Consider the following 141,642-nt stretch of genomic DNA (forward strand, 5'->3'; position numbering starts at 1 on the left):
GATTGAACATGTTTAATTTAATAGTGACCAACAATAATATATCATTAAAGATTAGCCATGATTAATAATGAATAAACAATGGTTAGGCTAATGACTAATTAAGGACAACAAGGAGGCAATAAAAAAACAAGTCGTTGATTTGGTAATTTTAACCCAGCATTGCACTCAATATAACCAAAATATTGGGTTGAAATAAGAATCCAACCATTATGTAAATTTAAATTAATGGCCTTGTTAAAGTAACCCAACCTGCCAGGTGAAATGCATAACTCTTTTCACTGAGTTAAAATGACCCAGTGTTGTTAAAATACCACTTACTTATTTAAGTTACCAGCAGCAGCACAGAAAGGAATGCAATAACAAATATCAGACCTTACTTTATCAGCTCTCTCAAATGCAAAGTTTAATACTGAATCTATAAATTTCTAAATTAGCTGCATTTTCACCAACACTAACCTCTTTCTTAAACTCCAAGTTTCATTTACAGGGAAATCTTATTCGTTTCACCAGTTGGGCAAAATAAACCAACATGCAAAACATCAAACTCATCTGTCAAAATAAAGCCAGCGCTCTAATGAACACACTCAGCACTGTCTACTCCCAGGCCTTTTCTCTTCTATAAACACAATGCTCACAATAAATGGTGTGTTAAAGCCTATCATTTTTCAAATCTGTGTTACAGTAAATGTATATACATGTACACTCTGTTTTGACCAAAATACCATAGGTAAACCAAAACTGTACCTCTACAATTACAGCTGAGCATTGCAAAAGATGTTTAGCATTTGCTTTTCTCATCAAACCTAAGAGAAATTAAATAGTGCTGATGTTCAGAATTATTGAGGTAATGTGTACAAATGAAGGAGTAAGATTATGTATATGATAAAGTGCATGAGTATTGCACATAGAGGAATATTGTACTAGTATGTTATTGCACTAGTGTTGATATAATAATATACAGCACAGAATATACAGAACCAGTCAAATGCCAGGGGCTGTATTGCACAGTAGTATAGCAGCAGTGAGTGAGTGGAGGTGTGCTGTTCAGACCTGTGGATTAGTTGGCGGAGGCAGTGAGTGCTGTGAATTCAGTAGTGTGATAGCTACGGGGTAAAAACTATTCCTCAGCCGGGTTGTGTGGGCGTACAGAGTTCTGTAGCGCTTTCCAGGGGGTAAAGAGTCCGTGTCCAGGATGGGTTGGGTCCTTGATAATGTTTTTGGCTCTGCGAGTGCACCGGGAGTGATGGATTTCTTCCAGTGATGGAAGTGGAGTGCCTGTGATCTGCTGAGCTGTTTTTATGATGCGCTGTAGGGTCTTCTTATCTTTCAAGGTGCTGCCCGAGTGATGCAGTGCATGATCAGTGACTCTATTGTGCACCTGTCAAAGTTCAGCAGCAGCTGTTGAGGCAGTTTTGCTTTCCTCAGAGTCCTCAGGAAATGGAGCCTCTGAAGACCTTTTTTAGCCAGTGCCGAAGTGTTTGGGGTCCATGATGGGAGTCAAGAGCCACGCAGAACAACACGCTGCGCTGTCTAAAAGACCCAATATTATTTAATTTAGTAATCAATCTTCAGCATTTCTCTGAGCAGGGACAAACTGTCAATAAAGACACAATATAAAATCTCCTGCACCGAACATCAGTTGACACCACCAGCTAACACCTTGAAGGCAGGGTTCAACTTGCACTGAAAAGAACCGCAGTGCATTTCAGTTCCAATTCATTAATCCCTGAGTGATTGCCAAAATGGAGCAAGGTCAAGGCTGAAAGGGTCATTCCTTGTCTTGTTTTTGTTGTTGTTGTTTTAGTTTTTCAGAACTGTCCATGATCTACCGTATACAAGGTGGTGACATTTGTACTTGTTAGTATAGTGGCTGGTATCTCTGCCTATCATGCAGAAGACCAGGGTTTGATTCCCTGACGGGGAGGGTATATTAGCTGTGAGTGTAAGAAGGCAAAAGGGTTTTCTGCCTTCATGGATGGTTTCCAAGCAACTTGTGCTGTCCTCTATTATATTTTCTCTTCTTCCAACACACCTCCTTCTATTATTCTGCTAATTACCAGCAGTTCTGGGGGAAGTGCATGCGTTTGATAAGGAAACAATATCAAATCTACTGCACTGAACATATTCTGGGACCACATTTGTGAATCTGGGGTTTCCACAAATCTGACAGCATTCTCATTTTCAAAGTTCTGTAACGTAAATGAAATAGATGACACCCTTGGTGAAATTAATTGGCAAACACTATAAAAGGGTCAGTTCACACCAGCTAACACCATGAAGGCAGGCTTCAACTTGCACTGAAAGAACCCCAGCGCATTTCAGGTCCAATGCATTAATCCCTGAGCGGTTGCCAAAATGGAGCAAAGTCAAGGCTGAAAGTGTCATTCCTTGTCTTGGGGCTTTTTTATTATTATTATTTTTATTCGTGGTGAATAAGAGAAGAGAAGCTACAAAGAAGAATTCCATCTGTCTGTGATTTTGTCACAAATGATACCCTAAAAATGTCTACGACTAGATGGGCTAGTGTGTCCTCCCTTGCTGTCTCCTGTAGTCCACTATCATCTCCTTAGTTTTACTGATGTTGAGAAAGAGGTTGTTGTACTGGCACCAGCTGGCTAACGCCTTCACTTCCTTTCTGCATGCCGTCTCATCATTGTCTGTAAGGAGGCCCAAGATGGTTGTGCCATCAGCAAACTTGTTGATGATGTTGGTGCTGTATTTAGCAGTACAGTCATGGGCGAACAAGGAGTACATGAGGGGACTGAGCACACAGCCCAGTGGCGCACCTGTGTTCAGGATCAGTGAGGAGGAAGTGTGGCTACCGATTATCACCACCTGGGGTCTGCCTGTCAGAAAGTCAAAGATCCATCTGCAAATGGTCATCTGCTGATGAAATCATGAAATATTTCGTCATGATCGCATTTTTTCTGCTCATAACAAGGCAGTTTGTACTTATTAAGTGCAACTTTGCACCTAAATCCTTTCAAGATCTTGCAACCTGATTTGATTTTGGTTGCTGCTCACAGCCCATGGTCAGACTGTGAGCAGAAGCTTTTTTTGAAGAAGCTCATTTGGGTGATAACAGATAGCGTGATTATAAAATTTTTAACATCGAGTCTGTTTTGTTGATGTTATAAACTGTTCATTGATGGAAACTTGAGTGCAAAACTGTTCATGACAACTGCAGTCTGAAAGTTAGCCAGTCAACTGTAGTCCTCAGCCATAAAAGCAGTCCTCTACCGGCCATTTCCATCCTTTATTGGATGTGTTGTTTTCAGGACAGGAAGAAGCCTTTTCCTAGGTGATCTTCAAGGCTCCAGTCTTTTAAAACTACCTATTTTCCTGACATGGGATCCTTGGCCTGCTTCTCCTTCTTTTGACGCATGTTTCAGGAAGCAGATGTTGCTTTATTGTTCAGTGAGAGCAATTGGGTCGAGGTTGGCGAGAAGTGGTTCTTCAGAGCACATGGTGGCTTTTGGACCACCGTGTTGAAGAAGGGAAGTAGGTGTGCATCCTTCTTTCACATTGTTAAAGCTATCCATGCTGACTTTGCTCAGTAGATAGAATACGTTTTTCAGACTGGATGTTGGGATTTTCATCCCCCTGTGTAAATACGGTATGTGAGTGGGTCGAACTGATGGCTTCAAAACAATAATCAAGAGAAAAGATGTCTGTTCAAGGAAAAGTCACCACCTCGTCAATATTTACTGAAGCACTTCAGCAGTCATGACGTTTTTTTTTTTCCTTGGCCAGTTAGATCAGTTGGTTAGAGTGTGGTGCTAATAATGCCAAGGTCACAGGTTAAATCCCTGTACTGGCCAATTCCCTCCTTTACAGGTCCTGTTGTTTTCAGGGCAGGGGAAACCTTTTTCTGTTGAGGGAAATGTTGCCAAAACAAGAGATTCTCTGGTTGTTTCGCAAAATGTCAATCGATTCCTTGTATCTGAATGTCTCATCTCATCTCATTATCTCTAGCCACTTTATCCTTCTACAGGGTCGCAGGCAAGCTGGAGCCTATCCCAGCTGACTACGGGCAAAAGGCAGGGTACACCCTGGACAAGTCGCCAGGTCATCACAGGGCTGACACATAGACACAGACAACCATTCACACCCACATTCACACCTACGGTCAATTTAGAGTCACCAGTTAACCTAACCTGCATGTCTTTGGACTGTGGGGGAAACCGGAGCACCCGGAGGAAACCCACGCGGACACGGGGAGAACATGCAAACTCCGCACAGAAAGGCCCTCGCCGGCCCCGGGGCTCGAACCCAGGACCTTCTTGCTGTGAGGCGACAGCGCTAACCACTACACCACCGTGCCGCCACACTTAAATATATATAACAATATATAAAATTCAAAGGTACGTCCCCTTATTGAATTTATAAATGCAAAACTCAATGATAGTAGGCATTAGAGCCATGTGAAATAATGCATCTGAGAATGTCCCCAACAGCTCTTGCGAATCTGACGATTTTTTCAAAATGATTATTTAATAACTTTTGATTTAATATGGATTGAGCATTAATTTTATCTTAATTATCTCTCAAAGTTACAATTAATAACTAGCAATAAATCATTCATCACTACTGTGAGTAAAATTTAATTGTTAACACGTTGTATATACCCATGTCTGCATATCGCCATATTACCCATAAGTGTAATAACCCATATATATATAATGTATGTGTGTGTGTGTGTGTGTGTATATTATATATATATACACACACACTACCATTCAAAAGTTTGGGGTCACTTTGAAATGTCCTTATTTTTGAAAGAAAAGCACTGTTCTTTTCAATGAAGATCACTTTAAACTAATCAGAAATCCACTCTATACATTGCTAATGTGGTAAATGACTATTCTAGCTGCAAATGTCTGGTTTTTGGTGCAATATCTCCATAGGTGTATGGAGGCCCATTTCCAGCAACTATCACTCCAGTGTTCTAATGGTACAATGTGTTTGCTCATTGCCTCAGAAGGCTAATGGATGATTAGAAAACCCTTGTACAATCATGTTAGCACAGCTGAAAACAGTTTAGCTCTTTAGAGAAGCTATAAAACTGACCTTCCTTTGAGCAGATTGAGTTTCTGGAGCATCACATTTGTGGGGTCGATTAAATGCTCAAAATGGCCAGAAAAATGTCTTGACTATATTTTCTATTCATTTTACAACTTATGGTGGTAAATAAAAGTGTGACTTTTCATGGAAAACACAAAATTGTCTGGGTGAGCCCAAACTTTTGAACGGTAGTGTGTATACATGTTATTTCATCTCCCTCACTGCCATCACCAGGAACTACCTGCAGGCCAGGACAATGATAACATTTTAACATAGCCTATGGAAATCCAAAGTTTACACATTATCATCATGCACAGAAATTGCAAAACTAGTTTTAAAACCGCTAAGTTCCAAGTGTTAAACATAGCAAGAGGCTGGGCTATGTGTGTGTGTAAGGTGTAAACCAGTGCATCCTGACTTTCTAACTATGCCTGTGTGTTGCGTCAGCGGCAGTCAGTCAACAACTCTTCGCAAAGTTTCCTTATGAAACAATATGCTCGCTGAAATTATGGCAGGGAACGCCAGATTAAACATTAAAACTGCCTTCTGAGCACCGTATCTACAGGCTACCACCGAAAGAAGGAGGCTACCAGAAAGGCATCTCTACTCCGTACGATTTTACTTTCACTACGACATTACTTTGAACAGACTATCAAAAAATTGCAAGGTGATATGATAAAGTAAGGCACAGTTTACTTACAGCCGTTTTTTTTTTTTTTTTAAAAACGATGCAATCGTTTTCTGCCTTTTGGCACCCTTCATCATGCCGTGTTGGGGTCCTGGACTAGGAGGAGCTGTCCCCGATATGCCTGTCAAACTTGTTGTGGGTAACCATAGCAACCAAGCTCGAGCTCGCAACCCGTGCAGTCTGCGCAGTTGCAACTATGTCTGTACTGCTGTGCACCTCAATAAACCGAATGGTAATTAGTCTTTTGATTTTTCCGTGAGGTTTGCCTTATGCAAAGAAAGACAGCATAGACGTTTTTTCCTCCCTATAAGTGGGGGGGACCGAACGAGGTGAATTTAAATCTGGGTGGGACGAATCCCCCATCCCCCCCTCTATCTGCGCCCGTGGGGGACTGTGAGGGTGACATGATGTCAGATGCTGAAGGGTGGGCAGGGGTGTGTGTGGGCAGAATCTGTGACAGGGGGCAGAGGGGGGAGGAGGGGCAGAACAGGGAGGGAGTTGAGCCTCCTGACCACCTGGTGAAAGAAACTGTCCTTGAGCCTGCTGGTTTTGGCCTGGAGACTCTGCTCCAAATGACTTCTTCAACCAGTTCAACCAGCCCCCCCCCTCCCCCTCACTGCAGCCATCTCTCCTTCCCTCAACACACCTCCCCCCAGTCATTGCAGTAGCCCCCTCCTCCCCCTCCTCAACACAGACTCCTCCATGCATTACTGCAGACCAGGTCAGAGGTCAACTGAGGAAGCTTCACCCCAGGAAAGCAGCAGGCCTGAACAAGGTGTGTCCCCGATTACTGAAGACCTGCGCTGCTGAACTGGGTGAACCACTCCAATGCATCTTCAACCTCAGCCTGCAGCTGGGGAGAGTACTCACCCTTTGGAAGACATCATGTATCGTTCCAGTTCCCAAAAAGAATTGGCCCAGCGAGCTGAATGACTTCAGACCAGTGGCACTCACTTCACATCTGATGAAGACATTGGAGCGGCTCTTCCTAAGCCTCCTCAGACCCCAGGTAGAACATGCCCAGGACCGTCTGCAGTTTGCGTACCCGGCAGGTGTTGGTGTGGAAGACGCCATCCTCTACCTGCTACACCGAGCCCACTCGCATCTGGATAAGGGAAATGGCACAGTGTGGATCCTCTTCTTGGACTTCTTAAGTGCCTTCAACACCATCCAGCCCCTTTTGCTTCAGGACAAACTGAACAGGATGCGAGTGGACCCCTGCCTGGTCACCTGGATCTCCAGCTACCTCACCGACAGGCCGCAGTACATCAGGTTGAAGGATATCACGTCTGACACTGTGATTAGCAGCACTGGAGCACCACGGGGCATGGTGCTGGCCCCTCTTCTCTTCACCCTGTACACCGTGGACTTCTGCTACAACTCGGAGCTGTGTTACATTGAGAAGTTCGCCGATGACACAGCCATCACTGGATGTATCAGTGACGACAGAGAGGAGGAGTAAAGGAGCCTGGTGAGGGACTTTGCTGTGTGGTGCAACAGGAACCATCTGCAGCTCAACACCTTGAAGACCAAGGAGCTGGTCATTGACTTTGGGAGGTCCAGACCAAGGTCACGACCAGTTCTGATCGAGGGAGTCGAGGTGGAGGCTGTAGATTCCTACAAGTACCTCAGGCTGTGGCTAGACAGCAAACTGGACTGAGCTTGCAACACCAATCACTTATACAGGAAGGGACAGAGCAGGCTATACTTCCTTAGGAGGCTGCGGTCCTTTAATATCTGCAGGAAACTCCTGTGGATGTTCTATCAGTCTGTAGTGGCCAGTGTCCTGTTTTACACTGTGGTGTGCTGGGGGGGCAGCATGTCCAAGAAGGACACATCCAGGCTGGACAAACTGATCAGTTGGGCCGGCTCTGTGGTCGGCATGAAGCTGGACTCTCTGGTGACTGTGGCAGAGAAGAGGACTATGGACAAACTATTGAACATCATGGACAATGCCAGTCACCCTCTGCACACCGTCATCAGCAACCAGAGGAGCCTGTTCAGTGACAGAATGCTCCTTCCCAAGTGCAGGATGAACAGACTTAAAAACTCTTTTGTCCCTCACACCATCAGACTGTACAACTCTTCTCTGGGGGGGGAGGAAGGGTAACAGGAGGACAGAGGATGGGAAGTCAAGTCAAGTCACATTTATTTATAAAGCACTTTAAAAACAACAACAACAACAACAACAACAGCTGACCAAAGTGCTGGACAGACGACTTGATAGACAACAGAAAAGACAACAAAAAGTGAGCATAACATTATACACATACATACAGATAAATAATTCATGCTGTATTGAATGCCAGGGCATAAACATGGGTTTTTAGATGAGATTTAAAAACAGCCAAGGAAGGAGCCAGGCGTATGTGCAGTGGCAGCTCGTTCCAGAGCTTAGGTGCAATCACTGCAAAAGCCCGGTCACCTCTGCTTTTTAGCCTAGAACGAGGAACAACAAGACGGAGTTGGTCGGCTGACCTACATGCCCTAGATGTTGTCTGAACCTTTAGAAGATCTGATATATAAAGTGGAGCCAGACCATGTAAAGATTTGAAAACAAATAAAAGAATTTTAAAATTTATTCTCTAACGGATAGGGAGCCAGTGAAGGGCTGCAAGCACAGGTGTAATATGCTCCCACCTTCGTGTTCTGGTTAGAAGGCGGGCTGCAGCATTCTGAACTGGTTGAAGATGGAATAAGGAGGAACAGTTAATGACCACATAATAGGGCATTGCAGTAGTGTAGGCAGGAATAGACAAAGGCATGAATAGCCATCTTAAAGTTTTTGAGGGATAAGAAGGGATTAACCTTGGATAAAAGCCTTAACTGGAAAACTAGATTTTACAACTGTATTTATTTGTTTCTCCAATTTAAAATTACAGTCTAAAGTTACACCTAGGTTTTTTACAGTGTCTTTGACATATGGTTCAAGGGGGCCTAAGTCTCCATGTGTACCACAAGCAGCACTGGGCTGAAAGACTAAGACCTCAGTTTTATTTTCATTAACGTTTAAAAAATTTAGAGCAGGGCGGCACGGTGGTGTAGTGGTTAGCACTGTCACCTCACAGCAAGAAGGTCCGGGTTCGAGCCCTGTGGCCGGCGAGGGCCTTTCTGTGCAGAGTTTGCATGTTCTCCCCGTGTCCACGTGGGTTTCCTCCGGGTGCTCCAGTTTCCCCCCCAGTCCAAAGACATGCAGGTTAGGTTAACTGGTGACTCTAAATTGACCGTAGGTGTGAGTGTGAATGGGTGTCTGTGTCTATGTGTCGGCCCTGTGATGACCTGGCGACTTGTCCAGGGTGTACCCCGCCTTTCGCCCATAGTCAGCTGGGATAGGCTCCAGCTTGCCTGCGACCCTGTAGAACAGGATAAAGCGGCTAGAGATAATGAGATGAGAAATTTAGAGCAGTAGCCTAGCCTAACAATAAACGATACCGGACAACGTGCAATATCTTCCTCTCTTCCCCATAGCTCATTCTTTTTATATTTGTAAATACTTAATTTAATTTATCTAGAAGTTTTTTCTCTATTTTCTATTCTCTGTTTATGCTGTAATGGTGCTGCTGGAATCTTAATTTCCCTGAGGGAACCCTCCCAAAGGGATCAATAAAGTTCTATCTAATCTAATCTAATCTATCTATTGGGCACTATATGCCTGTATTGATCTTCTGAAAAGCACAAGTACCAAATCCTTTGGCTCCACGGTGTCATGGTTAGCACTCTGGATGGTGAATCCAGTCATCTGACTTCAAATGTCTGTGGAACCTGTAAAAGCTTGTGCCCACATTGAATGATGGATAAACAAGACACTTTTGTTAAAGATGAAAATGGGCCTTGGCTGTCAATTTTAATCCATGCAGTTAAACAAATGTGTGCTTTGGGTGCAGTATCATGGCTCAGGGAGCATTAGGATGGAGTTCTCATGGTGGTAGTGCAGATCTTGCTCTACATAGGTGGTAGTAGACTAAAATTGGATTCCCCATGCCCATCAACCAAGCTTCTGATTCTTGTCTCACACATTCATAATTTTTTGGGCAAAGCAGCTCAGTTGTGAGAGCATGGGAGCACAATATGGAAGAAATATCAGTGGAAGCTGCAAAGTCTTTCCACAAGGTTCTTATTGTCAGAAGAAGGCAAATTATCTTCACATCTGTGCATTTGATGCAACTAACTTGTGTGAGTGCGTCAATATATCTCTGGACACTACCCAAATTTTAGCACGTTTACTGTCATTTTAATGTCAGTGGTCACACGTTGGGGCAACTTTCAAGGAATTTTGACATCACCAACCTGGAGTCTGAATCTATAATCTCAATCATTGTTTGAATTTCTAATGTAATTGTATATGTTTATGAACATTTATTCAAAATGTTGCACATCTGTTCAGTGCAAAACATGCTGAACCTTCTGAGGCCCTGTCCACACGGCAATGGATTCAGGTGAATCTGATAAAATTGTTTATCGTTTCGGCCTGGCGTCCACACGGCACCGGCGTTTTGGGTGCCCCAAAACGAAATCTTTTGAGAACGGGTTCCAGAGTGGAAAAGTCTGGCAACGGCACCGTTGCGAAGTCATCTGGATGAGTAGAACAGATTTGTTTACGATGACGTCACAACCACATGTGCTTCACGCCAGGTAGAAGTGTAACAAACTTGATGCGAGTTGTCAACAAATCCTATAACTTGGTTCATGAAACGCGCTTACAAAATATTTGTGTAATGGTGCAAAGAGAGAGAGAGAGAGAGAGAATAGCCCTTAGGGCAGAGTCAATCCCGCCAGCAAAAATAGGGAAAAAAAGGAGTGATCTCACCTCTTTAGATGTTGGTTTAAGTCCTACAATACATTCCTCAAAAAGGGCGTAGAAGAACAAATTAATCCATCAACGTGTAGCATTCAATTTATTCTGGACCATTAAAGACGCCGCCTTCCGCGTAGAATCAGACACCATCCTCGCCGCCATATTGGATGGGGCAAAGCAGAGAATAAAGATGCCTCATTCATGTGCTGCGTTTAACTGTATCAACAGGTTTGCCGTCCAAACGAGATCACATGGGATTACCTTTCACAGGTGAGACTGGAAAAATACTTTTCATTGTATTTGGTCATTATAACATAATTTTACGAACAGATTTTTCTGACTTTGTGGCTAATATGAAGTCTCGCGCATAATAGTTTATGCGCATGCATCCTTACTTCTTCTATTGTTCTGGTGTCTCCGATGGGACCGTCTTACAGCGCACCTAGAGGTGTGGCATGTGTATTGCATCGTTTTCAGCAAGCGTTACGTCGCCATATGTACCTGATATTTTACTGATCCGTTGCCCATGTGGACGCGATATTTTTTTTTTTTTGAATCTCGTTGCCGTTGTTGTGTGGATGTAGCCTAAGGCCATCCCTGACCTCCTCCCACTTTAAACCCAACATCCCCAAATGCTGAATCGCTGCCTTTGTGATAATTTGAATTCTCAGCAATTCCATGGAAATGTCAACCTCACCATCCAAAAATAAAGTAACTTATTATATAATAAAAATCAATGCAAAAATATCATCAAGGCATGTACTTTACAGAAGTGTAAAAGTTCAACCAATTTTTCACATTCTTTATAACTTCCAAGCTCACTACTTTACCCATGCCAATCCAGAATATTGTGATTTCAGTACATCCATTTCAATAGTTTTTTTCCAACCACTACATATGATACAAAATGTTCACCCACGACATGTCACCCTGCCTTCAGGTCATCGTGGGTATACTAAAGCCAATTGTAAACGAGGCATGTGATTTCGCATCGCTGTGTCACCTTAGACTCGCTGTTTATGCGGCACCTTTTCACAGGACAGGCGCTGTCACGTCCGTGACATTATTTGGAAAAAGTTTTTATTGTCCGTCCGTTTGAAACGCTATACAAAACAAATTCTGTGTGCAAAACAAACTATTATTGGTGTAGTAAAGTAAAGTTTGTTATACATTTTATTTCCTTTATAAACACTATTTTTCCCACATCACGGACGTGACTGTTACGGACGTTACTATATGCGGTCTTTTTCAGCGCTGCTGTTTTCTGTCAACGCGGCGAACTGAAATAATTGTAACATGGCCTATTGATGGATTTTGTTTAGGCTGCCTTGAAATAAACGTTATGGTCTGATCTCAAAGAATAACTAGACTACATAGCAGAGAACACATTTTTTTTTTTAAATAGCCTACAAAGGCAGGCGCATGCCGTAACAAGATGGAAATATGTCACCCAGGGTAAGGCTGCCTGCATCGTTATGTTTTCCGAAGTTATTTGGGGATAGATCAATTGTTGATGAAGACATCTTAATGGTGAGTAGTTATGTTAGGATCCTACAGTAAGTTGTTTTGTGCGCGAGAAGCCTATGTGCGCGAGGAGGACGAATACAGCTCGAGAGTGCAGAAGACGTCTCAAATTTTGACACCTTTTTCTGCGGAGCCCTGAATAAACGCTACTGTGCTAAGGTGAGTAAACTAAACCCACCCTTTTGAATATAATTGATGAGGATGATAAATATTTCAAACAAAACGAAGGTACAATAGGGACTGAGATCCTAAATCTGTGAATGAATGAATGAATGAATGAATGAATGACAGCTATAGCTAACAGCTAATACCTATAGGCTAGGAGCTAACAAGACATAATAGTTTGGATTATATGATCTTAGTTAGATGGAAAACAATATCTAACCAAGTAATATTACATCACTTTTTCTTACTATTTCTGGGTGATGTTGAGGCCATCCAAGATGGGCACGATTTAAACATGGCAGCAGTGTAATACTGTACTTAACCATATCGTTTCGGATTACACGGAGAGGCGCTATTTCACTGTTTACAAAATGACCGACTCAGGGAACACTGTGGAAAGGATCAGAGCTTGTTAGATACCCTGCTGTAATCACATTAAGGAAAGCCTGCTTTTTAAGATGAAGAATCATGATCATGAATTTAAATTTTGTATAGATAGATAGATAGATGTAGCCTGTTATAACATAGCACAGACATAATATAGGCTATATATATATATATATATATATATATATATATATATATATATATATATATATATATAATGTATAGCCTATATAATGTCTGTGCTATGTTATAACATCCATATCTATTGGACTGTAGCACAGACATTATATAGGCTATAAATTATATATATATATATATATATATATATATATATATCCTATATAATGCCTATGTGCTACAGTCCAATATAGCGTAGGCCTGATGTAAACCCACAAACACTGTGTGTGTGTGAGATAGATAGGTATTATAACATATTATAATCTCATCTCATTATCTCTAGCCGCTTTATCCTTCTACAGGGTCGCAGGCAAGCTGGAGCCTATCCCAGCTGACTACGGGCGAAAGGCGGGGTACACCCTGGACAAGTCGCCAGGTCATCACAGGGCTGACACATAGACACAGACAACCATTCACACCTACGGTCAATTTAGAGTCACCAGTTAACCTAACCTGCATGTCTTTGGACTGTGGGGGAAACCGGAGCACCTGGAGGAAACCCACGCGGACACGGGGAGAACATGCAAACTCCACACAGAAAGGCCCTTGCCGGCCCCAGGGCTCGAACCCAGGACCTTCTTGCTGTGAGGCGACAGCGCTAACCACTACACCACCGTGCCACATATTATAATATAATTATATTATAATATCTATCTATCTATCTATCTATCTATCTATCTATCTATCTATCTATCTATGTGGGTTTACATCAGGCATATTGGACTGTGCACTTTTAAGGAGTTGTTTCGGCCTTATGTGTAATGACAATAAAAGCTATTCTATTCTATTTCAGGAAATGGCAAAGACAGCTGCAGAAAGACAGATGGCCTATCACCAAAGAAAGAAGAATGATGAAGGCTTTCAACAGAAGGAAAGGGAAAGGAAGAGGTTGGAAAGACTGAAGAAAAAATCAACACAAACACTGCTTGAGGCCAACATAGAAAGGGAGAAGGCAAAGAGGCGGCAACAACGCAGGCGCATGCGTCTCAAAACTTGCCAGACAGTTCCAAGCCAACAATCACCAGTCTATAAATCAAGGCAATCTTTTGGTAAAGCCATGAAGAGGGTTATCAATGCATTACCATCAAGTCCCAGAAAAAGATCTGCCATTGTCCACACACTGTCTGTGAAACTGGACTTCCATTGTGAAAAGAAGAGAAGAACATCCACCCTCCCAACTGAATTCACCACTGCTGTTGTAGAATTCTACAAAAGAGATGATATATCCAGGCAGGCACCAGGAAAGAAGGATGTTGTTATCATCAGAGTGGAGGGGAAAAAAAACAAAATCCAAAAGCGACATATGACTATGTCACTGATGGAGGCCTACCGTCTATTTAAAGAAGACCACCCAGAGGTTACAGTGGGGAAATCGAAATTTGCAGAGTTGCGCCCACCATTTGTCCTCCTCAGATCGGATACCCCAAAAAATGTGTGTCTCTGTAAATATCATGAGAACACCTCACTACTCCTCAACTGTGCCTACAAGCACCTGCCAAGGATGGCTTTTAAGAGTGTGAGCAATTATGTGGATGCAGTTGTATGTAGTTCTGGAAGTGTGGCATGTATGCTGAATGAGTGTGATGAATGTGGTGAGGGACGGAAGTTTCAGCAGCTGATCTCCAATATCCCAGAAGAAGAAAAAGACACAAACACCAGCTGGTATGTGTGGGAATCTGTTGAGGGGGTGCAAGTGAAGACACAAAAAGTTGGACTGTTCAGGGATGTCCTCCAAATGCTGCTTCAAACTGCCCCAAGATTCATTCGCCATGCATTTATAAAACCACAACAAAGTCGCTTTTTTGAAGGGAAGAAGAAAGAGGGCAATAAAGGCTGTGTCGTCCTCCAGGTTGATTTTGCCGAAAATTACTCCGTGGGCTACCAGGATGAAATCCAGTCTGCACACTGGAATCAAAGCCAGATTACCATCTTCACGGCTGTAGCCTGGGTGAATGAGGAAGTGCAGTCCTATGTGATTGTCAGTGATGAGCTCCAGCATGACAAGAACGCCATCACAGCTTTTTTAACAACTCTTGTAAAAGACCTGGAAATTAGATTCCCAGAAATGCAAAAGCTCCACATTTTCAGTGATGGGTCAGCATCCCAATTTAAGAACCGCTTTGTGTGGTTTTTCCTGGCGTCCACCTTCATGGAAATCTTCCCTGCAATTACTGCAGAATGGCATTATTTTGCCACCAGGCACGGGAAAGGTGCCGTGGATGGAGTTGGGGGGACAGTTAAGAGGGCAGTGGGCACGGCTGTTCTCAGCAGAGAGGTGGTGGTGGCAAATGCAGAAAATTTTGCGGAGACGGCCAAGAAAGTCTGCCCCAAGATGGAGGTGCTTTTTGTGAGGCAGGAAGAAATAAAAGCGTTCTGCACCACACATGAGGTCGGAAGGTACTGGGAGCTGGTTACCCCTCTACCTGGCACACTGAATGTGCATTCAGTTTCCCCTGTAGCATGGGGCCAGGTGCAACACAAGCCATATTCTATAGCCACAACTACAGCAGAACATACACTTGTTCAACTGGATCCAGGTTCCAATGATGAAGAGACCAGCGATGAGGAGGGGGAAGTGGGAATCACAACTGGGGACTGTGTGCTGGTGGAATTTGAGGGGAAAAAGTCCAGGAGGGTGTATGTGGGCCTGGTCACCGATTTGGATGACAACATGGCTGAAATACAGTTTTTGAGGTGCAATGATGAATTGGGCCTGGTTTATATCATGCCGATCAAGGAGGACAAATCCTGGGTGACTCGGGATCAAGTCATCAGGCGACTGAATCCTTTGGTGGATAACAGAGGACGGCACCACTTCAGTGAGGCTGTGCAGGCTGAATAAAAAGGAGACCCTGCATATCAAATGAAATGCATACACAATCAATCAATAAATCAATCAAATACATACATACATACATAAATAAATAATTTATTTATTCACCTTATCTCATGTCTCTGTGTCAGTCTCTCTTATAATGTAAGACCCAAGCTAAAAAAAAATTGTGATCATGTACTATTCTGTATTGTATTATTGGCACATGACAATACAGCAGATTTTGAAACTTATAAAACTGCAAAACAGCATCCATGAAATCTTATTCAATAACTTAGAAAGTTGTTTTAACTAATATGGAGACTTTTTGGGGATATTCAAAGCCTTATGATGGTTAAATGGTTGGTTTTCCAAACAGAAGCAATGTGTATTTCACACACGTCACATCCATAACGGAATTATGTCACATCCATAACGCTGATTTTTTCTTCCTAGATTCTGCTTGAAATAGAAAATATTTTAAACAAAGGCTTTTTTTATTTTCAGCTAAGACTCCTTTATTAAATGCATGCCTGCATTTGGATATTATGTTTGCAATTTCACAGAGTTTGATGAATATGTGTAGTCACCCTGGAAATGGGGTATTTTTTCCGTCACATCCATAACGCATGTCTTTTTTGGCATTTTCTAGAGTTCTAAATGTACTATGGGAATTCTTTTTTTCCCATGACTTCTCCAATATGAGAGGTCTTAAAAATATACAACAAATTTTAAAATACTGGAAAGGAATAAATCAAGTCAAATCAAATCAAGTTTATTTGTACAGCGCTTTTAACAATAAACATTGTCGCAAAGCAGCTTTACAGAATTTGAACGACTTAAAACATGAGCTAATTTTATCCCTAATCTATCCCCAATGAGCAAGCCTGTGGCGACGGTGGCAAGGAAAAACTCCCTCAGACGACATGAGGAAGAAACCTCGAGAGGAACCAGACTCAAAAGGGAACCCATCCTCATTTGGGCAACAACAGACAGCCTGACTATAATATTAACAGTTTTAACAGATATAACCCTCAACTGTCCTCATGGGGCCGTCCTTCACAGGAGTGGGGCGATAAAACTCCGACCAGACACAGGGCACCAGGATGGATCAAGCAGGTCCGAGGGGCAGAAGAGGCCAGCATCTCAATCCCAGGATCAACTTGTAACTCAGAGGGACAGATGGGGGGGGGGGGGGGAGAGAGAGAAAGAAAACACGTTGTTAGGTATGCCCTAAAAATGACAAGTATTAAATCTGTGTGGTAGGCTCGCAGAGACGAGAGTCTTTACATCAGGCATAACACACAATGGCATGTTAATATGGTAAAAAATATATCATGACCTGCTCTGGCTGGATGCTTGATTGGGTGATGGGAGCACACTCCTCAGCAATGATGAGATGCAGATGGGACCCTTAGGCCTGGCCAAGACAATTCAGTTACATTTCACCGGGTCTGGGACATGCGACAGAATGTCTGACGGCCGATTCCCTGCAGGCTACGATAGCCAGTCGAGGTCCCCACCGTCTCCACCAAAAGATTTCCTGTTGACTCCATGTAACTCAGAGGGACAGATTTGGGGTGGGGGGGAGAGAAAGAAAACACAGGTGGTTAGGTATGCCCAATGTCACCTGAATAAGTAGGAACAGTATACATATTGCACCGAGTACAAGCAGGGACTCCGGCAACTAACTATGACAGCATAACTAAAAGGAGAGAGCCAGAAGGTAACACAGGCATGAGGGAGCCCCGGGACATAAAGCAGCCAGCCACTACACCGTCAACAAACTCGAGTGAGCAAGCGAGTGGGGACTGACAGCATCCATACATCCCAGTTTACCAAAACACTCTATGTCTGAGGACCCTCCAGATCTACTCCTTTACCTCATAAACACCATTAACAAAAGGCTTGACTAAACAGATATGTTTTCAGCCTAGACTTAAATGCTGAGACTGTGTCTGATTCCCGAACATTACTTGGAAGGCTGTTCCATAACAGTGGGGCTTTGTAAGAAAAGGCTCTGCCCCCTGATGTAGCCTTCACTATACGAGGTACCAGCAGATAGCCTGCACCTTTTGATCTAAGTAGGCGTGGCGGGTCATAGAGGAGCAGAAATTCACTCAGGTACTGTGGTGCAAGACCATTTAGTGCTTTAAAGGTCAATAGTAGTATTTTATAATCAATACGAGATTTGATTGGGAGCCAATGCAGTGTGGATAAGACAGGCGTGATGTGGTCATATTTTCTAGTTCTAGTAAGGACTCTTGCTGCTGCATTTTGAACTAACTGGAGCTTGTTTATGCACTTATTGGAACATCCAGACAGTAAGGCATTACAATAATCCAACCTGGAGGTAACGAAAGCATGGACTAGTTTTTCTGCATCATGCAATGACATTAAATTTCTTATCTTTGCAATATTTCTGAGATGAAAGAAAGCTATCCGGGTGATGTTATCAATGTGAGTTTCGAATGAAAGACTGGGGTCAATAATCACTCCGAGGTCTTTTACTGCTGCACGTGAAGAAACAGAAAGGCCATCCAGAGTTACTGTGTAATCAGAAAACTTACTTCTAGCTGTATGTGGTCCTAGCACAAGTACTTCAGTAATAAAAATTAACTAGGTCAGTTGTTGCCATTTTGAGTCCAAATGTCACATCCATAACGCTGGAATTGCTCTTCTCTCAGTTTTTGACCTAACCTCAGAGGTAGCATTAATCACTCCTGCAATAAAAATGACCAGATCTCTCTTCTCTCTCTCCTTGACTTCCTTTTCCTTCGCTGAGTCTTGCCTCTCCACCTGGTGGTCCTTCACTGTAACTGCATCCCCCCATGTCTCCCCATACTCCTGGACTGATCCACTCTTAACTGCTTCTGCATATGAGATTTTTCCCTTCAATTTCACGTTATGTATCTCTGTGTCTCTCCTCATAACCTCACAGCCCCAATACGCAGCACTGTGTGACCCTCCACAGTTACAGCATTTAGGTCTCGTGTCCTCACCACAATCTTCATACGCATGAGCTCCACCACATTTAGCACACGTCTGTTGCTACTTTGCAAACTTTGGCTGCATGACCAAACTTTTGACATTTAAAACATCTCATTGGGTTATGGATGAACTCCCTCACTCTATATCTCATGAATCCATAGTAAAGCTCTCTAGGCATCTCTTTTGTGTTAAACTCAATCAAAACTGACTCCGTTGCCTTCGTCTCAACACCCCTTGTCAACCGTTTTGCACTTTGAACAGTGTCACATTTTTCTCGTAGATTTTTAACAAGCTCGCTCATCTGCGTGGTCAAAGGAATGCCATAGATCACACCCTTACTACCAGAAGTACCAACCCTCACAACTCGTACTACCTTCACCTTCCCAATGATCTGCAATTTTCCTGCTCTCTCTGCCTGCTCTTCAGACGTGCAAACAATTAATAAATTGCCATCATTTAACATACCAGCATATCTCACCTCACCAACCTGCTTCTTGATAATATTCGTCAGCTTTATTGGATCCACGTTTTTCACTCCATCCCCTTCAAGCCTCACGACAACTCTAAAATTGTCATCCCTGTCTCTAACTTCCTTCGGCCGTACCGCCTTAAGTTTTTTCCTTAACTGCCAGCTACCATCATCCTCTTCTGAACCATCCATACTCCGACTCTCATCTTCCTGACTCTCCATAACTGAGAGCCAGCCCTCCCACCCTGCCTTCAACTGAGGGACCAAAAAAAAAAAAAAAAAAATTCGTTTACTTTTCAAAGAACTTTAAATCGTTCAGTCCTCGTAATAAACCGAGCGCCTCTCTCCGTCTACCGTTTTCAATTCCAAAATCAACTCCAAAGCGCAACAACAACAGTTGTTCACCGGCGACCAGCCTTTCCTCCCGCATCCTAGTCGCAGGCTGTCGCAGCCCAGTGAGATTTTTTTTTTTGGGGGGGGCTTTTTCCACCTCCACTGGACAGGACAGTGTAGAGACAGGAAACGAGCAGGAGAGAGACGGGAAGGGGGCGCCGTGCCATGGGTCTGCAGCCCAGTGAGATACTGGCTGAAGAACTCGCACTTCCTGTCTCACGGAAACTGACTTGAGAAGGGTTCGTGACAGCTTTGTGACACCAGCGATGCATTTGCGGGTATTTTGAGAGAAATTTTGTCGCACTAATTTTTTTGAACATGTTCAAAATATCAGCGATGAAGGAGCGACACTTTGCGACTCATGTGAGGAAATTGAGAAGCCCCGCGAATGTTTCAAGACACTTTTGAAACTCTCTCGCGCATGACGTTCGCAGGCTGTCGCAGCCCAGTGAGATACTGGCTTTTGGGTTCGGCTGGGATAAGCGTCCTCCACCCTGAAACTCCACTCCAGTCCAGGTGGTGGCGGTAACGCGTCCAGTAGCTGCTTCTCCAACCGCCAGAAAACACTGGAGAAGAAAAAACTGCCGCTCGTCTGAGCCGCTTTAGCCCCTCGAGTTATAAAAATAAAAGCACGTTATTGTGTCTGGCTCTGAGGATTTAAAACCCTTTAGCCCCTCGGTTTATAAAAATAAAAACACGTTATTGTGTCTGGCTCTGAGGATTTAAAACCCTTTAGCCCCTCGGTTTATAAAAATAAAAACACGTTATTGTGTCTGGCTCTGAGGATTTAAAACCCTGAGGTAAGTTAAACTGAAGGTGTGTTGTCGAATCCCAAATATATCTCCACTTTACTGTTTTAGGAACTCCGTTCAGTATGAAATAATGCCGTGTGCACCCTAGATAGTGCACTATTTATCCACTCAGGAGAGAGTTGTAGTTTGGCTAACCTGTTTAGTTGTATATTGAAAGTATTTAAATCTTCACTTCAAGTTTATTTCCATCACGGGTTGTTTTTTTCTCTTTCTCTAAATTGCGACTTCCTCGCAAGTCCAACTTTTTATTTCTCAAAATTTCAACTTGATTTCTCACAGACTTTTTTTTTCTCGGGGTTTTTATTTATTTTTTAAAAATTATTATTGTTATTGTTAAGCTAATCAGGCAGAATCACCCCCTCTGCAGTGTGTTGAGCAGAAAGCTTTACACACTGAAAATGAAAATGGATGAAATCATAGGGGACTGTTTTAGGCATGGTTTCCCGAACCGGGAGGTCTTGTTGTTGGAAGAATCGTATGGTGTTGAGCTCGAAGCCTCTGATCCCTGGAGAGAGAGAACTGTGTCTAACAATTAGCTCTGGCAGCAATGAAACCTCTTTAACCTTCATCCTACCAAGTGGGGTCCATCTGGACCCCGCACCTATATGTTTGTTTGCCATTTTAAAAATATGTGACATACTGCCTCACCGTTTTATGAATTTGTCGGAATTTATGTCTTAATTAAAACACTAAAGCACCAGAAGATCAGCTTTTTGCATTGTGAAGGTATAATTAATTTGTTACTGGGGTCCAACCGGACCCCAGAGTAAAGTTTATCTGTCTTTCATTTTATAATTGAATAGCACACTGAAAGTTAACTTCTTTTATTTCTTTTATGTTCCATAATGAAACTACCAAGGCATTCCTTCTTGGGGTCCATGTGGACCCCACTGCTGCAATAGAGATCTTGCAGTCACGTGACCGGAAAGTACACAACCGCCATCTTATCGGTCAAAAACACCGCTGAATACTGCTGCACTCGTGTACAGAATGGATCAATTTCAACCGACGGACTACACAGCTCATTTTTCTAATGAACAGATAACTAGCTATATGTCTAAAATAAACGATCTACAGATTAGTGACCCTTATAGCTTACCGGACGGAGTTTGCACGACCAGATGTTGAACTGCCAGTGGAATACTCAGACGTGTATAATTACCTCATTATCTTTCCCTCGCTGTTCAGTGGTGAAGCACTGCGTGCCTATAAATCTCTGGACAGTTATCTTTACAGAAATTCAGGATTTGTCAGCGACTCAGATGTGGCATCTTGTAAACAAGAATCCTCATTGGACGGGTAAGTCACTTAAGTATTGAGTATAGCACTGACCAGCCGATTATAGAATAAGGTAATTACAGCTGTAATTCCAAATCGTCCGTCTTGTTTACATGGATCTGGCGTTGGAGAGGTAGAGGCTTAGCAGTGGAGGTTTGAGTGGCTGTTTTCTGAGCTTAGTCAACAGGCCAGCTCTGCAGCCTCGCTTTTGCTTCCGCTCCCGGCGCCGCCTCCTTCGCTTTGCTTCCGATAACAATCCACGGAGACCCTGCTGGTCTCGCTTTCTCGTCCGGAATGTTGTGCATGCGATGGAAATCACTACAAACCGTCATTTTCTGCTGGAAACCAATGTCCAGTAAGTCCATACGGTTGTAGTGGATATTGAAGTCCGGTACAGACGAACAACACGCAAAAATACACACAAAAAACATAAAAAACATGCACAGGTAGGGAGAGCTTGTAGCCGCAGCCGTTGTAGTAGAATTGTATATAGTAGGGTTTTCCAGAAGAAAAGGTAGAAGTAAAAGCAGAAGTAGAACCAGAAGTAGAAGGCGGAATATGGCGTTTGACCGACAAGATGGCGTCTGTCACAATCTGGATCGGCTGTGACGTCACATGCAAGTGCTCCATAAGCACAGGCTGCAAAACAAAAGCCCTAAATTATTTTACAATTACTTTTTTGTGTTAAATTCTGTAAGAAAAGACCTAAGTTGTAATCCAGAATGTCTTACAGCTGCATGAGCTGCAAAAATCATGTATATAATGGCAATTTTTTTGTGGCGCTATAATTTGCTACATGTATGCTAGTTATTGCAATATTATTGCAATGTTATTGCATTTATAATACATCATTGATATTCAGCCATAGTGGATTTTGTTCTTCAATAAAGTTATGTCTGTTTGCTGCATTGAATTGGTTCTTACTGCATTGATTTGAAGGTATTCCCTCCTGGGGTCCATATGGACCCCGCCTGGTAGTTTGTGTATGTAAAATTGGCTGGTAGGATGAAGGTTAAGTGTGTTCTTTATGCCTTGGGCCCTTTAGTGTATTGCTGTTAGTAATACAAGATGTTCTGAACAAAACTTATCTGGTGATTTTGTCTTTATAAGCTTTAATTTTAAAGAAAAGTATTGGGGTCCAAACGGACCCCACATGGTAAGATTAAGGTGTAAAATAGCATGGTAGGATGAGGGTTAACTCAGGGCTGGTTTTATACGCAGGGCTTTATTAGGCACTGCAAACTCTTCTTTTGCGTGTTTCTTCTTCTTCTTAAACTTATTCATCTTCCGTACAAATTTCGATTTCGAATAACCCAATAACCGTACATCACACACAGACAAACAATACATCAAAATGTGCGGCTCGATCGGACTCGGTGTGCTATTACTTTGTTCAGCATTCTATGATTTTTTTTGTGATGTAGTCGCGAAAAAATCACGCAAAATTTCCCATTCATTTCTATGGGAATAAATGAAAAAAATCGCACATTTTCAACGTTTTTCAAACATCCGCTGCTCCTAGAGACATGATTCAAACTTTAAAACGGAGACAAACTTCTCCTGTGTGGATCTGGCATTCAACTTTTTTGCTAGGTTGTATACTTTTTGATCAGTCACAGATCAAACACCATGATCAATTCTGGAGAAATTCAGACTTTATAATGAGTGTCTATGCAGTCGAGCTAGAGTGAGCTAGAGTAGAGCACAGCTTTAAAAAATGCTCTACATTTCTCATTAAAACTGTTTTCAGCCACAAATTTCACTCTACCAGAGCATTTTTTAACATTTTTTAACATAGTTACTGGGAGACCATTTGGCCAGATTTGGTCTCCTAGTCAATGCCAAACCAGCTTCACTGGGAGACCAAATTTTAAACCAAGTTATGTCTTATCATTTGGTTCAATCAGTTGCAATTAATTAACCAAGTACCATGTAAGTATACATTTAACAAGGAAAACGAAGATCTATGTTATAAGATATACACACAAGATCATGTTGATTCTCATCTCATTATCTCTAGCCGCTTTATCCTGTTCTACAGGGTTGCAGGCAAGCTGGAGCCTATCCCAGCTGACTACGGGCGAAAGGCGGGGTACACCCTGGACAAGTCGCCAGGTCATCACAGGGGTGACACATAGACACAGACAACCATTTATACTCACATTTCACACCTACGGTCAATTTAGAGTCACCGGTTAACCTAACCTGCATGTCTTTGGACTGTGGGGGAAACCGGAGCACCCGGAGGAAACCCACATAGACACGGGGAGAACATGCAAACTCCACACAGAAAGGCCCTCGCCAGCCATGGGGCTTGAACCCGGACCTTCTTGCTGTGAGGCGACAGCGCTAACCACTACACCACCATGCCGCCACAAGATCATGTTGGTTAAGAAAAACAAAACTAAAATTTGGTTACTGAGATGGCTGATGTCAGAATCCGATGTCATTACTGTGTAACTTTGAGTGTCTTTGACATAACACAAGGGCAAATACAGCCCCAATTACATACCGTATAACGGCGCCCAAATTACGGGCTTGTCAAAAGGCCCAAAATAGAACTTACGAAAATCGCCCAAATTAGAAGAAAATATCCTGTTTCATACGGGTGGAGAACCCAAAATACTTTTAAATTATTGTTAAATGTCATTTTTTTGGCATATATATTTCAATTTGTTGTTCAGTTGCTTCATAACATGAAGTGAACATGAAATGCATCTAGCGATTACCGTAAACCATGTCTGAGTCTGACGTCTGAATGTCATAAAATATACTTCCTTTGTTTATGTTGTGAAATTCTCAACGATTCATGATAACACGTGGCTGTCGGTTTGTGATACTGTTGATAGTATAGATTGACAAGTGGTCGTCATGCTGGGTCGTGGTAGACCTAAGACAACTGGTAAATCACATAATAAGAACAGCAGTTCATATATTCATGGAAAACGCACAATCGATGGCATTATTTAGGCTACGTTTACACTAGACCGTATCTGTCTCGTTTTCTTCGCGGACGCACTGTCCGTTTACATTAACCCCCCTGAAAAAGCGGGGAAACGGGAATCCGCCAGCGTCCACGTATTCAATCTAGATCGTATCAGCTCCGGTGCTGTGTAAACATTCAGAATACGCGAATACGCTGTGCTGAGCTCTAGCTGGCGTCTCATTGGACAACGTCACTGTGACATCCACCTTCCTGATTCGCTGGCGTTGGTCATGTGACGCGACTGCTGAAAAACGGCGCAGACTTCCGCCTTGTATCACCTTTCATTAAAGAGTATAAAAGTATGAAAATACTGCAAATACTGATGCAAATACTGCCCATTGTGTAGTTATGATTGTCTTTAGGCTTGCCATCCTTCCACTTGCAAGTAATAAGTGATCTGCGCTGGGATCTCACACACAGCGGCTCAGTCCCGAATCGTGGCTTGTTCACTTCACTCGCGCGCTCTGTGAGCTGCGCAGGGCCGGAGTGCGCACCCTCCAGAGGGCACTCGCTGTTCAGGGCGGAGTGATTTGGAGCGCAGGATGCCTGCGGAGCCGAGCGTATCCGCGTATTGGTGTTGCTGTGTGCACGGCTAACGGTTTTAGTGTCAACGCGAATCGTTTTAAGAACGTTAATCTGATGATCCGCTGATTCGACGTAATGTAAACGTAGCCTAAGTCTACAGGCGGGGGAATGGGGAGGTTTATCACACGACAGAACAGTCAGAAGACATCAGACGATATTGTTGACAAGGTCGAGGTCATTGACTTGTCGTCTGCAACAGCTGCCTTACAGTTGCCAGGCACGCTATGGATTTTTATGACATATTTTATGTGAGACTTTTATGTAATCTGCTTTGTACCAGCTTATTTTTAAACTTAAGTGAAAATTATTTTTATCCCATTTATGCCCAAATTAATTTATACCAAATTATATTGGAAGTTGAATTGAAATAGATGTGTGCCCAAATAGATGTTGTGATCATAATTAGGTTTACAAAATATTTTTATCTTTATTTATTCAGAATGTTGGAGAAAACTTTTGACTTTTTAGATACAGCACTACTTTATACTTGCACATGATTATGTAATTTCTATTATTTTTATTGCTCGATATATTTTATAATTGGTTAAAAAAATTACTAAAAATGATACGTCAAAAATTTTCGGCATGCTACGCGTGAAAATATTTTTTTAAAAAAATTTTAGGCTCGCTATGGTGCCCAAATTAAAAACCTGTCTTTGCCCCTCTAACATTTGTGCTTGGTAATTGCTCTTGATAGCTGTGTAGTGACTGTAGTGTGTTTGTCTGTATGGTGATTGGTGAACCATTTTGCGTCACAGAATATGCCCCAGCGGTGCAGCCGCATGGACTCTGTGGCCTGCGATTGTATTGCCCAGACCGGTTGGTCTCCTAGTGGAAAATCCTTAAAAAATGCTCTGCACTCTACACACACAATTTTCTCAAAAGTTGGAGTCACACTTGTCTTGATTCACATGATGTGTCTACCTAAATGATAGGATTTACAGTTTTCTCACAAGAAGCCTCAAAGTGACAGGTTCACAGCCCAACTGCTCCATTGACTCCCATTATAATCACGACAGTGCTTTTACTACAAAATCAGAAATGTCAGTTGTTTTCAACTCGCTCTGTTGTCCACATTTTTTACACTAGGGACAAAAAAATTACATCAATGTGTTCATGAGAGCCTTGTAGCGCTCAATGTGAAAGAATTTTGTGAATACCTCCTTTCATTTTCGTGTAAATCGCTGTTGTTCAAGGAGAAGGAAATCTGAGAAAAAGCTCTCTTTGCCTGTAATCTTATGTCTCTGCTCTGCACCTGAGCACCGTCACCAAGGCAACAAGCTCCAGTCAGGGAGCAGATGGGGGAGGGGCTGCTCTCTCTCTCTCTCTCTCTCTCTCTCTGTTAGGTTCAACCCAGTTAGAAGGTCCATCGGTCAACTTATTTCTCGGGACCCCCGCCCTCGTACCACCTGCAGAATTCTGGGACGGAACACCGCAAAAAAACAGAGAACCAGAGATCGGTTTAACTACTGTTTATTCACAGTATTCTCGCCAAAGATGAAAGATTACAAACACCTTTTATAACAAATCATAATCTCTCCAAACGGCTATTGTGTCTATCAAATGTGTGTGTGTTTGTATGTGTGTGTGTCTCTATGGGAGGGTGTGAGTGAGTGACATCATTTTGATATGTGTCTATGTGCTAGGTCAGCAAATCACATCTTAATTCCATATGTATGTGTGTGTGTGTGAATGAAACCTTCAATCATAAGCAAAATAATATTTCAGCAATTCAGCAATTTCATTTACGCACGTCAAAGCACGCGAGATGTTTTTACGACAATGTTTTAAACAAAGACTATGTTTGGTCTAACAAAAGTGTTCTTCTCCACTGGACGAAGGTCAGGCTACACAGGAACAGTTTAAAATCACTGCCATAGTATATGCAATAGTCCAAAATAATAAAGGATCTTAAAAAGCTCTAAAATATAAAGTCTTAACTCTTTGTTCAGCAATAAGGCTACCATTACATCCAACATTAAAGTGTGTGTGGGTCGATCTGACATCAAAACAGACCTTGGCGTCGTTCAGACACATCTCTGATCAAAAATACACATTTCATAAACAAAATGTTCCCAAACAATGTCCAGCCAAGACAGAAGGTCATTTTTAACTGAACCTTAAATTTAATCCTTAATTTTAATAAATTACCATGAATCACCATTTTAATAAATTACTGCCTTCTTGGTCAAGAATAATACTTATATAAACCTAACAATCCCCCCCTTTGATAATAGTATCATTATTATCAAATCCTAGGACCATATATTATCACCTCATGATCATATATGTGATTACATCGAGAATTAATCTTGAGTTAATCTTTGCCCTTCTTGACGTATATTGGTGCTCAGAGGGCGGGCATGCCCGATCAGCCCTCGTCCCACCTCACCGGAGCTTAGAGAAACTCAAATACACGCTACTTCCTTCAGAGTAATTTGTTCTAAAACAGTGAGGAAAAATGAAATTAGAAGGGTACTATAAGGGAATTATAGGGCATATCGACCTATAGTGAGAACAGAGTCCTGTAAGAATACAGAGTTTCAGAGCATAGAGATGTGTAATAATAGTAGAAAACGGCATCAGATGAAAGACATAACACATTCGTGTGGTGTGTGCTTGTGCAGTCCAGTTAGCGAAGTTAGTCCAGAAGATGTTGTCTCGAAGTCCAGCTCGAGCGGGTAACCCTGCTCCAAGCAATGAAGTGGTCCAGAAGGCTCGGGCGGGTAACCCTGCCCCGAGCAAAGATGAAGCAGTCACGAAGGCTCGGGCGGGTAGCCCTGCCCCGAGCAACAATGAAGTCATGAAACCCGTGATGAGGACTGTCATGGTTGTAGTGAGGATGATTGGTTCCAAATGGGGCGCAAGATCTCTTCCCCTCTTTGTTCACAACGTCTTGAGGATTCTCAGTCGAATCTGTGTAGAGCTCAGAAATAGAGAGACAGAGAGAGAGAACAAAGATTCTCGGGACACAGAGAAAACGTTAGTAGCAAACTTGTCATTGTAACACAACTTTGTTATGGAGCCTTCTTCAATCGCATGGCATGGATCCACTGTGGAAAAAGATCAGTTAAAACAGCAGCAAAAGTAATGGCGACTATCTCTGCAGGCCCATTATATTGTTTTCCCAATTGTCAAAATCATTACTTTAAAAAGTCACACCAGCACCTGTCTCCCACGTGAAAGGGGTGTGTGGTGGAGATATTGTATTATTGACCTTGGTACAAATTTTATGCAACTTATCTATAAGGGCTGCAGAATACTCATCCATATGCATTTTCAAATCAGAGGTACCCGGAGCTGGAGTTCCCTTCTTCCAGGGGAAGAATATTATTCCAAAGATAATTTCTTGGTGTCATACGAATTTCAGCCAGAATGAATTATGGATTACAGAACCAAACCTGTGTCCTGCATGACCTTAATTAATTTGTCTTTCAATGTTCGATTAGTACGTTCTACGATACCAGAGGATTTAGGAATGTGAAAACACCAGTTTAGTTTAGAGATACTTACAAAGGTTTTGTGTGACTTTTGAGGTAAAACGGGTACCCTTGTCTGAGTCTATGGCATTTGAAACCCCATAACTATAATAATAATTATTATTATTATTGATTTCTTATTATTTTATTGTTGTTATTTTATTGTTCTGCTTTTATTGTTTGTTTTTCTTATTTTACTGTCCAGTGTCCTTAGGTACCTTGAAAGGCACTTATAAATAAAATGTATCATTATTATTATTATAACTAGGTATCAAAACGAGTAACTACCTTCGTGTTCTCTCGAGAACAGGGAAAAACTTCTACCCATTTAGAGAATTTGTCCACAATCAAGATGACAAAAATCAAATGAGAAAGAAAGAGCGTATGTCTCATGCAGAATATCAGGCTGATATTGGTTGAACACACAGAATAACCACAGAATAACCATCAACAAAGAGTACTTCCCCCATCCCTAGAGGGCTGGAGGGAAGAGATCAGACCTGATACTAGTAGTATGTGCGATTTTTAGACAGACAATATCAATGCCATCTCAAGTATCATCCCGAGAATTAAGGAGGCGTGCGAGAGCGCGACCTACATTATCAAAAGAGGATGTGACACGAATTTCGAGATTGTTAGTGGAACAGAGAATAAATAGTCATATGTTAATTTAATTATCTATTAAATTACTGATTAATTAATTTAATGGGTCTGTCAATTTTGCAACCATCAAACCATCAAAGCACATGTGGAGACAGCTCCCAGACACGCAAGTAAGCCTTGAGCAACAATGTCTAATGTTTTGGATAAAAACGCACAATGATGCATTCCCCCCCCACGCTCCCCAGAGGCTGTGCCCTGGTGTTCACAGGCATAGAGGTGGAAGGGCTTGAAGTGAGCAGGTAACCCAGGGGCGGAACAAAGGGTGCTTCTGAGGGAGTGATAAGCGACCACCATAGCGTCAGTCCAGGTCAAAGGATGTTGCAGTGGATCGTGATGAGAGATTGCGGAACGGAGAAGCTTGTCATATAAAGAGCAGTCAGGGATCCATTTTCTGACCCAGAAAAGACATCAGTGCAAAAGTTCAAATACTTAAGTGTCCATGCAATATTGCAGCTTGGTTCTGGAAACCTTAAAGCCCTTATGCGGCAGATGTTGAAGCAGGCGCAAGTGTCAGTGTCTTGGCAGATTTCTGGTGATTTCAGCAGATACCAGAACACACAGACCACAGAGTCCTGAGGGAGGGAGAAGGTCACAGAGCACGTTATGAATTACAGCTGAAAAAACAAACAAACAGCAGGAGAGTCAAATGAAACCTTGAGTCCAAACGCTATCTCCTCATGTGCGTGGAAAAAGGCAGAACAGAGATCATTAATTTTCATTAATGGAAAAACAGCAATGATGAGCAGGAACCTGTGACATTACAGAAGAAACAATCAATTCATTAATCTTACGTAAATCTTGTGTAAAGTGTCTCACCACGCCTTGCTCGAGAAGAGACTGTAGGATGACATGGATCCAGAGAGAGAGAGGTACTGCTTAACATAAACAACTTAACTCTGTTTCTTGCTGAAAAAAATTATGGTTAACTAAATACATTAAAAGCCTATCCATTCCATATCCTCTGTGGTTTTTAAAAGCAAAAGTATGGAGGTTTAAAACTCAGCAAGCATTTCATATCAATAGTTCGAAATTAGTAGGAACATGGTTAAGCTTAGCCTCATAAGTAGCAATAAGTTTAAAGAAAGAAAAGGAGATAAAAAACAGGGCAAATTGAAATGACAAACAATTTCACTGAATGTAATTTGAATAAAATTGAATAGCTGATAAGCACTCTTTGTTGGATTCGATATGTGACAGAGACTCAAAATACATTTTTAATTCAATTAACAGTATTAATGAGAATTGGTTGTCTGTCTTGGACATTTTGACTTTATGTATATGGAATTTACCTAATAATATAAAGAGATTACTTCTCATCTCATCATTATCTCTAGCCGCTTTATCCTTCTACAGGGTCGCAGGCAAGCTGGAGCCTATCCCAGCTGACTACGGGCGAAAGGCGGGGTACACCCTGGACAAGTCGCCAGGTCATCACAGGGCTGACACATAGACACAGACAACCATTCACACTCACATTCACACCTACGCTCAATTTAGAGTCACCAGTTAACCTAACCTGCATGTCTTTGGACTGTGGGGGAAACCGGAGCACCCGGAGGAAACCCACGCGGACACGGGGAGAACATGCAAACTCCACACAGAAAGGCCCTCGCCGGCCCCGGGGCTCGAACCCAGGACCTTCTTGTTGTGAGGCGACAGCGCTAACCACTACACCACCGTGCCGCCAAGAGATTACTTATTAAATTTATTATTGTGAGAAAGTGCCAAAAATAATGATTTTCTCTGCCCATTGCAGATTTCTGTGGCTGTCCTTTCCTGCTGTTCTTGCATGAGTTGTTTGTTTATATTATAGCTATCTGTAACAGTCTGGGAGTCTTATCTCATTGTTGACTGAGAAAGAGACAGAGAGACTATAGAGACGGAACAATTATTCAAAATATTATTTATAATAGGACGACAATTATTCAAAAAATGTCAAAAATGAAGTAAAAAGCGGGTTAGCTCGCTGTTGAACTAATTGCATGCTTCCCAGACAAGACAAGTCCACATTTCGCTAAAACGCGTCAGAAACAGGAGTATATAGGATGTTTAAAGGTTAGAATTACATATGATTAATAAAAATACCACTACACCAGCGGCGGTGAGAGCGCTGAATCCTAACCACTAGACCACTACACGATCAGTTTTAAAATGTTTTAGATCAACATTAAACATTAGGTTAAACATTAAATTTTTCGGCATTTCCATTCACACGTAAGGTAAATATATTCGATGCCTTTTATTATGCCTTTAAACAGGAAGTGGTATAATATTCAATATTTTAAAAATGATTCCTGATAAATATCTTCAAATCTGAAAGTGATATTTGATTTGGCTGAATTAATCAAACTCATCTCATCTCATTATCTCTAGCCGCTTTATCCTTCTACAGGGTCGCAGGCAAGCTGGAGCCTATCCCAGCTGACTACGGGCGAAAGGCAGGGTACACCCTGGACAAGTTGCCAGGTCATCACAGGGCTGACACATAGACACAGACAACCATTCACACTCACATTCACACCTACGGTCAATTTAGAGTCATCAGTTAACCTAACCTGCATGTCTTTGGACTGTGGGGGAAACTGGAGCACCCGGAGGAAACCCACGCGGACACGGGGAGAACATGCAAACTCCACACAGAAAGGCCCTCGCCGGCCCCGGGGCTCGAACCCAGGACCTTCTTGCTGTGAGGCGACAGCGCTAACCACTACACCACCGTGCCGCCCTTAATCAAACTCTAAGCCTTAAATATATTTCTTCTGTTTTTACCATGTCTGTTTAATTTAAGTGAATGTTTTAAAAATGGTTTTTGTGTTATATTTGCTTGTACAGTTATTTCATTATTTAAGGTCTGAACGCATAGAATTACTGCCCAAATCTGATGAGACGAGAGTTTTGCCCTAAAGAGCTGCTTTTTCTTTTATCCAGTGCACATGCCCAGTTCACAAGCATCATGGGAACTGGAGTTCTCATAATTTTGAAAACTTCGTATTCATCATTTATAAGATCTAGACATGAAACTGTATTAATAGCTGCACTATTAATTATTAAAACTCATTAATAGTCTTGTAGAGTGCTCGCAGACCACTCGTGACTTTCCTGATAACCTTCCAGTTACAAGTTTCGGACTATCAACACACAATGAATATAAAATAAAATACAGATGATCTACTCACCAAACGCTGAAACTAATTGATTAAGAAGCAGATTTTTCCTCTGATGATGTTAAGGGAAGAGGATCTCTTCTCTTGGATTTCTAACAGTGATGAGATTCACAAACGATTCGGATCTTCTTAGGGACGAAACATAAATGACTTGATCAAGCGAATCGATACAGACGCATGGACTGCATTTGTTGAGTTCATGCACACGTAATGGTTTGAGGAAAGTTCATACTTTAATTTCATGCAGCATGAAAGTGTTTACAATTTGAAAACAGGAATACAAATAAGGTTTCCGTAGTTTCTGAGTCAAGAATCAAGAGTGAATCAAGTAAATTGATTCACACGCATATGAGTTTGTTCTAAAGAATCGATTCAGTGAAGCTTTCGTTGAGATCATAATGCACAATATACAGAATGTCCGTATTTTATATGGATTTGATTCAATAAGCATAGTATACGGGCGTACGAATAAAGTTATACGGATTATTTTTAACAAAAAAACCTTCAATATTTATTTAGAGCTATAATCAATTCCCACGATGATAAAAGCACATAACATTTACACTTTGTGTTTTTTTTTGTCAAACATTGAAGCTTTGTATTCATTCTTAAAGTTTATTGAATAAAAAGTACCTGGGATATATCATTGTTAATTATCATTCAAATTTTAGGTAAATCATTTTAATTTGCATCTTATAAGGATTTTATAAAGGAAATAAGGATTTTGGAAGTTTGTTATACAGGTTTGATTGACCAAAGGTTTGACATTTATGCACACCAGGAACACAGTTCTGACTGTTCATGTCCAGAGTACTGATTTGTTGTTTCATTATTTTGTGATATATAAATGCTAAAACAATTAAAGATACATTACACAGCTCCCAGAGATTGCAAATACCTGAATGAGGATAAATCAAAACTGAGCCGGCCAAACTGTCTAGAATCTGTGTAGAATGCTAAACCACATCCAATCCCGTGGGTTTTTTTCTCGGGGTCCGGGTACCTTAATACAATAATACAATTAATATAATACAATTTTTCCCCCCATGGTGGCACGAAGGAATCAGTCCCGAGATTAATTAGGGTAATTATTTTGGGTTTAACATAAAAAGCGCGCTCTTCCCGTGACAGCTCCTTCACTTCACTAGGGTCACCTTCCCGTAAACAAATTACGAGGATAGCCTTCCTGTGTTTTTACACGAGGTTTAACCAATCTTCCCGTGGCTCTAAAGAACATCCCGTAAACAAATTCTATGAGGATCACCAAAATAAAAACATCCCGTAAACAAAAGTCTACGAGGATCACACGAGGATTATCATCGTCCCGTGCCTTTACACGAGGATTACCAATAAAATCGTCCCGCAGACAAAATCTACGAGGATTACCAAATAAAAACAACTGGTTTTTTTTTTCTGATACTACCAACCAGGCGGAAGTCCAACCAATCAAACTAATCAATTAAAATAATTTACTCCTTACCTGATTGGGAAGTATCATCCCGGACGAGCCCCCAAATTGTTAGGTTCAACCCAGTTAGAAGGTCAATCGGTCAACTTATTTCTCGGGACCCCCGCCCTTGTACCACCTGCAGAATTCTGGGACGGAACACCGCAAAAAAACAGAAAACCAGAGATCGGTTTAACTACTGTTCATTCACAGTATTCTCGCCAAAGATGAAAGATTACAAACACCTTTTATAACAAATCATAATCTCTCCAAACGGCTATTGTGTCTATCAAATGTGTGTGTGTGTTTGTATGTGTGTGTGTGTCTATGGGAGGGTGTGAGTGAGTGACATCATTTTGATATCTGTGTCTATGTGCTAGGTCAGCAAATCACATCTTAATTCCATATGTATGTATGTATGTGTGTGTGTGAATGAAACCTTCAATCATAAGCAAAATAATATTTCAGCAGTTCAGCAATTTCATTTACGCACGTCAAAGCGCGCGAGATGTTTTTACGACAATGTTTTAAACAAAGACTATGTTTGGTCTAACAAAAGTGTTCTTCTCCACTGGACGAAGGTCAGGCTACACAGGAACAGTTTAAAATCACTGCCATAGTATATGCAATAGTCCAAAATAATAAAGGATCTTAAAAAGCTCTAAAATATAAAGTCTTAACTCTTTGTTCAGCAATAAGGCTACCATTACATCCAACATTAAAGTGTGTGTGGGTCGATCTGACATCAAAACAGACCTTGGCATCATTCAGACACATCTCTGATCAAAAATACACATTTCATAAACAAAATGTTCCCAAACAGTGTCCAGCCAAGACAGAAGGTCATTTTTAACTGAACCTTAAATTTAATCCTTAATTTTAATAAATTACCATGAATCACCATTTTAATAAATTACTGCCTTCTTGGTCAAGAATAATACTTATATAAACCTAACACACATGATCACACACATGATCATAGCATCGTAGCATCATAGCAAGTCACACATTCACACAGTACAGTACAACTCCTGCAATAGTGACTGCTACGCCCACTGCATCACTCTCACGATTTCCCACAGGGGAATTGTCTAGTTAAACTTATTCATTCAGGGATGTATTCTCTCTCTCTTACTTTTTATCCTTTATACAGATGTGTAAGAGTGTCTATGAAAACAGGCACATTTTAAAATTTGCAGACGATACCGTCATTGTAAGTTTGTTACACAGTAATGAATACAGCCATGGTCCAGTCTTGGAGGATTTTATTAGGTGGTGTGATCTTTCTTTCTTGGTGCTTAATACATCCAAAACAAAGGACATGATTATTGATTTTAGAAATCAGGCTCCAAACCATGATCCCACAGTCATCAAGGGCCAATCTGTTGAACGCGTGGATAATTACAAGTATCTTGGGATTGTCGTTGATGATAAATTGACTTTTAACAAGAACTGCGAAGCAGTATGCAAGAGGGGACATCAGCGGTTGTTTTATCTTCGGAAATTGTTCTGTTTTAACATTGATAAAACTATGCTGACCCTATTTTTTCGTGCTTTTACTGAGTCATTGTTATCTTTTGCCTTCGTGTCTTGGATTGGTAATCTGTCACTGCAGGACAAAAACTCCCTGAACCAAATAAATGGGCTGGGTGGCTAATTGGGAAGCCTCAACCCACCATGTCTTCTCTTTATGACATAGTTACAACGTAAAGCTATCTGTATTCTTAAAGGTGGCTCACACCCTTTGCATGGTGAGTTCCAGCTCCTTCGCTCTGGTCGTCGTTTTGGGGTCCCTAAGGGAAGGACAAAACGGTACAGAAAGAGCTTTGTACCAACAGCAATTGTACTGCTGAACAGTAAGGCCCAGAGGTGAATAATTTTGTTCATACTGAACAATTGATGATGAAGCACTTTTTAAAGATCACACTTTTAAGGATTGTATATGTTAGGATGTGTGTACTGTTGTTGTCTTGTCTGTTACAATGTATTTTACGTAGCTGTTATTTTGTATTGGGATCGCTGAATTCCTGCCTGCACAACGAATTTACCAGTACTACGGGATGGTACAAATAAAGAAACCTTGGACCCGCCCTCCATTCTCAAACTGCTGCTAGGCCATGTCCCCACTGCCACATACCCCCACCGGTCGACTCAGGACAGGGAGCCATCCATCCTGCAGTGGACTCCCCCTTCAATGGAACAGGAAGTCTGCCACCACCATCTGTGCCCTGGCCTGTGGACCACCTCGAATGTAACCATGTAACCTCCTGGAGTGTGAGATACCAATGGATGATCCGCACATTGGCATCCGTCATGCGGTGGAGTCACTGGAGGGGCACGTGGTCCGAACAGAGAGTGAAAGGGCACCCCAGCAGGTAGTATTGGAAGGTGAGGACTGCCCACTTGATGGCCAGGCACTCCTTTTTAATGGTGCTGTACATACTTTTGTGCATTGAGAGCTTGCAGCTGATTTACAGTTCCTTGCTCTCCGCCTTCTGGTACAAAACGGCCTCCAGCCTTCTGTCCAATGCATCTGTCTGTAAAATGAAGGGGAGAGAGAAGTCAGGGGAGTGTAAAAGTCCCCCCCCCCCCCACACACACACACACTGCAGCTTTTACCTTGGTGAAAGCCTGTTGGCACTGCTCCGTCCACTGGACCAGATCTGGTGCTCCCTTTTTAGTGAGATCAGTCAGTGGGCTGGTGACATCTGAATAATTAGGTATGAACCTAGGATAGTAGCCAGCCAGCCCCAGGAACTGCCTCACCCCCTTTTTGGTCTTGGGCCTCGGGGAAGCCGCAATCGCAGCAGTCTTGTCAATTTGGGGATACACCTGCTCATGACCCAGATACCATACTTCCACCCACCCAATTGCACATTTTTTTGGGTTAGCTGTGAGACCCACATGCCTCAGTGACTCTAGGACAGCCCTAAGGTGTTCAAGGTGCCGAGGCCAATCATTGCTGTACGTGATAATGTCGTCAAGGTACATTGCCACATAGGCAGTGTGGGGATTGAGGATATTCTCCATGAGCTGCTGGAATGTGGCGGGAGCCCCAAATAACCCAGAAAGAAGCGTGACAAACTGGTGTAATCCAAACGGTGTGGAAAAGGCCATTTTCTCTCAGGATAGAGGAGTCAAGGGGATCTGCCAATATCCCTTTGTTAAATCCAGTGTCGAATAAAAGTGAGCAGCATCTAACCGATCAAGCAACTCATCAATGCGAGGCATTGGGTATGTGTCGAATTTAGACACCACGTTGACTTTTTTCTATAGTTTACAAAGAACCAGACCTGATCTATCAGTCATGGGTACCAGGACCGCCGGGCTGCTCCAGTCACTGTGTGATTCCTCAATCACAGACGCAGAAGGAGAATACGGGAGGACACCACTGGTGCGGTGGGCCAGCTGTGGGGAGCCAGCCCCCGTCTCTGTGGTGGGGGAATGGGGTGGGGACGGGAAGAGAAGGGAGAAGAGGCGACCCATCCGCCTGCTGTCGGAACCGGCATCAGATGGCCCTCCACCAACTTGATGGCTTGCTCCAGGGACGCTGAGCGATGACGCTGGACCCAGTCTGCCGTTCCTTCCGGAAGTTGAGCGATAAACTGTTCCAGTGTCACCAGATCGATAATCCTGTTAGTGTCATGGTCTTCCACCCTCAGCCACTATTGGTCGAATGCGAACGGCCGGCTGACCTCCTCCAATGTCCATGTCCAGAAGCACTGGCGATGTTCCGGAGAGTGGCCGACACACTGCAGGATGGCTCTCTTCAGGTCGGTGTATATGAGCTGGCTGCCGGCAGCGAGCTGCTGTGTGGCGGGCTGTGCCTCGCCAGTCAGGAGCGGAAGTAGGCATGCCGCGCGCTGCTCGACTGGCCACCCCCACACTTAGGCTGCTGGCTTGAAGTGAGCAATTAAAGCCTTCCGGATCGTTGTACGGGCCCATCTTTGTGAGGGTGCTGTGGGGAGGGTCTGCTGTGGTCGAGGTCCCCGACAACACAAGCAGATGCCGGAACGCTTGGCGATCTTCCTGCTGGGCCAGTATCAAGGCTTCAAAGCATTGCTCTTGTTCCTTACAGAGGGCGGTCAGCGCTTGATTCTGTTTCTGCTGAGCAGTAGCGAGGGCATGGATGAGACCCTTCAATGGGGAAGACTTCATGTGGTGGTTCCCTTCTGTACTCCCGGGTTTCAGCACCACTCTAATACGTCCCTCATGTGGGTGGAGTACAGAAGCATGGCAGGCGAGAGATGACGTTCACACACACCTTTTTATTTTCGTGTTGTTTTTCAGCTTTAATGTCCGTTTAGGTACACAGACGTGTGCGTACACACAGTTGTGTTTTGGTCTGGGGAAATCTCTTCTGTCTGCTCTCTCCCTCTTTTTCTGTTCTCCACAGTCACTGCAACAAACACACATGTGCACACACATTTAATTGACAACAGGTGCATTGACTTTGCCACTCACCTTCCCTGGCCCCGCCCTACATTCACAAACTGACACTAAGCCACGCCCCCACTGCCACAAATGCATTTGAAGTTCTTCATACTAACTGTCCAGGTTTTTGTGTCATGCTGAGATAATCATTATAAAGAATCGCGATGCCTCCTCTGCCAGTTATGGCCCTTTTCCACTACCCTTTTTCAGCTCACTTCAGCTCGCTTCAGCTCACTTCAGCCCGACACGGCTCGCTTTTCGACTACCAAAAACCAGCATGACTCAGCTCGTTTCAGCCCTGCTTAGCCCCTAAAACTCGCACCGTTTTGGAGTGGGGCTGAAGCGAGCCAAGCCGTGCCGAGTGAGGTTGGGGGCGTGAGCAGACACTCCCCTGTGCACTGATTGGTGAGGAGGAGTGTCCTCACATGCCCACACACGCCCCGCGAGCGCGCTGGGATCTGTAAACACCGCAAACCCGGAAGGAGAATAATTACGAATTACGAGAATTTCTGAAGCCTTATGCGCCTCGCCTCATCTATACGCTCTTGCCAGTATCGGTCCGCGTTGTCGGTGACAACAAGCCACAGCACCAAGACCAGCCACACTAACGACTCCATGTCCTCCATGTTTATTGTTTACTATTCGGGTCGTGAGACTACCGCTTAAAAGCTCACTGATGTCACTGTTTGCGCTGCTTAACGACATCACGTGACGTCCACCCACTTTCGCTAACTCCACCCAATGTGTCCACCCACTTCCAGCCAGCACGGTTCAGCGCGGTTGTAGTCGAAATGCAACTCCAACAGCCCCGCTCAGCCCGACTCAGCACGGCACGGCTCAGCCCGACTCAGCCGCGTTTGTAGTGGAAAAGCGGCATTAGACGAGGCTGGTGTATATAACTGCAACCAGGAGGACTAGTTTCATTTCATGCTACAGACTCCTTTGGTTTAATCCATGTTTCTGTTTAAACACAGTACATTAAACTGCTGATCAGTAAGAAGCTCATTAACGGTTTGTGCTTCAGACATAAGAGAGAAAATATTTAAAAGTCTTACCTTTTACAGTAGGTCAAAGGTGCTGGCAGCGGCTGTACAGTCAGTATGATCTAATTTTATAATAATTAGATTATTAGAACAAACTCTGAGTATTTCTACTTTTTTGTGTAGCTCGGGGAACAGGCACAGTCTCAATATAATGAAACCTGTGTGATGACTCTGTGCAGGTAGCAGACAGACAGTTTAGCCTGTCCGTCTGCTCCCTGGCCTTGGCTCTGGATTGTCGTGGATTAACTAGGCCTGTTCTGAGACTGTGAGCTATGCTGCGAGAAATGAGAGCAGCATCTTCCTGAGTGGGATGGATACCGTCCCGCCCTAACAGATTTGTTTGATCTTTAGCTGTGTGAGGACATGAAAACAGAGACATCCATGGATGGAGAGACCTCAGAAGCCTGTGTGAAGAAAGTGGAGACGCTGGAGCTGAATATCTACAGCTATGGAGACGATCTCGACAACCCACCTGAAGGTTTCTCCGTTAAAGTGGAAGATCCTGATGATAAAGACTATCTCTGTAAGACATGAGGCCACTCTGGTGCTCAGTAACACTCACTGTTGATTCTACCCTGCATACTATCTGGTGCACTAAAAGTGCAATACAGTACATTTAGCATGTAGCCTCAGTCTCTCTTATAATTTTAATCAACAATTTGACATTGAAATTTAGATTTTTTATTGATTAAAGTATGAACTTTGTTTATAGAGCGTGTAACATGGTAGCGAGGAGTGAGAGAAACTTTGTTTATTTATTTATTTAAAATACTTTAGTCATTATAAACCGAGGACGTTAACCTGAACAAAAAAAGCATGGAATATCACACGATGGGTGTGTATTAAAAAAAATCTATGCTGCATGGTTTTATTTTCATGTTACAGCATGGCCCAAAATGTATGATTCTCCTCAAACCATAGTGATTTGCTTGTTATTGCAATTTTGAATTTATTAATGAATGACACATTCAATGTTTAATTTGTTTCTGTTTACATTTAATGTTGCAGAATGTCTGTCATTCTCTCCAGCCACTCCTGTGTTTTATTCTGAGACAAAACAAAAAAAATGTGGGATGTTGTGTGACTGAGAAACCAGAAAGCACAAAGTCCTCTGTCCTGAAGACTCTTCCATCTTGGGAAACTTACTGACTGATACCTGGGTCTCCTTCCATAAATGTTAAATAAATGTGTCGTAACATCTTCACCACATTAGAAGATTATAGGTTTTTTTCCCCCCCTCTTTCTTCCACCCATTTGTCATCCAGTGTGGTCACCTGCTAGTATCCACCCACTAGCCAGGTCTCTCTAACCATGTGAGTGAAGGCTCAGACGTACTTCCTCCAAGACATGTAAAGCCATCAAACTCCTCTTTATCAATTGCAGCTCATGCTGTGTCACATGATAGCAAAACACACCTGGAGGACAGTGTTATGTGCTCTGTTCCCCACATACATAAGCTCGCAGAAGATCCCAACCAGCTGTGATTTAATAGGGGACAGAGAGTATGCCCCTCATTATGCCTCTGGAATGGAATGTTCAATAAGAGACAGTGGGTGTGAGAGACAGGAGTCCAAATATACGGATTTCGGGGCATCACAGTGGCGCAGCTCCGGGGTCCTGGATTCGATTTTAAGCTCGGGTTGCTGTCTGTGTGACGTTTTGCAAGTTCTCCTCCCCGTTGGACTGCGTTGGACTATTTATTTATTTACTTACTGTGTGGACAGAAGAAGAAGAAACTTTTTATTTGTCACATGCACACTTCAAGCACAGTGAAATTCGTCCTCTGCATTTAACCCATCTGAAGCAGTGAACACATGCGTGCACACACCCAGAGCAGTGGGCAGCCACACCAGAGCGCCTGGGGAGCAGTCAGGTACCATGCTCAAGGGCACCTCAGCCCAAGGCCGCCCCACGTTAACCAAACTGCATGTCTTTGGATTGTGGGGGAAACCAGAGCACCCGGAGGAAACCCACGCAGACACGGAGAAACGGAGAGAACATGCAAACTCCACACAGAAAGGCCCTCGCCGGCCGCTGGGTTCGAACCCAGAACCTTCTTGCTGTGAGGCAACCATGCTAACCACTACACCACCATGCCGCAGTTAATTTTGTTTGTACCTGCATGTGATTTTCATAACAAATTTGGGAAATTCTGTTCCCCAGAAGATAAGCAAACAAGTAGCTGAATTTAAAACAACCCTGACCAGGCAAGTCCGAAGAGAATACTGTAAATACATCATGCAGTGCCACAGTCATGTTAATGAACATTCGTTTTATTTTGCCCTGCAAGCTTCGTATCTGACCATTTGTTTACTCCCACAAGGAAGTAAAAAAACCCTCATACTCGTATCCAGTGCTGGCACAAAATATGGAAATGCCTAGGAAAAGATCGATTTTGCATACTTAATCTGTGCAAATGACATCAGAATCTCACACTGAAGGCAACTGAAATACATTATGAAGATACAGACACCTTTTAACCACAATTTTATACTTTACCCATGAAAACACTAGCAGTTTTGTACATTGTTGTGTGATAAACATCATAAAAATATTGGAAATAGTATCTCTTTTTGTTTAGTTTAGCCCCAAAAACCACCTTAATCACTCCTTGTTGGGCAATCCTACCATGATATGCTAATTATTCCACAGGTGAAAACCATTAACTAAGTCATGTGGTCTCTACAAATAATTCATTAGAAAAAGTATTTATCCTCTGACTACAGCCAGGCAACAGGCAGAAATGGCATCAGAGCGAGAAACTACAGAAGAGCAGCGTATTAGGATGAAAGTTTTGTGGGAGGAGGGCCATTCATAATGAGCCATAGCAAAGAAACTGCATGTGACCCACAGTGCTGTCTGGAAATGCCTCAAGCATCACCAGAAGACTGGGAACTTCAAGAACATTTCAGGCAGAGGAAGGAAGAAAAAGTTGACTAAAGCTGATGTCCAGTACCTCAAGACTACATCCCTATGAGAGAGGAAGAAATCCAGCAAGGAACTGGCACAGGACCTCCAAGATGCTACAGGCAAGGATGTCTCCCCACACCTGGTTAGGAAGACGCTCTCAGCAGAAGGCCTCAAAGGTCATGTGTCAGTGCGCAAAACTTTTGTTGAGAGGTGGAAATAAGCAGAAGAGACTTAACTGGGCAAAAATTCACAGGAGTTGGACTTCTGAGCAGTGGAAAAGAGTCATGTTCTCAGATGAGAAGAAATTTTGAATTATTTGGCAACGCTATGCAACAGTAAGTCAGGTGCAGAAAGGGAGAAAGATACAAGGCAAACTGTATTTCTCCCACAGTAAAACATGGCGGAGGGGTCCTGCAAGTATGGGGAGCCATCACCTACAATGGAGTTGGTCATCTCTACAAAATAGATGGGACCCTCACTGCTGACAAGTACAGACAAATCCTCATCAATCATGCTGTGCCTTCTGGAAGAGCTCTCATTGGCAACAACTTTATCTTCCAGCAAGATAATGACCCAAAACACACAGCTGGGATGGTTAAACAGTGTTTACAAAACAAAGAACAAGATGGCAGCTTGGCAATTCTTGATAGGCCAGCCCAAAGTCCTGACATGAATATAATTGAGCAAGTCTGGAACTACATGGAGTGAGAGAAGGTGAAAAGGGCTCCTTCAAACCTGCCACAGCTCTGGGAAGTGTTGCAAGACATATGGAGATCAATTCCACTTGATTTTATTCATAAACTTTGATAGCATGCCTGATCGTGTCAGTGCACTTCAGTGTCAAGGGGTTCCATACCAAATATTGATAATATTTTAGAATGATTTACTCTGGTTACTTGTAACATTTGTTTGTTATGAAAATGTTTTAGTTTATTAAGAGAACTTGAGACATGGATTAAAGTTTTCCGTCGTGTGACGGATTTCCGTCAGCTGAACTCTCCCAAGGCCAAATGTGAGGTCGGTGCTGATCCGAGGAGAATTAAAATGACGGGTGGTTGGGTAGAGATTGGGTTATAACACTGATGTGTTGCAACACCATCAACTATCAGCAGGGTTTATTTAACTTTTTTGTTTTTGAGCCATGCTTTGTTTCGTTCTTTTCCTATGTTTGATCATGTTTAAATGTTCGCTGTCTACGGTGCGGCATTAAAAAAACATGCACTGTCAAAATTGGCAAAATACATTCCCATCTGCTTGGCGTGCTTGTCTGACCATTTCTGTTTTGTATTAAATTAAATCTTGCCAAAATGACTTAGTTCAAACCTGGACATACAGAAATGGAGCATGTTAAAAAAATAATAATAATAATAAACCCCGGAAAGCCCGCTCCTCTGCTTCAGCCAGACTTGAAGACCCGACGGTGCAATGCTTGCAGACTGTCAGAAGTAATTAGACCTAAATTTATAGCTAACAAATCAGCAGACGCCCCAACAATTATTATTTTTGTTAGGCCAGTGTGTAAGGTATGTTAGAACCGTGCCATATAGCCTACGTTATATCACAATTTAAAGGACGTTTGAGGAGTTGGAGGCTGCGAGTGCAATGATGTTCCGACATGCGCTAAACTTTATTCCCTGAAAATCATACACCAGCGTTCAATGCCCCAAACAGTCAAAATGTCTAGAAGACTATGGTTAAATAATAATCATAGCCTACTAAGTTAAATTATGTCAAAACATCTGTTTCTGGCCTATGAAACGATGGAGGAAAATGAGAACGAACGCAAAGTAGATAGCAGCCAACTTCACGCGATCTTTTAGGTAACTTAACACTCGTGTTGGCCACAATATTTCTCTTAATAAAATCTTGAATTGTTTTTGAAGTCGTATTCAACACAAAGTAAGGTCAAATTATAATTTTAATTTAAGCGAAGATCCAAACTTTTTTCTATATTGACGTTGAGCATAGAGGAGCATGTCATTCTGCTTTCGGTTTCGGCAGCATGGATGCGCTTTACATGAAAGAAGGCACTGATGCGTCTGCCATCGATAAAGGTGTAAAAAACAAGTGGAGGTGGGCTTGGCTGTACGAAATAGGTGAAAACGGAAAGCCAAACATTCCAGGCGCTTGCATTTGTGTGGTTTGCCACAAAAAATAATATACGGAAGCAATGGAAAGAGAGTGCAATAAATTTGAATATATTAATCCATTAATTAATTGATAATAAAGTTATCAGTTCTAAGTTAACCATTCTCAGAATTTCATCGAAATCCATCCATAACCCCCCCCCCAGTAGAATTTCATCGAACTCCACCCATAACCCCCCCCCCCGTAAATTTTCAGTCAAATAATTTTCTTTTTGCTTTAATCCATGACTTGAGAACAAAAGGTCAAATTGTGGTGTTTTGTCATTTTGGTAGGTGTTTCCATATTTTTTGCCAATACTGGTACTTTGTGTCCTGTTTGATCCCAGTCCTGATGGACACCTAGTCTCAACCAGATGCTCAGTGAACCTTACTGGCAAGCTTTCTTAGGATAATCTTTATACAGTACTAATGTACTGTATATGGTCTTAGATAGACACACACAGATTGCACACACATTTGGACGTCATTTCTTCCTGTTGTGTTTTCTCTACTCCTAGACTGTGAAGTTTGCAAATCCTTCTTACTCAACAAATGCGAGGTTCATGGACCACCCCTCTTCATCCCCGATACTCCTGTTCCCATGGGAGTCCCTGACCGAGCCAGACAAACACTTCCTCCTGGGCTAGAAATCCAGAAGTCCAGTATTCCTGATGCAGGCCTGGGAGTGTTTAATAAGGGGGAGACTGTTCCAGTAGGTGCACACTTCGGCCCCTGCCAGGGAGAGCTGGTGAACCGAGAGGAAGCCAAGAACAGTGGAGACTCCTCAGTTGTGAGTTTGTCATAAATTTTATTATAAAGATTGCATATTTTTATGTAACAAAATATGATGACTAGATGAAGGTAGCTCCAATTAATATCAATTTCTTCTTGCAGATGATATGTGGAGTAGTGGTGTAAATTGCAAGTTTGAGCACAATGCGGTCCGACATCGGTTCTTTTAGCCAGTGTGGTGGAACTTGCCTGTTAATGAAAATACTAGTAACACCTCAGTGCTCAAGTTGTCTGTGTCTATGTGTCAGCCCTGTGATGACCTGGCGACTTGTCCAGGGTGTACCCCGCCTTTCGCCCGTAGTCAGCTGGGATAGGCTCCAGCTTGCCTGCGACCCTGTAGAACAGGATAAAGCGGCTAGAGATAATGAGATGAGATGAGACAGTATATACCCGGTGTGCTGTGAGACAAAGTGAAGTGTGCTGTGGAATTTTGAGCAACCCCATGCATTTTCATGCAGGCTCATGAAATAATAATATTTTTTTTTTAAATACAACAATGACTGTACTTTTTCATTAAAAATGTTTGTAGGTAGTCACTTTTACTTTTTTTTTTATCTAAATGGCCTTTAATTCCATTTTGAAAATAAATTTGGCTCCAGGGATGAGGATTATTATTGTAGCGACCAGAAAAGGCAGTCGCTTTAGTTGTTGCCAGTTCCATGGAGCCTTGCCAGAGTGCAAAGGCTCATGGGGCTGTTAATGTTAAAGCTTGGAGAACATTAGGGGCTAAATAGCAATGAGCCACCTTGACCAAGACTCCTGCAGTAATTGACCACCTCTGTCCAGTATTTCTGATAGGCATGTATCTTGTAGTAAAATAAAACATCTAGAACCATGTTATGTACAGAGCATAGGATGTCACATAAGTCAATCAGTCCCTGTCCCAGTCCACCATCCCACCCTGCCTGAAGTCCTCTACCATCTTCCATTGCCAAAAAAAGACCATTAGCAGCCTGAATGACCACTGACCAGTGGCACTTACTCCCGTCATCATGAAGCGCTTTGAGCAACTGGTTCAGACTTGCATCATCTCAAGTCCCCCACCCATGTTAGACACCAGTATACTTGTAGAGCTAATGGGTCTACAGAGGACGCCATAGCAACAACTCTCCACACTGCCCTCACTCACCTTGAGCAGCAGGAGAGCTATGCTAGGCTGTTCTTTCTGGACTTTAGCTCAGCATTCAACACCATTCTCCCTCACAGTCAGGTGTCCAACCTGACAGACCTGAGACTGTCTTAATCCATCTGCCTCTGGATAAAGGACTTCCTGTCTGATTGCCTCAGCAATGGCTCCCCACTCTTCACCCTCTAGTCAAGTCAAGTTTATTTGTATAGCGCTTTTAACAATAGACACTGTCACAAAGCAGCTTTACAGAATTTGAACGACTTGAAACATGAGCTAATTTTATCCCTAATCTATCCCCAGTGTAGGTGCATTTGGGTAATTGAGTGATCAATCTCATTAAATCTGAAGGTTAATAATTAAAATTGAATCAGTCTCATTTGAATCATACCATTTAATCATTTTCATTGAATCAGTCTCATTAATTAATACCATTAATTTTGGCGCTTAATAATAAATTACCAGACAGCTAAATTATGGTATATTCCAAATTATTATGATCACTTACCATATTACATAAATCATATGCACCTTTGAATTCTTGGAGATTGGGGACTTCAAAGATATTGGAACACAAATAAACACAGTTTCAATAATAAATGAATTTATTATAACAAAGATAAAAAATGGATAATGGCAGTTCAGTGTTTCCCACAGACCAGGTAGCAATTTGTGGTGCTCCACTGTGCCGATGAGGGAATCGTGCGCAGTGGTGTCGTGGCGGTCGGTGGAGTTGGTCATTGGGGTGTATGCAAAGTATGTAGTGGATGTTCATTATGTCTAACTATTACAGATATTTTAAGTTCGTTTCTTAGACAAGGATTTTTTTTTTTTTTTAAGCTTACCTCGTTAACAGTTTCGGCGAGAATCTCCCGCCTTCTTCAGAAACAGTCACCAGATGTCGAGTGGTGACGTGCCTTATCCAGGCATGAAAATCTCTCACCTTTCGGTGAAATTCGCCGTTTTGAAGTCAAAAAGGGTGACCTACGCGAATCGTGTAGATCTGAGGAGATTTTTTTGGGGGGGCGGGAGATTTTTTTTTTTAATTATCATATGATTGACTTAATACGCAAACTGAGCACTTCAGAAATCGGCCCTTTAAATGACACTTGGACGGTCAGTAAATCCTCCTGGCTGCTTCGCTGCCGAGAACCAATCATATGCCAAACTGCGTTCCATTATTCCAATCATGCGCACACTCTTCACGTGTACTTGGAGTGCATGGAGAGAGCCTGTGGTTGAATTGCAAAGCTGCGAGAACGAGAAGCAGGACATATCCACTAGGGCTTTGACTTCGAACTTCGATATTCGAATACAATTCGAATGTTGTGAAAAAAAGAGATGTTCGAACGAATATTAGGCAGCTCTAAATATTCGAGCCTGTATATGGTATCATTAGGCATAATTCTTTTATTTTTGTGAATGTGGTTGTAAACGTTTTCAGTTCAGGTCGCAGGTTTTTTTTTTTTTTTTAACGTCTGTGGAATTTATGTGAATCGCAAAGGTCATTGTCTTTTGTCTTATCTGGGCACCTGTAGACGTTAGCGTCAAGCTGACTATGCGACACTGCGCAGTAATGCTTTCATGCGCTGTTATTTTTGTCAACTTGGGATAGTTGCTAAAAAAAAACTAAAAAAAAAAACTATTAGCTTACTTGCGCAAGTAGCCTATAGGCCTAAATTAATTTAGCCTACACATGGTGGAATTTACATGCCATGAAGTTCATAAGTTAATGAAGTGAGCACGTAAAACTAATGTGATCTTATAACATATCGTGCCCGTGTTTGTTTGAATTGTGAATCAGAGACGCGAGCAGGAAGCAGTGACATGACAGCTGACACCGGTCTCATTCAAAACAAACATTCTCAAAAGCCAACACGAATGGGCTCGGAACGGCAGTGTTATAAACTCACGGATTAGGTGTAGGCCTAGCAGTACCTGCTCATTTTGTAAACGTTCCCCTTTGATTGTCAGTGAGGCTACAGTTTAGAGGCTTTCATCAGTACAAGCAACCAGGAAACCGAAGGAACAGCGTTTCACACAAAAAAGGCAACGGACAAACGACGAAGTTTGTGGATTATGTAACGTTAAGTGTCAGCCGGTATAATGCCAATTACTATGACACTGCACGTTTCATTAGTAGTGGTTGTAAAAACACGCCTGAATATTTCATATTTCCTGCACGTAATCTTATTGACATTGACTAAACACTGCCCCCTGGTGGACTGAATATCATATTTAATTTTGATGCCGAGGTGTTAGTGAGGCATTTAAGAATAATATAATTAATAAAAGTTCGAATACTATTCGAATGTCTAGATTAATTTCCAAACGAACTTCGAATATGATTTTTGGGCCAAGGTCAAAGCCCTAATATCCACCTGGGGCCATTATTAAAAAATGTTCTGTTTCCGGTCCACCGGCCGGGTGAGTGCCGTTTGTGCGTGTGAATTTTTTTTTTTAACGCCGGTTTTTCGACATTTTTTTCGGGTTCGTAAATCTAAACTTGAACTTGACATTTACGCATTCCCAGGGCTTTCCACTAAAGCTCATACTGCCTCCGCCAAGTGCGCGCGCACACACACTGCATGTCGGGGCCGCGGATGAGTTCCTCTGCCCGATCAACGAAGTCTGCGGGGAATTTGTGGTTATTATCGGTACAAACAGCGCGAATCACAACTTAAATGAGTGCGGTTCAGTTTGACATTATTGTCAGTCCGTTAGATAAACATTTAATTTTATTAAAATCGAAAATTAATATTTAGAGCCTGTGGGCTACAAAAATAGTCATTAAAGTAGCTGGCTGGACTTAATTGTGTGGCCGCAGCCGGCGCTTGTGGAAAGCCCTGTCGAATCAGCTCTGCGAATGCGCCGTGCGGCACAAAAAAAATGGCAGCCACCATGAAGGAAGGAGATCCGGAGTTTTCAAACATTTGCTTAAGTGTGAAATCGCAAAATGGTATTCTAGCGAACAACAAAATAGTAAAGATTCAGAAAAACAAATCATTCAGTGATCATTTTAATAGTGTAATTTCATCCGAACTAGGCCTAACGCTCGATTTAGAACTACAAAAAGTCCGTGTGTTGGACATTTTAAGTACCTTTGTAAAAGTTTTGCAAATGTTGCAGTCAGCATTTAAAATGCTAACTTAAAGTTTTTGTACAAGTTTCAGTTGATTAAACTGTCATTTTATTAAATGTCTGATTTTGTAATAAAAAAGTACTGAAAGAAAAAGCAAACACAGCATTGCAATTTCTTATCCATATATAATTTAAAAAAAAAAATTAAAAATAAAAATCCCTCCCTCCCGACTGAAAATTTTTTTGCTCACCCGGTGGACAGGAAACGGATTTTTTTTAAGGATGGCCTGGGACAAGGCAGACCAGAGCGTAACTTACACATTTACCTGCATTTACCAGCGGATTGAATTTGGTGAGTAATGGTTTCAATCGTTTTCATATTTTGTGCGGTATAACAAAGTTACTGCCGTTCGCTACAGCTTGCGTTGAACACTGCCAGAGCTAGCCGAAGCTCTGGTGAAAATAATAGCTCCCGTTTGCCAGATATTAAGTTAGCTTAAAGCTTGTGTAGTTAACAGTAACATAAAATAAGAAACACAAACTTCTTTCTATTATCTCTGTAATTGGTATTTCAGGGACGTGTGAGGATAATATTCACGTGAGGGGCTGAAAAGGCTGAAGGTGAAGTGGTAAACTCTAAAACTTGTTAGCCTATGCTTTGGCCCATGCTTGAAGCCTTTTGTGACAAAATAAAAACTTGTGAACCCTGGTCATTTTTACACTCCACTGTTTTACACTGTTATTTATTGATTCATTAAAACGTAATGGTTTTGAGCCATCTAAAATAGCGAAAGCGGGCGTCTCGCATTTACTGCCCGGGCTCCAACCATTGACAAGACGGGGCGTCAATTTTTTTCAGCACAAAATTAGAGAGAAGACAACAGGGAAGAGTGTGTCACGAAAGGCTTGCCGTGTGTTTAGACCAAAAGCCACTAAAGCTGTTGTGTAAATCGTTATGTTGATATTATTTTTAGTCGCTGCTGTAGCTTTTGTCACCATTCTAAGTCAGCTAGCCTACTCCTGGCCATTAAAGCTTTAGTAGTTTCTGGTGTGAACACACAGACCATGAGCCAGGGCCTCAAAATATGGAAACAGTTACCGAAAAAGTGGAAAAGGCTACCATACCTTTTCTGAAAGCTTGGAGTCTCAGCTTTTCAGTGATGTATGATGGCCGTCTGACAAGAGTAGCTGTTTTGAGTTATCACACATAATGTAAACTAAGGTTGAGAAAATATTGCGTATAAATCAAGCAGAACACTGTATTCATTTTGTAATGTAAATTCCATGAAAGTTGGGACCTGATATAAATTATATGTGGTGGACATGTATTAAGGACCCTTTGAAATATCTCAAAATGCTGAATAACAACTTTTTCTAAAAATGTTTTACCTCAGACTTTCAACTCGACATGTCAACAAATGAGAATCGTACACTACTGTTTTGTCTTTGAAAAAACGCCATGTCTGTTATCAGACTGAAAATCCCCCCTCCAAATCAGATAATATGGGTAAATGGTACATTTTCTGAATCCTCAGGGTCATGCCAGTATTTCAGTGTTTGGATTTTGTTTTTCTGGTGCTCCCTGGTGCCACAGAATTAAAAGACAAAGGATGACTTAGGCGGAAATGGAAGGAAAATGTGTGTGATTAAAAGTTTGAAGAGCTCCAGGGTTGGCTGTACTCATCTAAAATGCTCACAAAAGGATTTAAATGAAAGCTCAGAGTCTCCCCTTTAAAATGATGCCAAACATAACAAAATAAAATATTCCAATATGTCCAATATAGATTTCGGCAATATCAGTGTTCTGCTTGATTTATACACAATATTTTCTCAACCTTAGTTTACATTATGTGTGATAACTCAAAACAGCTACTCCTGTCAGATGGCCATCATACATCATTGAAAAGCTGAGACTCCAAGCTTTCAGAAAAGGTATGGTAGCCTTTGCCACTTTTTCCGTAACGACCAACCCCTCTAGGTCACGGACTAACAGTAGAGAGTGGTTTACAGTTGATGCTGATGTACCACTTGCACTAATACAAACATTATCCTTAGAATGAGTGTGTTGGGGGAAGAGGACGCTGCAGCTGTTAAGCTGGATGCAGGCATTAAATGCAGCTGGAAGTGGGCCTGGCTTAAGCTGGAGGGCAAGGTATCTGTGAAGGGACAAGAGGTGTCCTTTCATGTTGGGGATTTCTTTAAGAAAATTGACAGAGAGGGATTGGCCAGGTGTGTTCTCTGCCACAAGGACATAAATTATGCAAACAAAGGCAGCCATGCTTTGATTGCTCACGTCCAAACTGCGATACATCAGTGTACCGGAAGTATTTCCTCCGCACCACCAACGCCCGTCGCCTGACAATACCCCACCCCCGCGCGTGCGCACCCTTCTCACCTTTTCAACCCCTGACCCATTTTCATGCCTGCTTATCAGCTGATGTTGCGTTACGGAGGCGTGAACGTCCCGCCCAATTTGACAGGTAGTTCACGCCTCCTGCTGTCAGGTCGCTCCTCTAGAACGGCGCTCCAGGTGTGCGACAGCGCGTACACTCCCTCATCCCGGTTCATCGTCCTCTGCGCCCGCTTACGTATCTCCACTGCCTCTAAAATCCAACGCTGGAATCTATTTTCTTCAGCGCGAATGACTCTGGCCTCTTCCCAATTCATTATGTGATTTTGCCGTTTGCAGTGGTCTGAAATGGCTGATTTTAGGTTTTCTTGGTTTGCTTTTTCTTTTTCGGATCTTGTGAGTCTTTTTGTTGTTTCTTTTTCACACTCTATTTGGTGTTCTTTCCTTCGAGTATGGAAGCATCTGCCCGTTTCAGCAATATAGACTTTATTACATGAACGGCAAGGGATTTCATAGATGACGTTGCATTTATTATCCAGTTGTATTTTGTCTTTGGGGTGAACTAGCAGCTGTCGGAGGTTCTTGTATGGTTTGACCGGGGTGTTGATGTGGTATTTCCTCATGGATCGTTGGATGCGTTCTGTGACTCCTTTTATGTATGGTAGTGTGACAAAGCCTCGGTTTGTTTTTTCGGTGTTTTTTCTTGTTTGTTTGTTTTTTTCTTTTATTTGTGTCTGTAATTTCCCTTTTCGAATTGCCCACGGTGGATATTGGCAGTTTTTTAATGCCTGTTGGATGTGTTGGTCCTCCTCCTGTCTGTCTTTCTCCTCTGTGATGCTCTGTGCTCGGTCGTATAGTGTTCTGATTACTGACATTTTATGTGCTATGGGATGTTCAGATGTCCAGAGAAGATATTGGTCGGTGTGTGTAGGTTTTCTGTATGTTGTGATTCTAATGTTCCCTTCTTCTGTGTGGTGCATTTTTAAATCCAAAAAAGCTATTGTCTTGTCCGTTTCCTCTTCGTGTGTGAATTTGATGTTGCCTGTCTTGTCTATGGAGTTTAAATGATCCGTGAGTTGTTGTGTGTGGCCTGTTTTGGTTATTTCGAGAATGTCATCAACATATCGTTTCCAGAAAATGGGTTTGCAGTCGTCCGGTGCTGTTTCTATGGCTCAGGTTTCCAGATCCTCCATAAAAAAGTTACATAGAGTGGCAGATAGTGGGTCCCCCATTGCAAAGCCATCTTTTTGTCTATAGATTATGCCTCTAAATTGGAAATATGTGGAAATGAAATGTAATAGTTTTGTTATGTCCTGTACTGTAAGTTTTGTGCGTTTTTTCAGGGTTCTGTCTGCTTTTAACCGGTTTTCTACTATGTTGAGAGTGTTTGTGACCGGTGTTTTTGTAAAGAGGGATATGACGTCATGCGATACAAACATTTCATCCTTTTTTATCTTGATTTCCTTTAATTCTTTCGCCAGTTGTTTTGAGTTTTTGCAGTGGTATTCCGTAAGTCCGAGGAGTGGTTTGATTATGTCTGCCAGTGTCTTGGAAAGGTTGTAAGTAACTGATCCTATACTGTCTACTATGGGTCTTAGTGGTGCTCCGGGTTTATGAATTTTCGGTGTGCCGTATATCCGGGGGGTGATGTTTGCTGTGGGGATGAAGTGGTTGTATGTTTGTTTATCGATTTTGTTGTCGTCCAGTAACGGTTTGAGTAATAGCTTTAGTCTTTTTTTCTTTTCCTCCGTCGGGTCTTTTTTTAATACTTCATATGTGTTTGGGTCCGTGAGCATTTAATTCATTTGTTTTTCATATTGATTAGTGTCCATGATAACCGTGGTCCTCCCTTTATCAGCCGGTAATATTGTTATTTTCTTGTTCTTTGTAAGTGTTCTGATGGCTTCCATTTCCTGTTTGGTTATGTTTCTGGGTGGCGGTTTAGCTGAGGTGAGGATGCCTGCTATTTCGTTCCTTAATGCGGCCTTCTGTCCTTGGTCCTGTATCATATTGCACGCTAGTTCCGTGGCTAATATGAATTCTTCATGCGGGATTTTATTTGGTGTGATGGCATAGTTTAGTCCCCGTGAGAGTATAGTGCGTTCTGCTGTTGTTAGTGTGTGTTTAGACAGGTTGCAAATCCATTTTTCGTTTGTTTGCTTGTCCTTGCATTTATTTTGTTTCTTACTGATAAGTCTGTTCAGTTTTTTAATATGGCATGTTTTTGTTTTTGAAAACTCTTGTTCTTGTATTGCATTCAGATGTTCTTCCATATTTTTTTCCATTTCACTGCTGAATTTGAACCGGCGTTTGAAATCTTATTTTCTTTGCGCTATTTCTGTGTTTAAATTGTTGATTTTGTTAGTCGTGCATCTGATTCTTTCTCTTACCAGAGTCATTCGTGCTTTTTCGATGGTCCTTTCCGCGTTTCTTGTTGGTATCGGATTTTTTATGTAGAGGCTTGCTGGAATGACGCCTTCGTCTCGGCAGCGGAGATTGAAGCGGAGATGGTTTCTTTGTCGCGCCAATTTTTTTCCTAGCTTTTCCAGGTAGCGTACCTCTTTGGCACAATCTTCTCCATAACTTATTTTTAATATGTAGTGGATGTTCATTATGTCTAACTATTACAGATATTTTAAGTTCGTTTCTTAGACAAGGATTTTTTTTTTTAAGCTTGTTACCTCGTTAACAGTTTCGGCGAGAATCTCCCGCCTTCTTCAGAAACAGAATCAAAATCACATAATGAATTGGGAAGAGGCCAGAGTCATTCGCGCTGAAGAAAATAGATTCCAGCGTTGGATTTTAGAGGCAGTGGAGATACGTAAGCGGGCGCAGAGGACGATGAACCGGGATGAGGGAGCGTACGCGCTGTCGCACACCTGGAGCGCCATTCTGGAGGAGCGACCTGACAGCAGGAGGCGTGAACTACCTGTCAAATTGGGCGGGACGTTCACGCCTCCGTAACGCAACATCAGCTGATAAGGCACGTCACCACTCGACATCTGGTGACTGTTTCTGAAGAAGGCGGGAGATTCTCGCCGAAACTGTTAACGAGGTAACAAGCTTAAAAAAAAAATCCTTGTCTAAGAAACGAACTTAAAATATGTGTATGCAAAGTGTTTACAGCGGGCGGTGTTCAAACACACAGTATTTTTCTTCAGAGTCGCCTGCTGGGACTATTTTAAAGCTACAAGAAGCATTTGAGATTATTCAGTTCAATCTAAATTCTTTTAAGTTCTTCAAGAGAAGACAGCTAAAACAATTTTTCCCAGAACTCTGCCTGGTTTCATTCCTTGACCCAACTTTACATTACAGGGCAGGCCATTAGTTTGCTGGGCTTGATGTTGGTGGAAAACCTGTCTTTTAAATTTATGCAAATTACTCACCAAAATTGAAGTTAAAGTTTAGTTTTTACTAGAGATGCACCGATTGCAAATTCTTTGGGCCGATTCCGATTTTCCATGGAGTGTGACCTGCCGATACCGATTTTGACTGATTCCAATTTCATTTTTTCAAACCACTTCACAGCACACACAAAGACTATTTTCTTTTTATCTTTTCTTTAATAGAACATTCTGCCAGATTTTCAATAATAAATTCAGTATATAATTCAGTAATAAAAACACCTCAAAGGTTGAAAACAAACAAAAAGACATTGTTCTTTGTAAAATCTTTCTTCATATTTGGTATTAACATACCTAATTCCTGAAATAGGAAATTCACACAAACATTTTTTCTTTTCCCATCCAATATCTGGCACAAAAACAACTTCCCCCTCATATATTATTTGCCTACTGCTATGGAACACACTTTCATAAGCCTATTTAGATCTGAAAACTTATGCCTTATAGAACAACCCATTTCTTCATTCAGTATCAAAATACAAAAATAATTTCCAGTCATACTTATACCATAGCCATTCTATCATCTTTGTCAAATGTGTATTTGTAGAGTAATTTCCAATGGAATCAAGTGCAACCAAGGTTGTAAAACAAACAAAAAGACATTTTTCTCTCTCTCTCTTTGTACAAATCTAACTAGATGTTTGGTAATAGGCTAACGTATTAATTCCTGTAATGGGAAATTCACACAACCACAAACATTTTCTTCTTTTCACATCCAATATCTGGCACACACAAAAAAAATTCACTATATTTGGATATCCAAACATCAATAGCTTTGGATAAGCTGGATATCCAAATATAGTGAATTTTTTTTTTTTTTGTTAACGGCGCGCGCGCCAGAGCTCGTTAGGCGCGCAGGACTGGCACCGTTCTGCGCAAGCGCAACACAATCGCACTAGAAAGCATGTTCAAGCTGCCAGTGGAGCTGCAGTCTTTTTAGTTGCGAATTACGAGTATTTCCACTTTCATCTCTATGTGATACACAAGTTTTGATCGGCAGAAAATCGGCATATTTTAATTTTGACCAGCCGGTCGCCGGTCATGGCCGATTCCGATCGGCAGCCGGTCAGTCGGTGCATCTCTGGTTTTGACCTTAGTTTTTTGCCTTTTTGGTGGCAATCTTTCAATCATTCTTTAGTTGACATTCAAGGAATAAATTGCAAAAAACAAGCTGGAGGTTTTTATTTTAAATATTGAACTCAACACTTACCTCAACCAATACTAAAATGAAATAAATAGTATAATGTAACAAAATAATAATAAAATAAAAAATATCATAATTAGATGTAAGAAACCACTTAAGGTAACACCAAGGCAACTAACAATAATGAAAAAGCATTACCCTAATTGGTGCAAAGCCTGCATGCCCTATCAGAGCATTTAATTCTGCGTGGCTTCCTGAAAAAAAAAAAAAAACTCCAGTGCCCTATCGTAAGGGAAGTGATTGCTGAAGCGGGATAAACGGGATAATGCAATAAAGCTGGTTCCTCGCGTCAAGCTGCTACTGTATGCATCAAAATTGGTTTATAGCCTGACTCAGGGATGTCCGTTTCCTGTAAGCCAAGAAGGCTATGATAAAGCTCATCACGAGCACGACGTAGGCTACCTTTTTAAAATAAGCGGTCGGAAGGCGAATCGGGAAGGCTGCGTTATTTTTAATTAGCGCAACGGATTTTTTTTTTCCCCAAAATCGCGAGTCTGATTGTGTGGCGCTAGGAATCCATTGTGTGGCGCTGCGCCACACAATGGTCTATGTATGGGAAACCCTGCAGTTGAAATATATACAAACAGTGAGGTGTGTGTGAGTGAAGACAAAGATTAGCTTTGTATGCTAATTAAGATGTGTTTGTGGGTGTGAGGCCTTGTGTCCACAAGGTGGAGTTGACCACGTGTTGCTAAGTAAAACAAAGAATTAGCACGTGTTGCTAATGTGTGCTTGTGTGTGAAAGGCCCTATGGCCTGAGCAGAAGGCTAGCATGGATTGCTAGCTAAGGTGTGTTTGTGTGTGTCACGTGTTTGGGTAGGCCTAGATTAGCATCGTGTGGCTAAGCTAAGACAAAGGAATGCTAGCTAAGGTGTGTTTGAGTGGCCACGTGTTTGTGTAGGCCTAGATTAACCTCGTGTGGCTAAGCTAAGACAAAGGAATGCTAGCTAAGGTGTGTTTGTGAGTGGCCACGTGTTTGTGTAGGCCTAGATTAACCTCGTGTGGCTAAGCTAAGACAAAGGGAAGCTAGCTCATAACACTACTAAATCCACTGAAATCTTGATGAGGTCAAGATGTGTGATAAGGAAATTCAAGTGTTAGTGAGGAATAGAGAAGCATGCACAGCCTATCTATTAAACAATTGAGAGAACATAGAACAATTAATTCAGTTCGACACGCTGTGTGTCTACAGTGTAAAAAAAAAAAAACGTTCCTGAGTTTAAATTCACACTACTTCAATAAAAGCTAATTCCTAAGACTAGTTTGTTTTTTTTTTATTATGCCCAAAAATGCCAGTCTTACGCGAGATTATAAGATGTCGTCCCGAGATTAGGCCAAGAAAAAATAATTGTTTGTTTCCTATTACATCTTGGAAAAAAAATAGGGTAGGTAGGTAGGTCTTTTATTTAAATTTTTTTTTTATCACACAAAATACCGGGTAGGTAGGTTTTTTTTTTTTAAATAAATTTTAGGTGTGGGACAAACAGTGGCACATAGTGGGGAAGTGTCATTCTGTGACTCAACCATCCAGAACCAGGCCTAAGAAAACCAGTGAAGCTTGTGGAATACAGGATTCGGAGCCCATGGATAAAATATGGAGTGCTCGGACGCTTAAAGGAACTATAAACATAACAACTACAAATGTATTCAAAATACTTTGGAATAAAATATCGATCTGAATCTACCAGTAAATTGGGGGATTCCACGAGCCAACAACGACCAGCCCTGTGCAGTTTTCACAACACCATCTGTCATACTCTAAATTGTCGGTTTCCAGAACCCCCACCACAAATGCATGTATGTATATGTACAGCTGATGTACACAAAATGGCGCCCACAACAAGCAAACTTACCCCGTCTTCTTCACAGAAACAAAAGCTCTGCCGCCCGCCATGAGCACTTGGAATGCATTATTTGTCACCTTTGTTGCCTCTACTTTTGCGTCCTCGTGTACTTTTAGTATTTTTGTTTTGACAGCTAACATTTTTTGAAACTCCGGCTTCCGTTTACATTCAAATGTCAGTGCCCGCAAGCCAAAATTGCTGAGCAGGCTTTCCAACGTGACTTCCATCGTGATATCGATACCGCCATTAGCCTGGGCGCTGTGTGTATACTGTTTGCATGACTCGTCCAGCGGAGGATGATAATGTTTGTAGAGTTCTTTTACAGTTGAAAACTTATAAAATTAACTTATTGTCTTACAATCTTCCGTGTGGTCGCAACCGATCACGGTAATCGAGAACACTTCGTTGGCCGCCATGATGCCTAGCGTTGTGCCGGAGTTTCCCGGAAAGAGGTCATGACGTCAGATTGAGGCCGTGAGAAATCAATGAGTGTTTCTTGTCCGATATATGCGTTTTAGAATTAGTCAATTGTCAGATCGACAATATTATGCAAATCGTAATGCAGATTTTTTTTTTTTTTTTCAAAATTTATTGTTGGTCGGTGAAAATAATTTTTTTTTTTTAAACATCTAACAAAAAAGTCTAGGGTCGGGGCATTTTTTAAACGGTCGGTCGGGTAACCGGAAACATTGTTCATTATGCCCTGACGAATAAACGTGACTCAAAGTTTAAAATAACATCTGTAACTTATAACGTGAAAGTAAGGTTAATAATATAACTTAGATTACACATTTTTCAGTTTTACTCAAATTAGGGTGGTGCAAAAATGAGTACACCCCACAACAAAAACTACTACATCTAGTACTTTGTATGGCCTCCATGATTTTTAATGACAACACCAAGTCTTCTAGGCATGGAATGAACAAGTTGGTGACATTTTGCAACATCAATCTTTTTCCATTCTTCAACAATGACCTCTTTTAGTGACTGTTTTTTGTAAAGGCTTTACCCCGTTTAAAACAAAACAAACAACAAAGAAAAAAACTCTCATATACTAACCCTGATTAACCTGTATACCCTGTATGCCCCCGCATTTTGTATGCTGCTGAATCTGTCCTTTTTTCAGTAGCTTTGTATAAACAATAACCGCTAAATGTAATGCAATGTTATGTAAGGTGATCGCCTAGGCATTCTCATTGTGAAAAGTAAGTCACATGTACATGGACTGGCATTTAATGTTGTATTTGTTCCTTTCTATTTGTTTTTTGTCTGTTCATATTCTTTTTGGGGGAGTAAAGTCAGTTTAAAAATGCCGTTAAATGCATAGGCCTATAGGCCAAGTTTAATGACCTTGAGGTTATCAGAGGTGATATGTCGTTTTACAAATGAAAAATTAATTCAGCACCCAAACATTTAACAAACAAGGCCATTTGCTAACTTCATTAATCATTTTAGTACATTTCATTCCTTAGAAAGCTGAGAAACTGGGTTCAGCTGAGACGTTTACAGGCCCAAAGTTCAATGACCTCTAGAGGTCAACAGAGGTCAGATAGAGCTCGGCATATTGCAGATTTGAATTCGGCACACCCAAATTGACAAAATAAGACTGTTTGCCGACTTTGTCTCAAAAATGCCTTTGGGTGTCACAATTCTGGATTTTGGTACCAGTCTATTTGTTGGCAATGACAGAGGTAAAACGTTTTCTGTAAGTCTTCACAAGGTTTTCACACACTGTAGCTAGTATTTTGGCCCATTCCTCCATGCAGATCTCTTCTAGAGCAGTGATGTTTTGGGGCTGTCGCTGGGCAACACGGACTTTCAACTCCCTCAAAAGATTTTCTATGGGGTTGAGATCTGGAGACTGGCTAGGCCACTCCAGGACCTTGAAATGCTTCTTATGAAGCCACTCCTTCGTTGCCCGGGCAGTGTGTTTGGGATCATTGTCATGCTGAAAGACCCAGCCATATTTCACTTCAATGCCCTTGCTGATGGAAGGAGGTTTTCACTCAAAATCTCACGATACATGGCCCCATTCATTCTTTCCTTTACACAGATCAGTCGTCCTGGTCCCTTTGCAGAAAAACAGCCCCAAAGCATGATGTTTCCACCCCCATGCTTCACAGTAGGTATGGTGTTCTTTGGATGCAACTCGGCATTCTTTCTCCTCCAAACACAAGTTGAGTTTTTACCAAAAAGTTCTATTTTGGTTTCATCTGACCATATGACATTCTCCCAATCCTCTTCTGGATCATCCAAATGCTCTCTAGCAAACTTCAGACAGGCCTGGACATGTACTGGCTTAAGCAGGGGGACACATCTGGCACTGCAGGATTTGAGTCCCTGGCGGTGTAGTGTGTTACTGATGGTAGCCTTTGTTACTTTGGTCCCAGCTTTCTGCAGGTCATTCACTAGGTCCCCCCGTGTGGTTCTGGGATTTTTGCTCACCGTTCTTGTGATCATTTTGACCCCACGGGGTGAGATCTTGCGTGGAGCCCCAGATCGAGGGAGATTATCAGTGGTCTTGTATGTCTTCCATTTTCTAATAATTGCTCCCACAGTTGATTTCTTCACACCAAGCTGCTTACCTATTGCAGATTCAGTCTTCCCAGCCTGGTGCAGGTCTACAATTTTGTTTCTGGTGTCCTTTGACAGCTCTTTGGTCTTGGCCATAGTGGAGTTTGGAGTGTGACTGTTTGAGGTTGTGGACAGGTGTCTTTTATACTGATAACGAGTTCAAACAGGTGCCATTAATACAGGTAACGAGTGGAGGACAAAGGAGCCTCTTAAAGAAGTTACAGATCTGTGAGAGCCAGAAATCTTGCTTGTTTGTAGGTGACCAAATACTTATTTTACCGAGGAATTTACCAATTAATTCATTAAAGATCCTACAATGTGATTTCCTGGATTCTTTCCCCCCATTCTGTCTCTCATAGTTGAAGTGTACCCATGATGAAAATTACAGGCGCCTCTCATCTTTTTAAGTGGGGAGAACTTGCACAATTGGTGGCTGACTAAATACTTTTTTGCCCCACTGTATTGATTTTGTGTAAAAAAAAAAAAGTAAATGTGGTATTTTTCTACAGGTATGCAGGAGCATGCAGTGTGAAGAATACATCGATGCCAAAAGAGAAATGCATGTGAATTGGATGAGGTGAGCAGTACACTAGCTGTTGGGTCGTTTTAGTGATTTTGATTTTACAGCTCCTCATTTGTTGGAAGAACTTTATCTTCATGTCATTGATATCTCCGCCATGCTTTCTCCAAGTCTGTAACTCTGATCTGATTTTTTTACCTTTTTCTGAAACATTGCCTCACTCTTTTAGGTATGTGAATTGTGCCCGTAATGAAGAAGAACAGAATCTTGTGGCATTTGAGTATCAAGGGGGAATTCTGTATCGTTGCTGTCGATCCATTAACCCAGGACAGGAGCTCTTGGTGTGGTATGAAGAGGAGTACGCCAAAGAACTCAGTCCTGCACCTACAGGAACAACCAGACAGCAAGGTGTTACTTTTGTCTAAGAGGTTATAGAGGTTATTTTCTGCATCATTTCGTGACGTTTCTGAGCCTACCAGTGTTTCTGGGATGAAAGCTGTTGTACAATGCAGTCATAACTAGAGCATTCCCCAGAGAACTCATTTTGGCCTGTTCCACCAACCAAGTAGGTCTTCTCGATCATATGACCGTGACCAACCAGAGAGGGGGAAGTCTATCAGCTTCCTTTGAGATACGTGAAGTCCGCCCACTGCATATCTTGCTATTGCAAAACTGACTACACTGGTGCTTGAAAGTTTGTGAACCCTTTAGAATTTTCTATATTTCTGCATAAATATGACCTAAAACATCATCAGATTTTCACCCAAGTCCTAAAAGTAGATAAAGAGAACCCAGTTAAACAAATAAGACAAAATATTATACTTGGTCATTTATTTATTGAGGAAAATGATCCAATATTACTGTGGCAGCAGGGGCGTGGTCAAGCGCCGGTCTGTGACAGGAGGGCAGAGTCAGGGAAGGTAAGTGGCAGAATCACTACACCTGACGGCAATTAACCTGTTTGTGTGTGTCTTCCCAGTGACCGCGCCCTATTTAAGGAGGGAGGGCAGGAGCAGAGGAGCTCATCCCTGGACGAGACGCTGGTGTGTGTGTGTGTGTCTCTGTGTGTCGGAAATATATAGATTGTTAGACTGAAAAGTGTGGCAATAAAGCCTCTGTTACACCTGAACTCTGTCCTGCCGTCCTCTGTGCTCCACCCACACATATTGAACCATTACAGTGGTGCTGAAACCCGGGATCCAGAGTGGAGCACCAACCGATCAGCCCCATGGAGTCCTCCCCGTTCGCCGACCTGGTCCACGCCCTCGCCACGGCCCAGCAAAGCCAGCACCAGGCGCTCGTCACCCTCCGGAAGGAACAAGAGCGGCGCTTCGAAGCCCTGGTGCTGGCCCAGCAGGAAGACCGCGAGGCGTTCCGGCACCTCCTCGCGTCGGCGGGGTCCACCAGCGTTCCGGCCGCTGGCCCGTCTCCCCTCAGCGTCACCAAGATGGGCCCGCAGGACGACCCCGAGGCGTTCATCACGCTATTCGAACAGGTCGCAGAAGCCTCGGAGTGGCCGATGGAGCAGCGCGCGGCGCGCCTCCTCCCCCTCCTAACAGGAGAGGCACAGCTGGCCGCGCTACAGCTCCCCGCCGACCGCCGGCTGGCCTACACGGACCTCCGCCGGGCCGTCCTCCAGTGCATGGGGCGCACTCCAGAGCAACAGCGCCAGCGCTTCCGCGCTTGGAGGAAGTCGGCCGGCCGTTCGCGTTCGGCCAGCAGCTCCAGGACGCCTGCTGGCGGTGGCTGAGGGCCGACGACTGCGACGCCGAGGGAATCATCGACCTGGTGGTGCTGGAACAGTTCATCCCTCGCTTACCCGCAGGAACCGCGAAGTGGGTCCAGTGCCACCGCCCGGCGTCGCTGGATCAGGCAGTCGAGCTGGCGGAGGATCATTTGGCGGCTGTTCTGGCGGCAGGACAGAAGACGGTGTCTACTCTTCTCTCTCTCTCTCTCTCTCTCTCTCTCCCCCCCCCCTCCTTCTGCGTCCCATCCTCGCCCCATTCCCCCACCGCGGAGACGGGGGCCGGCGCCACCCCAGCCGGCCTGCCGCACCCGTGGTGCCCTCCCGTTTCTCCCTTCTGTGTCTGTCTCTCCCCCGCCTCAGGTGAGTGAGCCCCAGAACACCGGTGCAGAGGGAAAGCCCAGGCCGGTTTGCTGGCGCTGCGGGGAGCTGGGCCACCTTCAACAACAGTGCACGGCAATGGAAGTGGGTGCGGTGGTTCGGATCGCCGACGCGCCAGAGGCCGCCCTCGATCGGGCCGGAGCGTATCGCATACCGGTGAGTATCCAAGGGGCTACATATCAGGAGTTGGTGGATTCGGGTTGCAATCAGACCTCAATTCGCCAAAGCCTGGTGCAAAACGAGGCATTGGGAGGAGCACAGGGGGTGTTCACAGCTACCCTTTGGTGTCGATCCACATTTTTTTCAGAGGGGAAAAATTTATAGTGAAGGCGGCGGTTAATCCTCGCCTTACCCACTCTTTAATTTTGGGGACTGATTGGCCGGGATTTCGGGGGTTAATGACACGCTTAGTAAAGAGTGGGTCCTGCCATTTGACAGGGGGAGGTCCCGGTGTCGCTTTGGCGGGAGCAGCTGTCACAGAGCCGTCTACATCATCTCCGCGTCAGAGTGAGGAGCCGCCGGCTCCTCCTCTCTCTATTGGGGAATCCCTCGCGGATTTCCCATTAGAACAATCGTGAGATGAGACTCTGCGACATGCGTTTGACCAAGTGAGAGTAATCGATGGTCAAACGCTCCAGCCGAACGCCACCCCGTCCTTCCCCTACTTCGCAATTATGAAGGATAGATTATACTGAGTGACGCAGGACACTCAAACTAAAGAGCGAGTCACGCAGCTTTTGATTCCGAAGAGCCGCCGGGAATTGGTATTCCAGGCGGCTCACTTTAATCCCATGGCTGGAAACTTAGGGCAGGATAAGACACTAGCCCCAATAATGGCCCGATTCTATTGGCCGGGGATTCGTGGCGATGTTCGTAGGTGGTGTACGGCATGCCGCGAATGCCAGTTAGTAAATCCAGCGGCAATTCCAAAAGCGCCTTTGCGCCCTCTTCCATTGATCGAGACCCCGTTTGAGAGAATTGGGATGGATCTCGTCGGGCCATTAGATCGGTCAGCACGAGGGTACCGCTTTATATTAGTTCTGGTGGACTATGCAACGCGATACCCGGAAGCAGTGCCTCTGCGCAATATCTCAGCACGCAGAATTGCAGAGGCACTCTTCCGCGTTATCTCCCGAGTCGGAATCCTGAAAGAGATTCTGACTGATCAAGGCACTACATTCATGTCACGGACACTGCGCGAACTGTATGGGTTATTGGGGATTAAGCCGATCCGCACCAGTGTGTATCACCCACAAACGGACGGTTTAGTGGAACGGTTCAATCGCACCCTCAAAAATATCATTAAAAAATTCGTAAGTGAGGACGCACGTGATTGGGATAAGTGGCTCAAGCCCTTGTTGTTCTCAGTGCGAGAGGTTCCCCAAGCCTCCACGGGGTTCTCCCTGTTCAAATTATTATATGGGCGTAAGCCACACGACATCCTAGATGTGCTGCAGGAAAATTGGGAGGAGGGACCTTCACAAAGCAAGAACGAAATTCAATACGTTATGGACCTGTGCGCAAAACTCCACACACTCACCCACCTAACTCAGGAGAATTTGCGGCAGGCCCAGGAACGGCAAGCCCGCCTGTACAACAAGGCCTTAGGGAGTTCACTCAGGGAGATAAAGTACTCGTACTGTTGCCCACTTCGAGCTCCAAATTGATCGCCAAGTGGCAAGGGCCCTTTGAGGTCACACGGCGAGTCGGGGACGTCGACTATGAGGTGAGACGAACGGACAGGGGTGGGGCGCTACAAATTTACCACCTCAACCTGCTTAAATTCTGGAATGAGGAGGTCCCCGTGGCGTTGGTGTCGGTGGTTCCGGAGAAGGCAGAGCTGGGACCGGAGGTTCAAAAGAGGGCATTGGCATCACGCACCTCTCCGGTCCCCTGTGGAGACCACCTCTCCCCGACCCAACTCATGGAGGTCGCCCAGTTGCAGACCGAGTTTTCGGATGTGTTCTCGCCCCTGCCCGGTTGCACCAACCTCATAGAGCACCACATAGAGACGCCCCCGGGGGTAGTAGTGCGTAGCTGCCCTTACAGGTTACCCGAACACAAAAAAAAGGTGGTTCGGGAAGAACTTGAGACCATGCTCAAAATGGGCATCGTCGAGGAGTCCCACAGTGACTGGAGCAGCCCGGTGGTCTTGGTACCCAAGGCCGACGGGTCGGTCCGGTTCTGTGTGGACTATAGAAAAGTCAATGCGGTGTCTAAATTCGATGCGTACCCGGTGCCTCGTATTGATGAGTTGCTCGATCAACTCGGCACTGCTCACTTTTATTCGACGCTGGATTTGACGAAGGGATATTGGCAGATCCCCTTGACTCCACTATCCCGAGAGAAAACGGCCTTTTCCACACCGTTTGGTTTACACCAATTCGTCACACTTCCGTTTGGGCTGTTTGGGCCGCCCGCTACGTTTCAGCGGCTAATGGACAGAGTCCTCCTCCCTCACGACACTTATGCGGCCACCTATCTGGATGATATTATCATCTATAGTAATGACTGGCAGAGGCACCTCGAACATCTGAGGGCCGTCCTTAGGTCGCTGAGACGCGCGGGGCTCACAGCCAACCCAAAGAAGTGTGCGATTGGGCGGGTGGAAGTATGGTATCTGGGCTTCCACTTGGGCAACGGGCAGGTGCGTCCCCAAATTAATAAGACGGCAGCGATTGCGGCCTGCCCGAGGCCCAAGACCAAAAAGGGGGTGAGACAGTTCCTGGGGCTGGCTGGCTATTACCGTAGGTTTATACCTAATTATTCGGACATCACCAGCCCGCTGACTGACCTCACTAAAAAGGGGGCACCAGATCCGGTCCAGTGGACGGAGCAATGCCAGTGGGCTTTTTCTGAAGTGAAGGCTGCACTGTGTGGGGGGCCACTTTTACACTCCCCTGACTTTTCTCTCCCCTTTGTGTTGCAGACCGATGCGTCGGACAGAGGGCTGGGGGCGGTTTTGTGCCTGTAGGTGGAGGGGGAGGACTGCCCCGTCCTGTACATTAGCAGGAAGCTGTCAGTGCGTGAGGGGCGCTACAGCACGATCGAGAAAGAGTGTCTGGCGATCAAGTGGGCGGTCCTCGCCCTCCGTTACTACCTGCTGGGGCACCCTTTCACCCTCTGTTCGGACCACGCGCCCCTCCAGTGGCTCCACCGCATGAAAGATGCCAACGCGCGGATCACCCGTTGGTATCTGGCACTCCAACCCTTCAATTTCAAGGTGGTCCACAGGCCGGGGGCGCAGATGGTCGTGGCGGACTTCCTCTCCCGTCAAGGGGGGGGGAGGGGGAGTCTTCTGCAGGCCGGACGGCCGCCAGGCCTGAGTCGGGCGGTGGGGGTATGTGGCAGCAGGGGCGTGGTCAAGCGCCGGTCTGTGACAGGAGGGCGGAGTCAGGGAAGGTAAGTGGCAGAATCACTACACCTGACGGCAATTAACCTGTGTTTGTGTGTGTCTTCCCAGTGACCGCGCCCTATTTAAGGAAGGAGAGCGAGAGCAGAGGAGCTCATCCCTGGACGAGACGCTGGTGTGTGTGTCTCTGTGTGTCGGAAATATATATATTGTTAGACTGAAAAGTGTGGCAACAAAGCCTCTGTTACACCTGATCTCTGTCCTGCCGTCCTCTGTGCTCCACCCACACATATTGAACCATTACAATTACATATCTGTAAGTGGCAAAAATATGTGAACCTTTGCTTTCAGTATCTGGTGTGACCCCCTTGTGCAGCAATAACTGCAACTAAACATTTCCGGTAACTGTTGATCAGTCCTGCACACTGGCTTGGAGGAATTTTAGCCCATTCCTCCATACAGAACAGCTTCAACTCTGGGATGTTGGTGGGTTTCCTCACATGAACTGCTCGCTTCAGGTCCTTCCACAACATTTTGATTGGATTAAGGTCAGGACTTTGACTTGGCCATTCCAAAACATTAACTTTATTCTTCTTTAACCATTCTTTGGTAAAACAACTTGTGTGCTTAGGGTCATTGTCTTGCTGTATGACCCACCTTCTCTTGAGATTCAGTTCATGGACAGATGTCCTGACATTTTCCTTTAGAATTCATTGGTATAATTCAGATTTCATTGTTCCATCAATGATGGCAAGCTGTCCTGGCCCAGATGCATCAAAACAGGCCCAAACCATGATAGTACCACCACTATGTTTCACAGATGGGATAAGGTTCTTATGCTGGAATGCAGTGTTTTCCTTTCTCCAAACATAACACTTCTCATTCAAACCAAAAAGTTCTATTTTGGTCTCATCCATCCACAAAACATTTTTCCAATAGCTTTCTGGCTTGTCCACATGATCTTTAGCAAACTGCAGACGAGCAGCAATGTTCTTTTTGGAGAGCAGTGGCTTTCTCCTTGCAGCCCTACCATGCACACCATTGTTGTTCTGTGTTCTCCTGATGGTGGACTCATGAACAGTAACATTAGCCGATGTGAGAGAGGCCTTCAGTTGCTTAGAAGTTACTCTGGGGTCCTTTGTGACTTCGCCGACTATTACACGCCTTGCTCTTGGAGTGATCTCTGTTGGTTGATCACTCCTGGGGAGGGTAACAACGGTCTTGAATTTCCTCTACTTGTACACAATCTGTCTGACTGTGGATTGGTGGAGTCCAAACTCTTTAGAGACGGTTTTGTAACCTTTTCCAGCCTGATGAGCATCAACAACGCTTTTTCTGAGGTCCTCAGAAATCTCCTTTGTTCGTGCCATGATACACTTCCACAAACGTGTTGTGAAGGTCAGACTTTAATATATCCCTTTTTTTTTAAAATAAAACAGGGTGCCCACTCACACCTGATTTGTCATCCCATTGATTGAAAGCACCTGACTCTAATTTCACCTTCAAATTAACTGCTAATCCTAGAGGTTCACATACTTTTGCCACTCACAGATATGTAATATTGGATCACTTTCCTCAATAAATAAATGACCAAGGATAATATTTTTGTCTCATTTGTTTAACTGGGTTCTCTTTATCTACTTTTCGGACTTGTGTGAAAATCTGATGATGTTTTAGGTCCTATTTATGCAGAAATATAGAAAATTCTAAAGGGTTCACAAACTTTCAAGCACCACTGTATATAGTAAACCACAAGATATTGTTGTAGTTTTATTCATCATGCCCAGTTTAACCAGAAGTAGCGTAAAATGCATGCCCTGTGGATCCCGAGTGGCACAGCAGAAAAGTGTTGTCCCCGTCATCTTCCCCATCATCCAGATATTGCCACTTTCAAATCCTGATGACGCCACAATCATCTGTGGTTGGGAGCTCAAGAGAGCAAAATTGTCTGGGCTCTCTGGGAGGGAGAGATGGCATGCTGTCTCTTCTCTGCCCTGTCAGTTACACTGGCCAGTCATGGGTGTGTGAGAGCACATTTAATAGGAAGTAAGTGGATTGGGCTTTCGTCCGAGTGTGCTTTGCAGCCCCCTGACATTGTATGTGTAAAACGTGGTCAACTGGTGTTTCTTGTCTTGGAGGAAGCACATGATAGCCCTCCCTGGTTGGTAGCTGTTATGTGATACTGGAGAGGAGTCTGATGGGTGGGAATTGGCCATGGCTAAATTAGGGAGAAAATTGGGGAGAAATCGGGGGGGAATGCCCTGTCACAGTAAACACAATATAGGATAATGTCAGACCTCCCCATATTACAGAAACACTGGGGGGGGCGGGCGTCATTATAATACCTTCAGTGCAATATAACCAGCTGGCTGGAAAGAAATTAGTTGAAAACACACATGCAGTGTGTCTGAACCAAGCGAAGTTGTTAATTGGATAATGCAGATGTCAGTCAAACCCATCAACCATTATACAAATCAATTGCAACACATTTGCTTTATTTCAGGAGCATATGTGATGGTTATATTGTCAAGCAATTTAACAAGCAATAACAATTTTAGTATTTTTATGGAATTCAATAATTCCACAAGAGTCATACCATGGAGAACTCATCTCATCTCATTATCTCTAGCCGCTTTATCCTTCTACAGGGTCGCAGGCAAGCTGGAGCCTATCCCAGCTGACTACGGGCGAAAGGCGGGGTACACCCTGGACAAGTCGCCAGGTCATCACAGGGCTGACACATAGACACAGACAACCATTCACACTCACATTCACACCTACGGTCAATTTAGAGTCACCAGTTAACCTAACCTGCATGTCTTTGGACTGTGGGGGAAACCGGAGCACCCGGAGGAAACCCACGCGGACACGGGGAGAACATGCAAACTCCACACAGAAAGGCCCTCGCCGGCCCCGGGGCTCGAACCCAGGACCTTCTTGCTGTGAGGCGACAGCGCTAACCACTACACCACCGTGCCGCCCCATGGAGAACTTATCTTTTTAATTATGTTAAATTTTAGCTTCTTAAAGTGCATATCACGGGTAAATTCAGGAGCAAGGTCAATGTAATTCTCCTATTTTATATTAAACTTGGGTCAAATATCTATACCATTCTGCATTCTCTGAAATTTTTTACCTTGCGCAATACCAGAAAAATTCAGTTGAAATCAAGCCATTTGAGGCGAATCGGTCCGCTTCTGGAAAAACTTGGCATGTGAATTTCCCGTCAAACACTGATTTTCGTGATGTCGCATGCGGAACGCCTCCCTCTGAATCCTACGTCAGCGTTGGTTTGTTTATGAGAAAACGACCTGGTGGTTTTCTGCAAATTTCTTCAACGTTATCACGTAATTATTAAAATGGTTAACAGATGTATCGTATGAGGGTGTAGCAACACCAATCATGATGAGATTAGTGGGTAAAAAATTCCCAAAAGACCAAAGAGAGAAATGGGAGCGCTTGGTCTACACAGGCTGTGCACTGAAACCGTGCAAGCTCTTGCAGCCTGCTGGCGCTTCCGCAGGTGACGTCACGAATCTGGCTCCAGACTCCCTTGGGATTTTTCCAGACGCGTTTTATTTTATTTTTTTCTGCTGTCGACAGATAGTCTTGTGCAAAATTACCCTTCTGGATGAGTGTGTAAAGGGACATACTTTTCATATATAAAAAAATTAATAAATAAATTGGTCCAGGATATGGACTTTAAACTCTTGCAGCTGAAGAACTTCAACATGTTAAGGAACAAATGGTGGCTGATGAATTAACGAACAATTAAACACATGGAGGTTTGGTTGCTTTATTACTACAAATCACACCGTGGCATTCTTCAAATACTGCAGTAAGGAAATTCCTACTGCTGCAGACCTACTTGAATGCCATCTGAACCGATGCAGTGTCCCTTTTTTTTTTTATACGCCTACATTTAAATTAAATGACTATTGTTATATGTCTTAATTTATGGATGTTGGCTTGCTTTCATCAATTACATTAATATGAATCATGGGGCTTCACAAAATCCCACAAAACTTAATTTCATGAAATTAGTGTGTAATTGAAATTAATAAGTGTTTTAAACTTGACAACCTAATCCATACAAAAAAATCCAGATAGAAAATACATATTTGCTTGTGTAAATGCTACCAGAAACAATTTGCAAATAAATCTATCCATATCCAGTTTAATAAATAAGGCCCATTTTTGGATCTTTCAGAACACCAGCGCATTCACACAGGAGAGAAACCGTATCACTGCTCACAGTGTGGGAAGAGTTTTATTCGTCAGCGTCATCTCCAACAACACCAGCGCATTCACACAGGAGAGAAGCTGTATCACTGCTCACAGTGTGGGAAGAGTTTTACGACGCAGAGTAATCTCCAAACACACCAGCGCATTCACACAGGAGAGAAGCCGTATCACTGCTCACAGTGTGGGAAGAGTTTTACTCATCAGAGTGCTCTCCAACAACACCAGCGCATTCACACAGGAGAGAAGCCGTATCACTGCTCACAGTGTGGAAAGAGTTTTACTCATCAGAATGCTCTCCAAACACACCAGCGCATTCACACAGGAGAGAAGCCGCATCACTGCTCACAGTGTGGGAAGAGTTTTACTCGTCAGAGTCATCTCCAAACACACCAGCGCATTCATGCAGGAGAGAAGCCGTATCACTGCTCACAGTGTGGGAAGAGTTTTACGACGCAGAGTAATCTCCAAGTCCACCAGCGCATTCACACAGGAGAGAAGCCGCATCACTGCTCACAGTGTGGGAAGAGTTTTACTAGTCAGAGTCATCTCCAAATACACCAGCACATTCACACAGGAGAGAAGCCATATCACTGCTCACAGTGTGGGAAGAGTTTTACTCATCAGAGTCATCTCCAACAACACCAGCGCATTCACACAGGAGAGAAGCCGTATCACTGCTCACAGTGTGGGAAGAGTTTTACTCAGCAGACTGCTCTCCAAACACACCAGCGCATTCACACAGGAGAGAAGCCGTATCACTGCTCACAGTGTGGGAAGAGTTTTACTCAGCAGAGTGCTCTCCAAACACACCAGCTCATTCACACAGGAGAGAAGCCGTATCACTGCTCACAGTGTGGGAAGAGTTTCACGACGCAGAGTAATCTCCAAGTCCACCAGCGCATTCACACAGGAGAGAAGCCGTATCACTGCTCACAGTGTGGGAAGAGTTTTACTAGTCAGAGTTATCTCCAAATACACCAGCACATTCACACAGGAGAGAAGCCGTATCACTGCTCACAGTGTGGGAAGAGTTTTACTCATCAGAGTCATCTCCAACAACACCAGCGCATTCACACAGGAGAGAAGCCGTATCACTGCTCACAGTGTGGGAAGAGTTTTACTCAGCAGACTGCTCTCCAAACACACCAGCGCATTCACACAGGACAGAAGCCATATCACTGCTCACAGTGTGGGAAGAGTTTTACTCAGCAGACTGCTCTCCAAACACACCAGCGCATTCACACAGGAGAGAAGCCGTATCACTGCTCACAGTGTGGGAAGAGTTTTACGACGCAGAGTCATCTCCAGCAACACCAGCGCATTCACACAGGAGAGAAGCCGTATCACTGCTCACAGTGTGGGAAGAGTTTTACTAGTCAGAGTTGTCTCCAAATACACCAGCACATTCACACAGGAGAGAAGCCGTATCACTGCTCACAGTGTGGGAAGAGTTTTACTCATCAGAGTCATCTCCAGCAACACCAGCGCATTCACACAGGAGAGAAGCCGTATCACTGCTCACAGTGTGGGAAGAGTTTTACTCAGCAGACTGCTCTCCAAACACACCAGCGCATTCACACAGGAGAGAAGCCGTATCACTGCTCACAGTGTGGGAAGAGTTTTACTCAGCAGAGTGCTCTCCAAACACACCAGCTCATTCACACAGGAGAGAAGCCGCATCACTGCTCACAGTGTGGGAAGTGTTTTACTCGTCAGTATGATCTCCAACGACACCAGCGCATTCACACAGGAGAGAAGCCGTATCACTGCTCACAGTGTGGGAAGAGTTTTACTCAGCAGAGTGCTCTCCAAACACACCAGCGCATTCACACAGGAGAGAAGCCGTATCACTGCTCACAGTGTGGAAAGAGTTTTACTCAGCAGAGTGATCTCCAACGACACCAGCGCATTCATACAGGAGAGAAGCCCTATCACTGCTCACAGTGTGGGAAGAGTTTTACTCAGCAGAGTGCTCTCCAAACACACCAGCGCATTCACACAGGAGAGAAGCCGTATCACTGCTCACAGTGTGGGAAGAGTTTTACTCAGCAGAGTCTTTTCCAAATACACCAGCGTATTCACACAGGATAGAAGCCGTATCACTGCTCACAGTGTGGAAAGATGTTTGCTTGTTTAGTTACATTTAAGACCTTCAAGTGCACTAACTCAGAGACATTGCATGATTTAAAGTTGTCAAATTAAATATGGTTATTACAGTTTTGACTGAAAATGACCTGTACTTTGAACTTTATTTTTCATGTTACACTAGTCAACAATTTTTCAGAAGTTGTCTGCTTCAGAGATGAAATTGGCTATTATGAAATTTGGTGTGTTGAATTAGAAGTGACAGTTAATCAGCTGATTGGCTATGGTTTCCAAGATATTTAAGATTTTAAATTTTATACTTATGTACATTGTGTAGATCGTAATGTTTCATCTCATTCTCTCTAGCCGCTTTATCCTTCTACAGGGTCGCAGGCAAGCTGGAGCCTATCCCAGCTGACTACGGGCGAAAGGCGGGGTTCACCCTGGACAAGTCGCCAGGTCATCACAGGGCTGACACATAGACACAGACAACCATTCACACTCACATTCACACCTACGCTCAATTTAGAGTCACCAGTTAACCTAACCTGCATGTCTTTGGACTGTGGGGGAAACCGGAGCACCCGGAGGAAACCCACGCGGGCACGGGGAGAACATGCAAACTCCACACAGAAAGGCCCTTGCCGGCCCCGGGGCTCGAACCCAGGACCTTCTTGCTGTGAGGCGACAGCGCTAACCACTACACCACCGTGCCGCCCTAGATCGTAATGTTTTAAATATAAATTGTAAAACTAGGTCTCTTCATGTGTTTATGGTCGGTTTACATGATATTTCACCTGTTCTCTTTATGTAACACTAGAAAATCAGCAAAAAGTTTATATAAATAAAATGTATTATGAACCAAATTGCTAAAACCAATTATGTATCAGTACTGAATAGGTTTCGTCCTTATTCTGTGTGTATGCAGTGGTTTTTTATTTGTTTATTTTTTGGCAGCTAGTCTCTTGTATTCATGAAACGGAGCATCTCTTGTCAAGCAAAGACTTGATCTCGAGTGCATAGCACTGGATGAATTTTTTTTTTTTTTTGAGCTGATATAAGACAATTTGTTCAGCAGAGTGATGTCAGTTGACTTATGAATGCATCAGCAGTGACTTCTAAGAATAACGTAATGTCATGTACGATGCAATACCGGCTTCAGCTTGCATCATTCATTGTTTTGCCAAAAAAGTAAGTACTATCCAAAGCCACTCATAGATTTATTCATAGAGCCAATCTTGAAAGCGAGCCAATGAACAATTTTAAGTTTCATTTTCGTTCTCAGCGATCCAGAATTAGTAAAGTTTGACTATATTTATTTCAGAAGCATTTTGGCTGTAGACCAGTGTTCTATGACTGTTTTAAAATCTGTAACCTTATAGTGATGTTTAAAATGACTGTTAATGTTTTCTTTAGCTCTTAAGTAGTCATTAATTACCACCATACAAATAATGATTTAACTGTAACACTCATCAGTGTAGTACTGCAGCATGAGACTAATTGTTCATGGAATTATTACTGATCAGGATTTTAATGTTTAATGGAAATGTCGATCAAACCAAATGAGTACGGAGCACTTGAAGCTCGTCCAACTATATGCATCCACCTCGTCTCACTGGTTGAGGAGAAGGCATCAAAGTTGTTTATAATAATCTAGGAATTGCACAAAAACCTGAAAAAAAATTCAGTATGCTTGAAGTTCTTTATCCTAATGTATGTCGCTAAAAAAAAATCTACGCAGTTGATTCAACTAATTATTTACAGATCCATGGTTTAAATTCTGAAGTTGTTTCTGAATTTGTGGAATTTCTCAAACCTGGTTGTATCTTTAGACAACAAATTAAGTGTTAGAGACATTATTTGTTTTGATCACCTGGAAGACTCTGAGAACAGCGTCCGTGTCCATTCTAGATTCAGTAGGGGTGAATCAGAATGTCATAGGACCTAACCCTATTTTTGTTCAGGTTTTTGTATGATTCCTAGTGGTCACACTCCCGATCTAGCACTTGCATTTGTATTAAATATAGAAAATATAGTCATACTTCCACAGTCTGATGCTCCCTCAGACCATGACCTCATCTTTTTTGAAATGTCTTAACAATAATATATGCACCCTGCACACCATCACATCAAAAGTACATTCACAGCAACTACTGTATAAAGTTTTATCAGTAGTTTCCCAGAGTTATCAACTATGATTGGATCCCCATTAGACCTCACAGAACTTGATCAGACAACTGAATGCTTCGAGTCAACATTCTGCGTTACTTTAGATAATGTAGCTCCACTTAAAAGAAAAATAATTCAGGAGAAAAAAAACCTAGCACCTTGGTATAACAGTCACACATGCACCTTAAAACATACAAAACACATGTAAAATTAGAAAATGGTGTCAAACAAAATTGATAGTATTCCAATTAGCATGGAATGAGAGCCACTGGAACTCCAGAGACAAGCTTCTAATGCTGCTTGTTCAATGTTTCTCTCCACCATAATAGAAGATAAAAATAATCTTAAATTTTTATGGAATACTTTTGCAAAATTAACTAGGAATAAGACCACCACAGAAACATGCAAACCTTCAATATGTAGTAGCGATGGCTTAATGAAGTTTTTTTTCAAAGGCAAAATTGAAAATATCAGGCAAAAATATCAAACTATTAATTTGAAACTAGACAATTTGATAAGTATCCAACACTATGACTATTAGCAATGATTTGTGTTTTACACTCCTTAAAGAGACCGAACTAATTTCACTTATTCAATCAAAATCTTCAACTTGTGTACTTGTGGGGATTTTTTTCACCCCTTACCTATATGATTCTTTAAACAAATAACACCAGAAGCAATCAAACCTCTTTGAAAAACAATCAGTTATTCTTTTAGCAATGGCTATGTACCTAAATCCTTTTACCTAGCAGTTGTCAGACTCTTGATTAAAGAACCTACCTCAACCCTTGTCAGCTGTCCCATTATAGGCCAATATCAAACCTCCCTTTCATCTCCAAAATCCTAGAAAAAACTGTGGCGTAACAGTTATGCTCATATCTACATGGGAATAACATCCATAAAAGGTATCAATCAGGATTTAGATCTCATCATAGCAGAGCCACAGCACTGGTTAAAGTAGTAAATGACCAACTAATGGCTCCTTGATCAGGGGTGTGTCTCCTTGCTTGTGCTGCTTAACCTTAGTGCAGCTTTTGACACCACTGATCATTCCATTCTGCTGGATAGACAAGAAAATGTCATTGGAGATAAAGGAATGGTCCTCTGCTGGCTCAGGTCTTATTTAACTGATCATTGTCAGTTTGTATACGTAAATGGTGACTTTCGTATGCATGCTAAAGTAAAGTTTGGTGTTCCAGAAGGTGCTATCTTTGGCCCACTCCTCAAAATAGGCTACCTCTGGTTAGGATTAGGGTAGGGTGAGGGTGAAAGTTTTCCATTGCCCCAGCAAAAGCTGGGGCCTGTGTTCTGCACGGGCCTGTCCAAAGTCCATCTACTCTCTCACCCCCCACAGCCCAGACACCACACTCCCGAGCAAACAATCTTTCTGTACCTTAATCTGGATGTTGGTCGAAGGGGTTGGTGATCAGTCTGATGGTCCTCAACCAGGGTTCGGAAACGGGATGAGGGGAAGGTCTAGATCCAAGATTTGATTTTAGTGGTTGAGATTAGGTTTAAAGGTTGAGAGGTTAGGGGTTGGGGTTAGGTACTGGGATCACAGTTAAGTTTAGGTGTAGAGGTTGTGGTTAGGTTCGGGGGTTGTGGGGAATAGCCCTGAAAACAAGTCTGATTGACTGGATACCCCCACTAGGCTTAATTGTCTGCTTACACTCAGAGCCTTCCAATTCTTCATACAATACACTTGGCTTAATTGGCTGCTTACACTAGAAGCCTTCTAATTCTGTATACAATACCTTGACCCCTTTACTAGCAATGATTGCTGTTTTAACCTCAAAACCTTCTAGTTCTTGACCCATGACCTTAACCACTTAACTAGCCATAATTGCATTCTTAAACTCTAAATGTTCTGCTTCTTAACCCCAAACCTTCACCACTGATCAGCAATGATTACGATTTTTGACCTTAGAATTCTCTGTTTCCCAAGCCAACCCCTTGACCAATGACGGATACAGTTTAAATAGATGGATGGATGCCTGCCTGCCTGCCCGCCCACCCCTCTCTCTCTCTCTCTCTCTCTCGTGGGTCCAGAGTTGGAATTTGTACTCAAAAGAATAATCCCTGAATCGGGAAAATTCAGTGTAAAAAAAATTATGCTCTATAGCAATTTAGTTTCTTGTGACGTTCTTGGGGATTCGTACGCCATCCCCTTTGTCATGCATTGACCATTTCTAAGACGAACCAAGCCTTCTGTTGCAATATAGGCTCCAGCTTGCCTGCGACCCTGCAGAACAGGATAAAGCGGCTAGAGATTATATGAGATGTTGGCCTTGGCCTTAAGTGGAGCCTGGTACATGAAAGGGTTAATTGGTTCACCTGCGCTAATTAGCAGAGCGCGCATGAGTGCTCAAGGGTGTATGTAAAGTTTAGAAGCTTGGAGGCGCCAGCAGGCACACGGTTTTGGAAGATTGGAAGCTGCATTGTCGCAAGCCTGTGGATTACTTGTCGGGAGTTCGTGGATGTGGATTTACGTGCTTGTAGGATTGACTGACTTTTCTGGTTGGTGAGAACAGGCCCGTCGACAGGGGGGGACAACCGGGTATTTTGTCCCGGGCCCAGGCATGGGGGGGGCCCAGAACTGGTCCCTCATGAAGATGCCATTAATCATTCTGTTTCATTTCAAAATGTGTTCATTTGGGGGAGAAAAATGTGCTATATTTGCATTCAATGAATGATTTCTGGTTCTTTTGCCTTTATTGTCTTCGAAAATAGATTCAAGAACCCACCTACCACCCCTAATGCAGAAATGGTTTGGTCTTTGATTAAGGCGCCAAATAACACGGCACTATTCCATCATAACGCTTTGACAATAAGCGTGCGAGCCCATTTGCCAACATGCACAAGTCAGGAGCAAAGAAAAGAAAAAGAGATGAAGAAGCCAAGAGCCTCAGGGGCTCACTGCATAGATATTTTAGAAAAGATTCAGATGATGCAGCAGGTGGTGAAGGCAGTGGGGCAGCTGAGCCAGGTAAGACACAGATAACTTTTTTCCAGCCCCGTAATGTAACCCCAGCATGCGCGACGCACCATTCATAATTATAAAGTAGGGGATAGCAGGGTACACTGAGTGAACACTGAAATGCACAGGACATTGAATTATTTCATAAACATATCGGTTTAATAACACTGTGTTGCATATATCTCAATGAAGCAAAGAATAGCACATTGGCCCGCAATCATATCCAAATGTTTTAGGCACGCTTGCTGAGCTGCGCTGAGCTGGACTCCGGTTAGCTGAAAGCCCGTGGAACGCTGCCTCTTGTTAATTAAACCTTATTTTGTTGGAAATCATCCCGTGTAGATACGACGGCATGTGAAATTGCCAGCTAGATAGAGTTTAATGTAACGAATGGGCTATAAATGGGGTGTTTTGAGGTTAGTCTGTTGCAAAACAAACTTTCGCTTAGACTGGATACTCTTCAAACAATTCCCTTGCTCAACTGAAAAATGATAGGCCTGTATGAAAAGTGCAATTAATGAAAGTAGCCTAATAAGCCCTAAATGAATAAAACAACCTGTGTTTTATTGTTGTTGCTTACACGTTAAGATTTTGAAATCTTCTCGGTCCAGTTCTATATCCAGGGAACGTTGTAATCCTTTTGGTTTATCCGTAATAAATGTGTCAGCCCCCAGGTCAGATAGGCTAATGTTACGTGGTTGGGAGGGTGTCAATTTTTTTTGTAACATTCTAAATCGAGTACGGAAAGGACGTTTATGAAAAACAAGACAAAAAAATACACTGAAAAAAAGAGGGGTTGGGTGTGGGTGGTTGCTGTGTGGCGATGTGCGTGCGTGCGTATGTGTGGGGGGGGCCCACTCAGATTATTTTGTCCCGGGCCCAGCCAAAGCTGTCAACGGCCCTGGGTGAGAATAAGGCTGAACTGCTGAACGGGCCGCCGTGCTTGCATTTGAACTTGAGCCGCCGCGCGCACTTTTTAAGTTAGTAACAAACTTTTGTGTTTAAAGCTTTTGAGTTCAGTTTCAATATGACTGAGGAAGAGACTGAAGACCAGGATTTCTCAAATGAACGACAACTGTTTAAGTTAATTGCAACACGCAGAGGGAAGCTTGGTGTTCTAACACATAAACGTAACGAAATCAACAGCCTTATTGAATCCGGCCAAGATAAAGAAACTGTTGAGAAACAAATTAAGTTATTTGAGGGATTTTTCATTGAGTTTAATAACTTGCAAGCATCAGTACAGAGATTGATAAAACAGGGTCTCCGCGGATCCTTAAAAAGTCTTAAAAAGTCTTATTTTTAATATGTGTTTTTAAGGTCTTAAAAAGCATTATATTTCGCTATTTTTTGAGCTATGGTATTAAATTTCACATGGGAGGTATTAAATTTCATCCGGGTAGCCTACGGTAAATGAAAAAAAAAACCCATATGTCTGGATTTTTTTTTTCCGCGCTAACGTTATTTATTCAACCAGCGTCGTTTGTTATCAAGATGCTGAACAAGTAGCACAAGAGCCGTTGTGTGTCTAGCACTAGTTCTAATAGCGCAGGAACCACGCCACTGGGGGCAGTGTGTTCTTTTATCCATGTAGTAGACAGTGATGGGAATAACGGCGTTAGAAATAAACGGCGTTACTAACGGCGTTACTTTTTTTAGTAACGAGTAATCTAACTAATTACTTTTTACATCGTTATAACGCCGTTCCCGTTACTTACAATAAAATACTATGCGTTACTTTATTAAAGCTGTTCTCATCTGGCACGCTGCTTGTTCAGCCTTTCTTTACTCTGCTTTCGTGTGGGGCGGGGAGACACGAGACAACGGCACAGTAAGCCAATCAGAGTAGATTTGGACAACATACGTAGGTAGGCCACGCCTACTGCACTACTGCGCGCTCTTTCAATCGGAAGAGCCAGCGATGGCGAGTGGTCAGCCCAGCACTGCGCTTTCACACTGGAAATACAGCCAGGACTTTTCATTACTTGAAATAAAAGGCAAGAGTGTTTACGTGCAATGCACATTATGTCGAGGAACAAAGCGTTTGTCCTCGTCAGTGGCCAGTAATTAGTAACAATTTTAATAACTACAGAAATATATTACATTTGATAGATGTCTTATCTCACATTGTCTTATCTCACTATTAAAATATTGAGAAAGCAGTTAATGTTCTGTTTTGTTAACTGAAGATCAATTTGTTTCCTCACTGTTTGTTTACAGCAGTACCCTACTATTAAAATATCTAAGCAAAACAAATAATGTTTGAATTGAATTGTTCAATAACACACAGTGCACACAGGCAAGCTACGAGATTTCGGTGCAACATTTCACTTTCATATTTCGTGTACAATGCTTTGTGTGTGGTCAGGGCGATGTAAATGACATGACTGTGTGTATTGACCTTTTTTGTTTGTCTCAGTTTTAATGTAGCATTATCCTAAGCATTCAATTTGATACACTTCCTTTAAATAAAACATCTGGGTTGAGATGTACATATATCCTTGTTTCCTCTTCTTTTTCATTTTTGCACAACACAATGGAGGCAGAAAACACCCATTGTTAAAAGTAACGTTTTACTTTTACTCAAAGTACATTTTAAATGATCTACTTTTTACTTTTACTTGAGTAGATTTTTTGTTTGGTAACTTTACTTGTACTTAAGTAAAATTTCATCAGAGTAACAGTACTTGTACTTGAGTATAATATTTTAGTACTCTTTCCACCTCTGGCGTTTGGTAGGCTAAAAGCCCGGTTTGGAGCCCTGAGAAGGTCAATGGACATCAATCTTGATGACCTCCCTTTTGTCATTTTCCTGGCATTACCTGGCAGGAGAGGTAATCTGCCACCACCATATGTAGCCCCCGGTCTGTAGGCCAAATTGAATTTAAAGTGCTGAAGGGTGATACCCAGAGTGATCTGCGCAGTGGTCCCACTGCTCAGAACAGAGGGTGAACGGGTGTCCAAGCAGGTAGTACCAGAGAGTGAGAACCGCCCACTTGATGGGCAAACACTTTTTGTCCATCGATATTTTCCACTCATCCAGCATTCAAGAGTGACCTGGAAAAAGCAGTGCTGTCACACAGATTCGAACTGGAGCTGTTGCGACCACAGTCCCATAAGAGTGTCTGCTAAATGCCTGTAACGTATTCTAATGTAATCTCAAAACAAAATTTCGGCTTGCTGTATGTATTTGACGAGGGACAAATTTTGTATCCAGCTGTTTGGATAGCGCCGTGACATAAGTGCCCCAGGAGTTGCTGAAATAGCTCAGTTGGGTGTGTGTTAGACTGAAAATCTAAGCATCTTTGGCTCAAGCCCAGATTTCAGCATTAAGGACTGTGGCTTGTGTATATCTTGGTCTGTGCTGCTTTTTTTTTTTTTTTGCCAGGTCGATGCCAGTAATTTGATGGTTAAAACAATCACACTGTTTGACTTTGGTTCCATGGTGTAATGATTAGCACTCTGAATCCAGTGATCTGAGTTCAAATCTCAGTGGAACCTGTGAATCCTTCATTTGCAGCTTCCAAACTAACATGCACAGACTGTCTCAACAGAAGGCTCCTTTTGGTCAAGCCAGCTTTTATGTCCCAAACCCTTTATGTCCATCACCATGAAACAACTTCTTTTCAAGATGGGTATGGGCCAGTTCTGCAATTTTGAATCTGGGCTTTATTGCAATATCATCGCAGCTTCAATGGTATTGGCCACTATGTGTCTGTATTGATCTTCCAAAAAGCACAAGTGCTGAATGATTTGGCTCCATGGTGTCATGGTTAGCCCTCTGGATGGTGAATCCAGGCATCTGAGTTCAAATGTTGGTGGAACCTGTAAAAGATTGTGCCTGCATTGAATGATGGATCAACAAGACAATTTTGTTTCAGTGAGGAAAATCCCACTTTTTATGCAATGCATGATCAAAATACATAAAACAGAAATGTACCCCCTTTTTATTACAAAGTTGTACTGATCAGTCAGCATTTTCTCCAATTTGGACAGAGAAATCCTGTTTGCTGTAGCAGAAAGAAACCGTTGCTCCAAGTTGTCATCGTTTCTAGCCAGTGGACCACTGATGACCCATACCAGCAATGTCCTAATGGCATATGGACCATTCCCACAGCTCTTGATGACCTCCCAAGGTTCCATTATCTTGGGAGCATTGCTACCAATTAACAGCACAACATTTGCCTTAATGCTTGGGATGTGCACCTTTGACAAATATGGCCAATTAGTCAGGTCTTCAGGAGTTACCAGATCATCTGCAGTTACAGGCATTTCTTTCTGTGTAAAAACCTTGAGAAGGATGTGAAAATCATTGCTGTCCAGACCAGTTATCTCTTAGGCTACATCCACACGACAACGGCAACGAGATGTTATTAAAAAAAATATCGCGTCCACATGGGCAATGGATCAGTAAAATATCAGGTACATATGGCAACGCAACGCTTGCTGAAAACGATGCAATACACATGCCACACCTCTAGGGGCGCTGTAAGATGGTCCCTTAGGAGACACCAGAACAATAGAAGAAGTAAGGACACATGCGCATAAACTATTATGCGCGAGACTTCATATTAGCCACAAAGTCAGAAAAATCTGTTCGTAAAATTACATTATAATGACCAAATACAATGAAAAGTATTTTTCCAGTCTCAACTGTGAAAGGTAATCCCATGTGATCTCGTTTGGATGGCAAACCTGTTGGTACAGTTAAACGCAGCACATGAATGAGGCATCTTTATTCTCCGCTTTGACCCATCCAATATGGCGGCGAGGATGACGTATGATTCTACGCGGAAGGCGGCGTCTTTAATGGTCCGGAATAAATTGAATGCTACACGTTGATGGATTAATTTGTTCTTCTCCGCCCTTTTTGAGGAATGTATTGTAGGACTTAAACCAACATCTGAAGAGGTGAGATCGCTCCTTTTTTTCCCTATTTTTGCTGGCGGGATTGACTCTCTCTCTCTCTCTCTCTCTCTCTCACACTTTGCACCATTACACAATAAATATTCACAGTGAAAATATTTTGTAAGCGCGTTTCATGAACTAAGTTATAGGATTTGTTGACAACTTGCATCGAGTTCGTTACACTTCTACCCGGGGTGAAGCACATGTGGTTGTGATGTCATCGTAAACAAATCCGTTCTACTCATCCAGACGACTTCGCAACGGCGCTGTTGCCAGATCTTTCCACTCTGGAACCCATTCTCAAAAGATTTCGTTTTGGGGCACCCAAAACGCCGGTGCCATGTGGACGCCAGGCCGAAACGATAAACAATTTTATCGGATTCACCTGAATCCGTTGCCGTGTGGACAGGGCCTTAATGAGTCAAAGAATAAGCTGGAACAATCTTTTCTTACCCATAGTCCATAACAGAAGGCTAGTTCTTCTGCCTGTAACATTCAGTTTCTGTATTAGATGTTCTGAGTAAAATGTAGCCAAGCTACCGGCATCCAGGAAGGCATATGTATGTATAATTTGATTCCCCTTTGTTAATTTCACCTTTCCAGGTAAAATGGATAGAGCACCTCGGTCCTTACCGGCCCCTGTTGGGCTATATGTTTTGAGTGGGGTCAACTGATCATTGGATGGTTCCTTTGATTGTTCCAGAGTTGCAAGATGCCCCTTAATATGAAGCACAGTAGGATGAGTTTGACTGCATGCTTTAGACATCAAGCACTGTTGGCAATTATGACTCAGAAGCCCAGAACGTAAACATGCAAAGCAAACTCCCCTTTCCTTCAGGAAGATTATCTTTTCCTTGTGCCCCTTTCTCTGAAACTTCTTACACTCATCCAAAGTGTGACCACAAGCACAAAAAAGACATTCAACTCCTTTAGATGTCTTTAAATCTGAAGTTGGTTCAAGAACTCCCTCAGACAAATCCATACATGTTATTGTTGTGGTGACAGTATTTCCTTCTATTCGATCCCTGGGCTGCAATTTAAACTTGTTGGGATTCTTTTCCCCTACGGCACCAAATGATGGATCCTGTATGTCACCAAACAAAGGATCGGAGAGAATTTTGACTCGTCATTCAATGAATGTAACCAGATCACTGAAACGAGCTCTATGGTTAGTTGTTTTCATTATTTCATGTGCTTTAGTCCTCCATTGCTCCCTCATCTTAAAAGGTAACTTTGAGATGATGGTCCTCATATTCACTGGCATGTCCTGCTCTTGCACATATGGCAGCTCCTCTATTACATTACGGCAACCATGCAAGAATAAGGAGTAGGCTTGAAGTGATTTAACATCCTCAGATTTTATTGTTTGCCATGCCAGAGCTCTTTCCATATAGGCAGTTGCAATTTTCTATGGATTCCCAAAGCGTTCCTGTAAAAGATCCCTTGCCACTATATACAGTGCTCAGCGTAAATGAGTACACCCCCTTTGAAAAGTACCAATATCTCAATGAACACAACCAATTGCCAAAATATTGACGAGACAAAGATTTATATAACATCTGTTTAACTTATAACGTGAAAGTAAGGTTAATAATATAACTTAGATTACACTTTTTTTTCAGTTTTACTCAAATTAGGGTGGGGGCAAAAATGAGTACACCCCACAACAAAAACTACTATATCTAGTACTTTATATGGCCTCCATGATTTTTAATGACAGCACCAAGTCTTCTAGGCATGGAATGAACAAGTTGGTGACATTTTGCAACATCAATCTTTTTCCATTCTTCAACAATGACCTCTTTTAGTGACTGGATGCTGGATGGAGAGTGATGCTCAATTTGTCTCTTCAGAATTCCCCAAAGAAAATAATTTCTTTACACCACAAAGGTGAAGGCTACAAGAAAATCAGGAAAGCTTTACTTATCAGTCAGAATACTGTCGAAAAAGTGGTACAAAAATTTAAGAAAGATGGAACTTCAACCATCTCACAGAGAAGTCCAGGTCGTCCACGGAAGTTAACACCTCGACAGGAGCGTCTTCTGATGAGAAGGGTTGAAGAAAATTGGCATGCAAGTTCACTGCAGTTATCTAAAGAAGTAGAAAGCCAAACTGGGGTGACTATTTCCCATGACACAATACGGCATACACTGCAGAGGAATGGCATGCATGGATGCCGTCCACAAAAGAAGCCTCTCCTAAAGCCCAGGCACAAAAAAGCCCACCTAGAGTTTGCCAGGGCCCATGCTGACAAAGATGAAGCCTACTAGGACTCTATTGAGGTATTTCACCCACGTGACCAAGTCACGTGATGCAGCCATTTTGGACGGCACGCTTAAGTCCTTCAGTGCAAGGCAGTATGAGATGGTGGAGACCTTTGCACATTTTAACAAGAAAGTAAGCTGTGATTCGTGTTAAATTGGATCTGTCTTTTATCACAAACACTGTACCCAGCCTTGGTATGGAGCCAAGGTTGTCGACAGAAGTCAACAGTTTGATGAAGGATGACCCCAGCAGTTTGAAATGGTACAAGGTAGGCTATGTTCACAACACTGTCTTGTTACTCGGGGGATCCGAGATCCCCTGAAACAGACATGAGATCCTTTGAAAACATGATTTGGGAAATGTTGGGGGGTCTCTAAAATATTGGCAAAATGATGTTTATTGACATAGCAATCGTGTGTAACGGGAAGCATTTGCATATCCGAAGTGTTGTGTTTACATGACAACGACTGCTGCTGCCAGGTTGGTTGTTGAGTAGCCTGACTGTTTTTTTTTTTCCCTTGCGTGTGGTATCATTGTTGACGCGAGGTTGTTTATTGAACATGCCAATGCGGACACGATTTCCCGATGAGTTATGACTTCAGACGCGATGCGTGTGTGGAGTCCGCGTGATATGTGCGTAAGATAGGCTTCTCATGTGTTTGGAGATCCGTGCTCTTTTTTTTTCCTCTTTCTTTCTTTCTTTCTTTCTTTCTTTCTTTCTTTCTTTCTTTTTACTTAATTTCCCTGTTTATTTCTGTGTCCCATTGCTTTCTAGCCTCTGTTATTGCGTTTTATGTCTGATGTCTGCTACATGCAACCCTAGACAAATTAACACTGCCTTGTTTCACTGCTCAGATGGGTTAACAAACACTGACCCATTTACTTTTTGCTATATATTTTATCAAAATTGCGTTAACTGATAAACTAACCTGAAATGAAATGATCACTGCAAAGTCTGGAGTACTCTGTTGGCTCCCAATCCTGTCTTTTCACAGCTGTAATCCCTCTTGTCTGGGTCAGTAGTAAACCGGTAGTGATGTGTCGGTTGCGAACAATCCGGTTCAAAGAGCCGGCTCTTTGAAGTGAACGACGGGAGCCGGCTTTTCGGTGGGAGCCGAGTTGGGGAGCCGAATTATTTTTTTGTCCTTAGGTGCCTCAGAGAGAGGGAGACTTTCACAAAAAAAGTTGCTGTCTGATTGCGTCTTTGTGTTGTCTATTACCATTCAAAGGAAAAAAAGTAGCATGGTGTACGCCTACTTTTTTTGGTTGATGTCATTCACAGCTGCGAAAATACGAAAATTGGTGTAATGCTTAAAGCTGTGGAGCGCAGGGGAGAGGAGTCTGTGAGGCACCTGAGGAGGGGAAAATCAGCTGTGTATTTTATATTGGTAATATAACACAGTTTTGCATTATGTTTGTGAGAAAATAATTTATTAATTGGTAAGTTTTATTTCTATAGCTAGAACATTGTTACACTGCTATACTTTACAAAGCTTTACAATGGCTACAAAAACTAAAAAATCAAATGGAAAACATCCTATTGATAAAATATAAATAATGTAATTAATTAACTAGTTAATTGCAGCAATTAAATCAAAAATAAAATCTCAGGAGCCGTTTGGGAGCCGAAAGAGCCGGCTCCTTATAGTAAGAAGAGCCAAAAGACCCAGCTCCCGAAAAAGAGCCGAAATTCCCATCACTAGAAACCGGTAAAAGGAGCGTCCTGCACACTGTCCCTGTCTGTTGTGGCAGCCCACAGCACAACAAGCAAACACCATGGTTATTTATAGAGTGCTTACTGACAAATTAATCTATTCTAGGTGTCTGTAACACGTTTTTTTTTCAAGCCGGCTCTCCCTCTCTCTCTGCAGCGTTAGTATGTAGCTTGACGTTCAAAATGGCGGACACCGGGGCGTCACGTGACCCTGTGACATCAGGTGAAATACCTCAATACTCTGGAGTGATGCGAACAAGATAGTTTTTGGAACTGATGGCTTCAAAACTGCATGGCGTCACAAAGGTGAGGAATACAAAGAAAAATGCATGGTGCCTACAGTGAAACATGGTGGTGGCAGTGTCCTTATGTGGGGCTGCATGAGTGCTGCTGGTGTCGAGGAGCTGCATTTCATTGATGGCATCATGAATTCACAGATGTATTGCTCTATACTGAAAGAGAAGATGCTACCATCACTCCGTGCCCTTGGTTGTCATGCACTTTTTCAACATGACTAAACACACGTCTAAGGCCACTGTTGGATTTCTGAAGAAGAACAAGGTGAAAGTGATTCAGTGGCCAAGTATGTCTCCTGATCTGAACCCAATCGAACACCTATGGAGAATTCTGAAGAGACAAGTTGAGCATCACTCTCCATCCAGCATCCAGTCACTAAAAGAGGTCATTGTTGAAGAATGGAAAAAGATTGATGTTGCAAAATGTCACCAACTTGTTCATTCCATGCCTAGCAGACTTGGTGCTGTCATTAAAAATCATGGAGGCCATACAAAGTACTAGATGTAGTAGTTTTTGTAGTGGGGTGTACTCATTTTTGCACCACCCTAATTTGAGTAAAACTGAAAAATGTGTAATCTAAGTTATATTATTAACCTTACTTTTTCCCGTTATAAGTTAAACAGATGTTATATTAAACTTTGTCTTTTCAACATTTTGGAAATTGTTTGTGTTCATTGAGATATTGTTTAAAATGTTACTTTTCAAAGGGGGTGTACTCATTTTTGCTGAGCACTGTAGCCTCGCTCAGGAGCTATCTGCTGACAGCTGCGCACTAGTTCTTGTGGTCGTCCTCTTGTAAATTGCTCCAAATGGTACAAGCAGTCTGCCTTTCCTGCCTTTTGCTCCATTCCTTGTTCAAAGGCTTTGATAACTGCCCTTTACTGGAGTGGATTCCTTTCAAATATGGGAATTTCTTGGGGTGGCAGGGACAATGCACTGTTGTCACACTAAAGATGCAGTTATGTCGTTTTGTCTGTGCATGATGGTAAGGAGGTCACTAGATGAATATTGACCACTTTGCTGATATGAGAATTGCCTCTGCTCACCCTCCATTGGTGCCATTGTTGGCTGGCGACAAATTTGTTATAATGTTCCCATAGTATTGGTTTCTTGCTGTTGCTCATTGGGATTGTCCCACTGCTTTGAGGCAGCCTCAGACCACTGTTCCATTTCCTTTCTTTGCACATCTGGTAATTGTGGGTCATTAGATGGAATTGATCCCTTCATCGCACTGATTTGTGTTTTTGGCTTCCAAAATCACAGATTGTATTCCTTCTGTTAGGACTAGGACTGTTTTGGCCTCTAGAGGCCGCTGTTATTTCCTTTTCATGTCGTGTTTATTTTGGCCTCTAGAGGCCGCCACTGTTCCTGTGTTTTGTGTTTGTGTTAATTGCCTAATTATCTTCACCTGTGTCCTTAATTAGTTTGTCTATTTATACCCCTGAGTTCAGTCCTCTTGTCACGGAGTCTTTGTGCTGTTATGTTTATCTCCAGTTTCCTTTGTACTGTGTTTTTTGATCTTCTTAGCTTTTGTATTTTTGCACTTTGCTTTTCTTTTGGATTATACTCTTTGGTTTTTTTTTGTCTTTTGTTTTGCCCTGTATATAGTGTATATAGTTTAAATAAACCTTTTGATTCTTTTTCTACTTCCGCCTCACGCCTCTGCATTTGAGTCATCCCCCTGGTGGCCTAGTGGGGGTTTGCTGGATTATCACACCAACGAACCAGGTTCGAATCCCAGCAAAACCCTAACAGAAAGACTCCGTCATGACCGACTCAGCAGAGGCTGCTTCAACTGTCTACCCGGCCAACCTTCAGGGAATTATGGCAGCTTTGACACGCTTCGGAGCGACCATGGACGCTCATGGACGTACGCTCACCAGCCAACGTGAGGCCCTCGCTCGCCACGAGGAACTGCTTCAGCAAATTGGGAAAACCCTGGCACAGCTGACATCTCTGCCTGCATCTCCTGCTCCTGATCCAGTTCCTGCTCCTGATCCAGCTCCCACTCCTGCTCCAGTGCCTCCTGCAATGCTGCCTTCTTCACCTCGCGAACCCAGCCTTCCTGCACCACAGAGGTATGACGGCAAGCACAGTGAGTGCCGAGAGTTCCTTACCCAGTGTCAACTCACCTTTGAGCTTCAGCCTACCACCTACACTACGGATCGCCGCAAGATTGCCTTTGTGATCACCTTATTAGCTGGTAAGGCGCGAGCCTGGGCTACTGCTATCTGGCAAAGACAGGGACCTGAGTGCTTTGATTTCCAGCTGTTTTCTGAAGAGATGCTTCGGGTCTTCGATCAGGCAGACATCAGTACCGACGCAGCCCGAAAGCTCATGTCCATCCGGCAAGGAGGAAGCGTCGCAGATTACGCCATCTCGTTCCGAACACTCGCAGCAGTAAGTGGATGGAACGAGACTGCCCTGGTGTCAGCCTTCCACCATGGTCTGTCTGACCCCATCAAGGACGGTCTGGCCTCTATTGGATGCCCAAGTGACCTCGAAACCCTCATCTCACATGCTATTCGTCTGGACAACAGGATGAGAGAACGCCACCAAGCCTTGAGCCCCCCCAGCCTCCCTACCTCTACCTGGAGACCGTCTACCTCCTTCAGTGACTGTCCAGAACCCATGCAAGTGGGTCGTACTCGCCTCTCCGCATCTGAGAGGGAGCGCAGAAGGAGGGACAAGTGCTGCATCTACTGTGGCAAGCCTGGTCACTTCCGAGCATCATGTCCCGAACTCTTGGGAAAAGGACCGCCCCGTCCAGCCGAGGGAGGGTTGTGACGGGGCCTACCCTCTCTCCCGGACTCCCTGGCCAAGGTATCTACATCCCGGTCTCCATCTCCTGGGGTGAGTCTGTCCACTCTTGTCAAGCTTTGATAGACTCAGGGGCGGCTGGGAACTTTATGGATATTCACTTCGCCCAAAGCATCAATATTCCGACTGCACCTCTTGAAGTCCCACTGTCTGTGTCTGCCCTCGATGGCCAAGCGTTAGGTGATGGAAGAGTCACCCAAGTTACTTCTCCAGTTTTCCTCCAGTCTCAAGGTCACAAGGAAGAAATATCCCTGCACCTGATTCCTTCACCTGAGTTCCCAGTTATTCTAGGCCTTCCTTGGCTTACTCGCCACAACCCTCGCATAGACTGGGTAACAAGCCAGGTTGTGGAATGGGGCCCTGCATGCCATGCCTCTTGTCTGCTCTCTAGCTCTCCTGTGTCTCCGGCCGAGCCCCCTGATCTCACCGAGTTATCTCAAGTTCCCACAGAGTACTGGGATCTCAAGGAGGTATTCAGCAAGAGCAGGGCCGCCGTTCTTCCTCCGCACCGGGCCTACGACTGTGCCATCGACTTGCTCCCTGGGACTACCCCTCCTCGTGGCAGACTGTTTTCACTCTCTCAGCCAGAACGCAAGGCCATGGAGGAATACCTCAAAGATGCCCTGGTCTCTGGGTTTATTCGACCCTCCACTTCACCTGCTGGAGCCGGCTTCTTCTTTGTCGGCAAGAAGGATGGGGGGCTCCGACCATGTATTGATTACAGGGGCCTGAATAAGATCACTGTGCGCAACCGATATCCCCTTCCGCTGATGTCCACAGCTTTCGACCTGCTCCAAGGCGCCACCGTCTTCACCAAGTTGGACCTACGGAACGCATACCACCTCATCCGTATCCGACAGGGAGACGAGTGGAAGACTGCCTTTAACACCCCGTCTGGGCACTACGAATACCAGGTGATGCCCTTCGGACTCACCAACGCACCAGCTGTTTTTCAGGCCCTAATCAACGACGTCTTAAGGGACATGATTAACCTATACGTTTTTGTCTACCTCGACGACATCCTTATCTTTTCCAAGACCATGCAGGAGCACCGCCACCATGTCCGCCAGGTTCTCCAGAGGCTGCTACAGAACAATCTGTTCGCCAAGGCCCAGAAATGCGAATTTCATGTTCCCGAGGTCTCCTTTCTGGGATTTATTGTACGGACAGGCCAACTCCAAATGGACCCTGCCAAGACCCTGGCCGTCCGGGATTGGCCTACTCCCAAGTCTGTTAAGGAGGTTCAGCGGTTCTTAGGATTCGCTAACTTCTACCGCAAGTTCATCAGGAACTTCAGTTCTGTGGCAGCACCCATGTCTGACCACACCAAAGGGACAGGTGGATCTTATGGCTGGTCTCCTCAGGCAGAAAAGGCGTTCAAAGACCTCAAGGACCGCTTCTGCACGGCACCCATTCTGGTTCTCCCGGACACCTCCCAACCATTCATCGTGGAGGTGGACGCCTCGGACAGTGGTGTCGGCGCGGTGCTCTCTCAACGTTCGGAAGGAAAGCTGCACCCCTGCGCTTACTTCTCCCACCGCCTGAGTCCTGCTGAGTCCCGGTACGATGTGGGGGATCGAGAACTGCTAGCGGTCAAACTGGCCCTTGAGGAGTGGAGGCACTGGCTGGAGGGAGCACAACATCCATTCCTGGTTTGGACTGACCACAAGAACCTGGAGTACCTCCAGCAAGCCAAGAGACTGAACCCTCGACAGGCTAGGTGGGCCCTGTTTTTCAGTCGGTTTGACTTCACCCTCTCATACCGCCCCGGCTCCAAGAACACCAAACCTGACGCACTGTCCAGACTGTTCTCTGCCACTAACAGGGAGAATGAAGTCGGGCCTATTATCCCTGTGTCCCGGATTGTGGCCCCTGTCCGCTGGGGTATTGAGGAGGCTGTCCGACGAGCCCAACGCCAGGACCCCGGTCCTGGGACGGGGCCACCAGGCCTCTTGTACGTCCCACATCAAGCCCGGGCCAAGGTTCTCCAGTGGGGTCACTCTTCCCCTCTCACCGCCCACCCGGGAGCTCGGAGGACCCTGGACTTCCTGAAAAGACGCTTCTGGTGGCCTAACATGGAGAAGGAAGTAAGGTCATTTGTCCTGTCCTGTGAGGTTTGCACCAGAACCAAGAACCCACGACAGCGTCCCCAGGGTCTCCTGCATCCTCTGACCATTCCCCGGCGTCCCTGGTCCCACATGGCAGTCGACTTTATCACGGGTCTCCCTGAGTCACAAGGTAACACGGTCATTTTGGTCTTAGTTGACAGATTCTCCAAGGCCTGCCGCTTCATACCACTGTGCAAACTCCCCTCTGCTCTTGAAACTGCGAAACTTTTGTTTAATCATGTCTTCCGAGTCTTTGGTCTTCCACAGGACATCGTCTCAGACCGAGGGCCCCAGTTCTCCTCCTGAGTGTGGCACGGGTTCTGCAAGGTCATCGGAGCCACTGCCAGCCTCTCCTCTGGGTTTCACCCACAGTCCAATGGTCAGACGGAGAGGCTCAACCAGGACCTGGAAACCACCCTGCGAGGCCTGGCTATGGATAACCCGACATCGTGGAGCACCTGGCTGCCATGGGCGGAGTACGCCCACAACACCCTGCAGTCATCGGCCACCAAGCTGTCGCCATTCCAGTGCCAATTCGGGTTCCAGCCACCTCTGTTCCCAGACCAGGAGGAGGACGCGGGGGTGCCCTCGGTCAACCAATATGTGAGACGGTGTCGCAAGACCTGGAGCAAGGTCAGGAAGACCCTCATACAGACCTCCAGAACCAACCAGACTCAGGCCAACCGCCATAGAAGACCTGCACACGCTTTCCGCCCTGGGCAGCGTGTTTGGCTGTCCACTAAGGACCTTCCACTGCGGGTGGAGAACCGCAAGCTTGCTCCTCGCTACATTGGCCCCTTCAAGGTGGTGCGCAGGGTGAACCCTGTCTCCTACCGGCTCCAGTTGCCCCGGACTCTGAGGATCAACCCCACTTTCCATGTTTCCCTGTTACGGCCCGTACTGACGTCTACGTATGCCCCTGCCCCTAGGAACCCCCCACCCCCCCGCATCTTCCAGGGGCAGACTGTGTTCACTGTGAATCGCCTGCTTGACTCCCGCCGGGTCCGCGGCAGGTTGCAATATCTGGTGGACTGGGAGGGCTATGGTCCTGAGGAGCGCTGCTGGGTTCCTGCTCGGGATGTCCTTGATAAAGAACTATGTCGGGACTTCCATTCGGCCCATCCGGATCGCCCTGGGAACGTCAGGAGACGCTCCTAGAGGGGGGGGTCCTGTTAGGACTAGGACTGTTTTGGCCTCTAGAGGCCGCTGTTATTTCCTTTTCATGTCGTGTTTATTTTGGCCTCTAGAGGCCGCCACTGTTCCTGTGTTTTGTGTTTGTGTTAATTGCCTAATTATCTTCACCTGTGTCCTTAATTAGTTTGTCTATTTATACCCCTGAGTTCAGTCCTCTTGTCACGGAGTCTTTGTGCTGTTATGTTTATCTCCAGTTTCCTTTGTACTGTGTTTTTTGATCTTCTTAGCTTTTGTATTTTTGCACTTTGCTTTTCTTTTGGATTATACTCTTTGGTTTTTTTTTGTCTTTTGTTTTGCCCTGTATATAGTGTATATAGTTTAAATAAACCTTTTGATTCTTTTTCTACTTCCGCCTCACGCCTCTGCATTTGAGTCATCCCCCTGGTGGCCTAGTGGGGGTTTGCTGGATTATCACACCAACGAACCAGGTTCGAATCCCAGCAAAACCCTAACACCTTCACTATAGGATTTAGGACATTGATGGATTGCCATTTCCGTTTTTCCCTTTCGAGATAGGAGTTCATGCCATCTGAGGGTGTTTGAGAAGAACTTTACAGATCTGAGGGCTGCAATACAGCCAATTTAGCTGTTGATGCAGCCAGTTCAGTCTTATCTCAGTTAATTCTATGATAAATTGGACATAAACATTATCCTTCACAATAAAAGGAAATATTTAAAAAATATCAGCATTTGCCCAGAAGACTTTAAGTTTATCAGTCATTCATTTATTTGCTTATTTATTAATTTGTTTGTTTGTTTATTTTACTGAGACATGCTCAAGTGCCAGCATGAGACAAAGAATGCAAAGGAAGCCAGTATTAAGTAGAAGGAACTTGGAATTTTGCATTCGTGATCTGCATCCAAGACCCTCCAATTTCCCTCTTCTGGTACATGGCTGAATAGGATTGCTCTTGGAAGGTGCATTTCCTAAAAGTCAAGTCAAGTTTATTTGTATAGCGCTTTTAACAATAAACATTGTCGCAAAGCAGCTTTACAGAATTTGAACGACTTAAAATATGAGCTAATTTTATCCCTAATCTATCCCCAACAAGCATGCCTGTAGCGACGGTGGCAAGGAAAAACTCCCTCAGACGACATGAGGAAGAAACCTCGAGAGGAAACAGACTCAAAAGGGAACCCATCCTCATTTGGGCAACAACAGACAGCATGACTATAACATTAACAGTCTGAACATAAAGTCAGCTTTGTTGATGCTATAAACCCCCCACCGACGGAAACCCGAGCGCAAAACCGTTCACAACAACCACAGTCCCAAAGTCAGCAAGTCAACTGCAGTAAGCAAGTCAACTGCAGTCCACAACCACAAAAGCACCACTGCAAGAGTCCAGAGCATCGTCCAGGCGCGACCCCCAACTGTCCACATGGGGCCGCCCTCCACAGGAGCGATGCGATGAGACTCCAACCAGACACAGGGCACCAGGATGGATCAGGCAGGTCTGAGGAGCAGAAGAGGTTCAGCATCTCGATCCCAGGACCGACATGTAACTCAGAGGGACAGATTTGGGGGGGGGGGGGGGGGGGGGGGACTGAGAGAAAAACACAGGTTGTTGGGTATGCCCAATGTCACCTGAATAAGTAGGAACAGTATACATATTGCACTGAGTACAAGCAGGGACTCCGGCAACTAACTATGACAGCATAACTAAAAGGGGAGAGCCAGAAGATAACACAGGCATGAAGGAGTCCCAGGACATAAAGCAGCCAGCCACTACACCGTCAACAAACTCGAGTGAGCAAGCGAGTGGGGACTGACAGCATCCATACATCCCAGTTTACCAAAACACTCTGTCTGAGGACCCTCCAGATCTACACCTTTACCTCATAAACACCATTAACAAAAGGCTTGACTAAACAGATATGTTTTCAGCCTAGACTTAAACACTGAGACTGTGTCTGATTCCTGAACAGTACTTGGAAGGCTGTTCCATAACTGTGGGGCTTTGTAAGAAAAAAAAATCTGCCCCTTGATGTAGCCTTCACTATGGGAGGTACCAGCAGATAGCCTGCACCTTTTGATCTAAGTAGGCAGGTCGGGTCATAGAGGAGCAGAAGTTCACTCAGGTACTGTGATGTGAGACCATTCAGTGCTTTAAAGGTCAATAGTAGTACTTTATAATCAATAGGAAATTTGATTGGGAGCCAATGCAGTGTGGATAAGACAGGGGTGATGTGGTCATATTTTCTAGTTCTAGTAAGGACTCTTACTGCTGCATTTTGAACTAACTGGAGCTTGTTTATGCACTTATTGGAACATTCAGACAGTAAGGCATTACAACAATCCAACCTGGAGGTAACAAAAGCATGAACTAGTTTTTTCCGCGTCATGTAGTGACATTAAATTTCTTATCTTAGCAATATTTCTGAGATGAAAGAAAGCTATCCGGGTAATGTTATCAGTGTGAGTTTCAAATGAAAGACTGGGGTCAATAACTCCGGGGTCTTTTACTGCTGCATGTGAAGAAACAGAAAGGCCATCCAGAGTTACTGTGTAGTCAGAAAACTTACTTCTAGCTGCATGTGGTCCGAGTACAAGTACTTCTGTCTTGTCAGAGTTAAGCGGAAGGAAGTTAATAAGCATCCAGTGTCTAACGTCCTTTACACATTCCTCAATTCTATAAAGCTGGTGTCTCTTATCAGGTTTTGCAGAAACATACAACTGTGTGTCATCAGCATAATAGTGGAAACTAATACAATGTTTATGAATCATATTACCCAGAGATAACATATATAAAGAAAAAAAGCAGTGGACCCAAGACAGAACCTTGTGGAATACCAAACTTTACCTCAGTACATCTAGAAATATCACCATTTATATCAACATACTGATAGCTATCAATTAAATAAGAGCTGAGCCAGGAGAAGGCCATTCCCTTAACTCCCACAACATTTTCTAGTCTATCCAGAAGAATGGAATGATCAATGGTATCAAATGCTGCACTGAGGTCAAGCAACACAAGCAGCGAGACACAGCCCTGATCAGACGCCAACAGTAGGTCATTTACTACTTTAACCAAAGCTGCCTCTGTGTTATGATGAGGTCTAAATCCTGACTGATACATTTAATGGATGTTATTCCTATGTAAATATGAGCATAACTGCTGTGCCACAGCTTTTTCAAGGATCTTGGAGATAAAGCTGAGGTTTGATATTGGCCTATAATTGGACAGCTGACAGGGATCAAGGTCAGGTTTTTTAATCAGGAGTTTGATAACTGCTAGTTTAAAGGATTTGGGTACATAGCCAATCCTAAGAGAAGAATTTATTATTTTTAGAAGCGGTTCAATTACTTCAGGTATTATCGGTTTGAATAGACGTGTAGGTAAGGGATCTAGTACGCAAGTTGAGGCTTTTGATGCAGAGATTAATGAAAGTAATTCAGTTTCTTTTAGGGGAGTAAAATGTTCTAATTGCTGATCTGATACAGTTATAATGTAGGAAAATGGTGGCACTTAGCTCTGGGGACTCTGGGGCATACAGCAGAGCCAGGGCTGCACTGAGGAAAGGTATCAATACTGCCAACCAACAACATAGGAGGCGTATTGAAGCCTATTTCAACAACTCTATAAACGCCAGGCAGGTATGGGAGGGCATCAGGGCCATCACGGACTACAAGAGCAAGGCAACAGTAACATCTTCCTCAGCTGATGCCACCTTAGCTGAGGATTTTAAACTATTTTTATGCCCTCTTTGACAGGGAAAACATAGACCCAGTGCTGCCCCCCCCCTTCCTCTGACCCTGCTCCAGTCTTGAGCTCTCATGAGGTGAGACATGTCCTCCACAGCATCAACACCAGAAAAGCAGCGGACGGTGTGCTGGGCCGCGTGCTGAAAGATTGTGCTGTGGAGCTAACAGATGTATTCACCTCCATTTACAATACATCGCTGTCCACATCATGGGTCCCCGCCTGCTTTAAGGCAGCTACAATAGTTCCCATCCCTAAGCAGTCAAATGTCACATGTCTGAATGACTACAGACCTGTGGCACTCGCCTCCATTCCTGCCAAATGCCTTGAGAGACTGGTCATCAAACACATTAAAGGCGCAATACCACCAACACTTGACCCATACCAATTTGCATACAAACAGAACAGGTCGACTGAGGATGCTATTGCCATCGTGCTCCATTCACTATTGGAGCATCTCGAGCAGAACACCACCTATGTGAGGCTCCTCTTTGTCGATTTCAGCTCGTCCTTTAATACAATCCGGCCCTTCAAGCTCCAAGCCAAACTACACCATCTTGGATTGAACATCTCACTGTGCAATTGGATTGTGGACTTTCTGACAAACTGAACACAGAATGTGAGAGTAAACAAGCACACTTTCTCCACCCTTTCAATCAATACTGGGGCCCCCCAAGGGTGTGTGCTTAGCCCTCTGCTCTACACCCTGTTCACACAAGACTGCTCTGCTTCTTCTCTTTCCAATCTCATTGTTAAATTCGCTGACGACACCACAGTGCTCAGACTTCTCAACAACAATAATGAGACGGATTACAGGGCTGAAGTGCAACATCTAGCGTCATGGTGTGTGGGTAATAATCTCATACTGAACATCAAGAAGACCAAGGAGATGATTGTGGACCCCCGCAAGAAGAGACAAAACAACCACCCTCCACTCTTTATTGACAATGAGGCGGTAGAGAGGGTGATGTACTTCAAATTCTTGGAAGTGACTATCACTGAGGACCTGTCCTAGGGCATCAACACCACCTCAGCGGTAGGAAAGGCCCAGCAACAGCTCTACTACCTGAGGCAAGAATGCCGGGATCCAGAAACAGTTGATGGTGAACTTTTACAACTGTGCCATCAGCAGTGTTCTGACGTATGGTTTCCTTGTGTGGTTCTCCAGCTGCACTAAGGCCGAACAGCAGGCACTCCAGCGGGTGGTAAAAACAGCGGGTAAAATCATGGGGACCACTCTACCAGAGATCAGTACCATCTACACTTCCTGCTGTCTGAAGAGAGTGTGTAACATCCTCCGTGACCAACACCACCCGGCCCATCACCTGTTCCACCTGCTGCCCTCAGGCAGAAGGTACAGGGCCTTACCAGCCAGAACAACCAGAATGACCCAAAGCCTGTACCCTCAGGCAGTGAGGCTGCTGAACAGTGCCCCACTCCCCTCTCTCCCCTCCTCCCATGGACAGTAGACCACGCCTTGCCCTACAATAACTGTGAACTGGACTCTGCATTGCTGCAACATTACATTAACTCCACATCTGACCATGCTCTCTGTTTTTGGTGCCCCTGTTCTTGATCTGTTTTCTGATATACCTCTTGCTGCTATGACTATGACCATTTACATTTCGTGCCTGCACTGGACTCTATTTATAATGGGTATTATGGGACTTTGCACTACTATGCACTTTTTACATTATGCACTTTTACATTATGCACTTTTACACCTACTATGTATGGCTGGGTTGCTCCAACGGAATTTCATTGTTATATATGACAATAAAAAAGTGATTGATTGATATTGTTAACTACAGGGTCACTTACATTGTCTGACCTTAAATTACTAGTTTGAATTTTTTGTCAGATATTCTCAATTTTGTCATTAAAAAAATTCATGAAATCGTTGCTACTACATACTACAGGTGTGCATGTGTCTATAGTGGTTGAGTTATGCAGGGGCTGACAGTGACCCAATCAAAGTTGATAACTCTCGGAGATCATTTATAAAGTTCTGTGCAGTAGTTGACGTGAATGTACATTTAATACAGTAGCGTGGTGAGGTGCATATATTATTACTCATAGTTTGAATGAGATGAGATAATGATCGGAGATAACTTCAGACTGTGGAAATATGACTATATTTTCTACGTTTAACCCGAATGCTAGTATTAGATCGAGGGCGTGACCACCATTATGGGTTGATCCTATGACATTCTGATTAATCCCTACTGAATATAAATGGACACAAACACTGTTTTCAAAGGGTCTTCTGGGTTATTGAAATGAATATTAAAATCTCCAACAACTAAAACTTTGTCTAAGGAAATAACCAGATCTGAGATAAAATCTGCAAATTCAGAAAGAAACTCAGAATATTGCCCCGGGGGCCTGTAAATAATAAGTAATGGAATTAACTGGGTAGACTTATTTTTCGAGGCTACATACATTATATGGGTATGAAGAACTTCAAATGTATTGAATTTATAACCAGGTTTTTGTGTTACACCTAGACATGGGCGTAGAGGACGTGGGGGACATGTCCCCCGCACTTCCCGTATTCGTGCCCTCTGTCCCCCGCACTTTTTACAGCCATTACAACCACTCAATTCATTTTTAACACGTGGAAACGTGTTTTTCCAAGCCGCCTTTAAATGCATCATAAGCAGGTGGAGCTAAGGCAGCAAACAAACACCGCTGTCGTGTGTGATCAAAGACACTTTAGAAAATATTGTATGAGTATCTTTGGTGTGATTCAGATCTGGGCAGCGCTTCTGTATGTTCAGCAAACCAGCCAAGAGGCTAAAGACTTTAGAGAGTTTTTTCCAAACAAACCATGTAAGTTGAGTAATGCTGTTGAATGTAGATAATGTTTAGCTAAAAGATGACAAATAGATGTCAATTTAGTTAGTTAAGCTAGCTAGCTAACTTAGAGATGGTAGTAACTAGTTACATTTACTCCGTTACATTTACTTGAGTAACTTCTTAGATAAATTGTACTCTTAAGAGTTGTTTTGTTGCAAAATATGTTTTACTTTTACTTGAGTAATATTATTCTAAAGTAACAATACTCTTACTTGAGTAATGTTACTATTTTGGCTACTCTAAATTTTTAAGCATTTAGGGAATCATCGATCAGGTGGTGCTGGAGCAGTTCTTCGCCAACCTACCAGAGGGAACCGTGGAGTGGGTCCAGTGCCACCGCCCGGCATCACTGGATCAGGCCATCGAGTTGGCGGAGGACCATTTGGCGGCTGTTCCGAAGGCAGGACAGCGGATGTCCTCTTCTTTCCTCTCCTCTCTCTCTCTCCCCCTCTCTCCTCCTGTGTTTCGTCCTCGCCCCATTCCCCCACCGCAGAGGCGGAGGCTGGCCCCACCCCAGCCGGCCTGCCGCACCCGCGGTGCCCTCCCATTTTTCCCTTCTGTGTCTGTCTCTCCCCCCCCCCCCCCCCCCCACAGGTGAGTGAGCCCCAGAGCGCCAGTGCAGAGAGGAAGCCCGGGCCGGTTTGCTGGCACTGCGGGGGGCCGGGCCACCTCCAACAGCAGTGCTCGGCAATGGAAGTGGGCGCGGTGGTTCAGATCCCCGACGCGCCAGGAGCCGCCCTCAATCGGGCCGGAGCGTATCGCATACTGGTGAGTATCCAAGGGGATACATATCAGGCGTTGGTGGACTCTGGCTGTAATCAGACTTCAATTCACCAAAGCCTGGTGCAAGACGAGGCATTGGGGGGAGCACAGGGGGTGAAGGTGTTGTGTGTGCATGGGGATGTTCACAGCTACCCTTTAGTGTTGGTCCACATTTTTTTCCGAGGGGAAAAATTTAGATTAAAGGCGGCGGTTAATCCTCACCTCACCCACTCGATAATTTTGGGGACTGATTGGACGGGATTTGGGGAGTTAATGAGTCATTTATTGAAGAGTGGGTCCTGCCGTAGTTCAGCAGGGGGAGGTCCCGGTGTCGCATTGACGGGAGCAGCTGTCACAGAGCCATCTCCGTCATCTCCGCTTCAGAGTGAGGAGCCGCAGGCTCCTCCTCCCTCTTTTGGGGAATCCCTTGCGGACTTCCCGTTAGAGCAATCGCGAGACAAGACTCTGCGACATGCGTTTGACCAAGTGAGAGTAATCGATGGTCAAACGCTCCAGCCAAACGCCACCCTGTCCTTCCCCTATTTTTCTATTATGAAGGATAGATTATACCGAGTGGCGCAGGACACTCAGACTAAAGAGCAAGTCACACAGCTTTTGATTCCAAAGAGCCGCCGGGAATTGCTATTCCAGGTGGCTCACTTTAATCCCATGGCTGGACACTTAGGGCAGGATAAAACACTAGCCCAACTAATGGCCTGGTTCTATTGACCAGGGATTCATGGCGATGTCTGTAGGTGGTGTACGGCATGCCGCGAATGCCAGTTAGTAAATCCAGTGGCCATTCCAAAAGCGCCTTTGCACCCTCTCCCATTAATCGAGACCCCGTTCGAAAGAATTGGGATGGATCTCGTCGGGCCATTAGATCGGTCAACACGAGGGTACCGCTTTATTTTAGTTCTGGTGGACTATGCAATGTGATACCCGGAAGCAGTGCCTCTTCGCAATATCTCAGCACACAGTATTGCGGAAGCGTTCTTCCGCGTCATCTCCCGAGTTGGAATCCTGAAAGAGATTCTGACTGACCAAGGCACCTTGTTTATGTCACATACACTGAACGAACTGTATGGGCTTCCACTTGGGCAATGGGCAGGTGCGTCCCCAAATTAACAAGACAGCAGCAATTGCGGCATGCCCGAGGCCCAAGACCAAAAAGGGGGTGAGACAGTTCCTGGGGCTGGCTGGCTACTATCGTAGGTTTATACCTAATTATTCGGACGTCATCAGCCCGCTGACTGGTCTCACTAAAAATGGGGCACCAGATCCGGTCCAGTGGACAGAGCAATGCCAGCGGGCTTTCTCTGAGGTGAAGGCTGCACTGTGCAGGGGGCCACTGTTACACTCCCCTGACTTTTCTCTCCTTTTTATTTTACAGACGGATGCATCGGACAGAGGGCTGGGGGCCGTTTTGTCCCAGGAGGTGGAGGGGGAGGACCGTCCAGTGCTGTACATCAGCAGAAAGCTGTCGGTACGTGAGGGGCGCTACAGCACCATCGAAAAAGAGTGCCTCGCGATAAAGTGGGCGGTCCTCGCCCTCTGCTACTACCTGCTGGGACGCCCTTTCACCCTCTGTTCGGACCACGCGCCCCAACCCTTTAACTTCAAGGTGATCCAGAGGCCGGGGGCGCAGATAGTTGTGGTGGACTTTCTCTCCCATCAAGGGGGGGGGGAGTCGGTTGCAGGCCGGCCGGCTGCCCGGCCTGAGTCAGGCGGTGGGGGTATGTGGCAGCGGGGGTGTAGTCAAGCGCCGGTCTGTGACCGGAGGGCGGAGTCAGGGAAGGTAAGTGGCAGAATCACTACACCTGAGGTCAATTAACCTGTTTGTGTGTCTTCCCAGTGACCGCGCCCTATATAAGGAGAGAGAGAGCAGAGGAAGAGAGCTCTCTCCTGAACCAGACGATTTGTGTGTGTGTACGCGTGCATGGAAGAGAGTAATTTTGCATCTGAAAAGAGCAGAATAAAACAGTTATTGAACTTTATTCTGGCCTGCCGTCTTTCTGTGCTCCTCCCCCTCCTACAAACTGCTACAGCCATTTAATCTGAATGTCATGGCCACTACTGACATTGTTCAGCTGCTTTCTGGAAATATCTCCCATCTATTTGTGTTTACCGGTAGTGAAAAGAAAGATAATAATATTAACATAATAAACTTTTCTATTTAAAATATTGATTGAATGATTTTTCTTTGAATGTTCTAGTGCATGCAGTCAAAAAAATTTTTTAAAGATGTTGATGTGAATGATTATCATAATTTTTTTATAAACTGTAGACTGATGGATGTTTTGGAATCGTCACTTTGTGTTATATCCTGGTTATGAAATTAATCATAGCTGTGAAATTCTGCATGTACACTGCAAATTAAACATTACAATAGAAATATATTGATCATTATATTTAAATAGTATTATTGAAAATATATTTTTCACAAGTTACACACTTGTGTTTCAAAAATTGTTACAAGTTTATTTAATCATTTTTACTGTTTCAGTATCTGCAGCTGCTGCTTCCCAGCCATCCAGCAGCATACCACAGGCTTCCACTTGCACCCCATTGTCATCATGGAGTCAAGGAGCCAGAAGAAAGGCAAAGGCTCGGGCCTATGCAACTTTTCCACACAGTCCTTGCAGACTTGTAGAGACTCTGAATTATATTGTACGTTCCCTTGCAAGAAGCAGCTATTCAAAATGCTCCAGCAAGAGTCATTAGAACACAGGATCGGGAAATCTGTGATATTTGAGCTGAAAAAGAACAACACCAGGTGAAATAAAGATCTGCTTCACACTTGCCATGTTCTCCTCAATACCTGTCAAAAATACCGGAATCTTCGAGGATCCAGCAGCATCCTAACAGTCAGCAAGGGGAGCATTTTGTCACTGGCTGCATCAAAGCACATGAAACAAGAGAAGATGAAAAAAGAGATTGAGGAATATTACAAAAGTGTTTCATGCCCTATCCCTGACAAAAAGCTTGTCTCATCAAAAACTGGCCAGGCTGCATCACTGTTGACGAAGCCCTTGAGAGAAGTCTACGATGACTTTGTTGCTGCACAATCAGCAGGGTCAACGAAGGTCAGCTTCTCTCACTTTGCCAAGTGCAAACCCAGGTACACTTATCCACGGCAAGACTGGCGGCTGAGAATCTCATCTCATTATCTCTAGCCGCTTTATCCTTCTACAGGGTCGCAGGCAAGCTGGAGCCTATCCCAGCTGACTATGGGCGAAAGGTGGGGTACACTCTGGACAAGTCGCCAGGTCATCGCAGGGCTGACACATAGACACAGACAACCATTCACACTCACATTCACACCTATGGTCAATTTGGAGTCACCAGTTAACCTAACCTGCATGTCTTTGGACTGTGGGGGAAACCGGAGCACCCGGAGGAAACCCACGCGGACGGCGGCTGAGAATATGTCTGAGTATTGCACAAACATTGACCTGAAGCTTCGTACCCTAAATGCCATCACTGGAAGGACAGACAATGCTGCTCGCATCAGGCATGGCTACCATCAGGGGCGGACTTACCTTTAGGCAAACCAAGGCGGTTGCCTAGGGCCCTCAAAATTTGGGGGCCCCTAACAGTCAGCCCCGTCACGGTAAACACCAAACAATATATATGTAATCTTAATTTGTCTCTGATATTAAGTAGTCAATGATATAAAAGGAAAAACACACCAAAATAGCATCAGAATATCGAATTCATGTGTATATAGTATTTGTCCCAGCACACACACACACCCTGGTTGTTTTACATTGGACTAGTCCATGATCTGATGACGTAGACAGGTGCGCGGCGGAAATTCAAACCAAAGCAGAGGGAACTGTAAACAAGATGAAGCCCAGTTATCAGAGTGGTTGCGCTAAATGAAAAAAAAGGGCACAAAGCAAAAAGAATGCAGCTGCACTTCTGAAACTAACTACATTTTTCAAATTACATTTTTTTATGTATAATCTGGAATATCAGGCACAAAGGAGAGAGGGAGACCTGAAACATAAAGGCAAAACAGACACACAGATGAAGAAAAACAGGGGTACAGACAAAGAAATGGAAGACAGGGACAAAGAGAAGGTATTCATTTTAACAATACATTTTGGGTATTTATTTCTACTGTTCCATGATTGATTTGCTGTTGTCTTGTGTCACAGTAGTGAAAGGTAATAAGAGACAAGACGGATGGACAACACCAACTTCTGCCAGTGAGCCCTTGCTGAACAAGGTATGTGATTTGACAAAGGATTACTTGTGTTCATAGATCATATCATCAAAGAAAAAAAGTGTATTGAGTTGTTTTGTTATAATGCTGTGTTGTTTATTGTAGTTTGGGTTCAATACCTCTGCACACCACCTTTCTATGAAGACTTTGGAGAAGCCAGCAACAAGTAGGACTTTCTTTCTCATATGATTATGATGAACAATGGACATTTGGAGATTAAGGACTTTTCAGTAATGTACTGGCTGCAACCTTTAAAAACTCATACCTCTCTCTTTCTCTACCCCCTCTCTCTCTCTCGCGCACACACACAAACACTATCTCTCTCTCTCTATCTCTCACACACACACACACCATTATGGAATGGTGATGGAATACATGAACAATGGAATTTTGAAGATTAAGGACATTTCAATAATGTACTGGCTGCATCCTTTACAAACTCACAATCCCTCTGTATCTGTCTCTCAGCCACTGTATTGCCTGTCACTAACGCTACGTTCACACTGCAAGGCTTAATGCTCAATTCCGATTTTTTTGTGAAATCCGATTTTTTTGTGAGGTCGTTCACATTAACAAATATATGTGACTTGTATGTGATCCTCAGTATGAACGAAAAGTGACCTAAAAGTGTTCCGCATGCGCATTGCAGGATACGACGACGTCACACGCAGTGAGCATGGCCAGTGTTTACGGAAGTAAAACCGCCCGGTTGCGGTATGACTCATCCAATCTAGCTTGAATAGCTGCATCCCCCCAAATGGAAATCAGCTCCCTAACCTCTGCGTCCTTCCATTGAGAAGATTCAGAACCTTCACAGCCCGAAGCGTCCCTCGCATTGATGTCATGCGCAGGGGCGCAGATACGTTTTTTGAACTGGGGGGGGAAAAAAAACTGGGAGGGACAAAGCTGCCAGCAAACCAACCCCAACCCCGATATGCCTGTCAAACTTGTTGTGGGTTACTATAGCAACCAAGCTCGAGCTCGCAACCTGTGCGGTCTGCGCAGCTCAACCAACCGAATATCAGTCTTTTTGTTTTATGTGAGTTGTTGCAACTATGTATACACTGCTGTGCACCTCAATAAACCGAATGGTAATTAGTCTTTTGATTTTTCCGTGAGGTCTGCCTTATGCAAAGTGTGTGTGTGTGGGGGGGGACCGAACGAAGTGAATTTAAATCTGGGTGGGACGAATCCCACCCTCTATCTGCGCCCGTGATTATGCGCCATGTTGTTGTAACTTTTTTTGAGAGACCCGCCGCCTACTTCAGCACAGAATAGTGACGTTTGTGGCTTGTTGATGACGTGTAAGTCGGATGAATGCGACCTGGCGGTTCAGACTGAAGTCGCATATGAAAAGAGCGGATAGGGATCGGAATTAGGACCACATATCCAAACGGCCTGGGTCGGATTTGAAAAAATCGGATCTGTGTCGTTCATATTGTCAATAAAAGATCGGATACAGGTCACATATGGGCGAAAAGATCGGATTCGAGTCACTTCAGCCTGCAGTGTGAACGTAGCCTAAATGGCTCTCTTTCTCACTCATTCACTCACTCACTCTCTCACACACACAAACTCTCTCTCTCTCGTACATTTATCTTGGCATCAGTCTTATCCCATTGAAATGTAGAGGTTTTGATAGAGTAATATCCATTTGTGTTGTAGTTCTGATAACAGTAAGATCATTTTGTATCTCTGGTAATGTGTGTCTGGTAATATGTATCCATTTGTGTTCTACTTCTGATAAGAATAAGATTATTTTATATCTGGTAATATGTATCTGTGCAGTAAAAATAATAATTGGATTTCAGATATCCTTGTTTTATTAAAATATGGAGATTGACTCTTAAAATTGTCTCTCTCTCTCTCTCTACTGTCTCTTCTTCTGTTGTTTGCCTTGTCGCTCTCTCTCTTTCTGGCTTGATCTGAGCAATAAACACTGTCAGAATTTTGGCAAATGCTGGAGTAATCTCAAACCTGTTTCACTGTGGAGCTTATTTGGGGCACATTGTTAGTGGCAGTTTGCTATCTTTTTTTCTGAATTTACAGCAAAGAGATATGGCATGTGCCAAGTAGGGATGACCATTATTCTGTATGTGTGTTTCAAGACTGACTTTTGAGGGCCCCATGTCTGTATTTCGCCTAGGGCCCCAAAATGGCTAGAACCGCCCCTGGTCCTACCATGCCATCAATCTCCTGCCCTGTGGTCGGGATGACGGAATATGGCAAAAGAAGTGTGCATACAGGGAGTGTGTAGAGTGCCAAGACCAGACACTGAAGCAGCACACAGCACGCAACACCAGCGCCCCCTGACCTGGTTGTAATCTCATCTCATCTCATGATCTCTAGCCGCTTTATCCTGTTCTACAGGGTCACAGGCAAGCTGGAGCCTATCCCAGCTGACTACGGGCGAAAGGCGGGGTACACCCTGGACAAGTCGCCAGGTCATCACATGGCTGATACATAGACACAGACAACCATTCACATTCACACCTACAGTCAATTTAGAGTCACCAGTTAACCTAACCTGCATGTCTTTGGACTGTGGGGGAAACCAGAGCACCAGGAGGAAACCCACGCGGACACGGGGAGAACATGCAAACTCTGCACAGAAAGGCCCTCGCCGGCCACGGGGCTCAAACCCGGACCTCCTTGCTGTGAGGCGACAGCGCTAACCACTACACCACCGTGCCGTGTATTTCCATGTTACGTGAGTGATGAAAAAGCAAATAATTGAATAAATCAATGGGATATTGTGTGACAGTTTCAAACTTTTGTCTGTGTATTACTATTATGCTAATTGATAATTTAGTACAAAATAAGGGGTGTATCTACGGTACATGATATCCTGCAGGCACAACAAAATAAAGTTTCATAAAATGTATAACTGATGAACATTCAAAACTAAGGAGTAAAATTCAAAAATAATGATAAATATGTTTTTGTTTTTCTGTCCAATAATTTCATTTAAAGAAACAAATATATGCACAGAAAAAGATATTCCTTGGGTATAGAGGGTTTTTAAATGCATACATGTTTCCATGTTATGCGAGTGAACTTCAGAACATCGTAAAAATGTTCCACAGTGGAGGCCAGATAAAGCAAGATGCTATCTTTATTCTTATTAAACATGACAAAAGAAACATTGAGTGTTAAGTAAATGCAAAAAAAATTGTAAAATTAGAAAATGTATTTTTTGACCATAATGTCCCAAATGAGAGACCAGTTTCTGAGACGGACCCATATACAAACTACTTGGCACTAATGTTTCCTTCAGATCATAAGGAACAGGTGCATATAAATTACAACAAAACAAACAAAAGTAAAATACATTTATGAGGCTCAGGCTTTTCTTGTAAATCATGCTCTTCAATTATGTTTAAAAGTTTAATTGCATCTTTCGTTTTCGTGACCTGAATGGCTTTAGTGTAAGAAAGAAATTCATTATGAAATCCACAACACCTGGGTTTCACCTTCATGTACTTCCATCTGTGGATATAGAATTTACAAAGGATAATAAATGACATTCACCAAAAAGTCATTTTTCCTGTTGTCCATAAACAATGTCCTTTTGAGTAAAGTTTTCCAACTGAAAAACCTTCAGGTCAAGCCAGTCATGTCCATCCAGTCACAAGGCTTCTGCAGACATACACTGGAAAAATAAATGATCAGAGGTTTCATTATTTTCACAAAACACACAATTCCTGGTTTCAATAATTAACCACTGTCACAACAGATCACTGGATGGTACACTCCATTAAGAGTTTGAAAATGTATTTCTCTGGCTTTGGGATTTATCAGGAATTGTACATATTTTCTTTGTAAAATATAAAGTTATTTTTGAGAAATTTGTAAGATGCAATTTCTATAACAAATGGGGTACAACATTGATTGACTGATTGATTCTTTATTGTCATTGCACATTACTATACAACAAAACACTGTTTGAGGGCTCAGATCACAGCAGCATATCAATAAATAATGATTTTATATATATATATATATATATATATATATATATCTCATTATCTCATCTCATTATCTCTAGCTGCTTTATCCTGTTCTACAGGGTCACAGGCAAGCTGGAGCCTATCCCAGCTGACTACGGGCGAAAGGCGGGGTACACCCTGGACAAGTCGCCAGGTCATCACAGGGCTGACACATAGACACAGACAACCATTCACACTCACATTCACACCTACGCTCAATTTAGAGTCACCAGTTAACCTAACCTGCATGTCTTTGGACTGTGGGGGAAACCGGAGCACCCAGAGGAAACCCACGCGGACATGGGGAGAACATGCAAACTCCACACAGAAAGGCCCTCGCCGGCCCCGGGGCTCGAACCCGGACCTTCTTGCTGTGAGGCGACAGTGCTAACCACTACACCACCGTGCCGCCCTGAGATATATATATATATATATATATATATATATATATATATATATATATATGAGATATCAATGTGCTGCCGAAGCGCGCAGAAGGTGTTAGTACGCCTGTCCTTATAGTGCGGACTTTCCATAGCATAGAAAATCGCTACGTTTCTATATATATATATATATATATATATATATATATATATATATATATATATATACACACACACACACATATATACATACATATACATACAGCTCAAGTATATTGGCATCAATTACTCCAGTAGTATAAGTAAAGTGGCTAGTGATAGCAGCATTCAGTGATAAGGTGACATTTGTATTGACAGTGCAAAAAGACATGATGCAATACACACACACACACACACACACAAGCATACACAAAGTTACCTTTTGAACAGTTCACAGGTAGGCCAGTTCTCAAAGCACCAGTTCCTCAGTGCAGACTGGAATTGAGTATGGTGACTGCTTTAGGAAAGAAGCTGTCCCTGAGTCTGTTTGTTCTGGCCGGTATGGACCTGTATTGCCTGCCAGAGGGTAGCAGGTTGAACAGATGGAAGCCAGGGTGGGTGATGTCCCTTATGATGTTTTTTGCTCTGTTCAGACATCTAGAGTTGTAGATGTCAGTTAAGGAAGGCAGAGGGCTGCCGATGATCCTTTGTGCAGTGTTGGTCACCCTCTGCAGCCTCTTCCTGTCAGCCACTGTGCAGCTAGAGTGCCACACTGACACTGCGTGGGTCAGCAGACTCTCTATGGTGGAGCGGTAGAAGGTCACCAGCAGGCTTGTGCTCAGTTGCTCCCTCTTGAGCACTCGGAGGTAGTGTAGCCGCTGCTGGGCCTTCTTGACCAGGGCTGATGTGTTGGTTGACCAGGAGAGGTCAGCAGAGATGTGGACACCCAGGAATTTGAAGGTCTGCACTCGCTCAACACACTCGCCGTTGATATACAGGGGGGCAGGGGTAGCGCTGTTCCGCCGGAAGTCCAGGATGAGTTCCTTTGTCTTAGAGATGTTCAGTGCTAAGTTGTTGGTTGCACACCACCTCTCCAGGTTCAGGACCTCATCTCTGTAGGCCTCCTCGTTCCTCCCTGTTATCATCCCCACCACTGTTGTGTCGTCAGCGAATTTGACGATGATGTTCTCTGGGTGGGTTGCGCTGCAGTCGTATGTGTAGAGCGAGTACAGGAGTGGGCTCAGCACGCAGCCCTGCAGTGAGCCAGTGCTGAGGGTGCGGGCAGATGAAAGGTGGCGGCCCAGCTTCACCTGTTGGGGTCGGTTGATTAGAAAGTCTTTGATCCAGGAGCAGGTGGATGATGGGAGCCCCAGGCTGGTTAGCTTGGGGATCAGGATGTCCGGTATTATGGTGTTGAAAGCTGAGCTGTAGTCGATGAAGAGCATTCTGACATAGCTCCCTTGTCTCTCCAGATGGCTCAGCACAGAGTGGAGAGCAGTGGCTATTGCATCCTCAGTAGATCTGTTAGGCCTGTATGCAAACTGGTGGGGGTCCAGGGTGGGGGGGAGACAGGTTTTTATGTGGTGCAAGACCAGTTTCTCAAAGCACTTCGTTATGACGGGGGTGAGTGCTACGGGGCGGTAGTCGTTGAGGCTGGCTGTGGGTGACTTTTTGGGGACCGGGATGATGGTGGCAGACTTCAAACAGGTCGGGATGATGGCTTGTTCCAGTGACCTGTTGAAGATGTCCGTGAAGACCTGTGCAAGTTGGTCAGCACAGGCCTTGAGCACCTTCCCTGGTACGCCATCCGGGCCAGTTGCCTTCCTGGGGTTTACGGCCTGGAGCACCCATCTCACATCCTCAGGCTTGACCTTCAGAGTGAGCGGGGGAGTGCCAGTGATTGCTGTCAGTTGAAGTGGGGGTTGGGGTGGAGTGCTGGGGGGAGGTGTGAGCTGTAGTGTGAGCTGGGGAGATGGTCCGGGGGGTGGTTTGGCTGTGTGCTGCGCCTGAGCTTCAAAGCGGGCGAAGAAGCTGTTCAGCTCCTCCGCAAGTGCCGCATCTGAGTCCCCGGCTGACACAGCACAGCCCCTGTAGTTTGTTATTGCCTGAATGCCCTGCCACAGCTGCCTGGGGCTTGTCAGCTGCTCCTCAATCTTTCTCCTGTGGTCCGCTTTGGCTGCGCTGATGCCTTTCTTCAGGTCGGCCCGAGTCCTACTGTATAGCGCTCGGTCGCCGGATCTGAAGGCTGCATCCCGGGCACGTAGGAGTGCACGGACCTGGCCGGTCATCCATGGTTTCTCATTCGGGAACACCCGAATGGTCTTTACCACGGTGACCGTGTCAGTGCAGTGCTTGATGTAAGCAAGCACTGCATCCGTGTATGTGGCCAGGTCCTCGTGATGGAAAACTTCCCACCGTGTTCGTTCAAAGCAGTCCTGGAGTCGGGGGAGGGCGTCGTCAGGCCAGGTGGTAATTGTCCGTCTTTGTGGCTTTGATTGCCGGCTGAGGGGGGTGTATGCGGGGGGTAGGAACAGGGAGAGATGGTCAGACTGTCCGAGGTGGGGGAGGGGAATAGCTCTGTAGGCATGTTTAAGGTTGGAATAAACATGGTCCAGAGTATTTACTCCCCTCGTTGCACACTTCACATGTTGGTAAAATTTAGGCAACACCGTTTTGAGGTTTGCCTTATTGAAGTCTCCTGCAATGATGTGCGCGCCGTTTGGGTAGGCTCGCTGGTGGTTGTTAATGTTGTTTGCGAGCAGAGAGAGAGCGGTTTTGACGTTAGTGTCCGGTGGTATGTAGACTGCAGTGATGATAACAGCTGCTAGCTCCCTCGGCAGAAAGAAGGGTCTGCATCTTACGGACATGAACTCTAGGTCAGGAGAACAATGCTTGTCTAAGACTGTACTGTTGTTGCACCAACCTTCATTCACGTAAACGCAGAGCCCCCCTCCTCTGTTTTTCCCGGAGTCGCTATTCCTGTCCCATCTGTGTAGCATGCGGCCTGCTAGCTGCACCGAAGCGTCGGGGATTAGCGGTTGTAGCCATGTCTCCATTATAATGATTGCATAGCATTCATGAATGTAGCGGTTACCAGCAAGCTGTAATTCCAAGTCGTCCGTTTTGTGTACCAGGGATCTAGCATTGGAAAGATAGAGGCTTGGTAGCGGAGGTTTGAGTGGCTGTTTCCTGAGCTTGTTCAGCAGGCCCGCTCTGCGGCCCCGTTTTTGCTTCCTCTCGCGTCTCCGCCTCCTTCATCTGCCAGACCCGATAACAATCCACGGAGACCCCGGTGCCCTCGCTATCTCCTCCGGAATGTTGTAAGCGCGATGAAAGTCATTTGAAATGATCATTTCTTGCCGAATGCCGATGTCTATCAGATCCATATGGGTGTATCTTGTGTTGAAGTCCGTAGGTGACGCGAAACAAACAGTTATAACACACAAAAAATACAAAAACGTGCACTTGAAAGGAGAGCTGTAAGCCGCTGCATCCTGACGCGCCGCCATCTTGGAAAACCTGCCTTGCCAGATGGTAGTAGGTACCATTTTTATGATGGTCTTTGGTATGACCCAACTGTGAATAGAACTCCCGATCTCCCGATCGAGAGGTGGACACACTACCACTAGCCGGTAGTATAAATTGTAGTATGTAATTATTTAATGTAGCCAAACACAGTAAGGTACAGAGCGCGAGTCCAAGTCCAGATCAAGCCTCCAGCAGAGCTTTTACAGCCCTGGGGAAGAAGCTGTTTTGGTGTCTTGCTGTTTGTGACTTTCTAACCCTAAGCCTTCCGGGAAGGGTGTCAAAAAGACATTGTCCGGGGTGAATGCAGTCAGTCCTAATCTTTGTGGCTCTGTTTCTCAGCCTGGCAGAGTAGATCTGTTCCAGGGATTGGAGAGGGGTAACAATGATTTTAGATGCAGTCCTGATGATCCACTGCAGATCTTTCCTCTCCTCTGAGGTGCAGCTGGAGAACCACACTATGCATCCATAGCTCAGAACACTTTGTATGGTGCACTGGTAGAAGTTGGTGAGCGCAATCCGGATCTGGGACGGGACTTCCATCTTGCTGGCATTCACTTCCTGGTCTGCTCTGCTGTGTAGAAGGGGACTTTGCCAGAACGTCTTGTTTGTTTCTTGTGCCATTTTTTTTGCTTCCTGGATTTCTGCTCTTGGTGGCACGGTGGTGTAGTGGTTAGTGCTGTCACCTCACAGCAAGAAGGTCTGGGTTTGAGCCCCGTGGCTGGCGAGGGCCTTTCTGTGTGGAGTTTGCATGTTGTCCGCGTGGGTTTCCTCCGGGTGCTTTAGTTTCCCCCAAAGACATGCAGGTTAGGATAACTGGGGACTCTAAATTGACCGTAGGTGTGAGTGTGAATGGTTGTCTGTGTCTATGTGTCAGCCCTGTGATGACCTGGTGACTTGTCCAGGGTGTACCCTGCCTTTTGCCTGTAGTCAGCTGGGATAGGATCCAGCTTGCCTGCAACCCTGTAGAAGGATAAAGCGGCTACAGATAATGAGATGACCTTTCTGCTCACTGTTTTGCCTAGTCTTGTCACAGTTTTTTGCACTGTTTTTGTCTCCAGTTTTTGTTAGAACTATTTTTCATGTTTTTTCATATTAGCTCTTTTTCCACCTCGTTATTGTCTGGATTATTTTGCTATTTTTGTTCATTGACTTTTTTTGGACTTTAATTAAATCATTTTTTATTCATTGGATTTTCTGGTTTGTGTTCTGCTATTGGATCCTAAGGGCCTCTGCATGCTCTTGCGACAAGGCTTTCGTAGATAGCTTTTCGCAGACAGTTGTAATTTATCGTTGAGCAGGGAGTAATAGGCATGCGCGATGTTATTCACCGCCACAACGCAAGGGGGCGCGAAGTCGCAAAATCACTCGGAGTAGTTGGTGGGTGTGGTTAGTGGAGTGTTTATCCTCCGGTTACTTATAATGACTAGAACTGGAGTCGTATAGATGTACGTACTTCCTCACTTCCTCGATCAACCGCTCTTCGTGCTGCTCCATCTTCGCTCGTGTTTTTAAAAATGGCGGTAGTGAAAACAAAACAAACCGGGAAAATAGGGAAGCGGAAGTGCATGTACAGCAGATGTAGAGTGGACCAATCAGAGCCCTCTTGTCTGCGACGCTGTCTGCGAGGCTTCTGCGGTGGTCACAATTTTTGGGAGGTGCGCGCAGAGCGTCTGCGAAGGGGGGGGGGCTACACAGACGCTATCTGCGACACCATCTGCGAGGACTGCGTTGTCAGCATAAATTGGCCTTAACTCACCACATCTTGCTACCCTTAACAGTTTTATTCTCTGCTGGCTGTACAACAAATTGCCCCTCACAGAGATAATAAAGTTTACTATACTATAATGCATCAATCAAGTGGATGTGAGTAGGGGGAGCGCAAAGTAGCTAGTTTTGGAAAGGGCCACAGAGTGCTTCCACAGGCGATGCACACAGCTGTGTGCATATTTTGCTCTCCCATACAATCCTGAGTGCTTGTACATTTTCTCTATGATTGGAGGCCTTGAATACGTACTCTTGTGTGATTATAAAATAGAGAAACTTCCCCTAATCCTGTCCAATTTCCATAAACAAATGCTCTTGGTATGGTCACTAACTTATAAATACAACTTCTCCCCACATAGATGCTTCATCTGGAATAATCAGCACATTAAATATAAAAATAAATCCTTATTTTTTTTCAATCCTGGTTCAACAACATAACTAGTAACCCAACTACTCAATGATAATAGAAATCTGCTAAATTACTGAGTTCATCCAAACATTTGGTATTTGTTGGTAACTCGCCAGCGCCCCCTATAACGATCCCACAATTTCCTTGCGCGCTCCACCCGGATGTGACGTGAAGTGGAACTGCTTTAACTGTATCGAGAGCGCCTCGATTCGCTCTCTCATGTTCTGACTACTGGAGTGGTCGGACGGACTGTAGGCACGCTCGCCTACAGTGTTGAGACTAACCGCTATTGTCTGAGAACAGCCTGTTCAAATTAGTTTCGGCCGAACTTTTGAACGACCCGCTAAGTTTCAGCGATATAGTGGTTTTGATTCTAAACCTTTGCAAAGTTTAACTACAGTTAAGTAGTTTTCCACGCTAAGAGGCATTTGCGGACAGCTTCGCTCCTCTCAGCCTTTTCCTCGTCGACGCATCACCGGAGGTTTCTCCTGAAGCACCGTGGGCCAGCTAGGCCTTCATCTCCCTGCTTCGTTAGCCGCGGTTGGACGCAACGCGCCGCTAACCTCCTCTCCTCGGACTGCGACCCTCAGCGCGGACATCGGAGAAAGAACTTCCATCGCATTGAGTAGGCACTTGGGCAAATTTTTAATTTGTAGCTTATTCAGATGGTTGTTAGGGTCATGTTTAAGCTTTGAGCTATTTAGCATACCCGCTCAGACACGGAAGGTGTTTGTTTGTTTTTATTGTTTGTTTGTTTGTTTTTATTGTTTGTTTTGGTTCTGTTTTTTTCTTTGAACTTGTTAGACAGGGTATCTTGCATGATATCTTTCCTTAACTCCATTGCTAGCTTCCCTATCTGATTAGCAGCGCAGCGACAAGTTTGTTATTTTAAGCTCCGAGGCTAGACCGCTACAAGGCCTAGTTCTCTCCATCCAACACATATACACACTCTCTCACACTCTTTCTCTCTCTCTCTCTCTCTCTCTCGCGTTGAGTTCTTTGCCTAGATAGTCTGTTGGAAATTGTTGTTAAGTGCAGTGTTTGGATCCAGCTGTAGCGTGGTCAGATTCTCCTTAGCAACTTATTGCTAGCTACCTCAGGGTGATACGCTAGCTGGTAGGCTTGTGTTCTCGACTAGGCCTGCAGGCGCCATTTTTCCGACGCCATTTTGATACCTTCCTCATTGAGTTACCTGTGATACGACACCTAGGCACTGACCGCCATTTTGTTTAAGCATTGCCAGAGTGGCTAGTCATTAGCATCTGCCCACAGATACCTACACAAAGCACACATTAGCCACAGAGCTAATCCTTTGTTCTATTTAGCTAACATTCCTTTGTTTTAGCTAACATTCCTTTGTTTTAGCTAACGACAAGCTAGGTCACACACACACACACACACACGCATCGGCTTGCCCTAGCCTCACACACGCACACACAAGGGATTCTTTTCTTTTTCCTTCTATCTCTTTCTCTCTCTCTTTCCCTCAAATTTATAGTCCAGGTGTAATTGTTCCATTGTTTTGTCTTGTTATTACCTTTGCTGACATTGAATGTATTTTGAGTTTATTATTATTAGTGAGTAGTAGACAAATAAAAGCTAATAAAATTGAATTGCATTTTACTTGTTCCTGTTGTTTATTCACAAGGTCAACTATTTAGAACTCCTTTTTCCTTCAGAATTTAGCTTTTGTATACAACTGGGTTTCCCATCTAATACAGAGCTACCATTAATCTTGAATGTAACCATTCACGGTGAGTGTTAAGATTAATAATTTAAGATTTTATGAGACTGATCTTTATTTATAAATTGATTAATTTAATTATCAATTATCACATAATTTATAATTTAATTAATCCCAATTCAACCTACATTAAAGTGGTGCCCCGTGTGAGGCATAGTTTAATGACCTTGTGAATTTCTCAACAATAACTTGTAAACTGCTGTATACCCAAAATCAACTGCCAAGGTATAACACAGATGACTTTAATGGTGAATCATTAACAGTGTGTTAATCACAGAACTGAAATTCAGCTGCCAACCACAGTTAGCTGATAAACTGGTTTAATTGATTAGTACATTAGAGTAATATCTAATCCAAGTACTTAATTAATATTATTAATAATAATAATCATTATTGTTAACTAATTATTAATTGAGCTAATTAATACAAGTGAAACATTAGTGAAAACAAAGTAGCTAAGAAACCACATCAATTATTTAGCAACTTGGATTAAATTAAATTCTAACCTAATCAACCCCTAGTATTAATTTCCTTTAAGTTAATTAATACATTTCGAACAAAATGTCGCGTTCCCCATCAAGGGAGTCAGAAGGGCCCCTCCTCTCTCTCTTCGACGTTGTAGGCGATTTAGGCCAAGTCCCGGAGGACAGGAGAAATTACTTCTGTAATCTGGACCAAAAGGCTCGCTTTGATGAAATACACATAGCCGTTAGGGAACTTAAGGAGCGTACTATGACTCTTCCAGAAGGGCTACCCAAATTGTTCATGATCTACTATAAGGAAATGGAACATGTGTGTATGACCCTCGAACAAGAGAAAAGAACACTAAAACGACAACTGGCCGAAGCTCAAAGGAGAGCAGAAAGCGCGGAGAGTAGCCTCGTGGGCCTGAGAGCCACACAAGATGAACTAAAGCGCGAAATAGAATACCTCAGAGAAGAAGTGACGCAAGCACGTCGCTCAGATGAGGGATCGGCCAAACCCTCCCAAGAACAGAGTTCCGCTCTGGAGGAGGAAGAACCTGAGCTTAGAACGGTAGATCAGACACCGCACTCAAGCTCAACTCGCGTGAAAGTCGCACGATCGCCACCTCGTGGCGCTGGGAGTTTTTACTTTACTCCCCACTACACCCCCTCGCGCTTCAATATCGCTGCAGCCTCTAGCCCGCAGAAAACGCCGCGCTACGTACCCTCAGACTCCTCTGACGGAGAGGCCGCCTACAAGCCGAAACGCAGACATAGGCGATATGAGAGCAGCTCAAATAGCGAAGACAGCGAGGACCCCTACGGGTCAAAATCAAAACGCCTCGTCGCAGAACGCAAAACTAGGATCCGCCAAATCGACGTCCTTGCGAAAGACATAGAGCGTTTTGAGCCGGAAAATCATAGACACCGAAGCGTTAATGATTATTTCCGGGAAATCGAGCGTAGCCTCCTGGACCTGCCAGAGGCTGCGTCGCATGAAAAGGCCAGACTAGTCTGGAAAACTTTAGGTAGCGGCGTACGAGCATTCGTTGAGACCCTACCGCAGTCAGTCCTCGACAACTACAAGAAAATACGTAAGTACTTGAAAGAGGAATACTCGTTGTACGAGGACGAGACTGCTGCGACGATGGGTGCTATTCTGATCAGACAGAAACGAAGCGAACACCCTCGCGAGTACTACCGTCGGCTCCGCGCAGCGTACTTTCAGGGCAGAAGCGAGCCCGGGCTAGAGGAAGATCGCAACTTCAAGTCCCTCTTCCTCCATAACCTTCACCCGTGCATCCGTAACCAAGTAACACTCGCGTGTCGCCAGCGCCCCCATACTATGAGAGAAATGCGTCGCACCGCACAACTAACGTGGGAGACGTTCGTCCGACCCACAGACCGCCACGAGGACGATCCCAGAGTCCTCAGCCTATATGAGCAGGAAGATCAGTCCTTAGGCCTAGAAGGGGGTGAAGCCCCAAACCGCGGGCCCCCTTGGGCGAACCCAAACCCCGGCCACCAGACGTCGAGTCAACCCAAAGGTAACTGGAAAGTTCGACAAGCTGGAGCCAAGGGGGAACAGGGCCCCAACGCCAAAGGACAAGGTAACCGCAAACCTGGCAGTCACGGCCCTAAATCTCAGAATAGCGGACAGTCAAGGCCCCATCGCAACTCCTCTCGAAGGGAGCGGAGCCCTAAGCTAGCTACCGCTAAACAAGCCAACCAAGAGCCACTTGGGATGGCAGAACTGAGGGCTGAATTAGCACGGATTAAACAAGCCAACCAAGAGCCGCTTGGGATGGCAGAATTGAGGACCGAATTAGCACGGGTTAAACAACTGCTGAGCAATAAGAACAGGAAGGGTAAGCCGAGCAAGGACAGGGACGAACCGTCAGCATGACTAGGCCGGGACCCATCCCCACCACCACCGCGTGTCTACCTCGTGGGGTGGGGAAAGGACCCCTGCCCAATAGGCAGCGATGAGTTGAAACCACCCCCTCCGTTAGTGAAGCCTGACCCGCAGGATGCACCCCTGACGCAGTTTCTTGGAGATTTGGTTAGGAAAGGCAACGCCAAGCGTATCTATACCCCAGTGGTGGTAGAAGGCAACGTTTCCCTCCAAGCTCTCTTGGATACCGGGTCAGAAATCACCCTGATGTGTTCCAAAGTCTTCGCAGAGGTTTCTGATGCGCGGCGCGCGCAAGGTAGACCCATCAGAACCGAACGTTGTGACGTCAACTTGGTTAGCTTCACCCAGAATCAAGCCCCAGTAACAACCATTGCATGGTTAGAACTCACCTTCCAGGGCATGTCCATCACTCACCCCACTTACATCTGCTCTGTCGGTGTAGAACCGTTCCTCATTGGCCAAGACCTACTAGATAGGCTAGCGCCCCTCATTGACTGTCGTCGTGGGCAACTGTGGGCCCAGGTCGCGTCCCCACAGACCCCAGATCCTCGTCGTCACGATCGAGCCTGTTGCGATGAAGTTAGCGTGGAGGCTACTCCACCGATAGCTGAGTCAGGGCAGGTCCCCGAGAACCTCGAGACCACTCCGCTCCCCCCTGAGCCGAGTCAAGACGCACCAAACTCAACCGACACTCTTCTCAACCGCAACGCGCTTGATGGCCACCCGTCTTTCCTTTGCTTTCTTGGCGAATCTGCCCCAACCAGGTACTACCCCTGGATATCTGGCAACATTATTGTCAACGGCGTCACGGCACCTGGCGTCAGGTTAGCGCTTTGGTCAGAGAAGTCAGCCATCAGCCAAACGTGGTTCGACATAGTGCGTCAGAGCACTCCTTCCCCTGTCTTTGTGCAGAAGAGCCACCGGCTACTGTCAGCCGAACAACCCCAGAGCCCCATCAAAGCCACAGGCGTCTGCGCCGTGTCGCTCGCCATCGGTCAGAGAGAATTCCTTCATTTCTTGAGTGTCGTCCCCGGACTTCCTGACCCACTGGTCATTGGGGCAGACATCTTGGTCAGACTGGGAGCCCAACTGGACCTAGTCAACCGGGTCATCTGGACCCAAGCCGACGCTGCTAAGCACCCGTTCCAAGCTGACCTGGAACAAATGCGGTCAGGACAAACGATTCCCCAAGCCTGCCATGTCGCTAGCGAATTTGACATTGTCATTCCCGCTAGGACTGCTGGTTCCCCTCTTAAGCTGGTCATCATGAAAGACCAACAGTTTCGTAGCTCCCAGGCGTTCTTCCAGCCTCTCAGATTCTTCATGGAGCTCGATTTAGCCGTGTGTGGGACTCCGCTGCTTGAAGTGAGTCATCGTTCCGCTTACCTCCTGGTTCAAAACTCCACGCGGGACGCCATCACGATCCCCGCCCGTCGGCCTTTAGGCCTTCTGATAGACCAGGCATTCCATGACTTTGAACTCACCATTCCAGTCATCGGTGAGCTGCCAACGCCGGACACTCATTCCGATCCAGTGGAACCTCCCTGGATCACTCTTCCTTTCCACATGATCCACGTCGAACCTCACGACATGCTTCGCGACGAGCGCATAGTCATGACCAGAACTGACACCCCAAAACACATGCTGGTGTATGCTCTTGCCACGCAATCGAGCAACGACACCCCTGCAACTGAGGTCGTTGATTCAGCTCTAGGTGAACCGTACCCAGGCTTTGAACGAGAAGTTCAACAACAGCTGGTGAAAGCTGACAGCCTGACCACGGACGCCCAGAGACGACAGCTCCGTGAACTGTTCTACGACTTCAAGGCGATCTGGGCGCGAGATTCCAATGACTGCGGAGTCACGGACATCCACACCGTCCGAATCCCAACAGATCCGAACGCTCCACCGACGTTCGTGCGGCAATACAAAATCCCGTTAGCCGCATACGACTCAATACAAGAAACACTGGACACTCTGCTGGAAAAGCAGATCATTCGTGAGTGTAACTCGACTTACAACTCCCCCTTGTGGCCGGTGCTGAAACCGAACGGCAAGTGGCGTCTCACCATTGACTATAGGCAGCTGAACAAGCAAGTGCCCTTGTCAAGATGGCCCATGATCCATCTGGATCAAGAACTTGCCAAGGTGAAGGGTGCAAAGTTCTTCTCCACCGCCGACGTGGCGAGTGGATTCTGGACCATGCGCGTGGATCCAGCTGACCAGCACAAGCTGGCCTTTTCCTTTGGGAACCGCCAGCTAACTTTCAACCGATGTCCGTTCGGCTACGCGAACTCCCCCGCTGAATTCAACATCTTCTTGCATAAGGCAATGAGCGATGCCGCAGCTCGTGGCAACTTGATCTATGTCGATGACATCCTCATTAGGTCACAGACTTTTGATGCACACCTCGAAGAGATACGCCATGTTCTGTCCCAGCTGTCCAGAGCAGGAGCGAAGCTCTCTGTCACCAAAGGGCAGTGGTGTCGCACCAAAGTTGAATACGTTGGACTGTGCGTCGGGCCAGATGGCATTGAACCCCAGTCAGGGAGGGTGCGGGCTATCCAAGATATCAAAGCCCCATCCAACGTACCCGAACTCAGGAGCTTCTTAGGGGTCTGCAACTACTCCCGACAGTTCATCGAGGACTACGCGGAGATAGCACGACCGCTCACCGAGCTCCTCCGGAAGGATAAACCCTTCCAGTGGAGTGAGCCTCAAGAACTCGCGTTCAAGAGCATGAAGCAGAAGCTCTGCTCCGCTCCCTGCCTCGCGTATCCCGACAAAGACAAACCGTTCTTCTTGGAGGCTAGTTTCTCCACCCACTGCCTGAGCGCTGCACTGTCACAGCAGCATGACAAAGATCGCCGTGTCGTAGCATACGCCAGTCGGCCCCTCAGTGCTGTGGAGTTTAAATTTTCAGACTGCGAAAAAGCCCTGCTGGCCACGGTCTGGGCCGTTGAACACTTTCGCAGTTACATTGGTGGCCAGAAGGCAGTGATAGAGACCAATCATCAACCGGTCTCGTTCTTGAACAGCCAGAGGCTGAGAGAGGGAAGAGTTTCGAACAGTCGCATCGCAGCTTGGATGATGGCACTACAGGGCTACGACGTCGAGGTGAAGTACGCCCAGAACCACAAGATGGCGCTTGGCCGAGGCCTGGCGGAATGCCAGCATTGCGACTGCGAGAATAGTCCGGATCAAACCGAACTAACAACCGTACCTGCTCTCCCCTCCGACCACCACTACTATGACGAGAACGTCTGCAAAGACCTCCCCACCGCTTACATAGATGGATGCTCATTCCATCATGAACGCAAAGTCCAAGCCGGTGTCGGTATCGTATGGGCGAACGGCCCTATACAAGGGAAATACCAACATCGACTCGGGGCTAAGACTAGCCAATATGCGGAGGTAGCAGCCGTGCTCATCGTCCTGCAACAAGCTGCCCGTGAGAACATCAAGCGGTTAGTCCTCTGCTCTGATTCAAATTATGCCAGGCATAGCTTCGTCTCACACTTTCCCTCGTGGAAGGTGCGGGACATGAAAAACGCAAGGGGCAAGGAAGTGAAACACTCCGAACTCTTCCTAGCATGCGATCGACTCGTAACCGAACAGGGAATGTGCGTCTATTGGAAGAAGGTGAAGGGACATTCTCAAGTCCCAGGACCTGACAAAGTCGGTAACGATGAGGCAGATGGCCTCGCCAAAGCGGGAGCCGTGGACGGCCCCCTTTGGGAATTCCAGCCGTCATGGCTTCCCGAGACGCCACGCCATAACGTAACCGCGATTACTCGCCGACAGGCTAGAGCAGGTCAAACTGACGCAGTACCCCAAGCAGGAACCGTGCAACTCGGCCGACTGCCCCAGGACGCCGACCTGGTGTCTATGCAGGAAAGGGATCCCGTGATCCACCAAATCCGTAAGTTCCTTGCGGACCCCGTGGCGTCCCCAATTTCCCCACAAGAGTTGCAACAGTCCCGAGACTTAAATCACCTTCACAATCTCAAAAACTGCTTAAAACTCGAGAAAGGACTCCTGGTGTACACACCACGCAACCAGGGACCTCCCCGGTGGGTCGTGCCCACAGATCATAGGGGGGTCATGTTGCAGTACGCTCACGACAGCCCGTGCGGGGGCCATAGGAACGCTCAGGCGACCTACCAGACACTCCAACAGATTGTCTATTGGCCCTTCATGATTCAGGACGTTACCGAGTATGTTAAAGGGTGCTTGATTTGCTGCCAATTCCGACCAGCCCAACCGTTGAACCGCGCCCCACTGCAAAGCAAAGGCATCTCATTCCCCTGGTCTAATCTCCAGATAGACTGGGTCGGACCGGTGCCGAAATCAGCTCGAGGTAATAAGTACCTCCTGACCGTCACTTGCGCGTTCACGAAGTGGGTGGAATGCTTGCCCGCCCCAAACGAAACCGCAGAGACCACCGCTCTCCTTCTTATGAACCATGTGTTCAGCCGTTGGGGCTTGCCCCTATCCATTGATTCCGACCGAGGTACTCATTTCACCGCAGAGGTCATGAGAGTGTTGTGGGAGATGCTCGGAGTCGAGGCAAAATTCCACATCGCGTATCATCCTCAGTCTTCCGGTCAGGTCGAACGCGCCAACCAAACCATCGTGAGCATGCTTCGCAAGTATGTGAGTCACCATGGCAAAGATTGGGACATCAAACTCCCTCTGGTGCTGATGGCCATTCGGCCCACTCCTCACCGCACCACCGGAGTCACCCCGTTCGAAATGATGACTGGCCGTGAAATGGTTCTTCCCTTACACCTCCTCTACCGACCAGAGGACCTAAGCGTTGCCACCGCGTACACTGCACACCAGTACGTCACCGACTTGCAACGCCACTTGCAGGCCACATTTGCGTGGGCCCAGGAACACCTCGAAAAGAGTGCGAAAGGACAGAAAGCTTACTACGACAGAAAGGCGACACACCGTGAGTACGAAGTAGGCGACAGAGTCCTATACTTCAATTTCACCAAACCGGTAGGAGTAGCCAGAAAATTCTTACCCCGTTGGTCCGGTCCTTTCGAAATCGTCGGTAAACTGTCCCCCGTCGCCTACCGCATCAAAACTTCGAAGCCCAGCCAGGCGCCTTCGTATAGATGGGTCCATAGCAACCAAATAAAGCTTTTTGAGCAGTCCACACTCCATAGGGGGGTGGACAAACAATAAGTTATAGCCTGCCCAACTTAGTTGCATGCCTCTCAATCCATAAGCGTGCATCTATAAGTAACCACCCTCGTTATCACTCAAATCGGAATAACAAACTCCTGTATGTTGCAGAATGGCCCCTCTCTGGATCCTCGGTATCTTCCTAGTCCTGCAGACCACATTGGCCGGTAACATAGTGGAACCAGGTCCGCCGAGTGGCATTGTTCTCCAAGATGCCCCAGGACTGCTCCTCACCAATTGCCGCGTCCATACCCAGCGCGTGTACACCCGCCTCGATCCTTGGGACGTGTACCGTAAGCATTTTAGATCGCCCACACAAACAAACCTCGAAACCGGGCCTGACTCCGAGATTGGGTCCAACATCGAACACGCCAAGCGTACCACAGTTCACATGCTCGAACAGTTACAGAAGTTCATAGTCACTGAGGAGGAACTCAGCGGCAAAACACGCCCTAAACGGTTCCTCGGAGGACTACTTACTGCTGCATCCGCCATTGGCTCTCTGTTCTCAATGGGCCTCTCTGCCGTTAACACCGTTAGCCTAACCGCGGTCAAACGAGAAATGAACATTCTTAAGGAAGAAATGCCAGAAATCCAGGGTAGACTACTAACTCAACAGGAGGAGCTGCAGGGCCTAGGCAAAACCCTGCAGGGAACCATACTAACCGTTAACATGCATTCTACATTAATCAAGAACACAGTACATGCCGTAGACAGGCTAGCAGCAATCATGAGAAGCGAAGTCAAGTACGTCCGAGTAATCCGAGACCTAATGCAGGACCTGATGAGAGAAGTAAGTAGCTCTCTCAGCACCCTGAGTGGAGGTAAAATCCCACCATATTTGATACCCCTCAGCATGGTTGACAGCATACTCCGATCTACTACCACGACTAACGTTCACTCATCACAGATTCATCTGGCTTATAGTCTTGGCAGTGCTATCCCCATTTTTGTGAACCCTCAAAACCTAGAAATAGGCTTCATCCTCAATCTCCCCGTTATTGAACGGCAAAACATATACAGAATCAAATCTGTCCTTAATGTAGGTTTCTGGAACAACCGACGTACACGTACGTTTGCAGACACCTTCCACCATAGCCTATCACGATGACAACCCCTCTATCTACCTCGTCCCTAATTTAGACATGTGCACCTCTACCAAAGATATCCACTGGGTCTGCCCCAGCAATCCCTTTATCCGAGACACCACAGACCGTCTCTGTGGATTGACAAAAGTCCCCGAGCAGAAGTGTGCAGGCAAATTGTCTATTAAAGATGAAGGAATAGGAACTAGAGTAGAAAGAGCTGGTAATCGGTGGCTAATCAACACTCCCCAAACTGAGATTCTGGTATCATATGATCAACATAACACTGCCACTAGAATGAAGATCCCTAACGAAACCTCTCTCCTAAGTGTCCCACTAGGAGCCACTGTTCACGTGGGTGACATCACCCTCCATCACCTTAGCGCTGACCAGTATGAGACCGAGATAGAAATGCCCGATGCCTTCCCAGGTCACGAACTTGAGATAAACTCCACCCTCCAAGCACAACTACTGCTGGAAGGGACCAAAACCGTGCAATTCGATCTTAAGCCCACTGGCATCGCTACCACTTTCTTGAATAACCGCGCAAACCCTTCGTCCGATCAAGGATCTTTAATAAGCTGAATTGCGCTGGGATTTCTAGCTAGCGGTTGGGTTATCACAGTCTTCATAGCCATCACTCTACATAGGTACATACTGACACTACACCGCAAACTGGACAAAACGATCTACGCACCTGAGAAATTAGATCGTGGCATTGTCCGATTCTCCATCAGGCCTAAGGCCTCCACTAACTTTCTTGAAGAGTAGGCTTGCTAACATGCTAACTAACCCCTCTTTTCCATTTTCTTTTATGGAGTTTTGATTTTTTTTTTTGTTTGCTGTGTGAAATGTTGTATGTAGAAGGTAGTTAAGTAGCCATAGTGTAATTGTTTTCATGTCCAAGTGCCTATGCTTTCATGCCCAAGTGCCTATGCATCTTATGGACTGTATGAAATGAATTGAACTGTTGAACTGTGTCTGAAAGACTTTTCACAGAAAGGACCCTTGGAACTACCTCATTGTGGAACTACCTCATTGTGGAACTACCTCATTGTGGATTACTAGGGACCGTGGGTCGCAGACTAAACACCATGTGCCCATAGGGTATCACTCCTTTCAGCGCCTATGGCCAAGGGGGGAATGTTGGTAACTCGCCAGCGCCCCCTATAACGATCCCACAATTTCCTTGCGCGCTCCACCCGGATGTGACGTGAAGTGGAACTGCTTTAACTGTATCGAGAGCGCCTCGATTCGCTCTCTCATGTTCTGACTACTGGAGTGGTCGGACGGACTGTAGGCACGCTCGCCTACAGTGTTGAGACTAACCGCTATTGTCTGAGAACAGCCTGTTCAAATTAGTTTCGGCCGAACTTTTGAACGACCCGCTAAGTTTCAGCGATATAGTGGTTTTGATTCTAAACCTTTGCAAAGTTTAACTACAGTTAAGTAGTTTTCCACGCTAAGAGGCATTTGCGGACAGCTTCGCTCCTCTCAGCCTTTTCCTCGTCGACGCATCACCGGAGGTTTCTCCTGAAGCACCGTGGGCCAGCTAGGCCTTCATCTCCCTGCTTCGTTAGCCGCGGTTGGACGCAACGCGCCGCTAACCTCCTCTCCTCGGACTGCGACCCTCAGCGCGGACATCGGAGAAAGAACTTCCATCGCATTGAGTAGGCACTTGGGCAAATTTTTAATTTGTAGCTTATTCAGATGGTTGTTAGGGTCATGTTTAAGCTTTGAGCTATTTAGCATACCCGCTCAGACACGGAAGGTGTTTGTTTGTTTTTATTGTTTGTTTGTTTGTTTTTATTGTTTGTTTTGGTTCTGTTTTTTTCTTTGAACTTGTTAGACAGGGTATCTTGCATGATATCTTTCCTTAACTCCATTGCTAGCTTCCCTATCTGATTAGCAGCGCAGCGACAAGTTTGTTATTTTAAGCTCCGAGGCTAGACCGCTACAAGGCCTAGTTCTCTCCATCCAACACATATACACACTCTCTCACACTCTTTCTCTCTCTCTCTCTCTCGCGTTGAGTTCTTTGCCTAGATAGTCTGTTGGAAATTGTTGTTAAGTGCAGTGTTTGGATCCAGCTGTAGCGTGGTCAGATTCTCCTTAGCAACTTATTGCTAGCTACCTCAGGGTGATACGCTAGCTGGTAGGCTTGTGTTCTCGACTAGGCCTGCAGGCGCCATTTTTCCGACGCCATTTTGATACCTTCCTCATTGAGTTACCTGTGATACGACACCTAGGCACTGACCGCCATTTTGTTTAAGCATTGCCAGAGTGGCTAGTCATTAGCATCTGCCCACAGATACCTACACAAAGCACACATTAGCCACAGAGCTAATCCTTTGTTCTATTTAGCTAACATTCCTTTGTTTTAGCTAACATTCCTTTGTTTTAGCTAACGACAAGCTAGGTCACACACACACACACACACACACACGCATCGGCTTGCCCTAGCCTCACACACGCACACACAAGGGATTCTTTTCTTTTTCCTTCTATCTCTTTCTCTCTCTCTTTCCCTCAAATTTATAGTCCAGGTGTAATTGTTCCATTGTTTTGTCTTGTTATTACCTTTGCTGACATTGAATGTATTTTGAGTTTATTATTATTAGTGAGTAGTAGACAAATAAAAGCTAATAAAATTGAATTGCATTTTACTTGTTCCTGTTGTTTATTCACAAGGTCAACTATTTAGAACTCCTTTTTCCTTCAGAATTTAGCTTTTGTATACAACTGGGTTTCCCATCTAATACAGAGCTACCATTAATCTTGAATGTAACCATTCACGGTGAGTGTTAAGATTAATAATTTAAGATTTTATGAGACTGATCTTTATTTATAAATTGATTAATTTAATTATCAATTATCACATAATTTATAATTTAATTAATCCCAAAAGAGTTTGCCATGGATGCCATTCCCTCTGGTATCCTAACTCTTCTCAGAGGGGCTGAAAAACCAGTTTGCTTACTATCTCTGGACCCCATATTGACCTCAGTGGGTCAGGTATGCTTCTCTGTCACACACAAGAACAATAATCACAATATTCGTGCATTATTCCAGGCAGATATCACCACTATCCCCTCTGTGGTTCAATACTGGACTGGTCTTGTTGGTGACCTGAACTGGAGCAGTGTGTGGAACCTCCCATACAGATACTTCCTTACAAAGTAAGGGAGGTGTCTTTCAAACTGATTCATAGATACTATCCTGCCAAGCATTATATGCTTAAGTTTAAGAGAGACATGTGTGTGGACTGTTCATCGTGTGAGACAGACCCGGAAACAATAATGCACCTGTTCTGGCAATGTCCCTTTACCATCACATTCTGGACAGAAATAACCCGGTACATTACAGCCAAGCTTGACTCTGATTTTTCTCTGTGTTGGAAATGTGTACTGTTTGGTTTCTATAACAACAAAATAAAAAGAATTATATATAAATTTGTTGATCATTTTAGGAAAATGCCATATTCATAAAGCCAAGTTTAGTCATTCAAAACCTTCATTTATAGCCTTCGAAAAGGAAACTGAACAGGAAATCAAAATCATCTCTAACTCCAAAAACAAGAAAGCTGCTAAATTTTTTCATTTGTGCTTATTATTTTATGTTTTTATTTGAAAACTTCCCCTGGCTCTTGGTTTGTTGTTTGTGTGTGTATTAATAACTGTATTTATATTTTGTTGCTGTTATTTTCAAGAAAGATAAAAAAGAGAGAGAGTGCTTGTGTTGCAGGGATAATTTTAGACTGCAGGCAGCTGCTCCACTGTGTTTATCAAAGAAATACCCAATAAAAAAGTAGCTTGTATGGCCATTGCCATGCTACTTGATCAATAAAAGAGTTAAGCTACTGAAAAGCTATTTGATTCAGTAAATAGTGATGTTACTGAGAAATTTAGTTAAGTTACTCATGATACTACTTGTAGTGACGCTACTGCCCAACACTGAATTTCCCTTTGGATGGACACTTTTTGGAGACATCAACAAGATTTTGACAGAAAGCTTCTTGGGCAGGGGGTGACACGGTGGTGTAGTGGTTAGCACTGTTGCCTCACAGCAAGAAGGTCCTGGGTTCAAGCCCAGCAGCTGATGGGGGCCTTTCTGTGTGAAGTTTGCATGTTCTCCCTGTGTCTGCATGGGTTTCCTCTGGGTGCTCCGGTTTCCCCCAAAGGCATGCAGGTTAGGCTAATTGGTGGCTCTAAATGTGAGTGTGAATGGTTGTTTGTGTCTATGTGTCAGCCCTGCAATGACCTGGCAACTTGTCCAGGGTGTACCCTGCCTCTCGCCCATAGTCAGCTGGGATAGGCTCCAGCTTGCCTGTGACCCTGTAGGACAGGATAAGCAGCAACAGATAATGGATGGATGGATGGATGGATGGATGGATGGATGGATGGATGGCGCTTCTTGGGCAGTAGTGCCTAATTGGTGCAACAGAAAAGCATTCACCCTATCATCTAGAGATTGTGAGTCCAAATCCTGATGTTGTCAAAAGTCAGGAAGGGAGAGGTGTCAACTGCAAGTAACACTAGCCAAAAGTCTATGAGTTCCTACATATAGAAATGGGTAGACAGCTGGTGTGTGATGCTGTATGAGCAGCAGTTCAAATAGATAAGCAATAAGAAATGGCTGCCCAAATGACTGGTCCAAATTTAAAGACCTTCGACGAAAAACCAAACAGAAGCTTGCTTGCAAAAAGAAAGATCATGCCTCCAAGCTCAGAGACTCTTTGTTTGAGAACCCCAACTGTTTTTGGTCACTTGTCAAATCATCCATGACACAGCGTACTAGTCCCACGTACCTCCATGATGGTCAAACCTTTGTGACAAACAGTGTTGACAAAGCTAACTTGCTGAATTCATTCTTCCATTCTGTATTTACTACTCATGATACAACACCTCCAAGCACGGACAACACTCCAACTGCAACATTTATTCCTCGCTTGTCAAGTGTCCAGCTCACTTTTGATGGTGTGATGAAAGCTCTATACTTGTTGGATCCAAAGAAAGCAAGTGGACCTGATGAAATCCCTGGGATGATTTTAAAGAACATGGCTCAAGCTATCGCACCATCGCTGTGTCGACTGTTCAATTTGTCTCTATCGTTAGGAACAGTTCCTAATAAATGGAAATGCACCAACGCAACACCTATTCATAAACGAGATGATGCATCTATCATTGCTAATTACAGACCGATCTCCCTGCTGAGTATCATCTCTAAAATGCTAGAACGGAGTGTCTTCGATCATTGTCATCACCATTTGTTTCCTTATCTGTACCACCTACAACATGGATTCCAAAAGAGGAAATCAACAGTGACGCAGCTAATTACAGTCTACCATGATATCGTGGAAAGTATAGCTAGTGGTAATGAAGTTGATGTGGTTCATCTTGATCTATCAAAGGCATTTGATAAGGTATCACATCAATTGCTGTTTTTCAAACTGCAATCATACGGGATCTCAGGATCTCTACTTCAGTGGTTAAAGAGCTATTTGCGTGACAGACAGTAGCGTGTCGTCTTGGATGGTGCTTATTCTGACTGGTTACCCGTATCATCTGGTGTTCCTCAAGGCTCCATACTTGGACCACTTCTCTTTCTTATCTATGTCAATGATATGCCAGATTATGTACAAGGTGACTCCAAACTTGCCCTCTTCGCTGATGACTCGAAGCTGTACAAAGTTATCAAATCTGAACCATGTAAGGAATCCATTCAAGATGACATTGATTGTATTCACCGCTGGAGTGTTGACTCGCACATGTCTTTCAACGCTTCCAAATGCAAAGTCGTCAACATGTCTAAGAAAAGAATCCAAACCGCTAATTACCAGTACCATCTTGGTACTGGTAACTAGTTCGGTGCTAGTTAAAATGGCGCCCCCCATGGCGAACGTGTTTGTGATGCGCTCCCGACACCGATTGTCTTTATTGTTTATTTTAGTAATTTTGATTGTGACAAATGCTCAGTGCTTGTACACTAGGATCACCTACAGCAAAGACACACTTCTGGACATTGGTAAAATTCACCACGGGCCCAGTCCAGTCCTTCTGGACTGTAGCTTTCTTCTTATCGTTGACACCGACCAAAGCTACACCGACACCATCCGGCAGGCCGCATCATCACCACTCGAGTAGGTGAAACGGCCGATGATCCACGCACCCAAAACAGAGGCGCGGTAAGAGAGGCGGGTTACATGCTAGGCTAAAGGCTAGAGCTACAAGACCACCGCTACCTAGCCTTCTGCTAGCTAACGTTCGCTCGCTCGAGAATAAGATGGATGAGCTGAGAACCAGGATAACATCTCAACGTGAGATCAGAGAGTGTTGTGCCCTGATTTTAATGGAAACCTGGACTACTGCAAGCCTGCCAGACCCAGCCATTGAACTACAGACCCACTCCATGCACCGCGGACACCGCACATCTGCTTCCGGTAAAAACAAAGGTGGCGGTGTGTGTGTTTATGTTAACAACAGATGGTGTACAGATGTACAGGTGGTTGAAAAACACTTGTGTGGACATTGAAGTGCTGATGGTGAAGTGCAGACCCTTTTATCTACCGCGGGAGTTCAGTGCTGTGTTTATGCTGGCTGTTTACATCCCGCTGCGGGCCGACGGCACTACAGCGCTAGGACTACTACATGACATCATCGGCAAATACGAGCCCACACATCCAGATGCTGTGTTCATCGTGGCTGGGGATTTTAATCACTGCAACCTCAGGACTGTGCTACCAAAGTACCATCAACACGTGAGCTTTCCGACAAGGGACAATAACATCCTGGACCATGTCTACAGCAACGTGAGAAATGGCTACAAGGCTGTGCCCCGCCCCCACTTTGGACAGTCTGACAACATCTCTGTGTTCCTCTACCCAGCTTACAAGGCCTTTCTCAAACAAGCCCCCCCAGTGAGTAAAACTGTTAAAGTTTGGAATGAAGAGACTGATCTGGTGCTCTAGGACTGCTTCAGTTCTACAAACTGGGATGTGTTTAAGACTGCTGCTTTGAGAGAAGACTGTTCTGTGGATTTAGAGGAATATGCATCTGTGGTCACCAGCTACATCAGTATGTGTATTAATGACATTGTCCCCACCAAGCGCTGTAAAATATATCCTAACCAAAAACCTTGGATTAACAGTGAAGTATGCTCCATGCTACATGCACGCTCCACCGCTTTTGCCTCTGGTGACGCAGATGGATATAAAAAGGCCAGATATGACCTACGCAGATCCATCAGGGAAGCCAAGAGGCAGTACAGACTGAAGCTGGAAGGATATTACAACACCTCAGACTCCAGATGCATGTGGCAGGGCCTGCAACACATCACCAACTAACAGCAGAAGAACAGCAGGGTCACAGCCAACCACAACACATCACCAGATGAGCTGAACGAGTTCGATGCTCACTTCAACACCCTCAACAACAACCAACACAGAGGGATTCTACCAACAGAGGCAGCACAGAGCTCTTCACCTATTGTGACAATAACCGAGGTGAGCAAGGTCTTCAGGAGGACTAACCCCCGAAAGGCAGCCAGCCCTGACAACATCCCCGGCTGTGCTTTGAGGGCCTGCTCCACACAGTTAGCAGAGGTCTTCACAGACATTTTCAACCTGTCCCTCTCCATGTCTTCTGTGCCCACATGCTTCAAGACCACCACCATAGTGCCCCTCCCAAAGAAAAACAATATAACATGCCTGAATGATGATCACCCAATTGCACTCACTTCAGTTGTAATGAAGTGTTTTGAGAGGATAGTCATGTCATACATCAAAAAGGGCATCCCAGACACAATAGACCCCCTTCAATTTGCATATCGTCAGAACCGTTCAACTGATGATGCCGTCAATGCAGCCATCCACACAGCCTTGTCACACCTGGAACACAGGGACACCTATGTTCGAATGCTGTTTGTGGACTACAGTTCAGCCTTCAACATCGTCATCCCCAGCAGACTGACAGAGAAACTCTCCACCCTTGGACTGACATCCTCCCTCTGCTGCTGGGTCCTGGACTTTCTCACAAACAGACCCCAGGCTGTCAGAGTCTGTACCAGAACATCCAGCACCAAGACAGTGAGCACAGGGACCCCCCCAAGGCTGTGTGCTCAGTCCACTCCTGTACACCCTCTTCACCTACGACTGCACCCCCACCCAGAGCAACACTTCCATCATCAAGCTCGCTGACGACACCACTGTCATTGGGCTGATCACTGGTGGAGATGAGAGAGCCTACAGGGAGAAGGTGGCTCAGCTGGTCTCCTGGTGCAAGGAAAATAACCTCTCCTTGAATGCTGAGAAGACCAAGGAGATGATTACTGACCCGAGGAAGAGGAGGAGAGACCAGCACGCCTCGCTGCACATCAACGGGACACAGGTGGAGAGGGTGAAAACATTTAAATTCCTCGGAACTCACATTAGTGAGGATCTCACCTGGACACACAACACACAGCAGACCATCAAGAAGGCTCAACAGAGACTCTTCTTCCTGAGGAAGCTGAGGAAATTTGGACTGTCCACCAAACTCCTCAGCAACTTCTACAGGTGCACAGTGGAGAGTGTCCTGACAAATACCATCACTGTGTGGTATGGGAACTGCACGACTCAGGACAGAAAGGCTCTCCAGCGTGTTATTAAAATGGCACAGTTCATCTGTGGAGCTGTCCTCCCCCCACTACAGGACATTTACAACACCCGGGTCACAAAAAGGGCACAGAGCATCATCAGGGACCAAACACACCCACAACACAAACTATTCACGCTCCTACCATCTGGCAGATGCTACAGGAGTGTGAAAGCAAGGACTACTAGACTGACAAACAGTTTTTACCCCCAGGCCATCAGGCTTTTGAACCACGGATTATAATCACCATCTACCTCTGTATTTCCATCAGGCTTTGAACCACGGATTATATTCGCAATTTTGCACAAGACATTGCACAGTATATCTACCTCTATGTTTGCACATTGTTTGCCTCTCCTTTTTTTTAATGTTAACTTCATTTTTCATTCTACTTTTATATTTTGCATTCCATGTGCACTTTATATTTTATATTTCATATTATATATATATATATATATACACACACATATATATATATATACATACATACACACACACACAACCCCGATTCCAAAAAAGTTGGGACAAAGTACAAATTGTAAATAAAAACGGAATGCAATGATGTGGAAGTTTCAAAATTCCATATTTTATTCAGAATAGAACATAGATGACGTATCAAATGTTTAAACTGAGAAAATGTATCATTTAAAAAGAAAAATTAGGTGATTTTAAATTTCATGACAACAACACATCTCAAAAAAGTTGGGACAAGGCCATGTTTACCACTGTGAGACATCCCCTTTTCTCTTTACTACAGTCTGTAAACGTCTGGGGACTGAGGAGACAAGTTGCTCAAGTTTAGGGATAGGAATGTTAACCCATTCTTGTCTAATGTAGGATTCTAGTTGCTCAACTGTCTTAGGTCTTTTTTGTCGTATCTTCCATTTTATGATGCGCCAAATGTTTTCTATGGGTGAAAGATCTGGACTGCAGGCTGGCCAGTTCAGTACCTGGACTCTTCTTCTACGCAGCCATGATGCTGTAATTGATGCGGTATGTGGTTTGGCATTGTCATGTTGGAAAATGCAAGGTCTTCCCTGAAAGAGACGTCGTCTGGATGGCAGCATATGTTGCTCTAGAACCTGGATATACCTTTCAGCATTGATGGTGTCTTTCCAGATGTGTAAGCCGCCCATGCCACACGCACGAATGCAACCCCATACCATCAGAGATGCAGGCTTCTGAACTGAGCGCTGATAACAACTTGGGTCGTCCTTCTCCTCTTTAGTCTGAATGACACGGTGTCCCTGATTTCCATAAAGAACTTCAAATTTTGATTCGTCTGACCACAGAACAGTTTTCCACTTTGCCACAGTCCATTTTAAATGAGCCTTGGCCCAGAGAAGACGTCTGCACTTCTGGATCATGTTTAGATACGGCTTCTTCTTTGAACTATAGAGTTTTAGCTGGCAACGGCGGATGGCATGGTGAATTGTGTTCACAGATAATGTTCTCTGGAAATATTCCTGAACCCATTTTGTGATTTCCAATACAGAAGCATGCCTGTATGTGATGCAGTGGCGTCTAAGGGCCCGAAGATCACGGGCACCCAGTATGGTTTTCTGGCCTTGACCCTTACGCACAGAGATTCTTACAGATTCTCTGAATCTTTTGATGATATTATGCACTGTTGATGATGATATGTTCAAACTCTTTGCAATTTTACACTGTCGAACTCCTTTCTGATATTGCTCCACTATTTGTCGGCGCAGAATTAGGGGGATTGGTGATCCTCTTCCCATCTTTACTTCTGAGAGCCGCTGCCACTCCAAGATGCTCTTTTTATACCCAGTCATGTTAATGACCTATTGCCAATTGACCTAATGAGTTGCAATTTGGTCCTCCAGCTGTTCCTTTTTTGCACCTTTAACTTTTCCAGCCTCTTATTGCCCCTGTCCCAACTTTTTTGACGTGTTGCTGTCATGAAATTTCAAATGAGCCAATATTTGGCATGAAATTTCAAAATGTCTCACTTTCGACATTTGATATGTTGTCTATGTTCTATTGTGAATAAAATATCAGTTTTTGAGATTTGTAAATTATTGCATTCCGTTTTTATTTACAATTTGTACTTTGTCCCAACTTTTTTGGAATCGGGGTTGTGTATATATATATATATATATATATATATATATATATATATATATATATTTTTTTTTTTTTCTTTTTATATTGGTAAGCATAGTTTGGTCGGGCAGTTGCAAAATAAGAATTTCATTACCCAATAATAAACCGCTGTGTCTGTTATTGTGTATATGACAAATAAACATCTTGAATCTTGAATCAGGTCCTTGAATATGCAACTGAAACAAAAGACTTTGGTGTTACTGTGTCAAGTGACCTAAAATGGAACAAGCACATCGAGGATAAGTGTGCGAAGGCAAATAAGACCCTAGGACTGGTGAAGAGAACTTGTGGAAGACACATTAAAGAGGTGGCAATGAGGAAGACTTTATATTGCTCGCTGGTAAGATGGCAGCTTGAGTACGCCTCCAGTGTATGGTCACCATACACTGTGAAACATATCAAGCTAATTGAAGATATTCAATGTAGGGCAACAAAGTTTATTCTGAACTATCCAGAAGACATGTGCTACACTGAAAGACTCTGCGTACTTGAGCTTCAACCATTGGAGAATAGAAGGAACATCACTGACCTTATTCTCCTGTACAAGATAAGAAACAATTTAATTGACACTGACCTCAAACAGCACCTCCTACCTTCTGCATCCTCCTACAACACAAGGAACTTTGACAGAAATAACTATATTCAGCCTCAACACCACAAGCAAATCTACTACAGAGCCACCTTTCTCCCAAGAACAGTTGGTCTCTGGAATAAGCTTCCAACTGAAGCTAAGTCAACGAAATTGAGACTATCGCAATTTAAGAAACATGCAATTAGCTACTATCATAATCAACTGTCACAGTACAAACCTCATTAACTCTTTACTTGACTACTGAACCCTATTTTATAGCCCATAAACTTTGATAATTTTGAAGAATAAGATCAAATTATATAAAGACTTTATACCCCTCCTAGAACTGCCACCTTATTGTGGTGGAGGGGTTTGTGTGCTTGAATGATCCTAGGAGCTATGTTGTCGGGGGCATTATGCCCCTGGTAGGGTTTCCCAAGGCAGACAGGTCCTAGGTGACAGGCCAGACCAAGAGCAGTTCACCAAAAACCCCCTATGGAGAAAAAATCCAGGGCCGTGACGTCGCCCGGTAGGACGCAGCCGGGGCCCCACCCTGGAGCCAGGCCCGGGGTTGGGGCTCATATGCGAGCGCTTGGTGGCCGGGCCTTTGCCCATGGGGCCCGGCCGGGCTCAGCCCGAAGAGGTGACGTGGGCCCGACCTCCTGTGGGTTCACCACCCACAGAGGTAGCAGTAGGGGTTTGGTGCAATGTGGATTGGGTGGCAGTCGAAGGCAGGGGCCTCGACGACCTGATCCCCGGACACAGCGGCTGGCTGTTGGGACATGGAATGTCACTTCGCTGGGGGGGAAGGAGCCTGAGCTTGTGCGGGAGGTTGAGAGGTACCGGCTAGAGATAGTCGGGCTCACCTCCACGCATAGCTTGGGCTCTGGAACCCAGCTCCTCGAGAGGGGCTGGACTTTCCACTTCTCTGGAGTCGCCCGTGGTGAGCGGCGGCGGGCTGGTGTGGGCTTGCTTATAGCTCCCCAGCTCAGCCGCCATGTGTTGGAGTTTACCCCAGTGAACGAGAGGGTCGCCTCTCTGCGCCTTCGGATTGGGGAGAGGGCTCTTGCTGTTGTTTGTGCCTACGGGCCAAATAGCAGTATAGAGTATCCGGCCTTCTTGGAGTCCCTGGGAGAGGTACTGAGGGGTGCTCAGACTGGGGACTCCATTGTGCTACTGGGGGACTTCAATGCTCATGTGGGCGACGACAGTGACACCTGGAGGGGCGTGGTTGGGAGGAACGGCCTCCCCAATCTGAACCCGAGTGGTGTTTTGTTATTGGACTTCTGTGCTAGTCACGGTTTGTCCATAACGAACACCATGTTCGAGCATAGGGGTGTCCATAAGTGCACGTGGCACCAGGACACCTTAGGTCGGAGGTCGATGATCGACTTTGTAGTCGTTTCATCTGATCTCCGGCCCTATGTCTTGGACACTCGGGTGAAGAGAGGGGCTGAGCTGTCAACTGATCACCACCTGGTGGTGAGTTGGATCCGCTGGCGGAGGAGGAAGCTGGACAGACCTGGCAGGCCTAAACGTATGGTGAGGGTCTGCTGGGAACGTCTGGCCGAGCACTCTGTTGGGGAGGTCTTTAACTCCCACCTCCGGGAGAGCTTTTCCCAGCTTCCGAGGGAGGCGGGGGACATTGAGTCTGAGTGGACCATGTTCTCTACCTCCATTGTGGACGCAGCTGTTCGGAGCTGTGGCCGCAAGGTCTCCGGTGCCTGTCGTGGCGGCAATCCCCGAACCCGGTGGTGGACACCGGAAGTAAGGGATGCCGTCAAGCTGAAGAAGGAGTCCTATCGGGCCATGTTGACCTCTGGGACTCCTGAGGCAGCCGACGGGTATCGGCAGGCCAGGCGTGCTGCAGCTCGGGCAGTTGCGGAGGCAAAAACTCGGAACTGGGAGGAGTTCGGGGAGGCCATGGAGAAGGACTATCGGTCGGCCTCGAAGAAATTCTGGCAAACCGTCCGGCGCCTCAGGAGGGGGAAGCAGTACTCTGCCAACACTGTTTACAGTGCGGGTGGGGAGCTGTTGACCTCGACTGGGGACATTGTCGGGCGGTGGAAGGAATACTTTGAGGATCTCCTCAATCCCACCGTCATGTCTTCCACTGAGGAGACTGAGGCTGATGACTCAGAGGTGGACTCGTTCATTACCCAAGCCGAAGTCACTGAGGTGGTTTGCAAGCTCCTCGGTGGCAAGGCACCGGGGGTGGATGAGATCCGCCCTGAGTATCTCAAGTCTCTGGATGTTGTGGGGCTGTCTTGGTTGACACGCCTCTGCAACGTCGCGTGGCGGTCGGGGACAGTGCCTCTGGAGTGGCAGACTAGGGTGGTGGTCCCTCTTTTTAAGAAAGGGGACCGGAGAGTGTGCTCCAATTATAGGGGAATCACACTTCTCAGCCTCCCAGGGAAAGTTTACTCCAGGGTACTGGAGAGGAGAATTCGACCAATAGTCGAACCTCAGATCCAGGAGGAACAATGCGGTTTTTGTCCTGGTCGCGGAACACTGGACCAGCTCTATACCCTTCATAGGGTGCTCGAGGGTTCATGGGAGTTTGCCCAACCAGTCCACATGTGCTTTGTGGATCTGGAGAAGGCATTCGACCGTGTCCCCCGTGGTATTCTGTGGGGGGTGCTTCGGGAGTATGGGGTTCGGGGCTCTTTGCTAAGGGCTGTCCGGTCCCTGTACGAACGGAGCAGGAGTCTGGTTCGCATTGCCGGCAGTAAGTCAGACCTGTTCCCAGTGCATGTTGGACTCCGGCAGGGCTGCCCTTTGTCACCGGTTCTGTTCATAATTTTTATGGACAGAATTTCTAGGCACAGCCAGGGGCCGGAAAGAATCCTGTTTGGGAACCACAGGATTTCATCTCTGCTTTTTGCGGATGATGTTGTCCTGTTGGCTTCTTCAAACCAGGACCTTCAGCATGCACTGGGGCGGTTTGCAGTCGAGTGTGAAGCGGCTGGGATGAGAATCAGCACCTCCAAGTCCGAGGCCATGGTTCTCGACCGGAAAAGGGTGGCTTGCCCTCTCCAGGTTGGTGGAGAAGTCCTGCCTCAAGTGGAGGAGTTTAAGTATCTCGGGATCTTGTTCACGAGTGAGGGAAGGATGGAGCGTGAGATCGACAGGCGGATCGGTGCAGCCTCCGCAGTGATGCGGTCGCTTTACCGGTCCGTCGTGGTGAAGAAGGAGCTGAGCCAAAAGGCGAAGCTCTCAATTTACCGGTCGATCTACGTTCCGACTCTCACCTATGGTCATGAGCTTTGGGTAATGACAGAAAGAACAAGATCGCGGATACAAGCGGCTGAAATGAGTTTCCTTCGCAGGGTGGCTGGGCGCTCCCTTAGAGATAGGGTGAGAAGCACAGTCACTCGGGAGGAGCTCGGAGTAGAGCCGCTGCTCCTCCACATCGAGAGGAACCAGCTGAGGTGGCTCGGGCATCTTTTTCGGATGCCTCCTGGACGCCTCCCTGGGGAGGTGTTCCAGGCATGTCCCCCCAGGAGGAGGCCCCGGGGAAGACCCAGGACACGCTGGAGGGACTATGTCTCTCGGCTGGCCTGGGAACGCCTCGGTGTTCTTCCCGAGGAGCTGGCCGAGGTGTCTGGGGAAAGGGAAGTTTGGGCTTCCATGCTTAGACTGCTGCCTCCGCGACCCGGTCCCGGATAAGCGGAAGAAGACGAGACTTTATATTATATATCAGCTGAATAGTACAGTGGTAATGCTCACTGACTACGACGCAGGAGATTGGGGTTCGAATCCCGGTCGGGGCAAAACATCATCCAGTAAGGGCCCTTAGGCAAGACCCCTCATGATACCTCAGGAATGAGTGAAGACATAACTGATAGTCATACTGGCTCAGATGTCGCCCGGGTCAACAAGGTCTGGGTCAACCAGGGCAAACTGATGAGAAATGGGCTACTGGAACAAGACATTGATGGACGAGGACAGAAAATATGGATTTGCTGGAATGCTACTATAAAAGCAATCCCAGAGAGAGGGAATACAGCGAATGTGGGACCACAATCAAGGCTAACAAAGAAACAGCTATTAGCCCAGTGTTCCAACATCCGTAATCGAAATCTACCATCACAACTAGAGATTAATGAAATACAACAACGATGATACGGCAAGGGGGAGCCAGGAAGACAGGTCAGCGGGGAGATATCATCATCCCCACAACCAGAGATTGGGTACCAAGCCCCAACAGCTAACAGCCTCAACACAAGAGCTGCTGACCTGAGAAGGAAGATCGTGACCCAACTGGAAACCTGGAGCCCCTGACGAATACCGAAGCTGAGTTGCCAAGTACCTTCAGAAGATCTACTAGTAGACAGCACTAGTATGCTGCTCTGAAGACAATCTCCACAAGAACCATCACTGAGACCAACAAGCTGATACACAGAACAGTAATCATGGAGATGCCTGGACACAAGGTGGGCTCGGGACATAAACAGTATCCACCATGGAAGAGACGATTAGAGGCCAAGATAAAGGCAGCACGGAGAGAAGTTAGCCAGCTAGCTGAACTACAGAAACATGGTGAATAAAGGGGCACCCAGGAAGTACAACTCACTCTCCATACCAGAGGCACTCGAAACTGCCAAACAGCAACTAACTAATTTCCCCCCGCTACGCTAAATTTTTAATATAGCGTAACGGTTGTTTTCAGTTGTTCATCACCATCGCCAAAAGTTTTTTTTTTCCTGCGCACTTGAGCAGTTTTCAAGGTGTCAAAATCAGCCTACGTTTGTTA

At 44.7% G+C, this 141,642-nt stretch overlaps 1 protein-coding gene, 1 long non-coding RNA gene and 1 other non-coding gene across 3 annotated transcripts; 2 read left to right on the top strand and 1 right to left on the bottom strand.

The window, feature by feature from the left end:
- The first annotated feature begins 3,747 nt into the window (after nt 1-3,747).
- Nucleotides 3,748-3,821, top strand: trnai-aau (transfer RNA isoleucine (anticodon AAU)). The gene has a single exon. It is a non-coding gene; the product is annotated as a tRNA-Ile (tRNA).
- A 16,374-nt stretch (nt 3,822-20,195) lies between these two features.
- On the top strand, nt 20,196-73,951 carry LOC132865860 (zinc finger protein 271-like). Its single transcript, XM_060898351.1, has 6 exons — nt 20,196-20,265; nt 39,708-39,879; nt 44,911-45,182; nt 61,277-61,344; nt 61,517-61,695; nt 70,975-73,951. The coding sequence occupies exons 2-6, from the start codon at nt 39,720-39,722 to the stop codon at nt 73,098-73,100; spliced, it is 2,805 nt and encodes a 934-aa protein (XP_060754334.1). The 5' UTR covers nt 20,196-20,265; nt 39,708-39,719; the 3' UTR covers nt 73,101-73,951.
- Nucleotides 26,584-32,556, bottom strand: LOC132865929 (uncharacterized). The gene is made up of 2 exons (XR_009650523.1): nt 32,445-32,556; nt 26,584-30,105 (listed from the first exon to the last, which is right to left on the bottom strand). It is a non-coding gene; the product is annotated as an uncharacterized LOC132865929 (long non-coding RNA).
- Nucleotides 73,952-141,642: the final 67,691 nt, after the last annotated feature.

Source organism: Neoarius graeffei, chromosome 18 (assembly GCF_027579695.1).
Source record: "Neoarius graeffei isolate fNeoGra1 chromosome 18, fNeoGra1.pri, whole genome shotgun sequence".
NCBI classification, from domain to species: domain Eukaryota; kingdom Metazoa; phylum Chordata; class Actinopteri; order Siluriformes; family Ariidae; genus Neoarius; species Neoarius graeffei.

Excerpts from the sequence above, each read along its gene's own strand:
- LOC132865860 (XM_060898351.1), top strand. The coding sequence starts at position 39,720 with ATGAAAACAGAGACATCCATGGATGGAGAGACCTCAGAAGCCTGTGTG. Across the intron at positions 45,183-61,276 it reads ACAGTGGAGACTCCTCAGTT|GTATGCAGGAGCATGCAGTG; the intron begins GTGAGTTTGTCA and ends ATTTTTCTACAG. Across the intron at positions 61,696-70,974 it reads AGGAACAACCAGACAGCAAG|AACACCAGCGCATTCACACA; the intron begins GTGTTACTTTTG and ends TGGATCTTTCAG.